Source organism: Oncorhynchus gorbuscha, linkage group LG07, assembly GCF_021184085.1.
Source record: "Oncorhynchus gorbuscha isolate QuinsamMale2020 ecotype Even-year linkage group LG07, OgorEven_v1.0, whole genome shotgun sequence".
In the NCBI taxonomy this organism is placed as follows: Eukaryota; Metazoa; Chordata; class Actinopteri; order Salmoniformes; family Salmonidae; genus Oncorhynchus; species Oncorhynchus gorbuscha.
Window position 1 is genome coordinate 14,730,733 of NC_060179.1, and position 137,887 is coordinate 14,868,619.

At 45.8% G+C, this 137,887-nt stretch overlaps 3 protein-coding genes across 17 annotated transcripts; all 3 read right to left on the reverse strand.

Moving 5' to 3' along the window:
- Window positions 1–3,678: 3,678 nt before the first annotated feature.
- Window positions 3,679–6,711, reverse strand: rpl22l1 (ribosomal protein L22-like 1). Its single transcript, XM_046354995.1, has 4 exons — window positions 6,665–6,711; window positions 4,464–4,577; window positions 4,170–4,291; window positions 3,679–4,012 (listed from the first exon to the last, which is right to left on the reverse strand). Exons 1-4 carry the CDS (start codon window positions 6,671–6,673, stop codon window positions 3,868–3,870), a joined length of 390 nt encoding a protein of 129 aa, XP_046210951.1. The 5' UTR covers window positions 6,674–6,711; the 3' UTR covers window positions 3,679–3,867.
- A 6,521-nt stretch (window positions 6,712–13,232) lies between these two features.
- LOC124039510 (eukaryotic translation initiation factor 5A-1-like) lies at window positions 13,233–21,947 on the reverse strand. 3 transcript variants are annotated; one of them, XM_046355549.1, is made up of 5 exons: window positions 21,927–21,947; window positions 18,303–18,490; window positions 17,373–17,477; window positions 14,450–14,581; window positions 13,233–14,344 (listed from the first exon to the last, which is right to left on the reverse strand). In XM_046355549.1, coding segments are annotated over exons 1-5 (495 nt in total). In that variant the 5' UTR covers window positions 21,928–21,947; the 3' UTR covers window positions 13,233–14,275. The 3 variants fall into 3 exon arrangements, with proteins under 3 accessions (XP_046211505.1, XP_046211504.1, XP_046211507.1); XM_046355548.1 differs by lacking the exon at window positions 21,927–21,947 and adding an exon at window positions 21,441–21,471; XM_046355551.1 differs by lacking the exon at window positions 21,927–21,947 and adding an exon at window positions 21,299–21,420.
- A 1,098-nt stretch (window positions 21,948–23,045) lies between these two features.
- On the reverse strand, window positions 23,046–115,491 carry LOC124039511 (TRAF2 and NCK-interacting protein kinase-like). 13 transcript variants are annotated; one of them, XM_046355554.1, is made up of 34 exons: window positions 115,096–115,489; window positions 104,726–104,791; window positions 100,109–100,165; window positions 99,857–99,982; window positions 99,671–99,781; window positions 94,079–94,169; window positions 93,859–93,989; window positions 93,712–93,766; window positions 93,498–93,576; window positions 93,240–93,415; window positions 92,544–92,610; window positions 92,221–92,419; window positions 91,945–92,061; window positions 90,851–90,937; window positions 87,696–87,884; window positions 85,563–85,727; window positions 84,974–85,219; window positions 84,562–84,671; window positions 84,377–84,480; window positions 82,433–82,515; window positions 82,181–82,204; window positions 81,932–81,940; window positions 81,401–81,585; window positions 81,213–81,315; window positions 80,694–80,834; window positions 70,949–71,057; window positions 69,451–69,621; window positions 69,227–69,370; window positions 67,814–67,948; window positions 67,471–67,571; window positions 67,173–67,322; window positions 66,551–66,710; window positions 26,107–26,246; window positions 23,046–25,981 (listed from the first exon to the last, which is right to left on the reverse strand). In XM_046355554.1, the coding sequence occupies exons 1-34, from the start codon at window positions 115,150–115,152 to the stop codon at window positions 25,898–25,900; spliced, it is 3,972 nt and encodes a 1,323-aa protein (XP_046211510.1). In that variant the 5' UTR covers window positions 115,153–115,489; the 3' UTR covers window positions 23,046–25,897. The 13 variants fall into 13 exon arrangements, with proteins under 13 accessions (XP_046211510.1, XP_046211508.1, XP_046211517.1 ...); XM_046355552.1 differs by having other exon boundaries at window positions 91,933–92,061; window positions 115,096–115,488; XM_046355561.1 differs by lacking the exon at window positions 66,551–66,710 and having other exon boundaries at window positions 91,933–92,061; window positions 115,096–115,491.
- Window positions 115,492–137,887: the final 22,396 nt, after the last annotated feature.

Below are 137,887 nucleotides of genomic sequence, written 5' to 3' on the forward strand. Positions count from 1 at the left end.
CTGTAGATATGTCTGCCTGTAGGTACATATATGCCTGTAGGTACGTCTGCCTGTAGATACGTCTGCCTGTAGGTACGTCTGCCTGTAGATACATCTGCCTGTAGGTACGTCTGCCTGTAGGTACGTCTGCCTGTAGATACATATATGCCTGTAGGTACGTCTGCCTGTAGGTACGTCTGCCTGTAGATACATATATGCCTGTAGGTACGTCTGCCTGTAGGGACGTCTTCCTGTAGGTACGTCTGCCTGTAGGTACGTCTGCCTGTAGGTACGTCTGCCTGTAGATACGTCTGCCTGTAGATACGTCTGCCTGTAGATACGTCTGCCTGTAGATATGTCTGCCTGTAGATACGTCTGCCTGTAGGTACGTCTGCCTGTAGGTACGTCTGCCTGTAGATACATATATGCCTGTAGGTACGTCTGCCTGTAGGTACGTCTGCCTGTAGATACAAATATGCCTGTAGGTACATATGCCTGTAGGTACACCTGTAGGTACGTCTGCCTGTAGGTACACCTGTAGGTACGTCTGCCTGTAGGTACGTATGCCTGTAGGTACATATATGCCTGTAGGTACATATATGCCTGTAGGTACAAATGCCTATAGGTACAAATGCCTATAGGTACGCCTGTAAGTAACACTAGAACATAAAGGCGTCACCTTTTCTCCTCTCTCACTAGAGCGAGACTCCCTCTAAAATATTCATCAGATAGCACCTGATCCCACATCACAGTGGAGAACTACACCAACTTCAGCCGACAGACAACAAACTACACTCTGTGTACATCTATAACCTAGACAACTGACAGTAACATTAAGTTACTGTTTTAAACAAGATACATTTCCCCGAGGAACAAAATAAAATTATTTTGAATAATTATATGAATAAAAAAACTGGTTTCTATATGTAGGCTGCAGCTTCACGATAAAGAACCCACAGGTGACTGATGGACAGGTGACATACTGACATGTTACTGACAGACAGGTGACTGACAGACAAGTGACTGATGGACATGTGACTGACGGACAGGTGACTGACAGACAGGTGACATACAGACAGGTGACATACAGACAGGTGACTGACGGACAGGTGACTGACAGACAGGTGACATACAGACAGGTGACATACAGACAGGTGACATACAGACAGGTGACATACAGACAGGTGACTGACAGACAGGTGACATACAGACAGGTGACTGACGGACAGGTAACTGACAGACAGGTGACATACAGACAGGTGACTGACAGACAGGTGACATACAGACAGGTGACTGACGGACAGGTAACTGACAGACAGGTGACATACAGACAGGTGACTGACAGACAGGTGACTGACAGACAGGTGACTGACAGACAGGTGACTGACAGACAGGTGACATACGGACAGGTGACTGACGGACAGGTGACTGACAGACAGGTGACATACGGACAGGTAACTGACGGACAGGTAACTGACAGACAGGTGACTGACAGACAGGTGACTGACAGACAGGTGACTGACAGACAGGTGACATACGGACAGGTGACTGACAGACAGGTGACATACGGACAGGTGCCTGACGGACAGGCGAGACCACAATAGACAGGCGAATAACACAGCACATCTCTAGTCTTTCAACACATATGTACACGAATGCACATACAGGACACAGAATAAACACTCACCCGTTTGGTGCTTTCCCCAGGAGAATGAGCAGATACAGAAGCTTTACCTCGGTTCCATGTTTACAGCAGAGAAAGAGAGAGCAGCTAAGGCCGGACTGGGAGGAGGTGAAAGAGGAGGTCGAAGGGAGAGAAGGGGCTAAATTATTCAGTAGCCAGTCCATGTGATCAGAGTCAAGTCTATTATTCATCACCAAGGTGGTGTGTGTCCAGCTGTACCGTATGAAACCTGGGAATGAGGCAGGTGTGTGTTATCTATAGGGAGGAGAGACTCAGTCAGTCAATGGTTAACTACACCACTATACCCCAAGAAATGTGATTTCTACTGGCCTCATTTAATCAACAGCCCTCTCATATTAGATCCCACAGGCCTGGAACAAGGGGATCCCAGCAGTGGATGTGGTGTTAGCAGAGACAATAGATCTAAGACCCCTGAGAACAGTGGATGTGGTGTTAGCAGAGACAATAGATCTAAGACCCCTGAGAACAGTGGATGTGGTGTTAGCAGAGACAATAGATCTAAGACCCCTGAGAACAGTGGATGTGGTGTTAGCAGAGACAATAGATCTAAGACTCCTGAGAACAGTGGATGTGGTGTTAGCAGAGACAATAGATCTAAGACCCCTGAGAACAGTGGATGTGGTGTTAGCAGAGACAATAGATCTAAGACCCCTGAGAACAGTGGATGTGGTGTTAGCAGAGACAATAGATCTAAGACCCCTGAGAACAGTGGATGTGGTGTTAGCAGAGACAATAGATCTAAGACCCCTGAGAACAGTGGATGTGGTGTTAGTAGAGACAATAGATCTAAGACCCATGAGAGCAGTGGATGTGGTGTTAGCAGAGATAGGGCTATGTATGGTCTGAGGACAGTTTTATAGCTACTCCAGTATTGTATCGTTGCTGTAATCTGCTTGTCATCTGACAGAACAGGTCAGGTTACCTATCTGCAGCCTGACTAATCAGTCTCAGGGCTAATAACATACACAGTTCCCTGCAATATAAGGCAGACACAGAGTCAGTAGAAGCACACACACAGACATGGACAAAGACAGGAAAACATACACTACTGTGCAGTTGCAGGGTCATTCAGGGTGAAATGGGCACTGGTCATTCCTACGGCGGTGTGTTTTATCCACTGCAGATGAGAGAACAAACCCAGAGACACCCATGCATCCACACACACAAGACACACCTAACAAACCAGGGGTGCTTTCAGTTCGTTTGAACGTTTGCTACGTTGAGGAACGGTTTGTACTGAAGGACACCCACACAGATGAAAGGGAAAACAAAACCTGGAAATATAAAACATTCACTAGCATTCTGACATCAGCCAAGATTATATAACATAAGATGAAGGAAACTCAAAACTAGGCAGACAATAACAGAGTAAAAACACTGACTCAGCCCAGACTACTGCTACCAAAACATTACATTTATAAACAGTTAGTTGGTCAGAAAGACTTGTTTGGATTATAGTGAATTGAACTGCAGGCTGCAGACCATTATTTTTAACTTGGCAAGTCAGTTATGGACAAATTGGTTTAACTGCTTTCAAGGCAGCGATTTTTACCTCGTCAGCTCGGGGATTCGATCCAGCAACCTTTCGGTTACTGGCCCAACGCTCTAACCACTAGGCTACCTGCCACCTGGGGTATCTACACTGGAGGTGGGGTATAGTAAAGATCATATAGGAGTAGGGTTCATGCTCTGGTTACAGGATGATAATCCCGTACTCCATATTCTAAGAGCAGTGCGTCGTCGAGGTTATTTATTTTATATTAAAAATAAAAACCTTCCGGTTTAGCCAGCATTGCTGGTAGCCGTGCTGATTTGCACACGGTTTAACAATTACAACAGGACACAGTACACTCAGCCCCTGGTGACATCATGTGGTCATACTGGGAATTACACCTGTGATGGTCATTGAGAAGTTCTGTGACAATTATTCCGCACTGAAACTCATACTTCATTGAAAGTCATGCACCCACAAAATAAACCGGCAGAACACACCATGACTGTTTTGTTGATCTCATTTATTATCCTATCAAGACTCCAGCTCATGATGAAACACACTGAAGTTTGCAGTCCATCCACTGAAAAAAAGGTCTCTCAAACTACTTTCCCTCACACGCAGGTGACACGTGTGTGGGACCGGCCAGTCTCCAGTCTTACATGCTGGGGCAGGTGTGCGGAGCTTGGTTCTACTCGTCATTGTCTGACTCCTCCTCTTCCTGGCTGATCTGGAAGTATCTCAGCTCGTAGGTCTCCTTGTCTGACGCCACGACTCTCAACCAATCACGGAGGTTGTTCTTCTTCAGGTACTTCTTGGTCAGGTATTTCAGGTACCTGTGGACAAATGGGAGAGGATAATGAGTTTGACGTCAAAGAAGGGGAGAAGAACACTTCAGATCTGTCCTAAAGGGTAGAGTCCAGGGTGTTTCTCAAACCTACTCCTGGTTAACAAGGCATGCTGAGTAGTAGACTACGGACACCAACAGCCCACCTCTTAGAGAACTGCTTCTGTGACGTGACGTTGATCTTGTTCTTCAGGCGGGCGATCTCGATTACATTCGCCAGATTTCCTGTCTTGCCGTTGACCTTTACCCTCTCTTTGAGGAATGTTTCCTGTTGGACAGAGCACAGTGACACTAGGGAAGAGAACCCTAGGGTTTGAGCTAGGGAATGGAACCCTAGTCCACACACAGAGTTAGGCAAACACAACACAATAATAAAGTATAATATCTCTAGCCTGCTTAATGATGAGGTGGTGTCAGACAAAGCAGGGCCGGTAACTTACGAAGTTGGCCGAGTCCAAAATGCCGTCCTCCACAGGGTGGGTCAGGTCCAGGGTGAACTTCCAGGACACCCCCCTCTTGGTCCTCTTGACCACTGTCTGTTTCTTCTGCTTTAGCTAGGGAAAACAACCATGGCATTCAAATCATAGAAATATAAACGACGGGAAAGATTCTGATCGCCATGACAGGCATTCCTCAATCTAATGTTCCTCCTGATTCTAAACCATGGCTCTCAGAGGATAGAATAGGGATTAATCCAACATGATTCAGTTTTCCTTAGACTAGAGTAGTGTAATACAGGGGTGTCAAACTCATTCCAGAGGGCCTAGTGTCTACTGGTTTTGGAATTTTTAATTCAATTAAGACCAAGACAACCAGGTGAGGGGAGCGCTTTACTAAATGGTGACCGTAATCCACCTTAAGTACAAGGGAGGAGCAAAATCCTGCAGACACTCGCCCCTCCATTATACAGCACAGTGGATCTAATTCACACTGACCATCAATCCAAAGGTAGAGCAAATGTATTTATGCAATTGCAAGTGAAAAGAGGACGCCAAATGTATACTTGTAAAGTAAACAAATATTTTAAATTGGGAAAACCTCTTGAATCTATGCCCGGAAATTACTTTAGAGCGTTTCTCAAACTCAGTGCTGGGGTGGACCGAGGCCTGCACATTTTGGTTTTAGCCCTAGCACTACACAGCTGATTCAAATAATCAAAACGTGGCAAAACTTGACATCAATAAAACCTCTCAGGAAAACCGTCTCAGAACCTCCCTGGAACCTAAAAATGTACATTCCCTAAACTGGCTAAATTTTCACTTCCGTTATCCAAACATTAAAAAATATATATTTTAAACGGTCAGGAAATGTATGGCTTTGTTCCCAGAACCAATGGGAAATCAAAAACGTATGTTCCCACAACTTTCAAGGAAACAAATGTGCTAGCTGGGAAGGGGTTGGAACCTCACCCTGGTAATTTGACTGGTGAAGTCATGGGTATGCTCAAAATGGCTGTCAGTCCTGACTTGAATGCCATTTTTGTTCACCGGTTTGTACTTCTCATCATGCTGTCAGTGAATAGATAAAGCCCTTTCAAAATACAATCGCAGGAAATATGTATGGAAAGCAAATTACAACTGGTGAAAAGACTAATTTGCCAGTTGAAGTTATATTTTTTTCCCCTCAACTGACAAACCGCACTGCTTTTTCAAAGTAGTTCAGGCCTACCTTGAGACCATCACTGGTATGGTGAGAAGGTTACGCATATTCATGCTATCTTCATTGGGTGAGTCGGTATCACTGGAAAGTTGATTTAGTAGCCTATACTATTTATTTCCTCCTAATGTTGTACTTTTTAACGATTCTGAGCCAATTGTGTGCCACCCTACGGGACTCCCAATCCTAGCCGGACGTTATGCAGTCTGGATTCGAACCAGGTACTGCAGTGCCTTAGACAGCTGTGACACTCATTTGTGTCTCCCTTTTTATTGGCCCTGGGCCAGATCTTGACCATGGCCCAGATTCCCTAAAGCATTCGAAGGCTAAATTGTAATCTTAAACTTAAAAGATCCTATGGTTCTAACAATTAATTTAGCCTAAAATGATTTTGGTAATCTGGGCCTAGGTAGCTTGAGTGTCAGGTGAGCCACTCTTGTGTAGTATTAAAAAATAGTCTGTCATGTAGGCCTAAATGAATTAGAATTGCTTTAAATGGGTTTTTAAAAAGGACAAATTCGTCGGGACCCTGTTCAGATTAACCCCTATTTGCTTAAATTCTAAAAAATAAAAAAACTCAACTGTATACCACTCGGCAAATCCGGTGATATAATGCATTATTATTATTACTTTTATTTGTTTCCAGCACCACCAACTCAAAACATCTTCACGCAGCTGTGCCTGTGTAGTGTTAAACCATAACGTGCACCCCTTTGGGGTCCCCAAGACAGAGTTTGACAAACGCTGATTTACAGTAATGATAACTTTGAAACTGAACACGTGTACTGCTAGCTAGCTAACCTTATGCAAGCCCAGCTAGCTTTGCCTTGCTGCCTAATGAATGGCGAGTAGTCGCTTGCTTTACTTAATCACATAACCCAAGAAATATACATTGATGTATAATGTAAAGTGGTGCACATTTTGTTAAATAAAGTGAAATTAACAATGATAAGAAGGGTTTTTCTGTCGAGCTCTTTTCACGTACCGGTGCCATCTTGAGTGTGCGGAGTAGAAAGGAAGTTGCGTTGGTCGGGCGCGGTGTTCGTCAACGTCGTTACGTGAGCCCTTTGCCTAATATGGTCATTGTTCAGGAATGGCATTTCAAATTGGAATTTGGGTATATTCTACTGTAGACTACAGTACACTGATAAATTAAATGAAGGAAATACTATTACCATACTTTCAATAAATAAATCACTGGTGGTATATAGTTGTAAAATGAACTATTTTTCTGTAATTTGCCTTTAAATGCTGTATTAAAAAAAACGTTGCTTTGTATATCTTATGATAAATATACTGTACTGTTATATTAGTTTGAAAGAAATGAGGGGTTCATTGGTTATTATTGGTTGTTCTTATGTTATGTTGCTCCACGCCAAAGGCCAAGTCGGGTCCAAAGAGCAGCCAGACAGCACCCATCCACCCACCCACCCACCCAGACAGCACCCATCCACCCACCTAGACAGCACCCACCCAGACTGCACCCAGAGTGGTCAATCATTGACAGTTAGAAAAGCAGGGTCGTTGATTTACTGATGTAATAGGTCTGTATTGTTGCTAATATGCTTACTGAGTAGCCTGACCACAAGCATGCATGAGTGACCAACAAGCTCACACACCTTATTTGATCTTTCTTTTATCCAAATCTTCTATATAGTGCCAATAGAAAGTCTACCACCCGTTTAACTTTTTTACGTTGTTGCCTTACAAAGTGGGATAGAAATGTAAAGGGGTACTCGGCAGTAGAAACAATAACAGAAGCCTCCCCACCCCTGGTTCGGTAAAAAGATGAGGGATGGGGATGGAGAAATGTATTCACTCTCAAATTCCTATACAGAGCTATGGATGCAAGGATTGACCGGCCATGATATCAACATGATAGTTTTAACCATGTTGAGGCTATATAGTTTGTTTACATTTTCTTTGTTTACAAACATTGGAGTAAAACAAGCTTATATTTTGGGTTCTGATGGGGTATGACAGTTGAACTATGCACAAGGCATATATTCTTAAAGAATCAATGGGAACATATAATTAATTTGAGTCAAATTGATGTAGCAACCGCTGATTGCCCCTTTAATTGCATTTTGATGTCATTGATCTACACAAAATACTCCATAATGTCAAAGTGAAAATATATATATATATTTTTTTACAAATGTTTACATATTAACACAAATTGTATAACTAAAATAGCCATTGCTTAAGTATTCACCCCCTTTTAGGCAAGACTAAATTTAGTTCAGAAGTAAAATTTGGCTTAACAAATCACACAATCTCTAAAATAATAGGGAATGACATAATTTCTGAATGACTTCACCTTCCTCTGTCCCCAATACGTACATCTGTAAGGTCCCTCAGTCAAGTACCGAATTAGAACAATAACAAACCAGACACTGAATATCTCTTTAAGCATGGTCAAGTTAATAATTAATTTATTAAACTACCCAGACACATCAAAGATGCAGTCATCCTTCTGAACTGAGCTGCAGGACAGGAAGGAAACTGGTTAGGGATGTTACCATGACAAAAAGTATTTATTCCCAGAGCTGATTTAATGTAAACTCAAGCATTACATGACTCACCCCCTCTCGACTGAAGTTCTGCTTGAAGTGAATGAACTAGCTCGCTAGTAGCTACCACATCCAGTTCATCTCTAGCAATCTGTCCGTAGCAGTATTTAACAGCTGTAGTGTCTGGAAATGGTTTGTAGTCTGTTTTGTCTCGTTTCAACAGAAGTAAATGAACACGGCTAGTTTTTGCCAGTTGATGTACCATTTGGAGTTAGAGAAAAGTTGGATAATGTTAGCTAGCTCACTGACTTTTTAGCTATTATTTTTGCCTCGATCACACTAGACCTGAATCAAATGATGAAACCAGCAGCCAATTGAATACTGATATTGTGACGTTTTTTGAAAGTGTAACTGCAGTTTTTATTAGTCAGTACAGCAATCTAACGTTATTGAGCGGTAGGTTTCCCTAGCTAATTCCCTACTTTTTTCCCCATACTGACACGGTATAACAGCTGTACAGGCTGTCATGGTGCAGTCAGTACACAACACTATGGTCATCATGTCTTAGCAGGATCAGATGGTGACAGTGTCCCAGCAGGGTAAGACAGCCAGGGTAGACCAGTTTAGAGTTCAGGTGAATTTATATATTATATCAACCAGTGAATGGATACAAAGTTCCATCTTAAATTGCTGGTCATTTCCATGATAAAACTATTGATTCTATTATAGGATAATATAATGTAGAAATGTACATCGAGGTAACTCTTTGTCATGCCTCATCTGAGCAGGATCAGATGGTGACGGGTCTCAGCCGGGGATGACCAGTCTGTGATGGTGCGGAGGTGATCTTTTGCAGATGCAACACTATTCTCTATGTAGCAAACACTGGACAAGCCAGAAGCTTCAAAGATGAACTATTTTAAGGCAGTCTGACAAACCTCTACAGTTGATTTCCAAACTGTATTAAGGGTTGATAGAGGCTTTTCCCAATAAAACAAACTGTGAGACGCTACTGATGCTGAATGGGCATTCTAACAGATCTGTATCCAGTCCTGTTCATATAATCAGACATAAATGTGTGGTTTAAGACCATCCATAGAACATCCTATAAGCCAGTGAAACTGAATATCACGCACTCAGAAGTGTAAAACACAAAAGGGGACATATTTGCATGTTATGCCCTTGTTGTAAGTCGCTCTGGATAAGAGCGTCTGCTAAATGACTTAAATGTAAATGTGAAGGCTAATACATTCTGACAAAGAGTGTGTTATTTTTATCTCAGCATGTCTACAGATTTTCCTTGTCTTTGCTTGCTTGAAAATGTTGATACTGGAGACTTATCAGGAGAAACTGTATGACCTACCATTTATAGCAGCTAAGAAATTGGGTGCCATTAATTGAAAGGTTGGCCATCCTCCCACAATGTCAAGTTATGGATCACTAGATTTGATTTATTACCAGATTTTAAGAGTAACTTGCATAAGGTCTGGATGCCTTATATGGAATACTGTATGACAAAAGGAGTCTACATTGAAAGATGCTTATACTGCACAAAAATAGAAATGCAATATGTAAAGTGCTGGTCCCATGTTTCATGAGCTGAAATAAAATATCACATTAAATGTTCCATATGCACAAAAAGCTTATTTCTCTCAAATGATATGCACAAATTTGTTTACATCCATGTTAGTGAGCATTTCTCATTTGCCAAAATAATTAATCCACCTAACAGGTGTGGCATAACAAGAAGCTGATTAAAAAGCATGATCATTCCACAGGTGCACCTTGTGCTGAGAACAATAAAAGTCCACTCTAAAATGTGCAGTTTTGTCACAAGACAATGCCACAGATATCTTACATTTTGAGGGATAGTACAATTGGCAAAACTAATTCTGAGTGGATGGGCCTATCCCATGGCACTTATCGTAAGAGTAGGGGTGTTAACCCCAGTGTCCTGGCTAAAATCCCAATCTGGCCCTCAAACCATCATGGCTACTTAAATCATCCCCCTCCTCTCTCCTGTAACTATTCCCCAGGTTGTTGCTGTAAATGTGTTCTCAATTTACCTGGTAAAATAAGGGTTAATATAAATAGTTAAGCTACATTTGCTGCTAGCCTGAATCTGTGAGTGACAGTAGGCTGTTAGAGATTGCACAGATTTAAAATGTGCCAACCTGAATGCCAAATTGTTAAATTAGGGTTTGTTAGGTCATGAAAATGAAAAGTTTCAATTTTTAATGTAATTCATGAAAGCACACTTAAACAAGACCAATAAAGACGGATCAGCCATTATCAGAATGACCCTTCAGTGCATGTCTGTGTGTGTGCCAGTGGGCAGTTGCCCAAGGTGAGAGGACCTATCAGCAGCAGGTTTAAAATAATCCCAAACTAGATCACCAATTACAAACATTACTTGTAGCAGTTATAGTTAACTAGAGAGATAAGGATTCATTTCACTGTCGCCTTTCCACTGGTACTGTAAAGCCTAAATAAATCTGCACCGTTGGAAAATGGGGATTCCCCTCTTATTAAACAGCAGCCATTTAATTGCGACAACATATTCTAATAGCCTAACTGACAACTTGCTGTGCATAGATCACCCCTGAAACATTAATATTTTAGGCTTATATGATAACGTCTAGTTTTACCTTGCTTTGAAGTGACCTACCTTATCCATTTGATGCCTGATTTATTGAATGAGGGAATAATTTTGTAAAGACAAAAGGTATTTGGTTGAAATATTTTACATCAAGGGTGGCAACCCTCCTCCAGGTTAGCTACTGGATGTGCAGGCTTTTGTTCAAACCCTGGTCTAACCACATTGTAGCCTTAACATCAGTTGCTCAACAGGACCTTGATAAGCAGACGTGGGTCTTTCAGGGCTGGATCAGAAGCCAAACCTGCACACACAGAAGTTATCCAGATGGAGGGTTTACCACATGTGACTAACAGTGCAGTTCTATGTGGGGGGCTAAGTGCCTTGATGAAGGCACAATGGCAGGTGGTCGTAGGACTACATGGGATCAGACAGCAGCTTTCCAGTGTCAAAAATGCGCAACTTTTTCAATGTAGGCTATAAGTCATGAACATTTGGTTAAAACCCATGGAAAATGTGTATAAACCATTAAGTCTCTATATCATAATATAATTTGTGAATTTCGGTGAACATAGTCTAATGGACCGACAGCTCCTGCATTTATCCGTCAATCACTGGGTAAACCGTTTGGACGCTACCGACGTTTGTGAGAAGGCTGATTTTTGGGATGTCTCATGGTCTGACAAACACCGCAGATACAGACGGTCACCATTGGTGAGACGTAGTCCCACGCAACAACAAAAAACACATTTTAGACAGATTGTGATCGGGACTTCTGTATTACGTAACTCGATTTCAAATAACTCTAGGGGGTTAAGTTTAACATTTTCTTCCACTTTAAACACAATTTTTTTTGTAGATTACTGACAATTAAAATACATTTTAATCCCACTTAAAAGTACAGTTTACATACACAAACGACTACATCTTCTATGCCCAGACCAACGCGCTCACACCGCGTCCCTAATATCTGTAACATGACCTGAAACTGCACCATTATGTTTCTCTCTGTAACACATTCACTTTCAATATTTAAATAATAATTTTTCCCCCTTCCATTGTGTTGATAACATAGCCGTGGCAACCACAAAATGAACGCACTGGGTCTTTTCTACTCTGTATTAGAGGACCGATACAGCCCGTTCCATTTCGTCCCAAAGGAGTTCCATTAGGTTGAGGTCTGGGGACTGTGCAGCAAACTCATGTTAACAGAACTCGCTGTCATGTTCCAGGCAAGGTTTTTCCACTCAGTTGTCCGGTATTGGTGATCGCATACCCACTGGAGCCACTTCTTGTTTTTAGCTGATAGCAGTGGAAGCCAGTGTGGTCGTCTAATATCCCACCCATGAAAAGGATCAACAAGTTGTGCGTTTCGAGATGCCGTTCTGCACAACACTGTTGTAGTGCGCAGTTCTGTTTGTCAGCCCCTTGTTTGCCCATTCTAATATTATATAGAACAGTAACTGAATGCCTTGATGCCTGCCTGATTTATATAGCAAGCCATGGCCACATGACTCACTGTAGGAGTGATCCATTTTCATGAACAGGGTGGTGTACTTGAACTGGCCTGAGTGTTTGTACTAGTTTAGTGTTAAGGTTGATCTGACTCATTGTCCTGGTTTGAGAGCCTTGATGACCCCCACTCAAGCATGCAGATGAGTTGTGTATGAGATATGGATTGTTATGTGGAGAGAATGGAGTCTTCACACTGCAGTGTCAGGCATTCCAGCAAGGTGTGGCGAGCTGCCATATATGCCCCTGCAGGGATAGGGCTTCATCTTGGCTCAAACCCAGCCAGTTTCACTTAGTCATTGAACCTCAACTGAGCCCTGAACACTGGTGATATCTGCAGTGCTTTGCTACTGCAGCTTGTCGTGTACTCCGTCTGGGCATGAGACTGGAAGGACAGGAAGCAGTGGAGTGAATGTACTTCTCAGGGTATCAGGGCCCAGATGATCAAGTTATTGGGATAGGATGCATAGAACTAGAATGACTAGAGCAGGCATCCCCATTCAAGTCAATGAGTCATCCATTCTATTCATTCCATCCTATAAGAACTTGTGAAAACCAGGTATCAAACCCAGCCTGTACAAGTGCTTCGAGACTGCTGTAGCGAACGGCCCCTAAGGCTGGGAGTGACGAACTGATGATGTGCAACGCAATATCACAGAAGGCTTCATCTCCTTCTCCAACTTCCACCATTCTGATTCATCAGACTTATTCTCAGACCAGTGCAGAGGGAGCTGAAGTCATGTTACCGATGTGTCAGTTGCCAGGGATCAAACTGTTATACTATGGTCCCAGGCAACTTGGACAGCGCAGAGTCCACAACAAAACCTGAAACCTATCCATTCCTGTGTCATTATTTAACAGAATCAGGCATTGGTTGGAGAGTGAAACATTCTAGTGTGAAGACAAACACAGAACCACCACCAAGAAGGCTGTTTTTCTATTTGTTTTAACTTTATTATTTTTTGCCATCTCCAGTCAGGTGACAAAGGCCTCGAGTGAACAAAATAAGTTTGCAACTCCACCCCCCCCTCCCGATCGAGCCCCTCACACACCTCACTGCAAAATGCCTTCCAGAACATTCTACGCCGCCACACCAACGCCTCACTCTTCCCGACTATTATGGGACGCCCAGGGCGGGGCTAGGTTGCCATGGTGATAGGCAAGCGCACTGGGCCCTCCGGCTTTCTAAACAGACAGAGCGGCATTGACAAGAGAAATCACTGAAGTTTGGTTCCATATTTAGCATCTTTTCTCTCTAATGTTCTTTCTTCATATCGAAGTGTTTTGAAATGCTGGAGTGGTATTGTTAAGACTGCTTGTTAAGTGCTAGCCACCAGCGTTCCCACGGTTTGGGAGAAAAGCATGGGAGTTGTCTGATCAGCCAGAGCAGAGAGGCCATGCTGGGAAGCAGCAGTATGGCAGCCAGAGGGACAACCCTAATGTAGTTCAATGTCAGTAAAAGGGGCCCCAAGCCCCCCCCCTCCCACCATTCAAACAGCTCCCCCCTCCCTCTAAAAAGGCATCAGACGAGCTCAATTATAAGGAATATAAAAAAATTATCATAAAAAAGCTGGATCCCATCATTATTTTAAACATTCAGGAATGTATGTGGCAAGACAAACATCTCGAAGGCAAAAATAAACAGGAATGAGGAAGAAGTCAAAAAAAAAAATCTATATTTCACCAATAAGTACTTTTCTTTATATAGTAGATTATGTAGAACTAAACAAAACCTCAGTGATCCGGCAGAATGCCAGCCAACACAGCGAGCGTGCCGCAGTAATGCTGGGACAGTCCGACAGCGTCGGAGAGAGAGAAACCAAAAAACGAGAGGGGAAAAAACAAAGGAGTAATCACAACAGAATGATTGAGGTTGTCTGTGAAGGCCGTCGCTTTGGTGACAGAAGAACCAATAAGAATACTAGAGACTGGTTGTGGGTGGAGTTTGTTGCCTGGGCAGGTCAGTCCTGTCTTTCTATTTGCCACCGGTCATCTGCTTAATGGCCACAGCACACTCCTCCCCCATAGCAGACAGCACAGAGACCTGCAGACAGATATGATTGGTTACGGCTAAGACCACCACTTTCCAAAACAAACTGGTCAAGCTTCACACACCACCCAAAACATACACACACCCCCCCAGACTCACCAGGATATCCTCTGAAGCGGCAAACTTCTGCTCGATCTCCTTGCCCAGGTCTGAGTCAGGCACGCGCAGGTCCTCCCTCACATCTCCATTGTCACCCATGAGGGACATGAACCCATCAGTGATGTTCAACAGCTGGAAACACAAGCACCATGTTACATCTACAGTCGGACACACGAAGGCACATTCCAGGTAGTCTTCGTTTTAGTCACCGTGCAGATCAGAACGCAATAAGCAAAATAAAGACAAGCGATGGTGTGAGAGGTGAACATGTTGGGAAGTGTGTGTTAATTTGTTTTGTTAGCCATCACATCAGGTGTGTGACCTGGTCACTGTGGTGTAACGGCCATCTCCAAGGAGATCTCTGTAGCAAGAACCATTCACACTCACGCCACGGGTATTGGGTGCAGTGCTGGGTGATCGTCGTGCATTAACAATATATGGGGGAACGCTCCAATGCCAACCAGTGTGAGCAAATATACAATTTACAGTTACATTAAATGGAACTGACAGCTTTAACTACTTTGCAGATATGAAAAAACAAAATCGATCTAAAATATTTAATTCCCAGTTTATGCTACAAAACCAACTTGATAAGAGGTTTAAAAGTAGGTTATATTTGACTCAACATTCCACGATGTACACTAAGGCATTGTTGGCAGAAAATATGGAGGTGGTTCAATGCATGATTAATATAATTCACCAAAAGATTTCTTGGTAGTGCCAAAAAATATTGCTATAAGGTTGTAAATCACAGCTGGCCTGGTACATCGTTTGTTGCCTCTATTCAGGATGCACTGTCAGTTTCCACGACTCAATATTTTGGACAGAAACCGATGAATGTAACTAAGGCTGGGAATTTCACTACAATGAAACTAGCAAGGGCAACGATCACAAGTCATTCATAACGTGGTTAGCGTATCTATTGATGTAGCAAGCTAAAAACACAGAGCCTAACGTTAGCTAGCTGCTAGGAGGATGTCATTAGAGTGGGTGAGTTACTGACTTTCCCCCCTTGTATCATTTCTTGGTGGATATACACAGCTAGAGATGCAGGTGTCATTTGATTAATGAGCAACAACTTAAAACAACTTATCCAGAGTGGATTTGCCAACGACAAAGATATGCTATCATTTACATTTACGTCATTTAGCAGACGCTCTTATCCAGAGCGACTTACAAATCAGCTCCGATACCAGCACAGTCTTTGTTTCAGAGCGCAGAATAACTGATTAATTTACCAACGCACAACACGGGCTGAATATGACCGGTGTTAGTAAAGGTAGGCAACAAGTCAGTCAAGAACACTCTAGATAACATGCAAACAGCCTAGCTAACTAGCTCTGCTACTGCAAGTAAACTGGTCAGAGTGGCGTTCTCTCATTTGTGTCTGGAAGTAGCTAGCAAGCAAGCCAACTTCAGCCAGTTAGCTTGGTTGCAGGCAAGCTGCAGCAGGACAAGTAAGCTACAATTCCCCATAGTTTATCAGTGCACATTTTGACAGTCAACTAGCAGAAACAGTTTGACAGGATTTATCTAATGTTTCTTCGCTAGATTTTAGCTCATCTTGCTCTGGCTAGCATTAGTTGTTGATGTGCATAAGAGGGAGAGAGAGAGCTTACCTCTACGGTTGTTTGATCAATAGGACTGTCAAGTTCCCAAATGTAAGAGGACTAAGGTGGTATTTACATAGTTGCAGAAGTCCATTCAGGTGTATTTTGTGGCTTTTGGTGAATGTGTTCTAATGATCTAAAGTTATGCTGTTGCAACTGCCTGTAAACACACAGTCCAGTTTAAAGTGAATGATGACAGGCCCAACTGCCTGTAAACACAGTCCAGTTCAAAGTGAATGATGACAGGCCCAACTGCCTGTAAACACAGGCCAGTTCAAAGTGAATGATGACAGGCCCAACTGCCTGTAAACACAGGCCAGTTCAAAGTGAATGATGACAGGCCCAACTGGCTGTAAACACAGTCCAGTTCAAGACGATGATGACAGTCTTCTATGGCAAATGGCTTGTTTGCATAAAGGTCTACTGTAGCCCTGGTTGGCTAAGGTGCACCGGTCTGCATAGACTGCAGTACTGGATGAGACGTGTGCTTTTAGGTTTTATTTGCTGCCGTGTTAATTGTTCGAATGTGCAGCTGCTTTCCCACTCTATATTGCTATAGAATTTTCACAAATGCCTTAGTATACATCATTCCCAAACATTCTAATTTATCAAGATGACCATATCGAAGTGCTAGCTTGTCATTCTTCCTGGGGGTTTGTGAACAGATTTTTAAAAATGTATATTTCATTTAGCTAAAATGCAGTCAGTTCCACTTTAATATGTGATCAATGTGTTTAAATGAAGTACCAAGAATGAGTGAAAAGCACTGAGGCACCCAATTGACCATACCTTAAAGGCGCTGCATGGTCAATCCGGCATCTGCATTGGCCGCGTAGCATTTACTGTGATACGGCCTCTGCAGACGTCAGGGCATTCATATACCAACGTATTTGATCCTGCTTTGTGACATAGGTCTTCCCCCAGATAATGTAACCAACCGGTAAACATCTTCCCAATGCCTCAGCAACTACTTCAGAGCAGTACATCTCTGGACAAGGATGACAGCAGTTCTCACAAGTCCCCATACACACTGACCGGCTAAAAAACCATTGTGAACTACACAGGCAGTCTTCTGGGAGTTTCTAGCCTTATTATCCCAGACTGTGGTTGGATTGACACCAGACAGTGACTGCAGTGTTAAGTGGATTTGCTAGTCTCTAGGAGAGTAGTGGCCTGATAGAATTAGTCAAGTCCTTATTGAATTAGTAGGCAAGAGGTTAACTGGTATTCTAATTATGTGAAAACATGTTGGATAAGAGAACCCTTGTGGCATAGGAAAATCTTCACTGGGCAGGAAGGGAGCTCACACTGACCTGGAACTCATTCCTCTTGATGTGGGGTACGTCCATGTTGTGGGTAGAGGGGCACATGTCCTCGTACTTCTTGTTGGTGAAGATGTCAATGCCCACCATGTTAACCTAAAGAGGACTGAGAGTTTTACTACACCACTAACAGCAGTGTCATAACATGTCAAGTTAGGTTTTACTTAACGAGTCAAAAGTTATGATTGGAGAATTCAGACAAAGCCCTTATGGGTAAATTACTAGAGATGTGGACAAAGCATGTACTATTATGGGTGCTGGTTACAGAACGCAACTGTTTTATATTTAAAACAGGGTCGGACTTCGCTGTCCATGAGGCGAGAACATGCTCTCGTGTTTGTCTATAAAGCACTTCTGAATAAACTACCTCATTTATCATCACTCATCAATATTATAATTCCTAAAACCAGGTTTCAAGCATGGATTACACTTGAGGCCCATGCGATTTCAAAGTTTGGTATGGCTGCCTTCTCCTGTTACGCTCCTTGTTTATGGAATAGCCTGCAGACTAAACTTAAACTTGACTGTCCCCCTGTCGCCCACTTTAAACATTTATTGGAGGATATTTATTTTTATTTTGCTTTTAACGGTTTCAGGTAATGCAGGTTATTGTGCGTTTAGGGGAATAACCTGTGTGTACATGTAATAATCTGCTGCTGTATTTGTGTCATCTGTGATGGTTTTGTTTGTCTTGTGTAGTTTCTTAATCATTGTACCTAAACTGTATGTGTAAACATGTATACGCAGGGCCCAGCTGTAAGAGAGACCTTGGTCTCAGTCTGTGTTCCTTGTTGAAATAAAGGTATAATAATAATGTACACCCGATATCAGATCACCCAAATTCCCCCAATACTGCTGGACATTTCCACCATGGGCAACCCCAGAGTTTGGTATTTGTACACATGTCCAGTCAATCCCTACCTTGGCGTGTCCGTGCTTTCCTGTCTTGGAGGTGGACATTTCCACGATCTTGCAAGGGCGTCCCTTCAACACCACATAGCCGTTCTTTCGCAGGGCAGAGCACTGCATAGGAATGGTGGCGGAGGCGCCAGACTCTCCGGTGGTGAAGTCAAGATCAGTGTCTGCCATGGTGCGATGGATTAGGGGCACTGCAGGGGGAGAGGAATAGGTTAGAACAGGCAATTAAAGCTACAGCAGTGCCATTTAAATTCAATGATGTATGAATACTGATCAGAAAAGTCCAGAAACCCTGATTAAATAAGGAAAAACATCCCTGATTGAGCTACCGCACTGGCAATACATCCACTGGTCTATAATGGAAAACCATAACTCCACGACGTGGCCTGCAGTTGTGAGGCCAGATGGATATACTGCCAAATTCTCTAAAACAATGTTGGAGGCAGCTTATGGTAGAGAAATTAACATTCAATTATCTGGCAACAGCTCTGGTGGACATTCCTGCAGTCAGCATGCCAATTGCACACTCCCTCAATTTGAGACATCTGTGGCATTGTTGTGACAGCCTGCACATTTTAGAGTGACCTTTTGTCTCCAGCACAAGGTCCACCTTTAATGATCATGCTGTTGAATCAGCTTCTTGATATGTCACATGTCAGGTGGATGGATTATCTTGACAAAAGGAAAAAGCTCACTAATGGGGATGTAAACAAATGCGCCAACCATTTGAGAGCTTTTTGTATGTCTGGGAAATTTCTGGGATATTTCACTTGAACTCATGAAAATAATTTACATTTACTTTATCTTGGCCAGGGCGCAGTTGCAAATGAGAACTTGTTCTCAACTACCCTACCTGGTTAAATAAAAAATACATGTTACGTTCATATTTTTGTTTAGTGTACATTTATTTCCAACGGAGTGCTGCGTTTGCCTTCGGAACATTGTGTTGCAGAGGCAGTGTGTTCTGGGTGGTGCGCACATTGGATTCACCCAAAATGTATGCAAACAAATAGTATGCGTAGGCTAAACCAAAACAGTAGCAAAAGGTGAATGCTTAACTTTTGTTGCACACATTCACTATAAATGTTGGGTTACATAATGAAAAGTTCTGACAATTTATTACACAGCATTGATGCAATGACACTGTCGGTCTGCTTAAGGTGTTATGCACAAGTGAGTTGTGAAAAATTAGAATGGAGTAAAAAGAAGAAATAGTTTACATACTAACTGTATATGTCCGAACTCAGAATCAAAAAGGTTTCCCATAAACATGGCTGCAGTGGTAGAACGTTTATTTTGATTGACGATTTTCTGCATTTATCAAAGTTGATTGATTTCAGGCATGTTCATTTAAACAGCCAGGATTAGTTGTTTTTGCAAAGCATGTTAATCAACATTATATTAGAGTGAATGTAACCATAGTCAATGTGGAAATTACTGAGCATTTGGCTCCTGACCATTTCAAATCGCATCCTCACTCCTTGATTATTAAACCCATCCATCCATGACTAATGGAGACTACGTCATAGCCAACATCGTGTGGAGCTGGGGTGTCAAACTCATCCCATGGAGGGCCTAGTGTCTGCAGGCTTTTCCCTTTCAATTAAGACCCAGTTGAGGAGAGGAGTTCCTTAATAATCAGTGACCTTATTTCATCAATCAAGTACGGGGAGCGAAAACCTGCAACCAATCGATCCTCCGTGGATCGAGTTTGATACACGTGATGTGGAGGATGAAAACGTGGGAATGAAAGTCCCAGCACCAGTGGAAAGCTTGCAGACAATATAGAAGGTGACCCTTTAACATAATTTCACAAATCAGACGAAAAGAGTCGACCAAGGCCCGACCTCTTCTGGTTAAACATCCCCACGCCCTGTCCACGTGTCCCAGTTTGGCCTGCGCCCTGACTCGGGAGGCAGAACCGGAGTTCGCCGCGCAATAAACCTGACGCATCATAATGCCATGGTAAATAACGGAGGCCTGGCCCGGAACGCTCGTAACCGACCGGACAACATTTATTGCCTCGACAACTTCCTCTGCGCTAACGTCAGCTAGCTAATGATAAACAAGTACCAGCGATACCGTTCAGCCAACTTCTGACAAGTTTGACTAGGTTAGTAGAGGCTAACAAGATATCCGGCCAGGCCCGGCAACACGCTAGGTAACGTTGATGAACAAGTTGGGCGAATACATAAACACCGATTAAGGATTTTAAAGACATACATACCAAATTAGAGTATTAAACTAATAAGCGACTCGTTGGTTTATAAATAGAAGCGATAACGTGTTCCCCAACTGGCCAGATGGCTAGCTAAAAGGAAAGTGTATAGCGTGTTGCTGTTAGCTAGAATGATAATTCCATGCCGTTGTCGGAAAGCTCATTTTGTCAACGTGTGGGTAACTATTAGTTGGCATTTAATCCATGCCAATATAGATAAACGTTCCCATATTTTTACAACGAACTTTCATTAAATGTAACCAGCCAGCTACGACATGGTTAGCAAGCGTTAGTGATTACGAACACATTGTAACCTAGCCGGTTAGCTAATGTTAGCTAGCGATTACCAAAACAAACGTTTTGTCTAAACAAAATGGTCATTTTTATTAAGTTACAATTTCAGTCATTACACAACTATATGCATGTTCAGTCTCGTGTCAAAGTACATTACAGCATGGTTAGCTTTCCTAGCGGAGTTGTCAACATTTGACTAGCTGGCTAGGCTAGTATGTCCAGTAAGACATGATGACTAACAACTTCCAACAAGCGCGCGGAAGGCCTCATGCCTCTTCATTAGAGCCGTGGATACAGAAACATGGGACCCACACCCTATCGCTGAGAGCACCTACACTCAGCAAACAAACTTAATTTCGACCTTTTCACTTCTCTTTCGACTACCAAAACCTAAAACGATTATGACCAGGCAATAAATGAACTGACAAAGTACTAAAAGTTGTATGTTTTGCCCCGTGAACAGAAGCACGCGCCATGCAACGCTTACCTTCCAGGAAAAAGAGGAACGTGACTGCGCAAGCGCGACCAATTTTACTGCGGCATCCGTAGGTTCGTCACAAGTTGCCACAAATCAAACCCCGCCTATTTATACAATTTATCGTAATGTTTTTTTAAACCCTAACACTAACCTTCCAATTGGCTCATTCATCCCTCTTACTCCCCCCTAGGTCGTTGCTGTAATTGCGAATGTTCAGTTAATTTCTGGTAAAAATAAGGGTTAAATAAGTCAAATAACCACACTGCTAACGTTATTCCTAGCCTCAAGACCGAAAAGCAAATGTTAGGTTTGTTCATGAATTTTTACGAGTCAGCTTTGACTGACTGTGCTATCAAGTGGAAACGCATGCCTATGGAGGGGAGGGGGATTTATGGCTTCCATTAAAGTGGTAGTCCAAAAATGTCTCTAGCCCAATAATGGACTAAAGAAGCTTAACATTGCTCCTCATAGTCCAAGGACCTTACATGTTATGTTTAGAGACGAATTGGCTCTTACGACCAAATACTCCCATCTCAACGCGAATCGATTCTCCATTGCGGTACACTAAAAAATACACAAAGCCCTCTACTTTCATATCACATCAAAATAATTACACAAATTAAAAATATACACTTACTGTACACTGTTTTAACGCAGTTGCAGCCAACAATATTTGTTTTCAGTGACGACCCGCGATCGGCGTCCTTCCATTCACACACAGGTGTTTGGAGACCAAGATAGATAATTAGCACGCCTTTAGTCCCTGAGCCAGGGTGGGTCGGTCGTGCTCACTTTGGCCGACGATGTCTCTTAATGATTTTTTAAAACATATCTGTCCCTAGAGTTGGAAAATGTTTGACAGCAGTGCAGCAATTGTAACTTTCTGTATGTTATTACTATTAATTTAATTTCTCCTTTGGTATTTTAGCCTATGACAAACAATGTCAGTACATAACGTTATTGCTCACTTAAATCCTTTAGTCATATATAATTGGAAAGCTTAGATTCACAGCTATCCATCAGACACGTTTTTGGAATTTTCAGGTGAAAAGGAAGCTTAGCCATAGAATTCCATGTAGTGGGGCAGCTATGTTTTAGGATTGTAAATGTAGTGATAGAGGCAGCAACTTGCACAACACAGCTGGAACTGGGGGTTTAAAAATATGAGTAGATACTGGGCCATCACAGAATTCACACATTAACCCCACTGAAGCCTTTTACCAATTTGGCTGTAATTCTGTATTTCTTTGTGATTGGTTGAGTTCGTCTTGCATAGCTCGGTGCTCCTGGTGGGCTGAGTTTGTTCATTTAAGGCTATTCCTGAAATGAACAAGTGAGCTCTGCAATGGAGTCAATCGTGGTTTCTATGTTTGATACCGTTCCATTTATTCCATTCCAGCCATTACAATGAGCCCATCCTCCTATAGCTCCTCCCACCAGCCTCCACTGGTGTACAGTAAATGTATATTTTAGAATTTGTGAAATTTTCATGTGATATGAAAGTGGAGTATTTTATGTTTCTAGGACTGTACCGCAATTGAGAATCCGTTCATATTTAGATGGAGTATTTGAGCTGTTTTGGCTGCCAGAGCCAATTCACCTCTAAACAGAACATGTACGGTCCTTGGACTACTACAAGTAACGTTAGGTCGTTTGCCCAATATTGAACTAAAGGAGCCCATGTTTGCCGAAGATAGCACACTGGATGAGAGGGAATATAAGCTCACAACCCAATAATTTAATTAGGAGAAATGAGTCATTCACACAGCACATCTTTAATGTGTGTTGTCACTTGGAAACATGAAGTGTGTGTGTCAGTAGGTTACATTGAAAAGTCCAAACAAAAAGCATCCACAATCACATTAATCACCATCAGTAATCACATGTATCCAAGCTCATCAGCCATACACACTACCTCCCTCTGTGCCTCGGTGTCAAAACATTAAGTCAGTAGTTCTCTTCATTACTAAACTGTAAGGACACTAGGATCCAGTGTACACATACCAGTGTAACATTGTGTTCCCTTATCAATGTTTTCACTAATTGAAAAACAAATATTTTTGATGTGAGCTTTGAGGCCCAAAAAAGTCTAAAGAAGCTATGAGAAGGCCTACTGCAGTCAGTCCTGATCTGCTCTCCCCACACTTTTATATGCAGACAACCAGGACAGAACTGCTCTCAGACCAGTGGTTGAAGTGGGCTGGTGCTGACCGGTACTGGTACAGAGATCAGGCTCTTCTTATTTGCTACAGCTTGAGTACCGGCACCTCTGATAGAATAATGTGTGTGTTAGGGAGCTCAAGATGGGAGACAAAGTTGGTAGGGAGGGAATTACTTGGCCAACAGTGTGTGATGGCGCTGCTGTGCATTTTCGATTTCAGAAGACATCCAGACAGTAAAGTAAAGCAGTAGAGGACGTCTCTGTAATCATGTCTGTACAAGGAAGGACAGTTACGTTTCAACATCACATAGTGGAGTGGAGTACCAGTCTGGGGGCGGGGTTATTGTCCCAGTGATTGAGATGAGATGAAAGCACACACTCAGTCACTCAACACACAGACGGTCTTAACAGTGGCAGAGTTTAATCCTGTACTGTTAGCAGGGAAGACAAGTCTCATATGCACACACATACTCTGATACTTACAAAATATTTAAATACAAATTATACCACGATAAAAACATTTTAGAAATCCCTTAAAACATTTTCTCTATTCTGTAGAAAGCCTTATAGTATGAACATGATGGCTGTCTTTTTCGAAATGATCAGTCAGATATAATGAACTGCTTAATCATATTTCTCCTACGGTTTCCTGGAATCAACCCCTTCTCTCTAACCTATACTCCTGCAGTATTCACAGATCTGACAGAACTAGATAGGAAAAAGCAAGAGGTCTGCCGACCCAGGTTCATACACCGGTCGGTCACACATATTTATCCAGTCCTTTCAGATCTATGACGACTGAAGAGGTAAGCGATTAGTGGATGGAGTAGGCTCATGCCTATTACCCTGTGTTACATACAACGCCACATCAGTAGTCAATCATCATCATTGGTTCAGTACACACAGACACCCTCGTCCACTTTCACCAACTACCTTGGCAGATCTTATGTTGCAGAGTCAGACACTGTATCCTAGAAGACTACACGTGATTCAACTTAATGGTGGAGATTCATAGTGTGGTCATTCTACCTGGCCGTCTAAAGCTAGTTTTGAGTACATTTAAACGACCCCAGTGTAAGGTCCTGACTGACGCTAACATGGTGGGTCTCATTTTGGAAAGTTAATCGTCCCAACCTTGCATCTCTCCAGTTAGACCTGTGTATTGCCTTCGTTTAGAAGTCAGGATTGATGATGACTAGCAGTATAGGTGTCACTATGCACATGTACAGAAGCAGGTGAACCAACAGAGACAGATGTGTCACTACGCACCATGTACAGAACCAGGTGAACCAAAGGAGACAGGGGAAGAGGTGGAGAAAAGAGGTGGTGTGTAGGAAGAAGTCTGACCATTAACCAAGCCATACTTCTGTTCCATGCAGACATTTTTATCTCCATATCAAACCATTTCTGGGTAACAATTAAGTACCTGTGATTGTTTTCTATTAAAATGGTAAAAATAAAAACATTTCTTAAGTAAGAATTTTGCTAGTACTGTCTGGGAGTGGTAAGGGGGAAACAAAATTAGCTGCTATTGGCAGAAAGGATTGGAACTCTTTCTTATTGGTCTAACTAATTTACAAAAATAGTGATGTCACCATGGAAGGCCAAAACTCCCACCAAAACAGGCTGAAATTCAGGAGGAAGATAAACTAAAACTCAGATTGCTCTCGGTCTCTCATCATCTTCTGTCTTCCTTTTCTGTCCTCTGTTGTTCTGTCTCAGTGGAAGAGTGTCCGATAGGAAAGCAGGTCTGTTTCATATCATAGAATGTGGCATTTACAAATGTGTAAAGATAGAAATACGGCAAATAGATTGACTGTCAAATAGAACATTCGCAGAGAAAGTGGAGAGCACAGGTGAACTAGAACAAGAATGGCATCTATGCCAAGAGTATCATTTTTTTGGTTACCATTGGTGACAATATTGATATTTTTTTAACTGCTCCAGCAGTCAGGAATCTACACTCACCCCCACCATATATACACAAAGGTCAGGGGTCATGACAATACCCCTGGTCGCTGACCCCTGACCCCATTAGGGAGACTACACTAGCACATCCTGTCACTACCTCCCAAAGACAAAAACACATGGGATAAACATTGAGGCTACGCCCAAAATGCCTACTCTGACCAAAAGTATTGCACTATGTAGGAAATAGGGGGGCATCTCAGACAGAGCCTGAGAGAAACTAAGACAACAGAGAGAACGAGTGTTGTCTGAGCGTGATCTGGAGTTGCTGTTCCTCTCTGGTTCCTCTTGTGGTTGTAGGTTGCTACTGCAGATGTCTGCCTGGATGGGAGACTGTTTCTCTCCTCCAGTCTCTGCTGAGCCGCCAGCCGCTGTGTTCACTCGTCTGTCTCAGTTCTCTCTCTTCATCCCCCCACCCTGACCTCTGGTTAGGTATGTACAGTATGGAGGGAAGAAGTAAGGAGGAGGGTTTGCCAGGGTTACCAGTTCATCATAGAGCTCCGGTTCAGGGTCATGAAGAAGACTTGGCTGCTGCCGCCGGAACGCACAGAGGCGAAAAACACCTGCAGACAAGCACACAGCATAATGAAGAGGGTTAGCATGTGTGCTCGCTTATATTTTTAGGATTCCTTGCAGCTTGTGTGTGTGTGCTCTTAGCTTGTATACATGTGTTTGTGCTTACACACACCTTGTCGTTCCTCTCCGACAGGAACTTCAGTCGCTGAGCTCGCTTGTGCATGAAAACTCCGTCGAGGTGTCCCGTCTCCACGGAGCGGATCTCAATGGCCTTCTCTCCCCAGCCCATGATCTGGTTGGAGTGGATGTAGGCTGGGGGAGGGACAGGGACATACAGACAGGGGATTGGACAGGAGAGCACTCACTCAAACCAGTCACCCAATCACAGATCACACCCCTAGGCCACGCCTCTGGGAGGATATCATTGCAGCAGTTTCTGTTTCTAAATCTGAATGGCGGATAAAAACTCAAACACCTGAGCTATCCAGCCTGAGGGGGGATGGGGAGGGGCAGTTTCGTATGGACCCAGGGGGCAACGCTAGTAGGAGAGATCCCCAGAGTTATGGGGAGGGGCAGTTTCGTATGGACCCAGGGGGCAACGCTAGTAGGAGAGATCCCCCAGAGTTATGGGGGGGATGGGGAGGGGCAGTTTCATATGGACCCAGGGGGCAACGCTAGTAGGAGAGATCCCCAGAGTTATGGGGAGGGGCAGTTTCGTATGGACCCAGGGGGCAACGCTAGTAGGAGAGATCCCCCAGAGTTATGGGGGGGATGGGGAGGGGCAGTTTCGTATGGACCCAGGGGGCAACGCTAGTAGGAGAGATCCCCCAGAGTTATGGGGGGGATGGGGAGGGGCAGTTTCGTATGGACCCAGGGGGCAACGCTAGTAGGAGAGATCCCCCAGAGTTATGGGGGGGGGTCAAAGTTAACCGCAGAGAGCTACTAGGAAAAACAGCCATCTGAGCGTCTACTGAATGTGATGACTCTTGTATGGTGGTTCTACAGGATGGTAACCCAGCCCCTGGGTGGTAATACTGTAGCAGGGATTGTGCAGGTGATTGATGACTATGAGGATGGTTACAGCAGTAGCAGCATAAGGATAGTTGGGTGATTTTACCTCCCAGTTCTGTCATCCAGCTCCTGTGTACTCAGGAAGTGGGCTGGCCAACGGACTGGAGTGAGTGTGTGTGTCGGTGTGGGCCTGTCTCTGTATGTGTTTGTATGTACTGGTTTGTATTGGTCATGGTGGCTTGGGGCTGTATATGTTGATATAGTATGTGTGTGTTGGGGCCGGGGTGGAGAGGCCTTTTAAAGGAAGGAGATATAAACTCAGGGGTAGAAGCAGGGTAGCCTAGTGGTTAGAGCGTTGGACAAGTAACCGGAAGGTTACTAGTACAAAGGTACAAATCAAGGTACAAATCTGTCATTCTGTCCCTGAACAGGCAGTTAACCCACTGTTCCTAGGCCGTCATTGAAAATAAGAATTTGTTCTTAACTGACTTGCCTAGTTAAATAAAGGTAAAAATAAATAAATAAATAAAACCTCCTAGGACTGAGTACAGTCTCAAAACACAACACAAACCCACAGTGTTTCAGACAGAGACAGAATGAGCCAAATGAAAACAGTCAATCAGACTGACAAGACAAACTGAAGCTTGGTGTTAGAGTGGAGAGACAAAAGAGAAGCAGAGGAAGGCAGAGCTGATCTAAAGACACAGGGATCTATCAAGATCCATTTGAGATCTACTGGGATTAAAGCAATAGGATACTGGTTTCCCCATCACTAACTAAACCTAGCCCTGAGCTTTGTAATTAGATGTGATGGGTGTCGTTAATAGACCTGGGCCAAATATTTGAGGGCGCTTGATTTAGCTAGGACCGTACACTTGTGGTACTATTCCATGGCATTAATCAAGCACAGCTCAAGTGCTTGAAAGTATTTGATGTATGTACATAAAGACAAACAGAAAGTGTCACCATCCTAAAGAGAGACAGGTATATACAGTGGCAAGGAAAAGTATGTGAACCCTTTGAAAATATCTGGATTTCTGCATAAATTGGTACTGACATTTGATCTGATCTTCATCTAGGTCACAACAACAGACAAACACAGTCTGCTTAAACTAACAACATACAGACAATTCTACGTTTTCATGCCTTTATTGAACACACCATGTAAAAATTCGCAGTGCAGGGTGGAAAAAGTATGTGAACCCTTGGATTTAATAACTGGTTGACCCTCCTTTGGCAGCAATAACCTCAACCAAACATTATCTGTAGTTGTGGATCAGACCTGCACAACGGTCAGGAGCAATTTGGACTGATGAACATCAAGGCTTTTAGAGATACTTTTGTGAACCTTTCCAGCTTTATGCAAGTCAACAATTCTTCATCTTAGGTCTTCTGAGATCTCTTTTGTTCGAGGCATGGTTCACATCAGGCAATGCTTCTTGTGAATAGCAAACTCAAATTGTGTGTTTTTTATAGAGCAAGGCAGCTCTAACCAACATCTCCAATCTCATCTCATTGATTGAACTCCAGGTTAACTGACTCCAGACTCCAATTAGCTTTTGGAGAAGTCATACTTTTTCCAACCTACACTGTGAATGTTTAAATGTTGTAATCAATATAGACACGAAAAATACAATAATTTGTGTGTTATTAGTTTAAGCACACGGTTTGTCTATTGTTGTGACTTAGATCAGATCAAATTTTATGACCAATTTATGCAGAAATCCAGGTAATTCCAAGGGTTCATATACTTTTTCTTGCCACTGTATATCGTAGACCTATAGAGATATCTAGACATACTGTTGGTCATTTACTGTATGTGGACACCTTCTCATTGAACATCTCATTCCAAAATCATGGGCATTAATATGGAGTTGGTCTCTACTTTGCTGCTATAACAGCCTCCACTCTCCTGGGAAGGCTTTCCACTAGATGTTGGAACATTGCAGCTATAACAGCCTCCACTCTCCTGGGAAGGCTTTCCTCTAGATGTTGGAACATTGCTGCTATAACAGCCTCCACTATCCTGGGAAGGCTTTCCTCTAGATGTTGGAACATTGCTGCTATAACAGCCACCACTCTCCTGGGAAGGCTTTCCACTAGATGTTGGAACATTGCTGCTATAACAGCCTCCACTCTCCTGGGAAGGCTTTCCACTAGATGTTGGAACATTGCTTCCATTCAGCCACAAGAGCATTAGTGAGGTCGGGCACTGATGTTGGGTGATTAAGCCTGGCTAGCAGTCGGCATTCCAATTCATCCCAAAGGTGGTCAATGGGGTTGAGGTTAGGGCTCTGTGCAGGCCAGTCAAGTTCTTCTACATCAATCTTAAAGCATTTCTATATGGACCTGGCTTTGTGCACGGGGGCATTGTCATGCAGAAAAAGGAAAGGGCCTTCCCCAAACTGTTGCCACAAAGTGGGAAGCACAGAATTGTCTAGAATGTCATTGTATGCTGTAGTGTTAACATTTCCCTTCACTGCCTAGCCAGAACCATGAAAAACAGCCCCATACCATTATTCCTCCTCCACCAAACTTTACAGTTGGCACTATGCATTGGGGCAGGTAGCGTCTCCTGGCATCCACCAAACCCAGATTCGTCTGTCGGACTGCAAGGTAGTGAAGTGTGATTTTTCACTCCTGAAAACACGTTTCCACTGCTCCAGAGTCAAATCATGGTGAGCTTTACACCACTCCAGCCGACGCTTGGCATTGCGCATGGTGATCTTAGGCTTGTGTGTGGATGCTCGGCCATGGAAGCCCATTTCATGAAGCTCTCGAAGAACAGTTCTTGTGCCGATGTTGCTTCCAGGGGCAGTTTGGAACTCGGTAGTGAGTGCTGCAACCGAGGACAGACAATTTTTTATTTCAGCACTCGCCAGTCACGTTCGGGGCTGAGCCATTGTTGCGCATAGATGTTTCCACTTCACAATAACAGCAGTTACAGATGACCGGGGCAGCTCTAGCAGGGCAGACATTTGACGAATTGACTTGGAAAGGTGGCATCCTATGACGGTGCCACGTTGAAAGTCACTGAGCTCTTCAGTAAGGCCATTCTACTGCCAAGGTTAGTCTATGTAGATTGCATGGCTGTGTGCTCGATTTTATACACCTGTCAGCAACGGGTGAGGCTGAAATAGCAGAATCCATTAATTTGAAGGTGTGTCCACACACTTTTGTATATATAGTGTCTCTTAGACCTACAGAGACGGGTAGCTATATCCTAGACCTACAGAGACGGGTAGCTATATCCTAGACCTATAGAGACGGGTAGCTATATCCTAGACCTACAGAGACGGGTAGCTATATCCTAGACCTACAGAGGCGGGTAGCTATATCCTAGACCTACAGAGAGGTAGATAGATACAGTACCAGCCAAAAGTTTGGACACACCTACTCATTCAAGGGTTTTTCTTTATTTTTTACTATTTTCTACATTGTAGAATAATAGTGAAGGCATCAACACTATAAAATAACCCATATGGAATCATGTAGTAACCAAAAAACCCAGAACCACATGGGTGGTCATTTTGACCCCACGGGGTGAGATCTTGCATGGAGCCCCAGATCGAGGGAGATGATCAGTGGTCTTGTATGTCCTTCATTTCCTAATAATTGCTCCCACAGTTGATTTCTTCAAACCAAACTGCTTACCTATTGTAGATTCAGTCTTCCCAGCCTGGTGCAGGTCTACAATTTAGTTTCTGGTGTCCTTTGACAGCTCTTTGGTCTTGGCCATAGTGGAGTTTGGAGTGTGACTGTTTGAAGTTGTGGACAGGTGTCTTTTATACTGATAACAAGTTCAAACAGGTGCCATGAATACAGGTAACGAGTGGAGGACAGAGGAGCCTCAAAGAAAAAGTTACAGGTCTGTGAGAGCCAGAAATCTTGCTTGTTTGTAGGTGACCAAATACTTATTTTCCACCATAATTTGCAAATAAATTCATTAAAAAATTATACAATGTGATTTTCTGGATTTTTTCTCCCTCATTTTGTCTGTCATAGTTGAAGTGTACCTATGATGAAAATTACAGGCCTCTCATCTTTTTAAGTGGGAGAACTTGCACAATTGGTGGCTGACTCAATACTTTTTTGCCCACTATTTATTTTAAATAAAATTGCAACAAAAAAATTACCAATTTTCGCTTTGTGATTATGAGGTAGTGTGTATAGATTGATGGCAAATAAAATTAATTTAATCCATTTTAGAATAAGGCTGCAAATTAACAAAATGTGGGGGGAAAAGGAAGGGGTCTGACTACTTTCCGAATGCACTGTATATCCTAGACCTAGAGAGACAGGTAGATAGAGAGATCCTAGACCTAGAGAGACAGGTAGATAGAGAGATCCTAGACCTAGAGAGACAGGTAGATAGAGAGATCCTAGACCTAGAGAGACAGGTAGATAGAGAGATCCTAGACCTAGAGAGACAGGTAGATAGAGATATCCTAGACCTAGAGAGATGGGTAGATAGAGATATCCTAGACCTAGAGAGACAGGTAGATAGAGATATCCTAGACCTAGAGAGACAGGTAGATAGAGAGATCCTAGACCTAGAGAGACAGGTAGATAGAGAGATCCTAGACCTAGAGAGACTAGACCTAGAGAGACAGGTAGATGAGAGATCCTAGACCTAGAGAGACAGGTAGAGAGATCCTAGACCTAGAGAGACAGGTAGATAGAGAGATCCTAGACCTAGAGAGACAGGTAGATAGAGATATCCTAGACCTAGAGAGACAGGTAGATAGAGATATCCTAGACCTAGAGAGACAGGTAGATATCCTAGACCTAGAGAGACAGGAGACAGGAGATAGATAGAGACAGGTAGATCCTAGACCTAGAGAGACAGGTAGATAGAGAGATCCTAGACCTAGAGAGACAGGTAGATAGAGATATCCTAGACCTAGAGAGACAGGTAGATAGAGAGATCCTAGACACCTAGATAGAGATATCCTAGACCTAGAGAGACAGGTAGATAGAGATATCCTAGACCTAGAGAGACAGGTAGATAGAGAGATCCTAGACCTAGAGAGACAGGTAGATAGAGAGATCCTAGACCTAGAGAGATGGGTAGATAGAGAGATCCTAGACCTAGAGAGACAGGTAGATAGATAGAGATATCCTAGACCTAGAGAGACAGGTAGATAGAGATATACACCTAGAGAGACCTAGAGACAGACAGGTAGATAGAGATATCCTAGACCTAGAGAGACAGGTAGATAGAGAGATCCTAGACCTAGAGAGACAGGTAGATAGAGAGATCCTAGACCTAGAGAGACATGGGTAGATAGAGAGACAGGTAGATAGAGATATCCTAGACCTAGAGAGACAGGTAGAGAGAGATCCTAGACCTAGAGAGACAGGTAGATGGAGAGATCCTAGACCTAGAGAGACAGGTAGATAGAGAGATCCTAGACCTAGAGAGACAGGTAGATAGAGATCCTAGACCTAGAGAGACAGGTAGATAGAGATATCCTAGACCTAGAGAGACAGGTAGATAGAGAGATCCTAGACCTAGAGAGACAGGTAGATAGAGATATCCTAGACCTAGAGAGACAGGTAGATAGACCTAGAGAGACAGGTAGATAGAGAGATCCTAGACCTAGAGAGACAGGTAGATAGAGATATCCTAGACCTAGAGAGACAGGTAGATAGAGAGATCCTAGACCTAGAGAGACAGGTAGATAGAGATATCCTAGACCTAGAGAGACAGGTAGATAGAGAGACAGGTAGATAGAGAGATCCTAGAGAGACAGGTAGATAGAGATACCTAGAGAGACAGGTAGATAGAGATATCCTAGACCTAGAGAGACAGGTAGATAGAGAGATCCTAGACCTAGAGAGAGGTAGATAGAGAGATCCTAGATGAGATGGGTAGATGGAGAGATCCTAGACCTAGAGAGACAGGTAGATAGAGAGATCCTAGACCTAGAGAGATGGGTAGATAGAGATATCCTAGACCTAGAGAGACAGGTAGATAGAGAGATCCTAGACCTAGAGAGATGGGTAGATGGAGAGATCCTAGACCTAGAGAGACAGGTAGATGGAGAGATCCTAGACCTAGAGAGACAGGTAGATAGAGAGATCCTACACCTAGAGAGATGGGTAGATGGAGAGATCCTAGACCTAGAGAGATGGGTAGATAGATCATGTACAGGTAGATATCCACAATATTTCAGTATCATCTGGTTGCCAACCAAACAGCAACACAAAAATAACATTATAACAAAGTAGCAGACAAACAGACACACAAACATGTATCCTTGTGCTGGGGACAGGGGCACAACTCTAGGGGTAGGAAGTGTGTAGGAGCATGCAGAGTGGTGTAAGTGTCTGTTATTATATACAGTTGAAGTCGAAAGTTTACATACACCTTAGCCAAATACATTTAAACTCAGTTTTTCACAATTCCTGATATTTAATCCTTGTAAAAATTCCCTGTCTTAGGTCAGTTAGGATCACCACTTTATTTTAATAATGTGAAATGTCAGAATAATAGTAGAGAGAAATATGTATTTCAGCTTTTATTTATTTCATCACATTCCTCATGGGTCAGAAGTACATACACTCAGTTAGTATTTGGTAGCATTGCCTTTAAATTGTTTAACTTGGGTCAAACATTTTGGGTAGCCTTCCACAAGATTCCCACAACAAGTTGGATGAATTTTGGCCCATTCCTCCTGACAGAACTGGTGTAACTGAGTCAGGTTTGTAGGTCTCCTCGCTCGCTTTTCAGTTCTGTCCACAAAATGTTCTATAGGATTGAGGTCAGGGCTTTGTGATGGCCACTCCAATACCTTGACTTTGTTGTCCTTAAGCCATTTTGTCACAACTTTGGAAGCATGCTTGGGGCCATTGTCCATTTGGAAGACCCATTTGCAACCAATCTTTAACTTCCTGACTGATGTCTTGAGATGTTTCTTCAATATATCCACATAATTTTCATACCTCATGATTCCATCTATTTTGTGAAGTGCACCAGTCCCTCCTGCAGCAAAGCACCCCCACAACATGATGCTGCCACCCCCATGCTTCACGGTTGGGATGGTGTTCTTCGGCTTGCAAGCTTCCCCTTTTTTCTCCAAACATAACGATGCTCATTATTGGCCAAACAGTTCTATTTTTGTTTCATCAGACCAGAGGACATTTCTCCAAAAAGTACGATCCCCATGTTCAGTTGCAAACCGTAGTCTGGCTTTTTAATGGTGGTTTTGGAGCAATGGCTTCTTCCTTGCTGAGCTGCCTTTCAGGTTATGTCGAAATATGACTCATTTTACTGTGGATATAGATACTTTTGTACCTCTTTCCTCCACAAGGTCCTTTGCTGTTGTTCTGGGATTGATTTGCCCTTTTCAGAGAAAAGTACATTCATCTCTAGGAGACAGAACGAGTCTCCTTCCTGAGTGGTATGACGGCTGCGTGGTCCCATGGTGTTTATACTTGCATACTATTGTTTGTACAGATGAACGTGGTACCTTCAGGCATTTTGAAATTGCTCCCAAGGATGAACCAGACTTGTGGAAGTCTACAGTTCTTTTTCTGAGTTCATGGCTGATTTCTTTTGATTTTCCCATGATGTCAAGCAAAGAGGCACTGAGTTTGAAGGTAGGCCTTGAAATACATCCACAGGTACACCTCCAATTGACTCAAATGATGTCAACTAGCCTATCAGAAACTTCTAAAGCTATGACATCATTTCTGGAATTTTCCAAGCTGTTTAAAGGCACAATCAACTTAGTGTATGTAAATGTCTGACCCACTGGAATTGTGAAACAGTGAAATATACGTGAAATAATCTGTCTATAAACAACTGCTGGAAAAATGTACTTGTGACATGCACAAAGTAGATGTCCTAACCGACTTGCCAAAGCTATAGTTTGTAAACAAGACATTTCTGGAGTGGTCGAAAAACAAGTTTTAATGACTCCAACCTAAGTGTATGTTAACTTCCAACTTCAACTGTATAGCATGTGGAAGGGTAGGTCGGAGTCGGGTGGGAGGAGCAGGGGTCGGATTCGGGTGGGAGGAGCAGGGGTTGGAGTCGGGTGGGAGGAGCAGGGGTCGGAGGAGCAGGGGTGGGAGGAGCAGGGGTCGGATACGGGTGGGAGGAGCAGGGGTGGGAGGAGCAGGGGTCGGAGTCGGGTGGGAGGAGCAGGGGTGGGAGGAGCAGGGGTCGGAGTCGGGTGGGAGGAGCAGGGGTCGGGTGGGAGGAGCAGGGGTCGGGTGGGAGGAGCAGGGGTCGGGTGGGAGGAGCAGGGGTCGGGGACGCAAGAATCAAGTTTTTATTGTTCTTAATTTTTATGACCGTTCTATGTATTTTTGGTATCGTCTCCTTCGCTCCTTCTGTGCACTGTGCTCCTTCCCACTCACACACCAAGCCCCTCCTCCTGCCACTCACACACCAAGCCCCTCCTCCTGCCACTCACACACCAAGCCCCTCCTCCTGCCACTCACACACCAAGCCCCTCCCCCTGCCACTCACACACCAAGCCCCTCCCCCTGCCACTCACACACCAAGCCCCTCCCCCTGCCACTCACACACCAAGCCCCTCCTCCTGCCACTCACACACCAAGCCCCTCCCCCTGCCACTCACAAAAATAACAATGAAAGATAACTTCTTCCTCTCTGAGAACAAGCAGTTTAAACTCACTATTTGCATTTGAGGTTTGGTCCAACGGAAATTGGTCATATCGACACAAACGCTTAGAGACATTATTTTACTGTAATAGACAAGAACTTAACTCTTACAATACCCTTTTAAAGTCTCAACTCCCAAAATGTTGAACAGAGCAGACCCTGCTAAATTGAGTGTCAATAAACATGATTGTGGAAAGTTAATGCTCTGTTTGTCACGGGCGGCATTGCGGTACAGATAGCTGCATTATAGCCACAGACTGTCATGGGCTAGCTGTGTAGTCTGTGTTTAATAAATGTGAAATGAACACAAAAAGACACATTTATAACAGGAATTGGCAACTTGTTCTGAGAAATAAGCATCATCTTATCCAGGTAGGCTACTTGATTTCCGTATGTTAAAGTGAACATGCGGCTGTTCAGACAGGAGATGAACAGGAGGGTGTATATATAATAGTTCAACTGTTCTACCTTAGCATATAAACGATTAGCTGGCTACTCACTACCACGTGGGTTTGCGCTTGAGAGATTGTTCATGAGACCTGTGTTAAATTTTCTAAAAGGCCTGCTACAAAATGTTCATTATTAGTGGTTGTGCATGAATTTGCATTTTCATAGACAGAAAAAAGCAGGGTGAACTATTTTGATAAAATCATTTGTGGATCTTATGGTTTAGTCCAGGTCTCATGGTTTAGTCCAGGTCTCATGGTTTAGTCCAGGTCTCATGGTTTAGTCCAGGTCTCATGGTTTAGTCCAGGTCTCATGGTTTAGTCCAGGTCTCATGGTTTAGTCCAGGTCTCATGGTTTAGTCCAGGTCTAATTTTACATGCAGTGTTTTGACCTTTTTAATTGTGCATAAAAGCTTAGAGAATTGTATTTATTTATTTTCTTATCGAGAAGTTTTGGGGGGTGGGTGAGTGGGAGTGAGGAATAGTGAGGGGTAGTGAGGAATAGTGAGGCGTAGTGAGGAATAGTGAGGGGTAGTGAGGAATAGTGAGGGTAGTGAGGAATAGTGAGGGTAGTGAGGAATAGTGAGGGGTAGTGAGGAATAGTGAGGGGTAGTGAGGAATAGTGAGGGGTAGTGAGGAATAGTGAGGGGTAGTGTGGAATAGTGAGGGGTAGTGTGGAATAGTGAGGGGTAGTGAGGAATAGTGAGGAATAGTGAGGAATAGTGAGGGGTAGTGAGGAATAGTGAGGGGTAGTGAGGAATAGTGAGGGGTAGTGAGGAATAGTGAGGGGTAGTGAGGAATAGTGAGGGGTAGTGTGGAATAGTGAGGGATAGTGTGGAATAGTGAGGGATAGTGAGGGATAGTGAGGAATAGTGAGGAATAGTGAGGGGTAGTGTGGAATAGTGAGGAATAGTGAGGGGTAGTGAGGGATAGTGAGGAATAGTGAGGGGTAGTGAGGAATAGTGAAGGGTAGTGAGGAATAGTGAGGGGTAGTGAGGAATAGTGAGGGGTAGTGAGGAATAGTGAGGGGTAGTGAGGAATAGTGAGGGGTAGTGAGGAATAGTGAGGGGTAGTGAGGAATAGTGAGGGGTAGTGAGGAATAGTGAGGGGTAGTGAGGAATAGTGAGGGTAGTGAGGAATAGTGAGGGGTAGTGAGGAATAGTGAGGGGTAGTGTGGAATAGTGAGGGATAGTGAGTAATAGTGAGGAATAGTGAGGGCTAGTGAGGAATAGTGAGGAATAGTGAGGGGTAGTGTGGAATAGTGAGGGGTAGTGAGGGGTAGTGAGGGATAGTGAGGGATAATGAGGAATAATGAGGGGTAGTGAGGAATAGTGAGGGGTAGTGAGGGGTAGTGTGGAATAGTGAGGGGTAGTGAGGAATAGTGAGGAATAGTGAGGGGTAGTGAGGGGTAGTGAGGAATAGTGAGGGGTAGTGAGGTATAGTGAGGGGTAGTGAGGGGTAGTGTGGAATAGTGAGGGATAATGAGGAATAATGAGGGGTAGTGAGGAATAGTGAGGGGTAGTGAGGAATAGTGAGGGGTAGTGTGGGGTGGTAGTGAGGAATAGTGAGGGGTAGTAAGGAATAGTGAGGAATTAGTGAGGGGTAGTGTGGGGTAGTGAGGAATAGTGAGGGGGTAGTGTGGGGTAGTAAGGAATAGTGAGGAATAGTGAGGGGTAGTGAGGGGTAGTGAGGAATAGTGAGGGGTAGTGTGGGGTAGTAAGGAATAGTGAGGAATAGTGAGGGGTAGTGAGGGGTAGTGAGGAATAGTGAGTGTATAAGTGAATAGTGAGGAATAGTGAGTATATAGTGAGGTATGAGGAATAGTGAGGGGTAGTGAGAGTAGTGTGGGGTAGTAAGTGAATAGTGAGGAATAGTGGGGGTAGTGTGGAGTTGTGTATATAGGAATAGTGAGGAATAGTGAGTTGTGTATGAGTGTGTGTGAGGAATAGTGGGGTAGTGAGAGTAGTAAGGATATAGTGAGGAATAGTGAGGGTAGTGGGGTAGTTGTGAATAGTGAGGGGTAGTGGGGCAGTGAGTAATGAAGTAGTGAGGAATAGTGAGTTGTGTATATAGTGTGTGTGAGGGAGGAATGAGTGAGGGGTAGTGTGTAGTGGGGTAGTGAGTTGGATATAGTGTGTGTGAGGGGGGCAATAGTGAGTTGTGTAGGGTGTGTGAGGAATAGTGAGAGTTGGTAGTGTGTGTGTGAGGGGGGGGCAGTGAGTGAGTATATAGTGTGTGTGAGGGGGGCAGTGAGTTGTGTATATAGTGAGGGGGTAGTGAGTGAATAGTGAGGGGGCAGTGAGTTGTGTATAGTGTAGTGAGGGGGCAGTGAGTTGTGTATATAGTGTGTGTGAGGGGGCAGTGAGTTGTGTATATATAGTGAGGGGGCAGTGAGTGTGTGTATATAGGCAATAGAGTTGTATATAGTGTGTGTGGGGGTAGTGAGGGGGCAGTGAGTTTGTGTATATAGTGTGTGTGAGGGGGCAGTGAGTTGTGTATATAGTGTGTGTGAGGGGGCAGTGAGTTGTGTATATAGTGTGTGTGAGGGGGCAGTGAGTTGTGTATATAGTAGTGTGTGAGGGGGGCAGTGAGTTGTGTATATAGTGTGTGTGAGGGGGCAAGTAGAGTTGTGTATATAGTGTGTGTGAGGGGGCAGTGAGTTGTGTATATAGTGTGTGTGAGGGGGCAGTAGAGTTGTGTATATAGTGTGTGTGAGGGGGGCAGTAGAGTTGTGTATATAGTGTGTGTGTGAGGGGGGCAGTGAGTTTGTGTATATAGTGTGTGTGAGGGGGCAATAGAGTTGTGTATATAGTGTGTGTGAGGGGGCAAGTGAGTTGTGTATATAGTGTGTGTGAGGGAGGCAATAGAGTTGTGTATATAGTGTGTGTGAGGGGGGGCAGTGAGTAGAGTGTGTATATAGTGTGTGTGAGGGGGGCATAGAGTTGTGTATATAGTGTGTGTGAGGGGGCAGTGAGTTGTGTATATAGTGTGTGTGAGGGGGCAATAGAGTTGTGTATATAGTGTGTGAGGGGCAATAGAGTTGTGTATATAGTGTGTGTGAGGGGGCAGTGAGTTGTGTATATAGTGTGTGTGAGGGGGCAGTGTGTGTGTATATAGTGTGTGTGAGGGGGCAGTAGAGTTGTGTATATAGTGTGTGTGAGGGGGGCAGTGAGTTGTGTATATAGTGTGTGTGAGGGGGCAGTGAGTTGTGTATATAGTGTGTGTGAGGGGGCAGTGAGTTGTGTGTATATAGTTGTGTGAGGGGGCAGTGAGAGTTGTGTATATAGTGTGTGTGAGGGGGCAGTGAGTTGTGTATATAGTGTGTGTGAGGGGGGCAGTGAGTTGTGTATATAGTGTGTGTGAGGGGGCAGTAGAGTTGTGTATATAGTGTGTGAGGGGGCAGAGTTGTGTATATAGTGTGTGTGAGGGGGCAATAGAGTTGTGTATATAGTGTGTGTGAGGGGGGCAGTGAGTTGTGCAATAGAGTTGTGTATATAGTAGTGTGTGTGTGGGGGGCAGTGAGTTGTGTATATATAGTGTGTGTGAGGGGGCAGTGAGTTGTGTGTATATAGTGTGTGTGAGGGGGGCAGTGAGAGTTGTGTATATAGTGTGTGTGAGGGGGCAGTGAGTTGTGTATATAGTGTGTGTGAGGGGGCAGTGAGTTTGTGTATATAGTGTGTGTGAGGGGGCAGTGAGTTTGTGTATATAGTGTGTGTGAGGGGGCAGTGAGTTGTGTGTATATAGTGTGTGTGAGGGGGCAGTGAGTTGTGTATATAGTGTGTGTGAGTGTGTGTGGGGGGCAGTGAGTTGTGTATATAGTGTGTGTGAGGGGGCAGTGAGTTGTGTATATATGAGGGGGCAGTGAGTTGTGTGTATAGTGTGTGTGAGGGGGCAGTGAGAGTTGTGTGTATATAGTGTGTGTGAGGGGGCAGTGAGAGTTGTGTATATAGTGTGTGTGAGGGGGCAGTGAGTTGTGTATATAGTGTGTGTTAGAGTTGTGTATATAGTGTGTGTGAGGGGGCAGTAGAGTTTGTGTATATAGTGTGTGTGAGGGGGGCAGTGAGTGTGTGTATATAGTGTGTGTGAGGGGGCAGTGAGTTGTGTATATAGTGTGTGTGAGGGGGCAGTGAGTTGTGTATATAGTGTGTGTGAGGGGGCAGTGAGTTGTGTATATAGTGTGTAGTGAGTTGTGTATATAGTGTGTGTGAGGGGGCAGTGAGTTTGTGTATATAGTGTGTGTGAGGGGGCAAGTGAGTTGTGTGTATATAGTGTGTGTGAGGGGGCAGTGAGTTGTGTGTATATAGTGTGTGTGAGGGGGCAGTGAGTTGTGTGTATATAGTGTGTGTGAGGGGGCAGTGAGTTTGTGTATATAGTGTGTGTGTGAGGGGGCAGTAGAGTTGTGTATATAGTGTGTGTGAGGGGGGCAGTAGAGTTGTGTATATAGTGTGTGTGAGGGGGCAGTGAGTTGTGTATATAGTGTGTGTGAGGGGGGCAGTGAGTTGTGTGTATATAGTGTGTGTGAGGGGGCAGTGAGTTGTGTATATAGTGTGTGTGAGGGGGCAATAGAGTTGTGTATATAGTGTGTGTGAGGAGCAGTAGAGTTGTGTATATATAGTGTGTGTGTGAGGGGGGCAGTGAGTTGTGTATATATGTGTGAGGGGGCAGTGAGTTGTGTATATAGTGTGTGTGAGGGGGCAGTGTGAGGTGTGAGGGGGCAGTGAGTTGTGTATATAGTGTGTGTGAGGGGGCAGTGAGTTGTGTATATAGTGTGTGTGAGGGGGCAGTGAGTTTGTGTATATAGTGTGTGTGAGGGGGCAGTGAGTTGTGTATATAGTGTGTGTGAGGGGGCAGTGAGTTGTGTATATAGTGTGTGTGAGGGGGGCAGTGAGAGTGTGTGTATATAGTGTGTGTGAGGGGGCAGTGAGTTGTGTATATATAGTGTGTGTGAGGGGGCAGTGAGTTTGTGTATATAGTGTGTGTGAGGGGGGCAGTGAGTTGTGTATATAGTGTGTGTGAGGGGGCAGTGAGTTGTGTATATAGTGTGTGTGGAGGGGGGCAGTAGAGTTGTGTATATAGTGTGTGTGAGGGGGCAGTGAGTTGTGTGTATATAGTGTGTGTGAGGGGGCAGTGAGTTTGTGTATATAGTGTGTGTGAGGGGGCAGTGAGTTGTGTATATAGTGTGTGTGAGGGGGGCAATAGAGTTGTGTATATAGTGTGTGTGAGGGGGCAGTGAGTTGTGTGTATATAGTGTGTGTGTGAGTTGTGGTGGTGTGAGGGGGGCAGTGAGTTGTGTGTATATAGTGTGTGTGAGGGGGCAGTGAGTTGTGTATATAGTGTGTGTGAGGGGGCAGTGAGTTGTGTGTATATAGTGTGTGTGAGGGGGCAGTGAGTTGTGTATATAGTGTGTGTGAGTGGGGCAGTGAGTTGTGTATATAGTGTGTGTGGGAGGGGGGGCAGTGAGTTGTGTATATAGTGTGTGTGAGGGGGCAGTGAGTTGTGTATATAGTGTGTGTGAGGGGGCAGTGAGTTGTGTATATAGTGTGTGTGAGGGGGGCAGTGAGTTGTGTATATAGTGTGTGTGAGGGGGCAGTGAGTTGTGTATATAGTGTGTGTGAGGGGGCAGTGAGTTGTGTATATAGTGTGTGTGAGGGGGCAGTGAGTTGTGTATATAGTGTGTGTGTGAGGGGGCAGTGAGTTGTGTATATAGTGTGTGTGAGGGGGCAGTGAGTTGTGTGTATATAGTGTGTGTGAGGGGGGCAGTGAGTGTGTGTATATAGTGTGTGTGAGGGGGCAGTGAGTTGTGTATATAGTGTGTGTGAGGGGGGCAGTGAGTTGTGTGTATATAGTGTGTGTGAGGGGGCAGTTGTGTGTATATAGTGTGTGTGAGGGGGCAGTGAGTTGTGTGTATATAGTGTGTGTGAGGGGGCAGTAGAGTTGTGTGTATATAGTGTGTGTGAGGGGGCAGTGAGTTGTGTGTATATAGTGTGTGTGAGGGGGCAATAGAGTTGTTGTGTATATAGTGTGTGTGTGAGGGGGCAGTGAGTTGTGTGTATATAGTGTGTGTGAGGGGGCAGTGAGTTGTGTGTATATAGTGTGTGTGAGGGGGCAGTGAGTTGTGTGTATATAGTGTGTGTGAGGGGGCAGTAGAGTTTGTGTATATAGTGTGTGTGAGGGGGCAGTGAGTTGTGTGTATATAGTGTGTGTGAGGGGGCAGTGAGTTGTGTGTATATAGTGTGTGTGAGGGGGCAGTGAGTTGTGTATATAGTGTGTGTGAGGGGGCAGTGAGTTGTGTATATAGTGTGTGTGAGGGGGGGCAGTGAGTTGTGTATATAGTGTGTGAGGGGGCAGTGAGTTGTGTGTATATAGTGTGTGTGAGGGGGCAGTGAGTTGTGTATATAGTGTGTGTGAGGGGGCAGTGAGTTGTGTATATAGTGTGTGTGTGTGAGGGGGCAGTGAGTTTGTGTATATAGTGTGTGTGAGGGGGCAGTGAGAGTTGTGTATATAGTGTGTGTGAGGGGGCAGTGAGTTGTGTATATAGTGTGTGTGAGGGGGCAGTAGAGTTGTGTATATAGTGTGTGTGTGAGTTGTGTATATAGGGGGCAGTGAGTTGTGTATATAGTGTGTGTGAGGGGGCAGTGAGTTTGTGTATATAGTGTGTGTGAGGGGGCAGTGAGTTGTGTATATAGTGTGTGTGAGGGGGCAGTGAGTTGTGTATATAGTGTGTGTGAGGGGGCAGTGAGTTTGTGTATATAGTGTGTGTGAGGGGGGCAGTGAGTTTGTGTATATAGTGTGTGTGAGGGGGCAGTGAGTTTGTGTATATAGTGTGTGTGAGGGGGGCAGTGAGTTGTTGTGTATATAGTGTGTGTGTGAGTTGTGTGTATATAGTGTGTGTGAGGGGGCAGTGAGTTGTGTGTATATAGTGTGTGTGAGGGGGCAGTGAGTTGTGTATATAGTGTGTGTGAGGGGGCAGTGAGTTGTGTATATAGTGTGTGTGAGGGGGCAGTGAGAGTTGTGTATATAGTGTGTGTGAGGGGGCAGTGAGTTGTGTATATATAGTGTGTGTGAGGGGGCAGTGAGTTGTGTGTATATAGTGTGTGTGAGGGCAGTGAGAGTTGTGTATATAGTGTGTGTGAGGGGGCAGTGAGTTGTGTATATAGTGTGTGTGAGGGGGCAGTGAGTTGTGTATATAGTGTGTGTGAGGGGGCAGTAGAGTTGTGTGTATATAGTGTGTGTGAGGGGGCAGTGAGTTGTGTATATAGTGTGTGTGAGGGGGGGGCAGTGAGTTGTGTGTATATAGTGTGTGTGAGGGGGCAGTGAGTTGTGTGTATATAGTGTGTGTGAGGGGGCAGTGAGTTGTGTGTATATAGTGTGTGTGAGGGGGCAGTGAGTTGTGTATATAGTGTGTGTGTGGGGGGGCAGTGAGTTGTGTATATAGTGTGTGTGAGGGGGGGCAGTGAGTTGTGTATATAGTGTGTGTGAGGGGGGCAGTGAGTTGTGTGTATAGTGTGTGTGAGGGGGGCAGAGAGTTGTGTATATAGTGTGTGTGAGGGGGCAGTGAGTTGTGTATATAGTGTGTGTGAGGGGGCAGTGAGTTGTGTATATATAGTGTGTGTGAGGGGGGGCAGTGAGTTGGTATATAGTGTGGGGAGTTGTGTATATAGTGTGTGTGAGGGGGCAGTGAGTTGTGTGTATATAGTGTGTGTGAGGGGGCAGTGAGTTGTGTATATAGTGTGTGTGAGTGAGTTTGTGTATATAGTGTGTGTGAGGGGGCAGTGAGTTGTGTATATAGTGTGTGTGATATAGTTGTGTATATAGTGTGTGTGAGGGGGCAGTGAGTTGTGTATATAGTGTGTGTGAGGGGGCAGTGAGTTGTGTGTATATAGTGTGTGTGAGGGGGGCAGTGAGTTGTTGTGTATATAGTGTGTGTGAGGGGGGGCAGTGAGTTGTGTATAGTGTGTGTGGGGGCAGTGAGTTGTGTATATAGTGTGTGTGAGGGGGGCAGTGATATAGTGGGGGGGGCAGTGAGTTGTGAGTGTGTGTGAGGGGGCAGTGAGTTGTGTATATAGTGTGTGTGAGGGGGCAGTGAGTTGTGTATATAGTGTGTGTGAGGGGGCAGTGAGTTGTGTGTATATAGTGTGTGTGAGGGGGGCAGTGAGTTGTGTATATAGTGTGTGAGGGGGCAGTAGAGTTGTGTATATAGTGTGTGTGAGGGGGCAGTGAGTTGTGTATATAGTGTGTGTGAGGGGGGCAGTGAGAGTGTGTGTATATAGTGTGTGTGAGGGGGCAGTGAGTTGTGTATATAGTGTGTGTGAGGGAGGGCAGGAGTTGTGTATATATAGTGAGTTGTGTATATAGTGTGTGTGAGGGGGGCAGTGAGTTGTGTATATATGTGTGTGAGGGGGCAATGAGTTGTGTATATAGTGTGTGTGTGTGTGAGGGGGCAGTGAGTTGTGTATATAGTGTGTGTAGTTGTTGAGTTGTGTATATAGTGTGTGTGAGGGGGCAGTGAGTTGTGTATATAGTGTGTGTGTGAGGGGGCAGTGAGTTGTGTATATAGTGTGTGTGAGGGGGCAGTGAGTTGTGTATATAGTGTGTGTGAGGGGGCAGTGAGTTGTGTGTATATAGTGTGTGTGAGGGGGCAGTGAGTTGTGTGTATATAGTGTGTGTGAGGGGGCAGTGAGTTGTGTGTATATAGTGTGTGAGAGGGGGCAGTGAGTTGTGTGTATATAGTGTGTGTGAGGGGGCAGTGAGTTGTGTGTATATAGTGTGTGTGAGGGGGCAGTGAGTTGTGTGTATATAGTGTGTGTGAGGGGGGCAGTGAATATAGTGTGTGTGAGGGGGCAGTGAGTTGTGTGTATATAGTGTGTGTGAGGGGGCAGTGAGTTGTGTATATAGTGTGTGTGAGGGGCAGTGAGTTGTGTATATAGTGTGTGTGAGGGGGCAGTGAGAGTTGTGTATATAAGGGGGCAGTGAGAGTTGTGTATATAGTGTGTGTGAGGGGGCAGTGAGTTGTGTGTATATAGTGTGTGTGAGGGGGGGCAGTGAGAGTTGTGTATATAGTGTGTGTGTGAGGGGGCAGGAGTTGGTATATAGTGTGTGTGAGGGGGCAGTGAGTTGTGTATATAGTGTGTGTGAGGGGGGCAGTGAGTTGTGTGTATATAGTGTGTGTGAGGGGGCAGTGAGAGTTGTGTATATAGTGTGTGTGTGAGTTGTGTATATAGTGTGTGTGAGGGAGGCAATAGAGTTGTGTATATAGTGTGTGTGAGGGGGGCAGTGAGTTGTGTGTATATAGTGTGTGTGAGGGGGCAGTGAGTTGTGTATATAGTGTGTGAGGGGGGGCAGTGAGTTGTGTATATAGTGTGTGTGAGGGGGCAGTGAGTTAGAGTTGTGTATATAGTGTGTGTGAGGGGGGCAGTGAGTTGTGAGTTTGTGTATATAGTGTGTGAGGGGGGCAGTGAGTTGTGTATATAGTGTGTGTGTGAGGGGGCAATGAGTTGTGTATATAGTGTGTGTGAGGGGGGCAGTGAGTTGTGTATATAGTGTGTGTGAGGGGGCAGTGAGTTGTGTGTATATAGTGTGTGTGAGGGGGCAGTGAGTTGTGTATATAGTGTGTGTGAGGGGGGCAGTGAGTTGTGTGTATATAGTGTGTGTGAGGGGGCAGTGAGTTGTGTATATAGTGTGTGTGAGGGGGCAGTGAGTTGTGTGTATATAGTGTGTGTGAGGGGGCAGTGAGTTGTGTGTATATAGTGTGTGTGAGGGGGCAGTGAGTTGTGTGTATATAGTGTGTGTGAGGGGGGCAATAGAGTTGTGTATATAGTGTGTGTGAGGGGGGCAGTGAGTTGTGTGTATATAGTGTGTGTGAGGGGGGCAGTGAGAGTTGTGTATATAGTGTGTGTGAGGGGGGCAGTGAGTTGTGTGTATATAGTGTGTGTGAGGGGGCAGTGAGTTGTGTGTATATAGTGTGTGTGAGGGGGCAGTGAGAGTTGTGTATATAGTGTGTGTGAGGGGGCAGTGAGTTGTGTATATAGTGTGTGAGGGAGGCAGTGAGTTGTGTATATAGTGTGTGTGAGGGGGCAGTGAGTTGTGTGTATATAGTGTGTGTGAGGGGGCAGTGAGTGTGTATATAGTGTGTGTGAGGGGGGCAATAGAGTTGTGTATATAGTGTGTGTGAGGGGGCAATAGAGTTGTGTATATAGTGTGTGTGTGAGGGGGCAGAGAGTTGTGTATATAGTGTGTGTGAGGGGCAGTGAGAGTTGTGTATATAGTGTGAGAGTGTGAGTGGGAGGGGGCAGTGAGAGTTGTGTATATAGTGTGTGTGAGGGGGCAGTGAGTTGTGTATATAGTGTGTGAGAGGGGCAGTGAGAGTTGTGTATATAGTGTGTGTGAGGGGGCAGTGAGTTGTGTATATAGTGTGTGTGAGGGGGCAGTAGAGTTGTGTATATAGTGTGTGTGAGGGGGCAGTGAGTTGTGTGTATATAGTGTGTGTGAGGGGGCAGTGAGTTGTGTATATAGTGTGTGTGAGGGGGCAGTGAGTTGTGTATATAGTGTGTGTGAGGGGGCAGTGAGTTGTGTATATAGTGTGTGTGAGGGGGCAATAGAGTTGTGTATATAGTGTGTGAGGGGGCAGTGAGTTGTGTATATAGTGTGTGTGAGGGGGCAGTGAGTATATAGTTGTGTGAGGGGGCATGAGTGTGTATATAGTGTATGTGAGGGGGGGCAGTGAGTTGTGTATATATAGTGTGTGAGGGGGCAGTGAGGGCAGTGAGTGTATATAGTGTGTGTGAGGGGGCAGTGAGTTGTGTGTATATAGTGTGTGTGAGGGGGCAGTGAGTTGTGTGTATATAGTGTGTGAGGGGGCAGTGAGGGGCAGTGAGTTGTGTGTATATAGTGTGTGTGAGGGGGCAGTGAGTTGTGTATATAGTGTGTGTGAGGGGGCAGTGAGTTGTGTGTATATAGTGTGTGTGAGGGGGCAGTGAGTTGTGTATATAGTGTGTGTGAGGGGGCAGTGAGAGTTGTGTATATAGTGTGTGTGAGGGGGCAGTGAGTTGTGTATATAGTGTGTGTGAGGGGGCAGTGAGTTGTGTATATAGTGTGTGTGAGGGGGGCAGTGAGTTGTGTGTATATAGTGTGTGTGAGGGGGCAGTGAGTTGTGTATATAGTGTGTGTGAGGGGGCAGTGAGTTGTGTATATAGTGTGTGTGAGGGAGGCAATGAGTTGTGTATATAGTGTGTGTGAGGGGGTATATAGTGAGTTGTGTATATAGTGTGTGTGAGGGGGGCAGTGAGTTGTGTATATAGTGTGTGTGAGGGGGGCAGTGAGTTGTGTGTATATAGTGTGTGTGAGGGGGCAGTGAGTTGTGTGTATATAGTGTGTGTGAGGGGGCAGTGAGTTGTGTGTATATAGTGTGTGTGAGGGGGCAGTGAGTTGTGTATATAGTGTGTGTGAGGGGGGCAGTGAGTTGTGTGTATATAGTGTGTGTGAGGGGGCAGTGAGTTGTGTGTATATAGTGTGTGTGAGGGGGCAGTGAGTTGTGTGTATATAGTGTGTGTGAGGGGGCAATAGAGTTGTGTATATAGTGTGTGTGAGGGGGCAGCGAGAGTTGTGTATATAGTGTGTGTGAGGGGGCAGTGAGAGTTGTGTATATAGTGTGTGTGAGGGGGGGCAGTGAGTTGTGTATATAGTGTGTGTGAGGGGGGCAGTGAGTTGTGTATATAGTGTGTGTGAGGGGGCAGTGAGTTGTGTATATAGTGTGTGTGAGGGGGCAGTGAGTTGTGTATATAGTGTGTGTGAGGGAGGCAATGAGTTGTGTATATAGTGTGTGTGAGGGGGCAGTGAGTTGTGTATATAGTGTGTGTGTGAGGGCAGTGAGTTGTGTATATAGTGTGTGTGAGGGCAGTGAGTTGTGTATATAGTGTGTGTGAGGGGGCAGTGAGTTGTGTGTATATAGTGTGTGTGAGGGGGCAGTGAGTTGTGTATATAGTAGTGTGTGAGGGGGCAGTGAGTTGTGTATATAGTGTGTGTGAGGGGGCAGTGAGTTGTGTATATAGTGTGTGTGAGGGGGCAGTGAGTTGTGTGTATATAGTGTGTGTGAGGGGGCAGTGAGTTGTGTATATAGTGTGTGTGAGGGGGCAGTGAGAGTTGTGTATATATGTGTGTGTGAGGGGGCAGTGAGTTGTGTATATAGTGTGTGTGAGGGGGCAGTGAGTTGTGTATATAGTGTGTGTGAGGGGGCAGTGAGTTGTGTATATAGTGTGTGTGAGGGGGCAGTGAGTTGTGTATATATAGTAGTGTGTGTGAGGGGGCAGTGAGTTGTGTGTATATAGTGTGTGTGAGGGGGCAGTGAGTTGTGTATATTGTGTATATAGTGTGTGAGGGGGCAGTGTGTGAGTGTGGTGAGGGGGCAGTGAGTTGTGTATATAGTGTGTGTGAGGGGGCAGTGAGAGTTGTGTGTATATAGTGTGTGTGAGGGGGCAGTGAGTTGTGTGTATATAGTGTGTGTGAGGGGGCAGTGAGTTGTGTATATAGTGTGTGTGAGGGGGCAGTGAGTTGTGTATATAGTGTGTGTGAGGGAGGCAATAGAGTTGTGTATATAGTGTGTGTGAGGGGGCAGTGAGTTGTGTGTATATAGTGTGTGTGAGGGGGGCAGTGAGAGTTGTGTATATAGTGTGTGTGAGGGGGCAGTGAGTTGTGTATATAGTGTGTGTGAGGGGGCAGTGAGTTGTGTATATAGTGTGTGTGTGAGGGGGCAGTGAGAGTGTGTATATAGTGTGTGTGAGGGGGCAGTGAGTTGTGTATATAGTGTGTGTGGGGGGGCAGTGAGTTGTGTGTATATAGTGTGTGAGGGGGCAGTGAGAGTTGTGTATATAGTGTGTGTGAGGGGGCAGTGAGTTGTGTATATAGTGTGTGTGAGGGGGCAGTGAGAGTTGTGTATATAGTGTGTGTGAGGGGGCAGTGAGTTGTGTGTATATAGTGTGTGTGAGGGGGCAGTGAGTTGTGTGAGAGTGTATATAGTGTGTGTAGTGAGTTGTGTATATGTGTGTGAGGGGGCAGTGAGAGTGTGTGTATATAGTGTGTGTGAGGGGGGCAGTGAGAGTTGTGTATATAGTGTGTGTGAGGGGGGCAGTGAGTTGTGTATATAGTGTGTGTGAGGGGGCAGTAGAGTTGTGTATATAGTGTGTGTGAGGGGGCAGTGAGTTGTGTGTATATAGTGTGTGTGAGGGGGCAGTGAGTTGTGTATATAGTGTGTGTGAGGGGTGAGTTGTGTATATAGTGTGTGTGAGGGGGCAGTGAGAGTTGTGTATATAGTGTGTGTGAGGGGGCAGTGAGTTGTGTATATAGTGTGTGTGAGGGGGCAGTGAGTTGTGTATATAGTGTGTGTGAGGGGGCAGTGAGTTGTGTATATAGTGTGTGTGAGGGGGCAGTGAGTTGTGTATATAGTGTGTGTGAGGGGGCAGTGAGTTGTGTATATAGTGTGTGTGAGGGGGCAGTGAGTTGTGTATATAGTGTGTGTGAGGGGGGCAGTGAGTTGTGTATATAGTGTGTGTGAGGGGGCAGTGAGTTGTGTATATAGTGTGTGTGAGGGGGCAGTGAGTTGTGTGTATATAGTGTGTGTGAGGGGGCAGTGAGTTGTGTGTATATAGTGTGTGCAGGGCAGTGAGTTGTGTATATAGTGTGTGTGAGGGGGCAGTGAGTTGTGTATATAGTGTGTGTGAGGGGGCAGTGAGTTGTGTGTATATAGTGTGTGTGAGGGGGCAGTGAGTTGTGTGTATATAGTGTGTGTGAGGGGGCAGTGAGTTGTGTATATAGTGTGTGTGAGGGGCAGTGAGTTGTGTGTATATAGTGTGTGTGAGGGGGCAGTGAGTTGTGTATATAGTGTGTGTGAGGGGGCAGTGAGAGTTGTGTATATAGTGTGTGTGAGGGGGCAGTGAGAGTTGTGTATATAGTGTGTGTGAGGGGGCAGTGAGAGTTGTGTATATAGTGTGTGTGAGGGGGGCAGTGAGAGTTGTGTATATAGTGTGTGTGAGGGGGCAGTGAGAGTTGTGTATATAGTGTGTGTGAGGGGGCAGTGAGTTGTGTATATAGTGTGTGTGAGGGGGCAGTGAGTTGTGTGTATATAGTGTGTGTGAGGGGGCAGTGAGAGTTGTGTATATAGTGTGTGTGAGGGGGCAGTGAGTTGTGTATATAGTGTGTGTGAGGGAGGCAATAGAGTTGTGTATATAGTGTGTGTGAGGGGGCAGTGAGTTGTGTGTATATAGTGTGTGTGAGGGGGCAGTGAGTTGTGTATATAGTGTGTGTGTGGGGGCAGTGAGTTGTGTATATAGTGTGTGTGTGAGGGGGCAATAGAGTTGTGTATATAGTGTGTGTGTAGAGTGTGAGTGTGTGTGGGGGGGGCAGTGAGTTGTGTATATAGTGTGTGTGAGGAGGCAATAGAGTTGTGTATATAGTGTGTGTGAGGGGGCAGTGAGTTGTGTATATAGTGTGTGTGTGAGGGGGCAGTGAGTTGTGTATATAGTGTGTGTGAGGGGGCAGTGAGTTGTGTATATAGTGTGTGTGAGGGGGCAGTGAGTTGTGTGTATATAGTGTGTGTGAGGGGGCAGTGAGTTGTGTGTATATAGTGTGTGTGAGGGGGCAGTGAGTTGTGTGTATATATGAGGGGGCAGTGAGTTGTGTGTGTGTGTGAGGGGGCAGTGAGTTGTGTGTATATAGTGTGTGTGAGGGGGCAGTGAGTTGTGTGTATATAGTGTGTGTGAGGGGGCAGTGAGTGTGTGTATATAGTGTGTGTGAGGGGGCAATAGAGTTGTGTATATAGTGTGTGTGAGGGGGCAGTGAGAGTTGTGTATATAGTGTGTGTGAGGGGGCAGTGAGTTGTGTATATAGTGTGTGTGTGAGGGGGGCAGTGAGTTGTGTATATAGTGTGTGTGAGGGGGCAGTGAGTTGTGTGTATATAGTGTGTGTGAGGGGGCAGTGAGAGTTGTGTATATAGTGTGTGTGAGGGGGCAGTGAGTTGTGTATATAGTGTGTGTGAGGGAGGCAATAGAGTTGTGTATATAGTGTGTGTGAGGGGGCAGTGAGTTGTGTGTATATAGTGTGTGTGAGGGGGCAGTGAGTTGTGTATATAGTGTGTGTGGGGGGCAGTGAGTTGTGTATATAGTGTGTGTGAGGGGGGGCAATAGAGTTGTGTATATAGTGTGTGTGAGGGGGCAATAGAGTTGTGTATATAGTGTGTGTGAGGGGGGCAGTGAGTTGTGTATATAGTGTGTGTGAGGGGGGGCAGAGTTGTGTATATAGTGTGTGTGAGGGGGCAGTGAGTTGTGTATATAGTGTGTGTGAGGGGGCAGTGAGTTGTGTATATAGTGTGTGTGAGGGGGCAGTGAGTTGTGTATATAGTGTGTGTGAGGGGGCAGTGAGTTGTGTGTATATAGTGTGTGTGAGGGGGCAGTGAGAGTTGTGTATATAGTGTGTGTGAGGGGGCAGTGAGTTGTGTATATAGTGTGTGTGAGGGGGGCAATAGAGTTGTGTATATAGTGTGTGTGAGGGGGGCAGTGAGTTGTGTGTATATAGTGTGTGTGAGGGGGCAGTGAGTTGTGTATATAGTGTGTGTGGGGGGGCAGTGAGTTGTGTATATAGTGTGTGTGAGGGGGCAGTGAGTTGTGTATATAGTGTGTGTGAGGGGGCAGTGAGTTGTGTATATAGTGTGTGTGAGGGGGCAGTGAGTTGTGTGTATATAGTGTGTGTGAGGGGGCAGTGAGTTGTGTATATAGTGTGTGTGAGGGGGCAGTGAGTTGTGTATATAGTGTGTGTGAGGGGGCAGTGAGTTTGTGTATATAGTGTGTGTGAGGGGGCAGTGAGTTGTGTGTATATAGTGTGTGTGAGGGGGGCAGCAAGTTGTGTGTATATAGTGTGTGTATATAGTGTGTGTGAGGGGGGCAGTGAGTTGTGTATATAGTGTGTGAGGGGGCAGTGAGTTGTGTATATAGTGTGTGTGAGGGGGCAGTGAGTTGTGTATATAGTGTGTGTGAGGGGGGCAGTGAGTTGTGTGTATATAGTGTGTGTGAGGGGGCAATAGAGTTGTGTATATAGTGTGTGTGAGGGGGCAGTGAGTTGTGTATATAGTGTGTGTGAGGGGGGCAGTAGAGTTGTGTATATAGTGTGTGTGAGGGGGCAGTGAGTTGTGTGTATATAGTGTGTGTGAGGGGGCAGTGAGTTGTGTATATAGTGTGTGTGAGGGGGGCAGTGAGTTGTGTATATAGTGTGTGTGAGGGGGCAGTGAGTTGTGTGTATATAGTGTGTGTGAGGGGGGCAGTGAGTTTGTGTATATAGTGTGTGTGAGGGGGCAGTGAGTTGTGTGTATATAGTGTGTGTGAGGGGGCAGTGAGTTGTGTATATAGTGAGGGGGCAGTGAGTTGTGTATATAGTGTGTGTGAGGGGGGCAGTGAGTTGTGTGTATATAGTGTGTGTGAGGGGGCAGTGAGTTGTGTGTATATAGTGTGTGTGAGGGGGCAGTGAGTTGTGTATATAGTGTGTGTGAGGGGGCAGTGAGAGTGTGTATATAGTGTGTGTGGGGGGGGGTTGTGTATATAGTGTGAGTGAGGGGGGCAGTGTTGTGTATATAGTGTGTGTGAGGGGGCAGTGAGTTGTGTGTATATAGTGTGTGTGAGGGGGCAGTGAGAGTTGTGTATATAGTGTGTGTGAGGGGGCAGTGAGTAGTGTGTGTATATATATGTGTGTGTGAGGGGGCAGTGAGTTGTGTGTATATAGTGTGTGTGAGGGGGCAGTGAGTTGTGTATATAGTGTGTGTGAGGGGGCAGTGAGTTGTGTGTATATAGTTGTGTGTGAGTTGTGTATATAGTGTGTGTGTGGAGGGGGCAGTGAGAGTTGTGTATATAGTGTGTGTGAGGGGGCAGTGAGAGTTGTGTATATAGTGTGTGTGAGGGGGCAGTGAGTTGTGTATATAGTGTGTGTGAGGGGGCAGTGAGTTGTGTATATAGTGTGTGTGAGGGGGCAGTGAGTTGTGTATATAGTGTGTGTGAGGGGGCAGTGAGTTGTGTGTATATAGTGTGTGTGAGGGGGCAGTGAGTTGTGTATATGTGTATATAGTTGTGTATATAGTGTGTGTGAGGGAGGCAATAGAGTTGTGTATATAGTGTGTGTGAGGGGGGCAGTGAGTTGTGTGTATATAGTGTGTGTGAGGGGGCAGTGAGTTGTGTGTATATAGTGTGTGTGGGGGCAGTGAGTTGTATATAGGTGTGAGGGGGGCAGTGAGTTGTGTATATAGTGTGTGTGAGGGGGCAGTGAGTTGTGTGTATATAGTGTGTGTGAGGGGGCAGTGAGTTGTGTATATAGTGTGTGTGAGGGGGCAGTGAGTTGTGTATATAGTGTGTGTGAGGGGGCAGTGAGTTGTGTATATAGTGTGTGTGAGGGGGGCAGTGAGTTGTGTATATAGTGTGTGTGAGGGGGCAGTGAGTTGTGTGTATATAGTGTGTGTGAGGGGGGCAGTGAGTTGTGTATATAGTGTGTGTGAGGGGGCAGTGAGTTTGTGTATATAGTGTGTGTGAGGGGGGGCAGTGAGTTGTGTGTATATAGTGTGTGTGAGGGGGCAGTGAGTTGTGTGTATATAGTGTGTGTGAGGGGGCAGTGAGTTGTGTATATAGTGTGTGTGAGGGGGCAGTGAGTTGTGTATATAGTGTGTGTGAGGGGGGGCAGTGAGTTGTGTATATAGTGTGTGTGAGGGGGCAGTGAGTTGTGTATATAGTGTGTGTGAGGGGGCAGTGAGTTGTGTATATAGTGTGTGTGAGGGGGGCAGTAGAGTTGTGTATATAGTGTGTGTGAGGGGGGCAGTGAGTTGTGTATATAGTGTGTGTGAGGGGGCAGTGAGTTGTGTGTATATAGTGTGTGTGAGGGGGCAGTGAGTTGTGTGTATATAGTGTGTGTGAGGGGGCAGTGAGTTGTGTGTATATAGTTGTGTGTAGTTGTGTATATAGTGTGTGTGTGAGGGGGCAGTGAGTTGTGTATATAGTGTGTGTGAGGGGGCAATAGAGTTGTGTATATAGTGTGTGTGAGGGGGCAGTGAGTTGTGTATATAGTGTGTGTGAGGGGGCAATGAGTTGTGTATATAGTGTGTGTGAGGGGGCAGTGAGTTGTGTATATAGTGTGTGTGAGGGGGGCAGTGAGTTGTGTATATAGTGTGTGTGAGGGGGCAGTGAGTTGTGTGTATATAGTGTGTGTGAGGGGGCAGTGAGTTGTGTGTATATAGTGTGTGTGAGGGGGCAGTGAGTTGTGTATATAGTGTGTGTGAGGGGGCAGTGAGTTGTGTGTATATAGTGTGTGTGAGGGGGCAGTGAGTTGTGTGTATATAGTGTGTGTGAGGGGGCAGTGAGTTTGTGTATATAGTGTGTGTGAGGGGGCAGTGAGTTGTGTATATAGTGTGTGTGAGGGGGCAGGGTTGTGTATATAGTGTGTGTGAGGGGGGCAGTGAGTTGTGTATATAGTGTGTGTGAGGGGGCAGTGTGTATATAGTGTGTGGAGGGGGCAGTGAGTTGTGTATATAGTGTGTGTGAGGGGGCAGTGAGTTGTGTGTATATAGTGTGTGTGAGGGGGCAGTGAGTTGTGTGTATATAGTGTGTGTGAGGGGGGCAGTGAGTTTGTGTATATAGTGTGTGTGAGGGGGCAGTGAGTTGTGTGTATATAGTGTGTGTGAGGGGGCAGTGGGCAGTGAGTTTGTGTATATAGTGTGTGTGAGGGGGGCAGTGAGTGTGTATATAGTGTGTGTGAGGGGGGCAGTGAGTTGTGTATATAGTGTGTGTGGGGGGCAGTAGAGTTGTGTATATATAGTGTGTGAGGGGGCAGTGAGTTGTGTGTATATAGTGTGTGTGAGGGGGCAGTGAGTTTGTGTATATAGTGTGTGTGAGGGGGCAGTGAGTTGTGTATATAGTGTGTGTGAGGGGGCAGTGAGTTGTGTGTATATAGTGTGTGTGAGGGGGCAGTGAGTTGTGTATATAGTGTGTGTGAGGGGGCAGTGAGTTGTGTATATAGTGTGTGTGAGGGGGCAGTGAGTTGTGTGTATATAGTGTGTGTGAGGGGGCAGTGAGTTGTGTATATAGTGTGTGTGAGGGGGCAGTGAGTTGTGTATATAGTGTGTGTGAGGGGGCAGTGAGTTGTGTATATAGTGTGTGTGAGGGGGCAGTGAGTTGTGTGTATATAGTGTGTGTGAGGGGGCAGTGAGTTTGTGTATATAGTGTGTGTGAGGGGGCAGTGAGTTGTGTGTATATAGTGTGTGTGGGGGGCAGTGAGTTGTGTGTATATAGTGTGTGTGAGGGGGCAGTGAGTTGTGTGTATATAGTGTGTGTGAGGGGGCAGTGAGTTGTGTGTATATAGTGTGTGTGAGGGGGCAGTGAGTTGTGTGTATATAGTGTGTAGTGTGTGTGGGGGGCAGTGAGTTGTGTATATAGTGTGTGTGAGGGGGGCAGTGAGTTGTGTGTATATAGTGTGTGTGAGGGGGGCAGTGAGTTGTGTGTATATAGTGTGTGTGAGGGGGCAGTAGAGTTGTGTATATAGTGTGTGTGGGGGGCAGTGAGTTGTGTGTATATAGTGTGTGTGAGGGGGCAGTGAGTTGTGTATATAGTGTGTGAGGGGGCAGTGAGAGTTGTGTATATAGTGTGTGTGAGGGGGCAGTGAGTTGAGTTGTGTGTATATAGTGTGTGTGAGGGGGGCAGTGAGTGTGTGTATATAGTGTGTGGAGGGGGGCAGTGAGTTGTGTGTATATAGTGTGTGTGAGGGGGCAGTGAGAGTTGTGTATATAGTGTGTGTGAGGGGGCAGTGAGTTGTGAGTGAGGGGGCAGTGAGTTTGTGTATATAGTGTGTGTGTGAGGGGGCAGTGAGTTGTGTGTATATAGTGTGTGTGAGGGGGCAGTGAGTTGTGTATATAGTGTGTGTGAGGGGGCAGTGAGTTGTGTATATAGTGTGTGTGAGGGGGCAGTGAGTTGTGTATATAGTGTGTGAGGGGGCAGTAGAGTTGTGTGTATATAGTGTGTGTGAGGGGGCAGTGAGTTGTGTGTATATAGTGTGTGTGAGGGGGCAGTGAGTTGTGTGTATATAGTGTGTGTGAGGGGGGCAGTGAGTTGTGTGTATATAGTGTGTGTGAGGGGGGCAGTAGAGTTGTGTATATAGTGTGTGTGAGGGGGGCAGTGAGTTGTGTGTATATAGTGTGTGTGAGGGGGGGCAATAGAGTTGTGTATATAGTGTGTGTGAGGGGGGCAGTGAGTTGTGTATATAGTGTGTGTGAGGGGGGCAGTGAGTTGTGTATATAGTGTGTGTGAGGGGGCAGTGAGTTGTGTGTATATAGTGTGTGTGAGGGGGCAGTGAGTTGTGAATATAGTGTGTGTGAGGGGGCAGTGAGTTGTGTGTATATAGTGTGTGTGAGGGGGCAGTGAGTTGTGTGTATATAGTGTGTGTGAGGGGGCAGTAGAGTTGTGTATATAGTGTGTGTGAGGGGGCAGTGAGTTGTGTATATAGTGTGTGTGAGGGGGCAATAGAGTTGTGTATATATGAGGGGGCAGTGAGTTGTGTATATAGTGTGTGTGAGGGGGCAGTGAGTTGTGTATATAGTGTGTGTGTGAGGGGGCAGTGAGTTGTGTATATAGTGTGTGTGAGGGGGCAGTGAGTTGTGTGTATATAGTGTGTGTGAGGGGGCAGTGAGTTGTGTATATATAGTGTGTGTGAGGGGGCAGTGAGTTGTGTATATAGTGTGTGTGAGGGGGGCAGTGAGTTTGTGTATATAGTGTGTGTGAGGGGGCAGTGAGTTGTGTATATAGTGTGTGTGAGGGGGCAGTGAGTTGTGTGTATATAGTGTGTGTGAGGGGGCAATAGAGTTGTGTATATAGTGTGTGTGAGGGGGCAGTGAGTTGTGTGTATATAGTGTGTGTGAGGGGGCAGTGAGTTTGTGTATATAGTGTGTGTGAGGGGGCAGTGAGTTGTGTATATAGTGTGTGTGAGGGGGCAGTGAGTTTGTGTATATAGTGTGTGTGAGGGGGCAGTGAGTTGTGTGTATATAGTGTGTGTGAGGGGGCAGTGAGTTGTGTGTATATAGTGTGTGTGAGGGGGCAGTAGAGTTGTGTATATAGTGTGTGTGAGGGGGGCAGTGAGTTGTGTATATAGTGTGTGTGTGGGGGGCAGTGAGTTGTGTATATAGTGTGTGTGAGGGGGCAGTGAGTTGTGTGTATATAGTGTGTGTGAGGGGGGGCAGTGAGTTGTGTATATAGTGTGTGTGAGGGGGCAGTGAGTTGTGTGTATATAGTGTGTGTGAGGGGGGCAGTGAGTTGTGTATATAGTGTGTGTGAGGGGGCAGTGAGTTGTGTATATAGTGTGTGTGAGGGGGGCAGTGAGTTGTGTATATAGTGTGTGTGAGGGGGCAATAGAGTTGTGTATATAGTGTGTGTGAGGGGGCAGTGAGTTGTGTATATAGTGTGTGTGAGGGGGGCAGTGAGTTGTGTATATAGTGTGTGTGAGGGGGCAGTGAGTTGTGTATATAGTGTGTGTGAGGGGGGCAGTGAGTTGTGTATATAGTGTGTGTGAGGGGGCAGTGAGTTGTGTATATAGTGTGTGTGGGGGGCAGTGAGTTGTGTGTATATAGTGTGTGTGAGGGGGCAGTGAGTTGTGTGTATATAGTGTGTGTGAGGGGGCAGTGAGTTGTGTATATAGTGTGTGTGAGGGGGCAGTGAGTTGTGTGTATATAGTGTGTGTGAGGGGGGCAGTGAGTTGTGTGTATATAGTGTGTGTGAGGGGGGCAGTGAGTTGTGTATATAGTGTGTGTGAGGGGGCAATAGAGTTGTGTATATAGTGTGTGTGAGGGGGCAGTGAGTTGTGTGTATATAGTGTGTGTGAGGGGGCAGTGAGTTGTGTGTATATAGTGTGTGTGAGGGGGGCAGTGAGTTGTGTGTATATAGTGTGTGTGAGGGGGCAGTGAGTTGTGTGTATATAGTGTGTGTGAGGGGGGCAATAGAGTTGTGTATATAGTGTGTGTGAGGGGGCAGTGAGTTGTGTGTATATAGTGTGTGTGAGGGGGCAATAGAGTTGTGTATATAGTGTGTGTGAGGGGGCAGTGAGTTGTGTGTATATAGTGTGTGTGAGGGGGCAGTGAGTTGTGTATATAGTGTGTGTGAGGGGGGCAGTGAGTTGTGTGTATATAGTGTGTGTGAGGGGGGCAGTGAGTTGTGTATATAGTGTGTGTGGGGGCAGTGAGTTGTGTGTATATAGTGTGTGTGAGGGGGCAGTGAGTTGTGTGTATATAGTGTGTGTGAGGGTGGCAGTGAGAGTTGTGTATATAGTGTGTGTGAGGGGGCAGTGAGTTGTGTATATAGTGTGTGTGAGGGGGCAGTGAGTTTGTGTATATAGTGTGTGTGAGGGGGGCAGTGAGTTGTGTGTATATAGTGTGTGTGAGGGGGCAGTGAGTTGTGTATATAGTGTGTGTGAGGGGGGCAGTGAGTTGTGTGTATATAGTGTGTGTGAGGGGGCAGTGAGTTGTGTATATAGTGTGTGTGAGGGGGCAGTGAGTTGTGTATATAGTGTGTGTGAGGGGGCAGTGAGTTGTGTATATAGTGTGTGTGAGGGGGGCAGTAGAGTTGTGTATATAGTGTGTGTGAGGGGGCAGTGAGTTGTGTATATAGTGTGTGTGAGGGGGCAGTGAGTTGTGTATATAGTGTGTGTGAGGGGGCAGTGAGTTGTGTGTATATAGTGTGTGTGAGGGGGGCAGTGAGTTTGTGTATATAGTGTGTGTGAGGGGGCAGTGAGTTGTGTGTATATAGTGTGTGTGAGGGGGCAGTGAGTTGTGTATATAGTGTGTGTGAGGGGGCAGTGAGTTGTGTATATAGTGTGTGTGAGGGGGGCAGTGAGTTGTGTGTATATAGTGTGTGTGAGGGGGCAGTGAGTTGTGTATATAGTGTGTGTGAGGGGGCAGTGAGTTGTGTATATAGTGTGTGTGAGGGGGCAGTGAGTGTGTGTATATAGTGTGTGTGAGGGGGCAGTGAGTTGTGTGTATATAGTGTGTGTGAGGGGGGCAGTGAGTTGTGTATATAGTGTGTGTGTGTGAGTTGTGTATATAGTGTGGTGAGGGTGGCAGTGAGTTGTGTATATAGTGTCTGTGAGGGGGCAGTGAGTTGTGTATATAGTGTGTGTGAGGGGGCAGTGAGTTGTGTATATAGTGTGTGTGAGGGGGCAGTGAGTTGTGTATATAGTGTGTGTGAGGGGGCAGTGAGTTGTGTGTATATAGTGTGTGTGAGGGGGCAGTGAGTTTGTGTATATAGTGTGTGTGAGGGGGCAGTGAGTTGTGTGTATATAGTGTGTGTGAGGGGGGCAGTGAGTTGTGTGTATATAGTGTGTGTGAGGGGGCAGTGAGTTGTGTGTATATAGTGTGTGTGAGGGGGCAATAGAGTTGTGTATATAGTGTGTGTGAGGGGGCAGTGAGTTTGTGTATATAGTGTGTGTGAGGGGGCAGTGAGTTGTGTGTATATAGTGTGTGTGAGGGGGCAGTGAGTTGTGTGTATATAGTGTGTGTGAGGGGGCAGTGAGTTGTGTGTATATAGTGTGTGTGAGGGGGCAATAGAGTTGTGTATATAGTGTGTGTGAGGGGGCAGTGAGTTGTGTGTATATAGTGCAATAGAGTTGTGTATATAGGGGGCAGTGAGTTGTGTGTATATAGTGTGTGTGAGGGGGGCAGTGAGTTGTGTATATAGTGTGTGTGAGGGGGCAGTGAGTTGTGTGTATATAGTGTGTGTGAGGGGGCAGTGAGTTGTGTGTATATAGTGTGTGTGAGGGGGCAGTGAGTTGTGTATATAGTGTGTGTGAGGGGGCAGTGAGTTGTGTGTATATAGTGTGTGTGAGGGGGCAGTGAGTTTGTGTATATAGTGTGTGTGAGGGGGCAGTGAGTTGTGTGTATATAGTGTGTGTGAGGGGGCAGTGAGTTGTGTATATAGTGTGTGTGAGGGGGCAGTGAGTTGTGTGTATATAGTGTGTGTGAGGGGGCAGTGAGTTGTGTGTATATAGTGTGTGTGAGGGGGCAGTGAGTTTGTGTATATAGTGTGTGTGAGGGGGCAGTGAGTTGTGTGTATATAGTGTGTGTGAGGGGGGCAATAGAGTTGTGTATATAGTGTGTGTGAGGGGGCAGTGAGTTTGTGTATATAGTGTGTGTGAGGGGGCAATAGAGTTGTGTATATAGTGTGTGTGAGGGGGGCAGTGAGTTTGTGTATATAGTGTGTGTGAGGGGGCAGTGAGTTGTGTATATAGTGTGTGTGAGGGGGCAGTGAGTTGTGTGTATATAGTGTGTGTGAGGGGGAGTGGTTGGGCAGTGAGTTGTGTATATAGTGTGTGTGAGGGGGCAGTGAGTTGTGTGTATATAGTGTGTGTGAGGGGGCAGTGAGTTGTGTGTATATAGTGTGTGTGAGGGGGCAGTGAGTTGTGTGTATATAGTGTGTGTAGGGGGGCAATAGAGTTGTGTATATAGTGTGTGTGAGGGGGCAGTGAGTTGTGTATATAGTGTGTGTGAGGGGGGCAGTGAGTTGTGTGTATATAGTGTGTGTGAGGGGGCAGTGAGTTGTGTGTATATAGTGTGTGTGAGGGGGCAGTGAGTTGTGTGTATATAGTGTGTGTGAGGGGGCAGTGAGTTGTGTGTATATAGTGTGTGTGAGGGGGGCAATAGAGTTGTGTATATAGTGTGTGTGAGGGGGCAGTGAGTTGTGTGTATATAGTGTGTGTGAGGGGGCAATAGAGTTGTGTATATAGTGTGTGTGAGGGGGCAGTGAGTTGTGTGTATATAGTGTGTGTGAGGGGGGCAGTGAGTTGTGTATATAGTGTGTGTGAGGGGGCAGTGAGTTGTGTGTATATAGTGTGTGTGAGGGGGCAGTGAGTTGTGTGTATATAGTGTGTGTGAGGGGGCAGTGAGTTGTGTGTATATAGTGTGTGTGAGGGGGCAGTGAGTTGTGTGTATATAGTGTGTGTGAGGGGGGCAATAGAGTTGTGTATATAGTGTGTGTGAGGGGGCAGTAGAGTTGTGTATATAGTGTGTGTGAGGGGGCAGTGAGTTGTGTATATAGTGTGTGTGAGGGGGGCAGTGAGTTGTGTATATAGTGTGTGTGAGGGGGCAGTGAGTTGTGTATATAGTGTGTGTGAGGGGGCAGTGAGTTGTGTATATAGTGTGTGTGAGGGGGCAGTGAGTTGTGTGTATATAGTGTGTGTGAGGGGGCAGTGAGTTGTGTATATAGTGTGTGTGAGGGGGGCAGTGAGTTGTGTATATAGTGTGTGTGAGGGGGGGGCAGTGAGTTGTGTATATAGTGTGTGTGAGGGGGCAGTGAGTTGTGTATATAGTGTGTGTGAGGGTGGCAGTGAGTTGTGTATATAGTGTGTGTGAGGGGGGCAGTGAGTTTGTGTATATAGTGTGTGTGAGGGGGCAGTGAGTTGTGTATATAGTGTGTGTGAGGGGGCAGTGAGTTGTGTATATAGTGTGTGTGAGGGGGGCAGTGAGTTGTGTATATAGTGTGTGTGAGGGGGCAGTGAGTTGTGTGTATATAGTGTGTGTGTGGGGGGCAGTGAGTTGTGTGTATATAGTGTGTGTGAGGGGGCAGTGAGTTTGTGTATATAGTGTGTGTGAGGGGGCAGTGAGTTGTGTGTATATAGTGTGTGTGAGGGGGCAGTGAGTTGTGTGTATATAGTGTGTGTGAGGGGGGCAGTGAGTTGTGTGTATATAGTGTGTGTGAGGGGGGCAATAGAGTTGTGTATATAGTGTGTGTGAGGGGGCAGTGAGTTGTGTGTATATAGTGTGTGTGAGGGGGCAGTGAGTTGTGTGTATATAGTGTGTGTGAGGGGGCAGTGAGTTGTGTGTATATAGTGTGTGTGGGGGGCAGTGAGTTTGTGTATATAGTGTGTGTGAGGGGGCAATAGAGTTGTGTATATAGTGTGTGTGAGGGGGCAGTGAGTTGTGTGTATATAGTGTGTGTGAGGGGGCAGTGAGTTGTGTATATAGTGTGTGTGAGGGGGCAGTGAGTTGTGTGTATATAGTGTGTGTGAGGGGGCAGTGAGTTGTGTGTATATAGTGTGTGTGAGGGGGCAGTGAGTTTGTGTATATAGTGTGTGTGAGGGGGGCAGTGAGTTGTGTATATAGTGTGTGTGAGGGGGGCAGTGAGTTGTGTGTATATAGTGTGTGTGAGGGGGCAGTGAGTTGTGTGTATATAGTGTGTGTGAGGGGGCAGTGAGTTGTGTATATAGTGTGTGTGAGGGGGCAGTGAGTTGTGTGTATATAGTGTGTGTGAGGGGGCAGTGAGTTGTGTATATAGTGTGTGTGAGGGGGCAGTGAGTTGTGTGTATATAGTGTGTGTGAGGGGGCAGTGAGTTGTGTATATAGTGTGTGTGGGGGGGGCAGTGAGTTGTGTATATAGTGTGTGTGAGGGGGCAGTGAGTTGTGTATATAGTGTGTGTGAGGGGGCAGTGAGTTGTGTATATAGTGTGTGTGAGGGGGCAGTGAGTTGTGTATATAGTGTGTGTGAGGGGGCAGTAGAGTTGTGTATATAGTGTGTGTGAGGGGGCAGTGAGTTGTGTGTATATAGTGTGTGTGAGGGGGCAGTGAGTTGTGTGTATATAGTGTGTGTGAGGGGGCAGTGAGTTGTGTGTATATAGTGTGTGTGAGGGGGCAGTGAGTTGTGTATATAGTGTGTGTGAGGGGGCAGTGAGTTGTGTATATAGTGTGTGTGAGGGGGCAGTGAGTGTGTGTATATAGTGTGTGTGAGGGGGCAGTGAGTTTGTATATAGTGTGTGTAGGGGGCAGTGAGTTGTGTATATAGTGTGTGTGAGGGGGCAGTGAGTTGTGTGTATATAGTGTGTGTGAGGGGGCAGTGAGTTGTGTGTATATAGTGTGTGTGAGGGGGCAGTGAGTTGTGTATATAGTGTGTGTGAGGGGGGCAATGAGTTGTGTATATAGTGTGTGTGAGGGTGGCAGTGAGTTGTGTATATAGTGTCTGTGAGGGGGCAGTGAGTTGTGTATATAGTGTGTGTGAGGGTGGCAGTGAGAGTTGTGTATATAGTGTGTGTGAGGGGGCAGTGAGTTGTGTATATAGTGTGTGTGAGGGGGCAGTGAGTTGTGTGTATATAGTGTGTGTGAGGGGGCAGTGAGTTGTGTGTATATAGTGTGTGTGAGGGGGCAGTGAGTTGTGTGTATATAGTGTGTGTGAGGGGGCAGTGAGTTGTGTATATAGTGTGTGTGAGGGGGCAGTGAGTTGTGTGTATATAGTGCGTGTGAGGGGGCAGTGAGTTATGTATATAGTGTGTGTGAGGGGGCAGTGAGTTGTGTATATAGCGTGTGTGAGGGGGCAGTGAGTTGTGTATATAGTGTGTGTGAGGGGGGCAGTGAGTTGTGTATATAGTGTGTGTGAGGGGGCAGTGAGTTGTGTATATAGTGTGTGTGAGGGGGGCAGTGAGTTGTGTATATAGTGCGTGTGAGGGGGGCAGTGAGTTGTGTATATAGTGTGTGTGAGGGGGGCAGTGAGTTGTGTGTATATAGTGTGTGTGAGGGGGCAGTGAGTTGTGTATATAGTGTGTGTGAGGGGGCAGTGAGTTGTGTATATAGTGTGTGTGAGGGTGGCAGTGAGTTGTGTATATAGTGTCTGTGAGGGGGCAGTGAGTTGTGTATATAGTGTGTGTGAGGGTGGCAGTGAGTTGTGTATATAGTGTGTGTGAGGGGGCAGTGAGTTGTGTATATAGTGTGTGTGAGGGGGGCAGTGAGTTGTGTGTATATAGTGTGTGTGAGGGGGCAGTGAGTTGTGTGTATATAGTGTGTGTGAGGGGGCAGTGAGAGTTGTGTATATAGTGTGTGTGTGAGGGGGGCAGTGAGTTTGTGTATATAGTGTGTGTGAGGGGGCAGTAGAGTTGTGTGTATATAGTGTGTGTGAGGGGGGCAGTGAGTTGTGTGTATATAGTGTGTGTGAGGGGGCAGTGAGTTGTGTATATAGTGTGTGTGAGGGGGCAGTGAGTTGTGTATATAGTGTGTGTGAGGGGGCAATAGAGTTGTGTATATAGTGTGTGTGAGGGGGCAATAGAGTTGTGTATATAGTGTGTGTGAGGGGGGCAGTGAGTTGTGTATATAGTGTGTGTGAGGGAGGCAGTAGAGTTGTGTATATAGTGTGTGTGAGGGGGCAGTGAGTTGTGTATATAGTGTGTGTGAGGGGGCAGTGAGTTGTGTATATAGTGTGTGTGAGGGGGGCAGTGAGTTGTGTGTATATAGTGTGTGTGAGGGGGCAGTGAGTTGTGTGTATATAGTGTGTGTGAGGGGGGCAGTGAGTTTGTGTATATAGTGTGTGTGAGGGGGCAGTGAGTTGTGTATATAGTGCGTGTGAGGGGGCAGTGAGTTGTGTATATAGTGTGTGTGAGGGGGCAGTGAGTTGTGTGTATATAGTGCGTGTGAGGGGGCAGTGAGTTGTGTATATAGTGTGTGTGAGGGGGCAGTGAGTTGTGTATATAGTGTGTGTGAGGGGGCAGTGAGTTGTGTATATAGTGTGTGTGAGGGGGCAGTGAGTTTGTGTATATAGTGTGTGTGAGGGGGGCAGTGAGTTGTGTATATAGTGTGTGTGTGAGGGTGGCAGTGAGTTGTGTATATAGTGTGTGTGAGGGGGCAGTGAGTTGTGTGTATATAGTGTGTGTGAGGGGGCAGTGAGTTGTGTATATATAGTGTGTGTGAGGGGGCAGTGAGTTTGTGTATATAGTGTGTGTGAGGGGGCAGTGAGTTGTGTATATAGTGCGTGTGAGGGGGCAGTGAGTTGTGTATATAGTGCGTGTGAGGGGGCAGTGAGTTGTGTGTATATAGTGCGTGTGAGGGGGGCAGTGAGTTGTGTATATAGTGTGTGTGAGGGGGCAGTGAGTTGTGTATATAGTGTGTGTGAGGGGGCAGTGAGTTGTGTATATAGTGTGTGTGAGGGGGGCAGTGAGTTGTGTATATAGTGTGTGTGAGGGGGCAGTGAGTTGTGTATATAGTGTGTGTGAGGGGGGCAGTGAGTTGTGTATATAGTGTGTGTGAGGGGGGCAGTGAGTTGTGTATATAGTGTGTGTGAGGGGGGCAGTGAGTTGTGTATATAGTGTGTGTGAGGGGGCAGTGAGTTGTGTATATAGTGTGTGTGAGGGGGCAGTGAGTTGTGTATATAGTGTGTGTGAGGGGGGCAGTGAGTTGTGTATATAGTGTGTGTGAGGGGGCAGTGAGTTGTGTGTATATAGTGTGTGTGAGGGGGCAGTGAGTTGTGTATATAGTGTGTGTGAGGGGGCAGTGAGTTGTGTATATAGTGTGTGTGAGGGGGCAGTGAGTTGTGTATATAGTGTGTGTGAGGGGGCAGTGAGTTGTGTATATAGTGTGTGTGAGGGGGCAGTGAGTTGTGTGTATATAGTGCGTGTGAGGGGGCAGTGAGTTGTGTATATAGTGCATGTGAGGGTGGCAGTGAGAGTTGTGTATATAGTGCGTGTGAGGGTGGCAGTGAGAGTTGTGTATATAGTGCGTGTGAGGGTGGCAGTGAGAGTTGTGTATATAGTGCGTGTGAGGGGGCAGTGAGTTGTGTATATAGTGTGTGTGAGGGGGGCAGTGAGTTGTGTGTATATAGTGTGTGTGAGGGGGCAGTGAGTTGTGTATATAGTGTGTGTGAGGGGGCAGTGAGAGTTGTGTATATAGTGTGTGTGAGGGGGCAGTGAGTTGTGTATATTGTGTGTGTGAGGGGGCAGTGAGTTGTGTATATAGTGTGTGTGAGGGGGGCAGTGAGTTGTGTGTATATAGTGTGTGTGAGGGGGCAGTGAGAGTTGTGTATATAGTGTGTGTGAGGGGGCAGTGAGAGTTGTGTATATAGTGTGTGTGAGGGGGCAGTGAGTTGTGTATATAGTGTGTGTGAGGGGGCAGTGAGTTGTGTATATAGTGTGTGTGAGGGGGCAGTGAGTTGTGTATATAGTGTGTGTGAGGGGGCAGTGAGTTGTGTGTATATAGTGTGTGTGTGAGGGGGCAGTGAGTTGTGTATATAGTGTGTGTGAGGGGGCAGTGAGTTGTGTATATAGTGTGTGTGAGGGTGGCAGTGAGAGTTGTGTATATAGTGTGTGTGAGGGGGGCAGTGAGTTGTGTGTATATAGTGTGTGTGAGGGTGGCAGTGAGTTGTGTATATAGTGTGTGTGAGGGTGGCAGTGAGAGTTGTGTATATAGTGTGTGTGAGGGGGCAGTGAGTTGTGTATATAGTGTGTGTGAGGGGGCAGTGAGTTGTGTATATAGTGTGTGTGAGGGGGGCAGTGAGTTGTGTATATAGTGTGTGTGAGGGAGGCAGTGAGTTGTGTATATAGTGTGTGTGAGGGGGGCAGTGAGTTGTGTATATAGTGTGTGTGAGGGGGGCAGTGAGTTGTGTATATAGTGTGTGTGAGGGGGCAGTGAGTTGTGTATATAGTGTGTGTGAGGGGGGCAGTGAGTTGTGTATATAGTGTGTGTGAGGGGGGCAGTGAGTTGTGTATATAGTGTGTGTGTGACCTACCAACAGATGTAGGCATCTCTCCCCACTGCAGCACCACGTCTTTAGTGATGCGTCCGTAGGTGTTGACATAGACGCCCTCGTCCTCGTAACACAGCAGCATCTCCATCCCGTCGGTCCGCGGCAGCACCACGATGGCATGGGGCGTCACCTGACTCTGAATCTGCCGGGGGCGATAGATACCACACAGTGGAGGGGTGGGGTGGCATCAGCCTGGCGGGCACAGAGCACGACCCCCACAACTCCTCTACCTCTTTCTTTCCCGTATTTCTCTAAATGTCTCTCTCTTCTTCCCCCCCCTCCCTGTCTTGTGGCCAGCTTCCCACCCCCCTGTGTGAGGAGAAACTGCTGCAACAATGGAATCTCCCACTCCAACATTCACACAATCACCATGGTAACACAGAATGTAAACAAAATAGCATCGTCATGGTTTGAACAACAAATGGTAAACGTCATGGTATTTGAGCCCTGAAACCAGAACTACCACACAGTAGGTACGGTTACCATTTAAGAGGTCATAGTTCAAAGGGGAACCAATGGCTCACCACCAGTGTGGAGAAATCAGATGTTACCTGGTTCAGGTTTCCTTCTCTGAGCGCACACACACTCACACACACACTCTTACGTGGGAGGGAATGTAGATGTCATAAGGGTTGCCAGAGTCGACATCAATGACATGGAACCCGACGCTGGAGCCATAGATAACCTTTAACCTCTGACCCTCCTCCACCGTCAGGTCAACCAGCTGGGGGTGGTGCTGCAGGTCAGTGAACGACTGACAGACAGACAGAACGAGAGACAGCAGGGAATAGAGAAAGAGATACTGTGATCACTGATGTGTGGGGAGCGTTTTGCTTGAAAATGGCTGCTGGGCATCACCCAGGTGATCGTGGAGGAAATTAGATCATACTGGTGTGTGTTACCTTGAAAGCCATGAACTTGTGGTAGGGTTTCGGTGCCCAGGCAAAGATCTCCACTGAGTTCTTCAGAGCGATGACCAGAAACTTGATCCTCTCATACTTCACTGGAAACAGCGCACACACAGGAGAGTCAATCACTCACTGATACTTGTGTTAGTAACCTGTGATAATGCCTAGGCTTTAGCTCAATGGGCTAATGCAACACACAGGTTTAAACTTCACCCAGCCACCACCGCGCACACGCACACGCACACACACACACACACACACACACACACACACACACACACACACACACACACACACACACACACACACACACACACACACACACACACACACGTACCAACTTTGTAGTGCACACAGCCCTCCAGCTCTCCTACAGTGACCCAGCCCTGCTTCTTCTCCACCTCGGGGTCGTTGTGTAATATCCTGTTCCTCAGCCAGGACAGGTAGTACACACGCAACTTATTCTTCTTCCCTGGAGGAGAGAGAGAGGGGAAGAGGAGAGAGAGGCCAGGGGAGAGAGAGGGGAGAGGGAGGGGAGGGGAGAGAGGCCAGGGGGAGAGAGAGGGAGAGGGAGGGGGAGGGGAGAGAGGCCAGGGGAGAGAGAGGGAGAGGAGGGGAGAGAGGCCAGGGAGAGAGAGACAGAGGGAGAGGAGAGAGAGGAGAGAGAGGAGAGAGAGAGAGAGGGGAGAGGGAGAGAGGGAGAGAGGGAGGAGAGAGGGAGGAGAGAGAGAGAGAGAGAGAGAGAGAGGGAGAGGGAGGAGGAGAGGAGAGAGGAGAGGAGAGAGAGGCCAGGGAGAGAGGGGAGAGGGAGGAGAGAGAGGCCAGGGGAGAGATGCGGGGAGGAGAGAGGGGGAGGGAGAGAGGAGAGAGGGGAGGGAGAGAGGCCATGGGAGAGAGAGGGAGGAGAGAGGGGAGAGGGAGGAGAGAGAGGGGAGAGAGGGAGGAGAGAGGAGAGGCCAGGGAGAGAGGGGAGAGGGAGGAGAGAGGCCAGGGAAGAGATGGGAGAGGGAGGAGAGAGGGGAGAGGGAGGAGAGAGAGGAGAGGGAGGAGAGGGAGGAGAGAGAGGAGAGGGAGGAGAGAGAGGGGAGGGAGTAGAGAGAGGAGGGAGTAGAGAGGGGAGAAGAGAGAGGGGAGGGAGTAGAAGAGAGGGGAAAGGAGAAGAGGGAGGAGAGAGAGAGGGGAGAGAGTAGAAGAGAGAGGGAAGAGTGGCCAGGGGAGAGGGAGGAGGGAGGAGAGAGGGGAGAGGAGGGGAGGGAGTAGAAGAGAGAGGGGAAAGGAGAAGAGGGAGGAGAGAGGGAAAAGTCTTCAGCCTGTTAGCTCTTTGAGAGTGATCTTCCAATCGGAACAAAGCATTGCTACAGGCCTCGAGTTGTTCAGAAAACACAAGTCTGCCTTTTGAGCCCGGACAGTCAAAACCACAACACTGGTTGTGTTTAAGTAGCAGTCAGTCCTACCTGATATGGTGACCAGGACGTTGAGGCCCTCCAGAACCGTTTGGTCCGATTGTGTTTAAGTAGCAGTCAGTCCTACCTGATATGGTGACCAGGATGTTGAGGCCCTCCAGAACCGTTTGGTCCGGTTGTGTCTAAGTAGCAGTCAGTCCTACCTGATATGGTGACCCAGGCCCTCCAGAACCGTTTGGTCCGATTGTGTTTAAGTAGCAGTCAGTCCTACCTGATATGGTGACCAGGACGTTGAGGCCCTCCAGAACCGTTTGGTCCGATTGTGTCTAAGTAGCAGTCAGTCCTACCTGATATGGTGACCAGGACGTTGAGGCCCTCCAGAACGTCCATCTGTTGGAAGCGTCGGCGGTTGATCAGGTTATAGACCTTCCCCTGACCACTACGGTCCAGCAACATCAGACCGTTCTCTGTCCCCACCAGCAGGTTCACACCTAGACACACACAAATAATAAAACACACACACAATAGCACAATGTGTGTGTATATGTACTGTATAGTTTAAGTCTCTTACCCCAGAGAGCAGCACACAGTATCTCAGAGTTGAAGCGTTTCTTGTATTTGCGTATCTCAGGCGTGTCGCTGTGAGGTCGTATGTTGGTCGGGTTCACGTTGACCACGCTGATCTTTCTGGCCTCGTTCAGTCTAGCCTGCTCCTGAAGCAGCAGCTCGTTCGCAAAGTGGGCTGCAACCACAGGGTAACATTACACTAACGTTCACATAACCTTTCAAACTTACAACCACAGGACAACCTTAAAACATAAAGAAACATTTGCACAACCTACTGATTCCTAAGCAATTCACTGGCAAGAGGAGCTTGAGCAAGAAGCCATTGGTGATAGCTACTTCTTTAAAGGAACATGTGACTTACTATGACTGTGATATGTGGATGTCTCACCTAGCGATCTTAAAGCTAGAGTCCTTAATTTAAACAATAACACAGTGACCTCTGTTTCAGTAAAACGCTGAGTGATGGGCCTGGAGAAATGTAACTAATCTCAAATTCATAGACAGAGCTATGGATGCAAAGACTGACCATCTGTGATATCAATATTACAGTTCTAACCATGTTTTGAGGCTATACAGTGTTTGATTACATTTACATTGTTTAGTAACATTGGAGTAAAACAAGCTTACAGTGCAAGTATCCAGACCCCTTCACTTCTTCCACATTGTTATGTCACAGCCTTATTCTAAAACGAATAAAATAAAACAAAACATTCTCCTCAATCTACACACAATATACCCTATAAGGACAAAGCGAAAACAGATTTAAAAAAAAAAGTTTGCACATTTATTAAAAATTAAATCGGACCCTTTGCTGTGAGACTCGAAATTGACCTCTGGTGCATCCTGTTTCCATTTTTCACCATACCCTCAATGTTTCTACAACTTGATTGGAGTCCACCTGTGGTAAATTCAGTAGATTGGACATGATGTGGAAAGGCACACACCTGTCTCTATAAGATCCCACAGTTGATAGTGCATGTCAGAGCAAAAACCAAGCCATGAGGTCGAAGGAATTGTCCGTAGAACTCCGAGACAGGATTGTGTCAAGGCACAGATCTGTAGAAGGGTATCAAAATATGTTTGCAGCATTGAAGGTCCCCAAGAACACAGTGGCCTCAATCATTCTTAAATGGAGGAAGTTTGGAATCACCTCTTCCTAGAGCTGTCCGCCCGGCCATACTGAGCAATCGGGGGAGAAGGGCCTTGGTCGGGAGGTGAAAAAAGAACCCCATGGTCACTCTGACAGAGTTCCAGAGGTCCTCTGTGGAGATGAGATAACCTTCCAGAAGGAGAACCATCCATGCAGCTGGTAGAGTGGCCAGACAGAAGCCACTCCTCAGTAAAAGGCACATGACAGCCCACTTGGAGTTTGCCTAAAGGCAACTAAAGGACTTAGTAACAACCAAGGATTCTAGCTTTAGGATGAAGGAACTAACTAACTGTAAGTCACTCTGGATAAGAGCGTCTGCTAAATGACTCAAATGTAAACATAACGGACTCACCGGACGCAGAGTTTTCATCATCATCATCCTCAGTGGGGGAGGTTCCGTAGACTCGTGGATCAACGAATGGCGTGAAGGAGGAGGACTTGGAGCCACTGCCCATGCCGTACTGCCAATCAGAGAAAGGGTTGGGATCAGTGCCTCAGAGCATCAGGTCTCAGAGGTATCCCAGACCACGTGATCTGACCAGGAAAAACTACAGGCCCCAATTTCTGTCCTTTGAGGTAACAGGTAGCCAGGTGGGAGGGTTTTCGGCATAATCTAACAGGTAGAGAGGTGGGAGGGTTTTCATCATAATCTAACAGGTAGCCAGGTGGGAGGGTTTTCATCATAATCTAACAGGTAGCCAGGTGGGAGGGTTTTCATCATAATCTAACAGGTAGACAGGTGGGAGGGTTTTCATCATAATCTAACAGGTAGAGAGGTGGGAGGGTTTTCATCATAATCTAACAGGTAGACAGGTGGGAGGGTTTTCATCATAATCTAACAGGTAGAGAGGTGGGAGGGTTTTCATCATAATCTAACAGGTAGAGGTGGGAGGTGGGAGGGTGGGAGGGTTTTCATCATAATCTAACAGGTAGAGGTGGGAGGTTTTCATCATAATCTAACAGGTAGAGAGGTGGGAGGGTTTTCATCATAATCTAACAGGTGGGAGGGTTTTCATCATAATCTAACAGGTAGACAGGTGGGAGGGTTTTCATCATAATCTAACAGGTAGCCAGGTGGGAGGGTTTTCATCATTCTAACAGGTCAGGTGGGAATCATAATCTAACAGGTAGAGAGGTGGGAGGGTTTTCATCATAATCTAACAGGTAGCCAGGTGGGAGGGTTTTCATCATAATCTAACAGGTAGCCAGGTGGGAGGGTTTTCATCATAATCTAACAGGTAGACAGGTGGGAGGGTTTTCATCATAATCTAACAGGTTTTAGCCAGGTGGGAGGGTTTTCATCATAATCTAACAGGTAGAGAGGTGGGAGGGTTTTCATCATAATAAATCTAACAGGTAGAGAGGTGGGAGGGTTTTTCATAATCTAACATAATCTAACAGGTAGCCAGGTGGGAGGGTTTTCAGGTAGACAGGTGGGAGGGTTTTCATAATCTAACAGGTAGCCAGGTGGGAGGGTTTTCATCATAATCTAACAGGTAGACAGGTGGGAGGGTTTTCAGCATAATCTAACAGGTAGCCAGGTGGGAGGGTTTTCATCATAATCTAACAGGTAGAGAGGTGGGAGGGTTTTCATCATAATCTAACAGGTAGCCAGGTGGGAGGGTTTTCATCATAATCTAACAGGTAGAGAGGTGGGAGGGTTTTCATCATAATCTAACAGGTAGACAGGTGGGAGGGTTTTCATCATAATCTAACAGGTAGACAGGTGGGAGGGTTTTCATCATAATCTAACAGGTAGCCAGGTGGGAGGGTTTTCATCATAATCTAACAGGTAGACAGGTGGGAGGGTTTTCATCATAATCTAACAGGTAGAGAGGTGGGAGGGTTTTCATCATAATCTAACAGGTAGAGAGGTGGGAGGGTTTTCATCATAATCTAACAGGTAGACAGGTGGGAGGGTTTTCATCATAATCTAACAACAGGTGGGAGGGTTTTCATCATAATCTAACAGGTAGAGAGGTGGGAGGGTTTTCATCATAATCTAACAGGTAGCCAGGTGGGAGGGTTTTCATCATAATCTAACAGGTAGCCAGGTGGGAGGGTTTTCATCATAATCTAACAGGTAGCCAGGTGGGAGGGTTTTCATCATAATTTGACAGGTAGACAGGTGGGAGGGTTTTCATCATAATCTAACAGGTAGACAGGTGGGAGGGTTTTCATCATAATCTAACAGGTAGACAGGTGGGAGGGTTTTCATCATAATCTAACAGGTAGCCAGGTGGGAGGGTTTTCATCATAATCTAACAGGTAGCCAGGTGGGAGGGTTTTCATCATAATCTAACAGGTAGACAGGTGGGAGGGTTTTCATCATAATCTAACAGGTAGAGAGGTGGGAGGGTTTTCATCATAATCTAACAGGTAGCCAGGTGGGAGGGTTTTCATCATAATCTAACAGGTAGACAGGTGGGAGGGTTTTCATCATAATCTAACAGGTAGAGAGGTGGGAGGGTTTTCATCATAATCTAACAGGTAGCCAGGTGGGAGGGTTTTCATCATAATCTAACAGGTAGCCAGGTGGGAGGGTTTTCATCATAATCTAACAGGTAGACAGGTGGGAGGGTTTTCATCATAATCTAACAGGTAGCCAGGTGGGAGGGTTTTCATCATAATCTAACAGGTAGCCAGGTGGGAGGGTTTTCATCATAATCTAACAGGTAGCCAGGTGGGAGGGTTTTCATCATAATCTAACAGGTAGACAGGTGGGAGGGTTTTCATCATAATCTAACAGGTAGACAGGTGGGAGGGTTTTCATCATAATCTAACAGGTAGAGAGGTGGGAGGGTTTTCATCATAATCTAACAGGTAGGGTTTTCATCATAATCTAACAGGTGGGAGGTTTTTTCATCATAATCTAACAGGTAGCCAGGTGGGAGGGTTTTCATCATAATCTAACAGGTAGACAGGTGGAGGGTTTTCATCATAATCTAACAGGGGGAGGGTTTTCATCATAATCTAACAGGTAGCCAGGTGGGAGGGTTTTCATCATAATCTAACAGGTAGCCAGGTGGGAGGTTTTCATCATAATCTAACAGGTAGACAGGTGGGAGGGTTTTCATCATAATCTAACAGGTAGTGGGAGGTGGGAGGGTTTTCATCATAATCTAACAGGTAGCCAGGTGGGAGGGTTTTCATCATAATCTAACAGGTAGCCAGGTGGGAGGGTTTTCATCATAATCTAACAGGTAGACAGGTGGGAGGGTTTTCATCATAATCTAACAGGTAGACAGGTGGGAGGGTTTTCATCATAATCTAACAGGTAGCCAGGTGGGAGGGTTTTCATCATAATCTAACAGGTGGGAGGGTTTTCATCATAATCTAACAGGTAGCCAGGTGGGAGGGTTTTCATCATAATCTAACAGGTAGACAGGTGGGAGGGTTTTCATCATAATCTAACAGGTAGAGGTGGGAGGGTTTTCATCATAATCTAACAGGTAGCCAGGTGGGAGGGTTTTCATCATAATCTAACAGGTAGACAGGTGGGAGGGTTTTCATCATAATCTAACAGGTAGACAGGTGGGAGGGTTTTCATCATAATCTAACAGGTAGACAGGTGGGAGGGTTTTCATCATAATCTAACAGGTAGAGAGGTGGGAGGGTTTTCATCATAATCTAACAGGTAGCCAGGTGGGAGGGTTTTCATCATAATTTGACAGGTAGACAGGTGGGAGGGTTTTCATCATAATCTAACAGGTAGACAGGTGGGAGGGTTTTCATCATAATCTAACAGGTAGGTAGTTTTCATCATAATCTAACAGGAGGTGGGAGGGTTTTCATCATAATCTAACAGGTAGCCAGGTGGGAGGGTTTTCATCATAATCTAACAGGTAGACAGGTGGGAGGGTTTTCATCATAATCTAACAGGTAGCCAGGTGGGAGGGTTTTCATCATAATCTAACAGGTAGACAGGTGGGAGGGTTTTCAGCATAATCTAACAGGTAGACAGGTGGGAGGGTTTTCATCATAATCTAACAGGTAGACAGGTGGGAGGGTTTTCATCATAATCTAACAGGTAGAGAGGTGGGAGGGTTTTCATCATAATCTAACAGGTAGACAGGTGGGAGGGTTTTCATCATAATCTAACAGGTAGACAGGTGGGAGGGTTTTCATCATAATCTAACAGGTAGCCAGGTGGGAGGGTTTTCATCATAATCTAACAGGTAGCCAGGTGGGAGGGTTTTCATCATAATCTAACAGGTAGCCAGGTGGGAGGGTTTTCATCATAATCTAACAGGTAGCCAGGTGGGAGGGTTTTCATCATAATCTAACAGGTAGCCAGGTGGGAGGGTTTTCATCATAATCTAACAGGTAGCCAGGTGGGAGGGTTTTCATCATAATTAACAGGTAGCCAGGTGGGAGGGTTTTCATCATAATCTAACAGGTAGACAGGTGGGAGGGTTTTCATCATAATCTAACAGGTAGAGAGGTGGGAGGGTTTTCATCATAATCTAACAGGTAGACAGGTGGGAGGGTTTTCATCATAATCTAACAGGTAGACAGGTGGGAGGGTTTTCATCATAATCTAACAGGTAGCCAGGTGGGAGGGTTTTCATCATAATCTAACAGGTAGCCAGGTGGGAGGGTTTTCATCATAATCTAACAGGTAGCCAGGTGGGAGGGTTTTCATCATAATCTAACAGGTAGAGAGGTGGGAGGGTTTTCATCATAATCTAACAGGTAGCCAGGTGGGAGGGTTTTCATCATAATCTAACAGGTAGCCAGGTGGGAGGGTTTTCATCATAATCTAACAGGTAGCCAGGTGGGAGGGTTTTCATCATAATCTAACAGGTAGCCAGGTGGGAGGGTTTTCATCATAATCTAACAGGTAGCCAGGTGGGAGGGTTTTCAGCATAATCTAACAGGTAGCCAGGTGGGAGGGTTTTCATCATAATCTAACAGGTAGCCAGGTGGGAGGGTTTTCAGCATAATCTAACAGGTAGCCAGGTGGGAGGGTTTTCATCATAATCTAACAGGTAGACAGGTGGGAGGGTTTTCATCATAATCTAACAGGTAGAGAGGTGGGAGGGTTTTCATCATAATCTAACAGGTAGACAGGTGGGAGGGTTTTCAGCATAATCTAACAGGTAGCCAGGTGGGAGGGTTTTCATCATAATCTAACAGGTAGACAGGTGGGAGGGTTTTCATCATAATCTAACAGGTAGAGAGGTGGGAGGGTTTTCATCATAATCTAACAGGTAGAGAGGTGGGAGGGTTTTCATCATAATCTAACAGGTAGAGAGGTGGGAGGGTTTTCAGCATAATCTAACAGGTAGAGAGGTGGGAGGGTTTTCATCATAATCTAACAGGTAGCGAGGTGGGAGGGTTTTCATCATAATCTAACAGGTAGCCAGGTGGGAGGGTTTTCATCATAATCTAACAGGTAGAGAGGTGGGAGGGTTTTCATCATAATCTAACAGGTAGCCAGGTGGGAGGGTTTTCAGCATAATTTAACAGGTAGCCAGGTGGGAGGGTTTTCATCATAATCTAACAGGTAGACAGGTGGGAGGGTTTTCATCATAATCTAACAGGTAGACAGGTGGGAGGGTTTTCATCATAATCTAACAGGTAGAGAGGTGGGAGGGTTTTCATCATAATCTAACAGGTAGCCAGGTGGGAGGGTTTTCATCATAATTTGACAGGTAGACAGGTGGGAGGGTTTTCATCATAATCTAACAGGTAGCCAGGTGGGAGGGTTTTCATCATAATCTAACAGGTAGCCAGGTGGGAGGGTTTTCAGCATAATCTAACAGGTAGACAGGTGGGAGGGTTTTCAGCATAATCTAACAGGTAAGAATATGTATAAAAAACAAGCGATGACCAAGCGGCATAGGCAAGGTGCCACAGACGGTATAAGGTACAGTATATACATGTGAGATGAGTAATGTAAGATATGTAAACACTATTAAAGTGGCATCATTTAAAGTGACGAGTGATCTATTTATTAAAGTGGCCAGTGATTTGAATCTCTATTAAGGCAGCAGCCTCTCTCTGAATTAGTGATTGCTGTTAAGCAGTCTGATGGCCTTGAGATAGAAGGTGTTTTTCAGTCTCTGTCCCAGCTTTGATGCACCTGTACTGACCTCGCCTTCTGGACGGTAGCGGGGTGAACAGGCAGTGACTCGGGTGGTTGTTGTCCTTGATGATCATTTTGGCCAAACTGAAGTGGGTCTAGGGTGGCCGGTAAGGTGGAGGCGATATGATCCTTGACTAGTCTCTCAAAGCACTACGTAGTGACAGAAGTGAGTGCTACGGGGCGGGGCGATAGTCATTTAGTTCACTTTGCCTTCTTGGGTACAGGAATAATTGTGGCCGTCTTGAAGCATGTGGGGACAGCAGACTGGGATAGGGAGCGATTGAATATGTCCGTAAACACACCAGCCAGCTGGTCTGCACATGCTCTGAGGGTGCGGCTAGGGATTGCGTCTGGGCCAGCACAGCAGCTTTGCAAGAGTTAACATGTTTAAATGTCTTACTCACGTCAGCCATGGAGAAGGAGAGGGGCACAGTTCTTGTTAGCAGGCCGCGATGGTGGCACTGTATTATCCTCAAAGCTGGCAAAGAAGGTGTTTAGTTTTCCTAGAAGCGAGACTTCGGTGTCCGTGACGTGGCTGGTTTTCTTTTTGTAGTCTGTGATTTCCTGTAGACCCTGCCACATAGGTCTCGTGTCTGAGCAGTTGAATTGGGACTGTACTTTGTCCCTGTACCGGCATTTCGCTTACTTGATTGCCTTGCGGAGGGAATAACTACCCGTTTATATTCTGACATATTCCCAGTCATCTTTCCATGGTTAAATGTGGTGGATAGCGCTTTCAGTTTTGCATCCATCCACAGTTTCTGGTTAGGGTAGGTTAATAGTCACAGTGCACTTCCTTATAAACTCACTCACCGAGTCAGCGTATAGATCAATGTTATTCTCTGAGGATCTCTCAGACCGACATGGAATGATCCTAGTCACGGGTACATCCTGTTTGAGTTTCTGCCTAGAAGACGGTAGGAGCCAAGATGGAGTCGTGGTCGGATTTGCCAAAGGGAGGGCCTTGTGTTCATCGCGGAAGTTAGGGGGGAAAAATGCACCTTTATAATAAAGCATTACGCGCAGAATCACATTTGCGATCACTTTTGAGAATGGTGTTTTCCCGCTAAGTGATTGCATTTTGGAACCTTTGCGCATCTAGCCTTCTACCGTGTGCACATTGCTGTGCTTAGACCGTAAAGAAATCGAAAATACGTTCTGATCTGTTGCATCAGCCTCATTGCTATTAAACATTTTTTAGATTCTAGTGGTTATATTAATTTGGGATCTATCGCATCGCACAACTGTCCCAGACTATGTTTGGAATATTTATTTCTCGCACAGAAGGACAAGTTGATCAATAGAAGAGGTAAACTTTTGTACTATGGGGGATAGTAGTAGTCAATAGTAGATTGACATAGACTAGTGCTTTTGCTGTTCGTTAGGCCGACTCACCTTGTTGGGTGACGAAAAGTAAACGTGGACAGTTCTTCCAACATCTTCATTGAGCGCCTTGGAAATCGATAAGGACATACGCACTTGTGTCCCCGACGTGTCTGCCTTCACTTGTAGCCTGTGAGAAGGCCCGATTACATGACGGGCATTGGCTAAACTTAATTGAGATATCTGAGTGAGCCATGTGAGTGAAAGGTGCTACGGAGCACGTACCCGGGAGAAGAGAATTTGTATGATTATTTTCAGCCCAAGGGCACAATGGCCACTGGCCGCTAAAGGCATTTATTTTTATAGGGAGCATTACGGGCTCAATACTGGGAAATTCAAGTTATTATCAAGTGCTTCTCAAATTGTGAATGAGAGACTGATGAAGTGTGTGCAGCCTGCACCAAAAACAAAGCAGAGCTCATGCCTTTCATGTAACTTTTTTCAAATCATCATTAGAGTCGCATCATGCAGCCTTAGAATGTATTAAAAAACATATAGCCCAACATTTGCATATCACAACTAAAGTTGCATAAATAACTGGCATAGCCAGATCAGGGCCTAACATAAGGACGACTCAGAGTTCTTCTGAAATAGACTACATTTTCTTCATATGATGTTTCTTTAGACCTGCCTAAAATAAATAATGGATATATTGTGATAGTGACAATACTAAAATGATTTAACTTTTTTTCTCAAAAGTTATTCGTGGAAGCCAGTAGATGCTAAACATGTTTATGTTAATTAACGGTCATCTAGTGGGACCGGCAGTTATTTGCTTGACAATCACCGGCTGACAAAATGTCATGACCGCCATTGCACTAATCTTGACTCAGAAAAGGTTGGTGATCACTGCTCTAACGGGTTGCCAGAGTGGAACGTGTGGAGCAACATTAGACTTGGTTTGCCATGCGCACACAACATGCAGGAGAGAGAGGAGAGCATGTGACCATCAGCAGCAAAGGAAGAGAATGGATGGGAGAAATGGATATGGATTAAGGTGGGTTTAGTCTCAGGAGCCAAACAGACTAGGTTTTCCAAGTCAAACTAGAGGGGAGGGTGAGTGTTTCTTCTTCTTCAGTTTTAGGACGCAGAGAGAACACAAGGGAACAGAGGCAACGGGCTCAGGTGTAGGGTTCTGTGTGCAGTGAGGTTGTGTGTAGATGACTAGCATGTAGGGGGGTTGTGTGTAGATGACTAGCATGTAGATGACTAGCATGTAGGGGGGTTGTGTGTAGATGACTAGCATGTAGGGGGGTTGTGTGTAGATGACTAGCATGTAGGGGGGTTGTGTGTAGATGACTAGCATGTAGGGGGGTTGTGTGTAGATGACTAGCATGTAGGGGGGTTGTGTGTAGATGACTAGCATGTAGGGGGGTTGTGTGTAGATGACTAGCATGTAGGGGGGTTGTGTGTAGATGACTAGCATGTAGGGGGTTGTGTGTAGATGACTAGCATGTAGGGGGGTTGTGTGTAGATGACTAGCATGTAGGGGGGGTTGTGTGTAGATGACTAGCATGTAGGGGGTTGTGTGTAGATGACTAGCATGTAGGGGGTTGTGTGTAGATGACTAGCATGTAGGGGGGGTTGTGTGTAGATGACTAGCATGTAGGCATTCTCTAATTCTCTCTTTCTTTCTCTCTCTCTGAGGACCTGAGCCCTAGGACCATGCCACAGGACTACCTGACATGATGACTCCTTGCTGTCCCCAGTCCACCTGGCCGTGCTGCTGCTCCAGTTTCAACTGTTCTGCCTTATTATTATTCGAACCATGCTGGTCATTTATGAACATTTGAACATCTTGGCCATGTTCTGTTATAATCTCCACCCGGCACAGCCAGAAGAGGACTGGCCACCCCACATAGCCTGGTTCCTCTCTAGGTTTCTTCCTAAGTTTTGGCCTTTCTAGGGAGTTTTTCCTAGCCACCGTGCTTCTACACCTGCATTGCTTGCTGTTTGGGGTTTTAGGCTGGGTTTCTGTACAGCACTTTGAGATATCAGCTGATGTACGAAGGGCTATATAAATTAATTTGATTTGATTTAGATTTGATTTAGGGGGGGTTGTGTGTAGATGACTAGCATGTAGGGGGTTGTGTGTAGATGACTAGCATGTAGGGGGGGGTTGTGTGTAGATGACTAGCATGTAGGGGGGTTGTGTGTAGATGACTAGCATGTAGGGGGGTTGTGTGTAGATGACAAGCATGTAGGGGGGTTGTGTGTAGATGACTAGCATGTAGGGGGGGGTTGTGTGTAGATGACTAGCATGTAGGGGGGTTGTGTGTAGATGACTAGCATGTAGGGGGGTTGTGTGTAGATGACTAGCATGTAGGGGGGGGTTGTGTGTAGATGACTAGCATGTAAGGGGGTTGTGTGTAGATGACTAGCATGTAGGGGGGTTGTGTGTAGATGACTAGCATGTAGGGGGGTTGTGTGTAGATGACTAGCATGTAGGGGGGTTGTGTGTAGATGACTAGCATGTAGGGGGGTTGTGTGTAGATGACTAGCATGTAGGGGTGTTGTGTGTAGATGACTAGCATGTAAGGGTGTTGTGTGTAGATGACTAGCATGTAAGGGTGTAGGGAGCAAGGTCACAAGCAGTGGGGGTGTAGGGGTCTAGTGAACCTACTTCGGAGTGGCTGCGCCCAGAGCCATTGCCAGGGGAGACCAGTGGGGAAGGGTTTTGCTGCACCAGATCGGGCAGATTGGCGTTGCCGAAGGAACCGTTGCTGTCAGCGAGAGTGGAGCTCCGCCTCCTGTCCCCATAGGTCTGGAACAGAGAGAGAGTGAGGGGCACTCTAGGCACTGATCTAAGGTCAGATTAATATATTTCCTTGTGATGGGTAGGATTTGGGAAGGGTAAGCGGATTCTAGATTTGAAGTTGAGTTAAGGTTGGAATCTAATGGTTATGGTTAGGCTTAGGGGGTTCATCTGGATCTGTGGTTAAGGGGTACATTCTGCCCCTGATATGGAAGGTGGGTGAACCCAGAGGAGTGAAGAAGCAGAGTAACAACTGGTGACAATGCAGAGACGAACACGCACACACAGCACACCCACGAGCTGAGTGCATGCCTGGATGCTGGGTGTTGAGTTGTGTATAAAGTGGGCAGTGTGGAGCCCTGGCGTCAGGGATTGAAGGTGACTGACCTCTCTCATCATCAGGGAGCTGTCTTGGGAACTGTTGCCGTGGGAATCATCATGTCCTCCCATCACACCGTACGACTCACCTCCACTCTGCCCTGCAGCCGGCCTGACACACACAAGTTTAAAATATATAGCTAAAATGCTGACACACACTCACTTTGTAATACACACACTTTCTAACACACACTCACATGATGCGTGGGATGTCGCTGACAGACACAGAGCCGTCGTTACTTCTTCCCCCTCCCTCCTCTCCGTCGTCGTCGCTCTGTGACTCATCACTGGACGAGGAGTAGTCCGTCACCTTGACGGGCGGGCGGTTAGGTTCCTCCCCCTGGCGCAGCTCCCTCAGCTCCTTGGCCAGAGCCGTCAGGTCCTGGAGGTCAAAGGTCAGGAGAGGGTATTATAAAAAGGTCAGTACTCACGCGGTGGATGCGGTAACAGTTGCATTGATTCATGGGCAATAATCTATTGGCACAATGTTTTACACATACATGTTTCAGCCGTTAACTAATTCCCCAGAGCGTGAGTGAGGAACAATGAGGCTTCAGTCAGGAAAGGTCAGGAAAGGTCACTAATAGAGGGGTTAGAGGTCAGGTCTGCCTCTTTCAAACGTCACAGGTAGAGCAGGACAGGTGAGCTAAAGGAGAAAGGGGCGTGCACGTGAAAAGAGGGGACTGTGTGTACATGAGCGTGTACGTGGAGGTCAATAGATATCTTACCAACTCCTCCTGGATGATCCAGAGAGGTGGAGAAAAAGTGGGTCAATAAGAGAGACAGAGGGAGAGAGGTGAAACTATCACTATTGCAGGGAGAGACAAACCTTTTGTACTCATCAGAGAGATTGAGAGTGGGAGGGTGAGTGAGTGTGAACAAGTGAGTTAATACCCGGATGGGTGAATGAGTGAAAGAGCTAGGCAGTGAATGATTGAGAGAGATATGGAGAAAGGGTGAGGAGAAATGCCACTAACCTCATCTACAGCTCTCTTATAGCTCTAAACAGGATGGAGAGAAATGCAGAGAAGAAAGAGCAGGTAGAGAATAAAACAGGAATGTGGGAGGGAAAAAGAGAAGATGAAAGAGAAGTCATGGATTGATGTGTTCAGAGAAGAAAATTAGTTGTGTGTTTCTCTGTGTGTGTGTGTGTGTGTGTGTGTGTGTGTGTGTGTGTGTGTGTGTGTGTGTGTGTGTGTGTGTGTGTGTGTGTGTGTGTGTATACTCACTGCGGGCCTGCTAGGTCGTGTCAGTGTCACATCTCTGTTCTCTTCTTTGGTCTCCTGGGGCGGCGCCATAGACCCCTCCGCCCCTGTCAACCAATCACATCACTGCTCAGTAAATAGTCAACCAATCACATATCTGTCTGTATAGTCTTAAAAGCTGAAACCTTTATAGTAGCACACATGGGAATCTATGGGTTTCTCAAAATGCATACTACCGTGCTCCGAGCACGCAAATTGGAGAACAGGAGGTTTGGAGTATGAGTCCAAATCAAAGTATGGGAAACAGAACCATGTAGGGCACTTCGAATGTGTACTCCGTTTGTACATATTTTTAAGCATGCATCGATGCAAGCTTCAATGGAAAGTATACACAGGAATATGACGCAACCACGTAAAAAAAACGACGCAACATTTCTTGAAATAAATGGCAGCCATTATTTGAGCTGAAGTGAGAGGAAATCCACTCAGACTTCAGAATGAAATGTTGCCTATTGACATCTCATATGTTGCATGACTACAATATTTAATCTTAATAAATACATGCTGTGTTCATTTTGGCATGTTTACCTGCCTACAATACCCACTGTAGAGTGTGTAAATTCCAAACCTATAGTAAGTCAATACGGCTGAATGGCTAACTACTATTGTTAGCTAGCCAGATAACCATGAAGAATTGTTAGCTAACTAGCTACCCATCCACGAATAATTGACATCTTCCCATTAGTTTTCTGTAATTTTTTCTTGTTAAACTATCTGGTTTACTACATTTTTACAATTGACATATAGCTGATAGTTATGAAGTAAAATGTTTTCTTTGTGTATATATTGTTTCGTCTCTATTGCCATTGTCCTGGCTGGAAGAAGGTTCAGTGAATGGGGAGGTGCAGCGTGAGGTAATACAGTGGAGGGGAGGACAGTAGGTAATACAGGGAGGTGCAGCGTGAGGTAATACAGTGGAGGGGAGGAGCAGCGTGAGGTAATACAGTAGGGGGAGGTGCAGCGTGAGGTAATACAGTAGGGGAGGTGCAGCAGTGAGGTAATACAGTGGAGGGGAGGAGCAGCGTGAGGTAATACAGTAGGGGAGGTGCAGCGTGAGGTAATACAGTAGGGGGAGGTGCAGCGTGAGGTAATACAGTGGAGGGGAGGTGCAGCGTGAGGTAATACAGTAGGGGAGGAGCAGCGTGAGGTAATACAGTAGGGGAGGTGCAGAGTGAGGTAATACAGTAGGGGGAGGTGCAGCGTGAGGTAATACAGTAGGGGGAGGAGCAGCGTGAGGTAATACAGTAGAGGGGAGGTGCAACGTGAGGTAATACAGTAGGGGAGGTGCAGCGTGAGGTAATACAGTAGGGGGAGGTGCAGCGTGAGGTAATACAGTGGAGGGAGGTGCAGCGTGAGGTAATACAGTAGGGGAGGAGCAGCGTGAGGTAATACAGTAGGGGAGGTGCAGAGTGAGGTAATACAGTAGGGGGGAGGTGCAGCGTGAGGTAATACAATAGGGGGGAGGTGCAGCGTGAGGTAATACAGTAGGGGGAGGAGCAGCGTGAGGTAATACAGTAGAGGGGAGGTGCAACGTGAGGTAATACAGTAGGAGGGAGGTGCAGCGTGAGGTAATACAGTAGAGGGGAGGTGCAACGTGAGGTAATACAGTAGGGGGGAGGTGCAGCGTGAGGTAATACAGTAGAGGGGAGTGTGAGTGCTTCTCAAATGGAATGTTTCATGCGTTCTCCAGAGTACTCAGGGGAACGTCCTTGGAGAATGCACTCGGAGCATGAGCGTGTGGAGCACGGTGGTATCAAATCAAATTCATTTATTTAGCCCTTCGTACATCAGCTGATATCTCAAAGTGCTGTACAGAAACCCAGCCTAAAACCCCAAACAGCAAGCAATGCAGGTGTAGAAGCATGGTATGCATTTTGAGAAACCCCCTTCGTGTGGTGGTATGTGTACCTCTCTCGTTGCTTCCACCCTGGGAGGAGCTGGATGAGCTGCTGCTGCTTGTCCTCTTCAGGGGTGTTTCCATGGAGACATCAGTCCTCCGCAGGTCTGGGTTACTTTGGCAACACACACAAACAACATCAAGTGCCTGATTCACAACAGAGGTCTGGAGTGTATGTGTGTGTGCGTGCGTGTACCTGGCCCGTATCAGGTGTGATCCAGCTCTAGGAGCAAGGCCCCCAGGTCCACTCCCAGGAGAGTGCTTCCTGACCAGGGCTGGAGAGATAGACGTGGTCCTCTGGGGCACCTACACACACACACACACACACACACACACACACACACACACACACACACACACACACACACACACACACACACACACACACACACACACACACACACACACACACACACACACACACACACACACACACACATTAAAAACCTGTTAGAACAGGTGTAAATGTGGGATCATATACTGTATTCTTAATCTCAAACTAAATTTGCCAAAATATGTACGTAGAGATTTGAGATTAAGAATCGTAAAGGGCACCAAAAGTTCAGACACATTGCATTCCAGACAGAAATAAACATTGTCATAAAGACCTTAGGAGGTAGGTCTAGGTCCGTTCGTAGCCAGGAGTTGCGGTCCAGTTTGTCGAGTGGGGGAGCGAGGCGGGGGAGAGGAATAGGAGAAGGGGTGTCTGAGGTGGGGTCAGAGTTCTGGCGGGGCATGGGGGGGCGGCCGGGGGAGGGGGACGGCGAGGGCGACAAGCCAGTGACCCCTGCAGGGTCATGGAGAGACTGGGACCCAGACAGACCATGGGTCTTCACCTGTACCAGGTGGGCCATCTGACAATACCAGAACAGATCAGGACCAGATCAGATCAGGACCAGAGGATGAGGTTTACATCAGGACCAGGCAGGCAGAGGAGCAGGTGTAGAGGTGAAAGAGAGGAAGGTGAGGAAAGGAGAGGAGGGGGGAAAGGAGGAATGGAAGGTGGGGGAACAGGATGGGGAGGAGGGTGGAAGGGAGAGTTACTCAGAGTGGAAAAACAAACATCAAAAAGGGTAAACGTGCACATCCACGTTTCCAGTCTCTCTCACACACACACACACACACACACACACACACACACACACACACACACACACACACACACACACACACACACACACACACACACACACACACCTGTGGTTCTGTAGAGCGGTGCATGGGTGGTGTTCGGGCCTGCTGAATGCCCCCGCTGCTGAAGGACTCGGATCGGGGAGGCAGGGATGGGTCAGAAATACGGTTGGACACTTTATGATGCAGACCTGGAGAACTCTGTCTGTTCAGCTTGGAACGCTCCTCCACCTGACACACAGACACAGTTAGAGCACACTCATTTATACTGGCAGTCAGTGACAGATCATCAATACATGTATGTGCGACGTGTGTCAAACCGCCAGTTTCCCTTATTACCATGGAGGAGAAGCCATGTTCAGCAGAGACCACAGAGACAGACCTGGCTACAGTGTGCCTTTTGTGTGTGTGTGTGTGTGTGTGGGGGGGGGGGGGGGGGGGGTCCAGAGGGAAGCAGATACACCCATGTGGGTGAATACAGATATAGCTGTAGTTGGCCTACATCAGCTCACAGTTGCCACTGTGGGGCAAGCAGGATGTGTGTGTGTGGCTTGGATATAGGCTAAATCAGGAGCTGGAGTGTGTCCCTGAGGAACATGGAGCCTATGTATAAAGCAGACTAAAACAGTTTGACTGACAGTCTGACTTCTAGAGGAAGAGAGAGATGTATAACCATTCTAAAAAACGCAAGGCACCATCTAGAATGTAGAGAGAAAAGAAAGCTGTTCTCGAACTTTCCAGCCACCATTCTAGAACTATCCAGCCACCATTCTAGAACTATCCAGTCACCATTCTAGAACTATCCAGCCACCATTCTAGAACTATCCAGTCACCATTCTAGAACCATCCAACCACCATTCTAGAACCATCCAGCCACCATTCTAGAACTATCCAGCCACCATTCTAGAACCATCCAGCCACTATTCTAGAACCATCCAGCCACTATTCTAGAACCATCCAGCCACTATTCTAGAACCATCCAGCCACCATTCTAGAACCATCCAGCCACCATTCTAGAACCATCCAGCCACCATTCTAGAACCATCCAGCCACTATTCTAGATCTATCCAGCCACCATTCTAGAAACACCCAGCCACCATTCTAGAACTCTCTAGCAACTACTCTAGAACATAGAACATTCCAGCAAGGGTTCTTTCAGGAGTCTGTCCCCTGGTGTAAGGGAAGAGAAAATTGTTAATAAGGAAAGGAGAGTCCCGTTCAGAAGAAAGGAGGGATGGGAGAGAGAAAGAGAGCTCCACCGACACACCAGCCAAGGGTTAAAGGTTAGGGTTAGTCCACCTCTGAAGAGAGAGTGGGAGGAAGTGTCTCAGAAACACCGGAAGTTGGTGTCTCCCTCACTGACCAATCGACCTGGACACCTCCCCCTCAACTCCTGAACTTCTCCCTCAGGGCTCTTCCTTCTGGCCTCAGGGCGACGCATGATTGGATGAAAGGAGTCAGGGGCGGGATCAGGGGCGAAGGACACACGTATACACGGAAAGGTCACACAATTGTCTTCAGATTGGAGAAGCCTCTCCCTGGAGGGATTTGATTGGGCAGGGTAGGAGGGGGGACGGGAGCAGGGGGTGTAAACCAGGGAACAGGAGGAGTGCTAGCCTGGCATCTCGAGGCTGGCTACTCGAGGCTGGTTAAAGGACTGGTGCTTAATGGGAGGAATATGAGGTGAGCTACTCTGGGTTTGACGCAGTACCTAGAGACAGAACATCACACTGTCACTGAACACATCAAACACATATAGCTATGTGGGGACACACACACACACACACACACACACACACACACACACACACACACACACACACACACACACACACACACACACACACACACACACACACACACACACACACACACACACACACACACACACACACACACACACACTACTGTGGAAGAACCTGAAAGAAATAAACACAGCAACAGAAGGTCTGTCCATATAATAATATAATAAATGTCCATGATGGAGACACTGTGTTTTGGAAAAAGAGAGAGACATTTTGATATATATTATAGTCCAGACATGGCAATGATACAGGGCTCCCACTCTTCAGAAAACTTCACGCCTGAGAGGAAAGAGATCATTGTAGGAAACATAATATACTGTTGGTGTGTAACCAAATATAATGAACACATCTATAAGCGTTGTGTGTGTGGTGTGTGTGTGCGTGCGAACAGTACCTCCTTGGCCCAGGCAGGTTTGTCGTTATTAGGGGCTGTGTCTTTGTAGTGATACAGCTGTTTCTTGTCTTGTGGCCGTGGCTCCTGCTGCTGCTGCTGTAAGGACACCAGATAGGCTCTCTCCTGCTGCAGCTGTCTCTGGAGACGCTCTGCCTGATGCTGCTCCTCCATCTGCTTACGCTTGTACTCCTGTAGATACACGCAGACGGTTTACACAGGAAACAAATGCACAAACACAAAGTACACTCCATGGCCAAAAGTATGGACACCTGCGTGTCGAACATCTCATTCCAAAATCATGGGCATTAATATGGAGTTGGTCCCCCCTTTGCTGCTATAACAGCCTCCACTCTCCTGGGAAGGTTTTCCTCTAGATGTTGGAACATTGCTGCTATAACAGCCTCCACTCTCCTGGGAAGGCTTTCCACTAGATGTTGGAACATTGCTGCTATAACAGCCACCACTCTCCTGGGAAGGCTTTCCACTAGATGTTGGAACATTGCTGCTATAACAGCCACCACTCTCCTGGGAAGGTTTTCCTCTAGATGTTGGAACATTGCTGCTATAACAGCTTCCACTCTCCTGGGAAGGCTTTCCACTAGATGTTGGAACATTGCTGCTATAACAGCCACCACTCTCCTGGGAAGGCTTTCCACTAGATGTTGGAACATTGCTGCTATAACAGCCTCCACTCTTCTGGGAAGGCTTTCCACTAGATGTTGGAACATTGCTGCTATAACAGCCACCACTCTCCTGGGAAGGCTTTCCACTAGATGTTGGAACATTGCTGCTATAACATCCTCCACTCTCCTGGGAAGGCTTTCCACTAGATGTTGGAACATTGCTGCTATAACAGCCACCACTCTCCTGGGAAGGCTTTCCACTAGATGTTGGAACATTGCTTCCATTCAGCTACAAGAGCATCAGTGAGGTCGGGCACTGATGTTGGGTGATTAGGTCTAGCTTGCAGTCAGCGTTCCAATTCATCCCAAAGGTGTTCGATGGGGTTGAAGTCAGGGCACAGGGGAATTGTCATGCTGAAACAGGAAAGGGCCTTCCCCAAACTGTTACCACAAAGTTGGAAGCACAGAATCATCCAGAATGTCTTTGTATGCTGTAGCGTTAAAATCACTGGAACTAAGGGGCCCCAGACCATTATTCCTCCTCCACCAAACTTTGCAGTTGGTACTATGTATGGTGATCTTCACAATAACAGCACTTACAGTTGACCGGGGCAGCTCTAGCAGGTCAGAAATGTAACAAACTGACCTGTTGGAAAGGTGGCATCCTATGACGGTGCTACGATGAAAGTCACTGAGCTCTTCAGTAAGGCCGTTCTACTGCCAATGTTTGTTTATGGAGATTGCATGGCGGTGTGCTCAATTACAGTTGAAGTCTGAAGTTTACATACACTTAGGTTGGAGTCATTAAAACTCATTTTTCAACCACTCCACAAATGTCTTGTTAACAAACTTTTTCCAAGAATTGTTTACAGACAGATTATTTCACTTATAATTCACTGTATCACAATTCCAGTGGGCCAGGAGTTTCCATACACTAAGTTGACTGTGTCTTTAAACATCTTGGAAAATTCCAGAAAGTTATGACATGGCTTAAGAAGATAGGCTAATTCACATAATTTGAGTCAATTGGAGGTGTACCTGTGGATGTATTTCAAGGCATACCTTCAAACTCTGTGCCTCTTTGCTTGACATCATGGGAAAATCAAAAGAAATCAGCCAAGACCTCGGAAAAAAACTGGAGACCTCCACAAGTCTGGTTCATCCTTGGGAGCAATTTCCAAACACCTGAAGGTACCACGTTCATCTGAACAAACAATAGTACGCAAGTATAAACACCATGGGACCACGCAGCCGTCATACCGCTCAGGAAGGAGACACGCTCTGTCTCCTAGAGATGAACATACTTTGGTGCGAAAAGTGCAAATCAATCCCAGAACAACAGCAAAGGATCTTGTGAAGATGCTGGAGGTACAAAAGTATCTATACAGGTACAAAAGTATCTATATCCATAGTAAAACGAGTCCTATATCGACATAACCTGAAAGGCCATTCAGCAAGGAAGAAGCCACTGCTCCAAAACCGCCATAAAAAAGCCTGACTACGGTTTGCAACTGCATATGGGGACAAAGATTGTACTTTTTGGACAAATGTCCTCCGGTCTGATGAAACAAAAATAGAACTGGTTGGTCATAATGACCATCGTTATGTTTGGAGGAAAAAGGAGGATGGTTGCAAGCTGAAGAACACCATCCCAACTGTGAAGCACAGGGGTGGCAACATCATGTTGTGGGGGTGCTTTGCTGCAGGAGGGACTGGTACACTTCACAAAATAGATGGCATCATTAGGTATGAAAATTATGTGGATATATTGAAGCAACATCTCAAGACATCAGTCAGGAAGTTAAAGCTTGGTCGCAAATGGGTCTTCCAAATGGACAATGACCCAAAGCACACTTCCAAAGTTGTGGCAAAATGGCTTAAGGACAACAAAGTCAAGGTATTGGAGTGGCCATCACAAAGCCCTGACCTCAATCCTATAGAAAATGTGTGGGCAGAACAGAAAAGCGTGTGCGAGCAAGGAGGCCTACAAACCTGACTCAGTTACACCAGCTCTGTCAGGAGTAATGGGCCAAAATTCACCCAACTTATTGTCGGAAGCTTGTGGAAGGCTACCCTAAATGTTTGACCTAAGTTAAACAATTTAAAGTCAATGCTACCAAATACTAATTGAGTATGTAAACTTCTGACCCACTGGGAATGTGATGAAATAAATAAAAGCTTAAATAAATCATTCTCTCTACTATTATTCCGACATTTTACATTCTTAAAATAAAGTGGTGATCTTAACTGACCAAAGACAGGGAATTTTGACTAGGATTAAATTTCAGGAATTGTGAAAAACTGAGTTTAAATGTATTTGGCTAAGGTGTATGTAAACTTCCGACTTCAACTGTATTTACGCCTGTCAGCAATGGATGTGGCTGAAATAGACGAATCCACTCATTTGAAGGCGTGTCCACATACTTTTGTATATATAGTGTATATGCTTGTGCAACAAGAGAGATAAGGGGTTGTTGTGGATAGGTGATAGGCTGAGGACTCGGGGGTGAGAGGTCAAGGGTGAGAGGTTACCATCAATAGAGCCTGCTCCTGGAGTAGTTGTTGCTGTAGAATCTCCAGCTGTCTTTGCTCCTCCTCCAGCTGCCTACGGATATACTCCTACCCAATCACAGGCCAGAGAGCCAGGAGATCAGCCAATCAGAGCCCAGAGCAGCCAGGTGAGTGATCAGAGCAGTCAATGGAGACAGAAAGGAGGTGACGAGGAGGAGAAAGGGGGTGAAAGGAGTTGAGGAGGTGAAAGGGGGTGATGAGAAGGTGATGAGGAAGAGGAGAAAGGGGGTGATGAGGAGATGAAAGGGGGTGATGAGGAGAAGAAAGGGGGTGAGGAGGAGGAGGAGAAAGGGGGTAAGGAGGAGGAGGAGAAAGGGGGTAAGGAGGAGAAGAAAGGGGGTAAGGAGGAGGAGAAAGGGGGTGAGGAGGAGGAGAAAGGGGGTGAGGAGGAGAAGAAAGGGGTTGAGGAGGAGAAATGGGGTGAGGATGAGAAGAAAGGGGTTGAGGAGGAGAAAGGGGTTGAGGAGGAGAAAGGGGTTGAGGAGGAGAAAGGGGTTGAGGAGGAGAAAGGGGTTGAGGAGGAGAAAGGGGGTGAGGAGGAGAAAGGGGATGATAAGGGGGCGAGAGAGAGAGTACAAGGACAGATTAAGGGAAATATTTTTTGAGAAAGAAACCAAAGTACGGATTAAAACCAAAATAGAAGCGAGATGGAGTGACATGATAGGAGGTGGAGAGAGGAAGGGATAAGGGAGGAAAGAGAGAGCGCAGTGATAAACAGATTCAGTTGAAGAAAAAGGCATAACCAAGAAAAGAGACTTGATGTATAGAACCACCCCAAGGTACTTAATATTGAATCAAGTGGGTAAGAGAGAAATACACGTTTTATTAGAGAGTGAGTGTTACACATCAGAGTGAAAGGGAAGCAATCATGAAGCAGAGTCATCCAGGCCCCAGACCCTAACTATTCCTGCCCTGGGACATAAACCTAAATGTCAGTCTATGTTTGGTCTGTGGCAGACTGGGGTGATTCCTGGACAATGAGTTAGTGTGTGTAAAAGAGTGAGAGAGATAAGTGTGTGGGTGTGTGCGCACCTGAGAGTTACCTGTGTGTGTACCTGTTCTCTCTCTGCGTGCCTCCTCTCCTCATCTCTCCGTAGTTGTTCCATCTCTTCATAGCGTCTCCTCTGTTCTCTCTCCTGTTGCTTCCTCATCTCACGCTCCCTACGCTGTTGCTGTTAGAAAAAGAGTGTGAGGGAGAGAGAGCATCATAGCCGTCACCAGATATGTCATTGAGCCGAGCCGTGCTGGAAAATGCAATGTGAACAGAAACCATCTGAAGCAGAAAGATTGTGTTCAGGTGGGCATGATGGAGTGAAAAGCATGCCGTCTACCTCCTCCAGTCTCCTCCTCTGCTCTTTCTGCTCCTCTATGCGTTTCTGTCGCTCTGCCAACAGGAGACGTTTGTGTTCCTCGTTCTGCTGTTGCTCCAACTGCTGCCTCCGCAGAGCCTCAGAACGCTCCTTATTGGCCAGCTGCAGCCGCAGGAAGTCCCGCCTTAACGTCGACTCTCCAGGGACGTTGATGATGGAGCTGGACAAGGACCAATCCGAGGAGAGATAGGAGAGGGAGGGTTTATGAGTGGAAATCTCTCTCCTACACATTTGGAGGCAAATACACACGCAAACACTAGTGTACACAAGCACACACACCCTACCTTGGCTCCCCCATGTCCCGTTCCTCCTCCTCTTCCTCACTGCCACTGTACTCATACTCTGTTTCATCTGCAGCACACACACATCAACCAGTTACACACACACATCAACCAGTTACACACACACACATCAACCAGTTACACACACACATCAACCAGTTATACACACACATCAACCAGTTACACACACACATCAACCAGTTACACACACACATCAACCAGTTACACACACACATCAACCAGTTACACACACACATCAACCAGTTACACACACATCAACCAGTTACACACACATCAACCAGTTATACACACACATCAACCAGTTATACACACACATCAACCAGTTATACACACACATCAACCAGTTACACACACACATCAACCAGTTACACACACACATCAACCAGTTACACACACATCAACCAGTTACACACACATCAACCAGTTACACACACATCAACCAGTTACACACACAATCCAGTTGGATCTGAACCTTCTTGTTTTCTTTTGGCCTACTTTTCTTCAGCTGGATGCAGGGGTGTGTGTGTGTGTGTGTGTGTGTGTGTGTGTGTGTGTGTGTGTGTGTGTGTGTGTGTGTGTGTGTGTGTGTGTGTGTGTGTGTGTGTGTGTGTGTGTGTGTGTGTGTGTGTGTGTGTGTGTGTGTGTGTGCTTGTGTGTGTCTGTTGCGGTCAGTCTCACCCCTCTCTCCACGTTTCTTCTTGGTTCTGTCGATATGGTCCTTCAGTTGGATGCGGACCTGTCGTTCGTTAGGCAGCTCTCTGATGAAGGGGTGCTTCAACAGCTGCTCTGTGCTGGGTCTCTGACCATGACTCTTCACCAAGCAGCTCTCAATGAACGACTGGAACTTCTTAGACCTGAACACACACAGAGACAACACAGTGAGTGTGTGTGTGTGTGTGTGTGTGTGTGTGTGCGTGCGTGCGTATGATAACTCACCACTTCTTAGACTTGAGTCTGGGGGCGGGGTTTCTGGGGATGAGGAAGAGAGCTCTCATTGGGTGCATGTCACACAGTGCTGCAGAGAGGGAGAGAAATGGTTAACAAACCATGATACCTCCAACCAATGCACACAACGTCTGATAGTGTCTAATGCCACAGTATTCACTGTTGTGCCAGCCTACGTTGTGTTGTGGTTGGCGCTGGTACTTACGCGGTGCTCCTTCTGCCATCTCTATAGCCGTAATACCCAGAGACCACAGGTCACTCTGAAAGACACAGAGGAGTTAGGAGGGATTGAGATGACCAGGGAAAATACACTAAACCCACAAACAGACATACACACAGACTACTGTGGTACCTTGAAGTCGTAGGTGGCCTCAGGGTTCTCGTCGCAGGCGATGACTTCAGGAGCCATCCAATATGGCGTCCCTATAAACGTGTTCCTCCTCCCCACCGTACGGTCCAACTGGGCACTCACTCCAAAGTCCACTGGAACACACACACACACACACACGTGAAACATTTTGCTCTGTCCGTCCGCCAGTCTGTCTGTTTTCCTGTTTGTCTGGGTGTCTCACCCAGTTTGACCTCTGCGTTCTCTGTCAGCAGGACGTTCTGACCCTTGATGTCTCTGTGGATGACCTTGTGTTGGTGGAGATGGGTCAGACCCTAGAGAGAGAGAGAGTGAGAGATAACTGTTGGTTATTATAAGGCACACTCCACACACAGAAACGCGTACAAGGCTCTCCCTCCATTTGGCAAATCTGATCATAATTCTATCATCCCGATTCCTACTCACAAGCAAAAACTAAAGCAGGAAGCACCAGTGACTCAGTCAATAAAAAAGTGGTCAGATGAAGCAGATGCTAAGCTACATGACAGTTTTGCTGGCACAGACTGGAATATGTTCTGGAATTCTTCCGATGGTACACCACATCAGTCACTGGCTTCATCAAAAAGTGCATTGATGACGTTGTCCCCACAGTGACTGTACGTGCATACCCCAATCAAAAGCCATGGATTACAGGCAACATCCGCACTGAGCTGCCGCTTTCAAGGAGCGGGACTCTAACCCTGAAGCTTATAAGAAATCCAGCTATGCCCTCCAACAAACCATCAAACAGGCAAAGCATCAATACAGGACTAAGATTGAATCATACTACACCGGATCTGACGCTTGTCGGATGTGGCAGGGCTTGCAAACTATTACAGGAAAGCACAGCCGCGAGCTTCCCAGTAACACGAGCCTACCAGACGAGCTAAACCACTTCTATGCTCGTTTCGAGGCAAGTAACACTGAGGCATGCATGAGAGCATCAGCTGTTCTGGACGACTGTGTGATCACGCTCTCCGTAGCCGACGTGAGCAAGACCTTTTAAACAGGTCAACATTCGCAGGGCCAGACGGACGACCAGGACGTGTACTCCGAGCATGCGCTGACCAACAAGTGTCTTCACTGCCATTTTCAACCTGTTCCTAGCGGAGTCTGTAATACCAACACGTTTCAAGCAGATCACCACGGTCCCTGTGCCCAAGAACACTAAGGTAACCTGCCTAAATGACTACTGACCCGTAGCACTCATGGCTCACATCAACACCACTATCCCAGAAACCCTAGACCCACTCCAATTTGCATACCGCCCCAACAGATGATGCAATTTCTACTCCACACTGCCCTTTCCCACCTGGACGAAAGGAACACATATGCAAGAAGGCTATTCCTTGACTACAGCTCAGCGTTCAACACCATAGTGCCCTCAAAGGTCATCACTATTTAATGTCAGCAGGTTTCATTCCAAATATGTTGATTGCATTAGTTTTAGATGTGGGGGAGTTAGAGAATGAGAGGTGAGAGGGTGACAAGGCAGGAAGGAACTTTTAATCTATGCCATCAGAGGGAACATGACATTTGACAACCCAATTAGGATCTGGCTAAAAATACTTGAATCAGTTATAGAACCCATTGGCCTTTATGGTTGTGAGGTCTGGGGTACGCTCACCAACCAAGAATTCCCAAAATGGGACAAACACCAAATTGAGACTCTGCATGCAGATTTCTGCTAAAAATATCCTCTGTGTACAACGTAAAACACCAAATAATGCATATAGAGCAGAATTAGGCCGATACTGTGGGAGCAATATAGGGACAAATATAATACTGTACCACAAGAGGAAGATACACACTTAGAGTGCATTTGCCATTCTGGTAAAATGCATTGTCTATTGTATAGGACAGGAAACCAAAGTAAGGCCATGAGAGCATAGGACAGCTGGACATACCAAGGTCAGAGGGACATACAAAGGAGGGGGTCAGCCAAATGACCAACTGATGGACTATAGACATAGGGCATATATTTTTAGGACTTGAAGAGAAGAGACACAGTCTACTAGTCCTAATAAGGACAGACATACCAAAGAACACACCAAGCTAAAACATAAGGGGCCATAGGATAAGATGGGCATGTATTATTTTTGGGACATGAAGAGGTCCTGTCACCATTATAACTTAACTGAAAGCAGATATGGGTGTTATTGGGCGTGTACAAGCAGGAAGCACAGATTGAAAGATAATGGTGACAGATGGACTGAGGGAAGTAACTTCATTTGCATGTGGGATGGACTCATATGTTGTATGTGTATAAATACAGAGCCAGTGCTCTGGAAAAGGGTGTGTTCCGCGGACCATCTAGGCTTCTGATATGTTTGTATTAAAAGCCTATATTGAATTCACAAGTTCTAGTAAGTGTTATATTTTGTAACAATCCTCCACGACAATACCCGCTAATGATCAAAATCAGGAAAAGAGCTGTTAAATTTGACAAACACCTAAAAGGAAGTGATTCCCAAACCTACCATAACCTCCCAAACCTTCCACAAGCTGGCTGGAGTGTTTACGGACATATTCAATCTCTCCCTATCCCAGTCTGCTGTCCCCACTTCAAGATGTCTAACATTGTTCCTGTACCCAAGAAAGCAAAGGTAACTGAACTAAATGACTATCGACATGCCCCGTAGCACTCACTTCTGTCATCATGAAGTGCTAGTTAAACATCGTATCCCCTTACAATGACGGCCTACCACAGCCAAATCCGGACGACGCTGAGCCAATTGTACAACGCCCGATGGGACTCACAATCATGGCCGGATGTGATTTAGCCTGGATTTGAACCAGGGACTGTAATGTCGCCTCTTGCACTGAGATGCAGTGCCTTAGACCGCTGCCCCACTCGGGAGCCCCAATCAGGACACGAGGAATACCTATGTAAGAATGCTGTTCATCGACTACAGCTCAGCATTCAACACCATAGTACCCTCCAAGCTCATCATTAAGCTCGGGGCCCTGGGTCTGAACCCCGCCCTGTGCAACTGGGTCCTGGACTTCCTGATGGGCCGCCCCCAGGTGGTGAAGGTAAGAAACATCACCTTCACTCCGCTGATCCTCAACACTGGAGCACCACAAGGGATGCGTGCTCAGCCCCCTCCTGTACTCCCTGTTCACCCATGACTGCGTGGCCACGCACGCCTCCAACTCAATCATCAATTTTGCAGACGACACAACAGTAGTAGGTCTGATTACCAAAAATGAGGAGACGGCCTACAGGGAGGAGGTGAGGGCCCTGGGAGAGCGGTGCCAGGAACATGAAGGAGCTGATAGTGGACTTCAGGAAACAGCAGAGGTAGCACACCACTATCCACGTCGACAGGACCGCAGTGGAGAAGGTGGAAAGCTTTGAGTTCCTTGGCGTAGACGGACAAACTGAATTGGTCCATCCACACAGACAGTGTAGTGAAGAAGGCGCAAAAGCTTCTCTTCAACCTCAGAAGCCTGACGAAATTTGGCCTGTCACCACAACACTCAAACTTTTACAGATGCACAATTGAGAGCATCCTGTCAGGCTGTATCACAGCTGTACGGCAACTGCACCACCCGCAACCTCAGGGCTCTCCAGAGGGTGGTGCGGTCTTCCCAATGCACCATCGGGAGCACACTGCCTGCCCTCCAAGACACCTACAGCACCAGATGTCACAGGAAGGTCAAAAAGATTATCAAGGACATTAACCACCCTAGCCACTGCCTGTTCACCCCGCTATCATCCAGAAGGCGAGGTCAGTACAGGTGCATCAAAGCTGGGACCGAGAGACTGGAAAACAGCTTCTATTTCAAGGCCATCGGACTGTTAAATAGCCATCACTCGCCGGCTTCCACCCAGTTATGTAACCCTGCACCTTAGAGGCTGCTATAGACTTGGAATCACTGACCACTTTAATAATGGAACACTAGTCACTTTACTAATGGAACACTAGTCACTTTACTAATGGAACACTAGTCACTTTACTAATGGAACACTAGTCACTTTACTAATGGAACACTAGTCACTTTACTAATGGAACACTAGTCACTTTACTAATGGAACACTAGTCACTTTACTAATGGAACACTAGTCACTTTACTAATGGAACACTAGTCACTTTACTAATGGAACACTAGTCACTTTACTAATGGAACACTAGTCACTTTACTAATGGAACACTAGTCACTTTACTAATGGAACACTAGTCACTTTACTAATGGAACCCTAGTCACTTTAATAATGGAACACTAGTCACTTTAATAATGGAACACTAGTCACTTTACTAATGGAACACTAGTCACTTTACTAATGGAACACTAGTCACTTTAATAATGGAACACTGGCCACTTTAATAATGGAACACTGGCCACTTTAATAATGGAACACAATGTTTACATGCTGCTTTACTCATCACATAAGTATATACTGTATTATATTCTACTGTATTTCAGTCAATGCCACTCTGACATTGCTCAATCTAATATTTATATATTTCTTAATCCCATTATTTTAGATTAGTGTGTAATGTCGTGAATTGTTAGATACTGCTGCACTGGTTGAGCTAGGACACAAGCATTTCGCTATACCTGCAATAACACCTGCTAAATATGTGTATGTGACCAAAAAAAATTGATTTGATAAAGCCATCACCTATAGAGGGATGAACATGGAGAAGAGTCCCTTAAGCAAGTTGGCCCCGGGGCTCTGTTCACAAACACAAACGGACCCCACAGAGCCCCAGGACAGCAACACAATTACACCCAACCAAATCATGAGAAAACCAAAAAGAGAATTAGTTGACACAAGAATTAACAAAAAAACTAAGCAAACTAGAATGCTATTTGGCCCTGAACAGAGAGTACACAGTGGCAGAATACCTGACCACTGTGACTGACCCAAAATTAAGGAAAGCTTTGACTATGTACATGTAACAGTATAACTTTAGACCGTCCCCTTGCCCATACCCGGGCGCAAACCAGGGACCCTCTGCACACATCAACAACAGTCACCCACAAAGCATCGTTACACATCGCTCCACAAAAGCCGCGGCCCTTGCCGAGCAAGGGGAACCACTACTTCAAGGTCTCAGAGCAAGTGACGTCACCGATTGAAACGCTATTTAGTGCGCAGCACCGCTAACTAGCTAGCCGTTTCACATCCGTTACATACAGACTCAGTGAGCATAGCCTTGCTATTGAAAAAGGCACCAGGGTATGGGCGAGGGGACGGTCTAAAGTTATACTGTTACATACAGACTTAGTGAGCATAGCCTTGCTGTTGAGAAAGGCCACCGTAGGCAGACATGGCTCTCAAGAGAAGACAGGCTATGTGCTCACTGCCCACAAAATGAGGTGGAAACTGAGCAGCACTTCCTAACCTCCTGCCAAATGTATGACGAATATTAGAGACACATATTTCCCTCAGATTACACAGACCTACAAATAATTAGAATACAAATCCAATGTTGATAAACTCATATCTACTGGGTGAAATACCAGTGTGCATCACAGCAGCAAGATTTGTGACCCGTTGCCACAAGAAAAGGGCAACCAGTGAAGAACAAACACCACTGTAAATACAACCCAGATTTATGTTGATTTATTTTCCCTTTTGTACTTTAACTATTTGCACATCGTTACAACACTGTATATATTCAGAATATGACATTTGAAATGTTTCCTTTGAAACATGAGTGTAATATTTACCGTTCATTTTTTATTGATTTCAAGTTTGTTTCTCATCTTTTACACTTGCTTTTGGCAACGTAAAACATGTTTCCCATGCCAATAAAGCCCTTTGAATTGAACTGAATTCTACCCTGAGGATCTCTCGGCAGATGTAGGCAGTCCACTCCTCCTTCAGAGAGTTCCCCTTGGTGTTCTTAATCAGATCTGTCACCGAGCCTGCCCCACAGAACTCCATCACCAACTACAGAGACAGAGAGAGAGAGTGGGATTAACACACACCAAACTGAACAGCACTCACTCACACAGGCATACGTACCCATAGCTGGTCGTCGACGCCAGGAGGATTCTTCTTGACGAAGGCACCATAATAGGTAGCAATGTTCCGATGATGGCTGTACTTCTTCAACATGTTGATCTCTGCTTTAATCTCCTCTTCCTCATCCTGGAACACACACACACACACACCTTAGAGTGGTACACAAACACAGTTGACAGGATTTGGGATTTCTCAAATGAGTCTGAATGGCAGTTTTGTGTTTTTCCGGTTTTGTGTGTGTCTGTGACTTACGCCAGTGACGTCCATAACTTTGATAGCGGCAAGCTGGCCAGTTTTGACATGGCGACCCTGAGAGACAGAGAGACAGAGACACAGAGACACAGAGAGACAGAGAGAGAGAGAGAGAGAAAGAGACACAGAGAGACAGAGAGAGAGAGAGAGAGAGACACACAGAGAGACAGAGAGAGAGAGAGACACAGAGAGACAGAGAGAGAAAGAGACACAGAGAGACAGAGAGAGAGAGAGAGAGAGAGAGAGAGAGAGAGAGAGAGAGAGAGAGAGACACAGAGAGACAGAGAGAGAGAGACAGAGAGAGAGACAGAGAGAGATAGAGAGAGGGAGAGGGGGAGAGAGAAAGATGAGTATCTAAAATAAAGCAGTTTTACCAACAGTTCCATCATGTAACCGGTTTGTGTTTTAGTCCCAAAGCCAGACTGTCACCCAGCTCTCAGCCTGAACAAGATGTCTGATTGACAGCAGGCCAGCACACACAGGACTGCTGCTAATGCCCACTGACAAGGCTCCATCTGTACACAGAGTGGACAAAACTTTAGGAACACCTATTTCCATGACATAGCTTCCCCTGGATTCACCTGGTCAGTCTATGATCCCTTATTGATGTCACTTGTTAAATCAACAACACATCAGTGTAGATGAAGGGGTTAAACAATGATTTTTAAGCCTTGAGACAATTGAGACATTGAATGGCACACATACACAATCTGAGGTTGAACGGGCAAGACAAAACATTTAAGTGCCTTTGAACGGGGTATGGTAGTAGGTGCCAGGTGCACCGGTTTGAGTGTGTAAAGAACTGAAATGCTGCTGGGTTTCTCACACTCAACAGTTTCCTGTGTGTATCAAGAATGGTCCACCACACAAAGGACATCCAGCCGAATTGACCACATCTGTGGGAAGCATTAGAGTCAACATGGGCCAGAGTCCCTGTGGAATGCTTTCAACACCTTGTAGAGTCCATACCCCCACGAATTGAGGCTGTTCTGAGGGCAAAAGGAGGTGCAACTCAATATTAGGAAGGTGTTCTTAATGTTTTGTACACATAGTGTAGCAGAGGTAGCTACAGTAGGGAAGTTAAATAATACCCAAAACAGCAAGATGTAACATGTGTCTGTGTAGAGTGGAAGAACTCACACACCACTGCTATAACACACACAGATAATACAGTATGTTTCTCAGTATTGCATCAGACACACTGACTGTATTTGACCAGCAGAGAAGCTGAACCAGATTGTTCTATCCTTTCCCCGCTCTGCCCCCCTCCTCTCTCGCTCTCTCACCTCCCCCTCTCACCACCACCTCCTCTCTCTCACCTCCCCCTCACTCTCTCATCTCCCCTCTCACCACCACCTCCTCTCTCTCACCTCCCCCTCTCACCACCACCACCTCCTCTCTCTCACCTCCCCCTCTCACCACCACCTCCTCTCTCTCACCTCCCCTCTCACCACCACCTCCTCTCTCTCACCTCCCCTCTCACCACCACCACCTCCTCTCTCTCACCTCCCCCTCTCACCACCACCTCCTCTCTCTCACCTCCCCCTCTCACCACCACACCACCTCCTCTCTCTCACCACCTCCCCTCTCACCACCACCTCCTCTCTCTCACCTCCCCCTCTCACCACCACCTCCTCTCTCTCACCTCCCCCTCTCACCACCACCTCCTCTCTCTCACCTCCCCCTCTCACCACCACCTCTCTCTCCTCCCCCTCGCTCTCTCACCTCCCCTCTCACCACCACCTCCTCTCTCTCTCCTCCCCCTCACTCTCTCACCTCCCCTCTCACCACCACCTCCTCTCTCTCTCCTCCCCCCCTCACTCTCTCATCTCGTTCAGACATGCTGTGAGACAGCTGACGACCCACAACTCCATTCTCCCCTACCAGGCCCGACAGACAGACAGACAGACACAGACACAGACAGACAGACAGGACTCTGCTTGGTCCAGGTCTGTAGCTGACTGTCCTAAATGCTCTGGACATACAGACTCACTCTCCCTTACACAACACCAGTGAAGCGAGGTCGAGAGCAAGCACACGCACGCCAGAAAACAACACACTCTTCAACGGAAATGGAATGGCAGATATGCGGAAAGCATATTACACACAGGAAGACAACACAAGATCAGGTGTAATATCCTGAGAAGCCCTTCACACTCGTAACTGTATACGGGGTGAAAAATGGCACATTTGGACACTGATAAGCTCCTAAATTGGAACGTAGTGGCTGTACAGTAACAAGCTGTACGTGACATCAGAGCTCTGTGTCTCCCCTTCACAGCTCTGTATGGTTTTCGACTGACAGCCGCTCTGAACTTGAGCACCGCACGTGACAAGACGTTGCCCCCATTCCTCCTGCCAATACGGCAATGTTTTTGCAAAAAATAATAACGTCCGAGTGAGGGAGAGCTTTAAATGAAGAGGACTCCATGTAGTTTGAAAGATGATGAATGTTTTGATGTCATACGAGCCAAAGGTCCATATCATAAAACTGGTGTAAAATGCAGTGTCCACGCTATTGAGACAGTGTCCACGCTATTGAGACAGTGTCCACGCTATTGAGACAGTGTCCACGCTATTGAGACAGTGTCCACGCTATTGAGACAGTGTCCACGCTATTGAGACAGTGTCCACGCTATTGATACAGTGTCCACGCTATTGATACAGTGCCCACGCTATTGATACAGTGTCCACGCTATTGATACAGTGTCCACGCTATTGAGACAGTGTCCAGGCTATTGATAGTGTCCACGCTATTGTTACAGTGTCCACGCTATTGATACAGTGTCCACGCTATTGAGACAGTGTCAACGCTATTGATACAGTGTCCACGCTATTGATACAGTGTCCACGCTATTGATACAGTGTCCACGCTATTGATACAGTGTCCACGCTATTGATACAGTGTCCACGCTATTGAGACAGTGTCCAATGAAGTGGTAAACAGAGACAAACATCCTTCCTACTTTGTGTGTGTGTGTGTGTGTGTGTGTGTGTGTGTGTGTGTGTGTGTGTGTGTGTGTGTGTGTGTGTGTGTGTGTGTGTGTGTGTGTGTGTGTGTGTGTGTGTGTGTGTGTGTGTGTGTGTGTGTGTATATATTCCTGACCCCCCCTGTGTACGGTTACCTGCTTCCCTACTGACAAGACCCCACACGCCACTCAGAGAGAGAGAGAGAGATAGAAAGGGCTATGAGGCCTACAAAACAGCACTCTTCTAGTGAAAAGCTAGAAAACATGGAAACAAACAAGCCAACATCTTCACACTAACCACCTATCGCTGTCTGACTCCCTGTACAGTCCCCTGTCAAGTCACTGGCAGAGAGAGTTCACTGCAACCACATGAACCTGAGCCTTATCCAAAAACAACCCCTAACTCCAACCCCTGGTGTTTTCAATAGGCTTGTTAGTTGGTTAGCCTAACTTACATACCTAGCTACACTATATATACAAAAGTATGTGGACACGCCTTCAAATGAGGGGATATGGCTATTTCAGTCACACTGGTTGCTGACAATCGAGCACACAGCCATGCAATTTCCATAGACAAACATTGGCAGTAGAATGGGCTTACTGAAGAGCTCAGTGACTTTCAACGTGGCACAAGTTTGGAAAGCACACTCCCCAGTACAGAAGAGTACAGTAGATTTACAGTACAGAAAGTTGGAGAACCGTATAGGTCAGTAGAGTATAGTTCAGTACACTATAGTACAATGTAATGTATTATAATGAACTCTACTGTACTTTACTAAATTATACTGTGATGCCCACACTTGTGAAACATAGAAGTAAGTCTATGTTTTGCAGTGAAGCTCATTAGAACAATTCCTTGTGTGTGAATAATACCCAAACATGCAAAAAGGGATATTACATTTGTCTACCTTTGCTAGTCAGGATACATAATGATGCATTTCTGTACAGTTCAGGGACCCGTGATGTTATTCGCTGCGTTATTATTTTACAGAGTGTTAATCCACTTCCCTTACTGATGTTCTGTAACCAAAATATATGTTTTTCTAACTCAAGGTGTCATGTCGTAGCCAACACCCCATTCTTTCTGCGAAAATCTTGTGATCTTAATTCTGAGTAGATATTTAACCGTTTTTGGAAAACTTGGTCACATTAAAAGCTCAGGGTGATTTTACAATCGTTCTGTTACCAAACTTTACATCTGCACTGTTCTTCGAGTACATTTGTTTTTTTTTTGTAAAACTTTGTGGAAATCGTTCAAAGTAGTCTTTCTGCATATGGCTTGTTTAACTGTGCAATCAATGTGTTTGGTTTGGCATACATTTTAAAGTGAGGAATAGAAGTCTCAGCGTCATTCTGTTACTGTGGAATTGGCTTACCCTTAATGTATATTGAATAGGTATGAAATACTAGCTGACAAGTGCCTGGTTTAGGGGCAAGGGGTTGTTTCTGGACTGTGCCCTAAAGTTGAAAAAATACATGTCAAAATAAAAGTCATCAACTCTCTCCTCTCATTGGCAACTTGTTACAGTTCAAGGGAAGGTGACAGAGCTGACTTGCCTGTTTTTGGTTGATCAGAGCTCATGTGGGAGGAGTCATCAGGCACACTCCTGTCTGATAGGTTGAGTGTGTGGTGAGGGGTGTGTCTTACCTTGTAGACCTGACCATAGGTTCCATTTCCCACCAACTCCACTAGTTCAAATATACCAGCTGGGTCCTGGAGAGAGAAATAGAAATAGAGAGAGAGAAATAGAAATAGAGAGAGAGAAATAGAAATAGAGAGAGAGAGAAATAGAAATAGAGAGAGAGAGAGAGAGAGAAATAGAAATAGAGAGAGATAGAAATAGAGAGAGAGAAATAGAAATAGAGAAATAGAAATAGAAATAGAGAAATAGAAATAGAGAGAGAGAGATAGAGAGAAGGAGAGAGAGAGAAGGAGAGAGAGAGAAGGAGAGAGAGAGAAGGAGAGAGAGAGAAGGAGAGAGAGAGAGAAATAAATGGAGAGAGGGAGAGAAATAGAGAGAGGGGAGAAAGAGAGAGCAGTTAGTCAAGCATTGAAAGTATTTTCTCAAGAATTCAGACCCTCTGGAATCTGATCCCCCTCTACACACACAAGTGTATACAAGCAAACACACAGTAGGACAGAGATCTATAGCGGTACACTGTGACTCCATAGAACGTGTGAGTGTGTGAGTGAGTGAGTGAGTGAGTGAGTGAGTGAGTGAGTGAGTGAGTGAGTGAGTGAGTGAGTGAGTAGGGAATACTGGAGTTGAAATAAGCCACATGCTTCCATAGGGTAATTGCAAAAAAATCAAAGTTATTTTTTATTCAAGGTCGACCAGAAGCACTTTTAAACCTAGAACACTGCTCTAGAGACAGGCGGAGACCAGAAGCACTTTTAAACCTAGAACACTGCTCTAGAGACAGGCGGAGACCAGAAGCACTTTTAAACCTAGAACACTGCTCTAGAGACAGGCGGAGACCCACCACACACTCTCCCCTTCAACTAGCACCACCACGCACATCCATATCTTTTAACGTGTGTGTGTGTGTGTGTGTGTGTGTGTGTGTGTGTGTGTGTGTGTGTGTGTGTGTGTGTGTGTGTGTGTGTGTGTGTGTGTGTGTGTGTGTGTGTGTGTGTGTGAGAGAGAGAGAGAGAGGGAAGCATTGGGTCATGGGTGTGTGTGCGTATGTCTGTGTAAATATCAATATGAATATTGTGCTAATTTTCTTGTCCTATACCACTCAAGTTATGGTGTCTCGAAGTTGATGAATGTATTGACCCCCTCAGCGCTCTCTCTGTGTGTGTGTGTGTGTGTGTGTGTGTGTGTGTGTGTGTGTGTGTGTGTGTGTGTGTGTGTGTGTGTGTGTGTGTGTGTGTGTGTGTGTGTGTGTGTGTGTGTGTGTGTGTGGTGCAGGGCGATATGGCCAAAATATCATATCAGGTTGTTTTTAATTTTTATTGGACAGTATGATGTTATTTGACTGTATTTAATGTATTTGAATAATAAAAGTTCTACATTTGCTTTATGGGTAGTGAGTGATCCTAAGGTACTTTATGGGTAGTGAGTGATCCTAAGGTACTTTATGGGTCGTGAGTGATCTTAAGGTACTTTATGGGTAGTGAGTGATCCTAAGGTACTTTATGGGTAGTGAGTGATCCTAAGGTACTTTATGGGTAGTGAGTGATCTTAAGGTACTTTATGGGTAGTGAGTGATCCTAAGGTACTTTATGGGTAGTGAGTGATCCTAAGGTACTTTATGGGTAGTGAGTGATCCTAAGGTACTTTATGAGTAGCGAGTGATCCTAAGGTACTTTATGAGTAGCGAGTGATCCTAAGGTACTTTATGAGTAGCGAGTGATGCTAAGGTACTTTATGAGTAGCGAGTGATCCTAAGGTACTTTATGAGTAGCGAGTGATCCTAAGGTACTTTGTGAGTCGTGAGTGATCCTAAGGTACTTTGTGAGTCGTGAGTGATCCTAAGGTACTTTGTGAGTCGTGAGTGATCCTAAGGTACTTTATGAGTCGTGAGTGATCCTAAGGTACTTTATGAGTAGTGAGTGATCCTAAGGTACTTTATGAGTAGTGAGTGATCCTAAGGTACTTTGTGAGTCGTGAGTGATCCTAAGGTACTTTATGAGTAGTGAGTGATCCTAAGGTACTTTGTGAGTCGTGAGTGATCCCAGGGTGGCAACACAACCATTCTATGTGATTTCAATGAGTCTTTCTCCATTCTGATTGTTTCATGCTGTTCAATTAGACTTCAACCAAAACCATTTTTAGCATTTTCATCTATTTCTGCATTTCCTGCACTCATTGAGATGATTTCCACCCTGCCACCTAGGGCTGCACCATATGGATAAACAATCTAGGCCTTATTTTTAACCAAATGTTGCAATTCCGATTTTGACAGCAAAACTGTTGGAATCATGGAAATAGAATGATTATTCAAGTTCTATAGTTAGGGGCAGCAGGTAGCCTAGTGGCTAGTGTTGGGCCAGTAACCGAAAGGTTGCTAGTTCGAATCCCGAAGCTGACAAGGTAAAAACCTGTTGTTCTGCCCCTGAACAAGGCAGTTAACCCACTGCTCCTAGGCCGTCATTGTAAATAAGAATTTGTTCTTAACTGACTTGCCTATTTAAATATAGGTTAAAAATGTATATAAGTGGGCACTTTGAATACAGTGTTGCATTAATTAAAATGCCAGAGAGAAGTTATTGTGACAGGGTAGGAACCAAAGTGTTGATAAATGTTTCCTAGGGGATCCTATAAACTTTACCTACATTGAATGTTTTCTCTTAGCTACACTCCATGACCAAACATATGTGGACACCTGCTCATCGAACATGTCATTTAAAAAACATAGGCATTAATATGGAGTTGGTCCCCTTTTTGCTGCTATAAAAGCCTCCACTCTCCTGGGAAGGCTTTCCACTAGATGTTGGAACATTGCTGCTATAACAGCCTCCACTCTTCTGGGAAGGCTTTCCACTAGATGTTGGAACATTGCTTCCATTCAGCCACAAGAGCATTAGTGAGGTCAGGCACTGATGTTGGGCGAAAAGTCCTTTAGGCTAGCAGTCTGCATTCCAATTCATCCCAAAGGTGTTCAATGGGGTTGAGGTCAGGGCTCTGTGTAGGCCAGTTACGTTCTTCCACAACAAATAATTTCTGCATGGACCTGGCTTTGTGCATGGGGGCATTGTCATGCTGAAACAGGAAAGGGCCTTCCCCAAACTGTTGCAACAAATTTGGAAGCACAGAATTGTCTAAAAAGTAATTGGATGCTGTAGTAATTGTAAACCATGAAAAACAGACCCAGACCATTTCATGAAGCTCCAGACGAACAGTTCTTGTGTTGACGTTGCTTCCAGGGGCAGTTTGGTACTCAGTAGTGAGGTATGCGCTTCAGCACTCGGTGGTTCTGTTCTGTGAGCTTGTGTGGACTACCACTTCGCGGCTGAGCCGTTGTTGCTGCTAGAGGTTTCCACTTCACAATTACAGCACTTACAGTAGACCAGGCAGCTCCAGCAGAGAAGAAATTTGACGAACTGAACTTGTCTTTGGAGATTGCATGGCTGTGTGCTCAATTGTATACACCTGTCAGCAACGTTTGTGGCCGAAATAGCAGAATCCACTAATTTGAAGGGTCCTCATACTTTTTAGTGTACTTCATGTAGGTAACATATTCATGCTTTACATAATCCTCTTTGATTTAGAAGGTACTGTTGCACAAACAACATGCTGATTTAGTTCTACACCATCACTGATATGATCAGGCTGTATAGCGAATTACATTTCATCTGACTCATACCGCTGCTGCCCAACTTGCTTAGAAAAGACAACCTAGCTGTTTGCAGATGTAAGAAACAAACTAATTGTGTAACTATAGAACACTAAATGGATTTATATTAAGAAGCAAAGTGAAAACAGCATCGTTGTCATTAGGGATGCACAATATCTCGGTAAGCCGTATTGCATGCTCAAGAATGACGTGATACCCTCTGTCATGGCATTGAAACTCCTGCTCAACAAAACTGATGATAGGTACAAGGACCGCTACTTCTTTAACAGGCATTCTCTCTGAGCCTCTTTACTGTGTCGCCACCATGCTCTATGCTAGGTACAAGGACCTCTACTTCTTTAACAGGCATTCTCTGAGCCTCTTTACTGTGTCGCCACCATGCTCGATGCTAGGTACAAGGACCGCTACTTCTTTAACAGGCATTCTCTCTGAGCCTCTTTACTGTGTCACCACCATACTCGATGCTAGGTACAAGGACCTCTACTTCTTTAACAGGCATTCTCGCTGAGCCTCTTTACTGTGTCGTCACCATGCTCGATGCTAGGTACAAGGACCGCTACTTCTTTAACAGGCATTCTCTCTGAGCCTCTTTACTGTGTGGCCAACATGCTCGATGCTAGGTACAAGGACCGCTACTTCTTTAACAGGCATTCTCTCTGAGCCTCTTTACTGTGTGGCCAACATGCTCGATGCTAGGTACAAGGACCGCTACTTCTTTAACAGGCATTTTCTCTGAGCCTCTTTACTATGTGGCCAACATGCTCGATGCTAGGTACAAGGACCACTACTTCTTTAACAGGCATTTTCTCTGAGCCTCTTTACTATGTGGCCAACATGCTCGATGCTAGGTACAAGGACCGCTACTTCTTTAACAGGCATTTTCTCTGAGCCTCTTTACTATGTGGCCAACATGCTCGATGCTAGGTACAAGGACCACTACTTCTTTAACAGGCATTCTCTGAGCCTCTTTACTGTGTCGCCACCATGCTCGATGCTAGGTACAAGGACCGCTACTTCTTTAACAGGCATTCTCTCTGAGCCTCTTTACTGTGTCGCCACCATGCTCGATGCTAGGTACAAGGACCGCTACTTCTTTAACAGGCATTCTCTCTGAGCCCCTTTACTGTGTCGCCACCATGCTCTATGCTAGGTACAAGGACCTCTACTTCTTTAACAGGCATTCTCTGAGCCTCTTTACTGTGTCGCCACCATGCTCGATGCTAGGTACAAGGACCGCTACTTCTTTAACAGGCATTCTCTCTGAGCCTCTTTACTGTGTCACCACCATACTCGATGCTAGGTACAAGGACCTCTACTTCTTTAACAGGCATTCTCGCTGAGCCTCTTTACTGTGTCGTCACCATGCTCGATGCTAGGTACAAGGACCGCTACTTCTTTAACAGGCATTCTCTCTGAGCCTCTTTACTGTGTGGCCAACATGCTCGATGCTAGGTACAAGGACCGCTACTTCTTTAACAGGCATTCTCTCTGAGCCTCTTTACTGTGTGGCCAACATGCTCGATGCTAGGTACAAGGACCGCTACTTCTTTAACAGGCATTTTCTCTGAGCCTCTTTACTATGTGGCCAACATGCTCGATGCTAGGTACAAGGACCACTACTTCTTTAACAGGCATTTTCTCTGAGCCTCTTTACTATGTGGCCAACATGCTCGATGCTAGGTACAAGGACCGCTACTTCTTTAACAGGCATTTTCTCTGAGCCTCTTTACTATGTGGCCAACATGCTCGATGCTAGGTACAAGGACCACTACTTCGATGCAGACAAGAAACAGAGTTTACGTGAAATGTTAGTGTAACAGTATAGCTTCCGTCCCTCTCCATGCTCGAACCAGGGACCCTCTGCACACATCAACGACTGCCTCCCACGAAGCATTGTTACTAGAGGTCGACCGAGTAATCGGAATGGCCGATTAACTAGGGCCGATTTCAAGTTTTCATAACAAATCGGAAATCGGTATTTTTGGGCGCCGATTTCCGATTCTTTTTAAAAATAATAATAATGTATACCTTTTATTTAACTAGGCAAGTCAGTTAAGAACACATTCTTATTTTCAATGACTGCCTAGGAACGGTGGGTTAACTGCCTTGTTCAGGGGCAGAACAACAGATTTTCACCTTGTCAGCTCAGGGGTTCCAATCTTGCAACAACACAGTTAACTAGTCCAACGCTCTAACCATTGCACTCCACGAGGAGACTGCCTGTTACGCGAATGTAGTAGAAGCCAAGGTAAGTTGCTAGCTAGCATTAAACTTATCTTATAAAAAAACAATCAATCATAATCACTAGTTATAACTACTAATCCAGTTTAGCAGGCAATATTAACCAGGTGAAATTGTGTCATTTCTCTTGCGTTCATTGCACGCAGAGTCAGGGTATATGCAAGTTTGGGTTGCCTGGCTCATTGTGAACTAATTTGCCAGAACTTTACGTAATTATGACATACATTATAGGTTGTGCAATGTAACAAGAATATTTAGACTTAGGGATGCCACCCGTTAGATAAAATACTGAACAGTTCCGTATTTCACTGAAGAAATAAACGTTTTGTTTTCGAAATGAGTTTCCGGATTCGATCATATTAATGACCAAAGGCTCGTATTTCTGTGTGTTATGTTAAAATTAAGTCTGATTTCATAGAGCAGTCTGACTGAGCAATGGTTGGCAGCAGCAGGCCCGTAATCATTCATCCAAACAGCACTTTCGTGCATTTTGCCAGCAGCTCTTCGCAAGCACAGCGCTGTTTATGGCTTCAAGCCTATCAGCCTAATGGCTGGTGTAACCAACGTGAAATGGCTAGCTAGTTAGCTGGGTGTGCGCTAATACTGTTTCAAACGTCACTCGCTTTTAGATTTGGAGTAGTTATTCCCCTTGCGCTGCAAGGGCGTGGCTTTTGTGGAGCGATGGGTAACGATGCTTCGAGTGTGGCTGTTGTCGATGTGTTCCTGGTTCGAGCCCAGGTATGGGCGAGGAGAGGGACGGAAGCTATACTGTTACACTGGCAATACTACAGTGCCTATAAGAACATCCAATAGTCAAAGGTATATGAAATACAAATGGTATAGAGAAAAATAGTCCTATAATTCCTATAATAACTACAACCTAAAACCTCTTGCCTTGGAATATTGAAGACTCATGTTAAAAGGAACCACCAACTTTCATATGTTCTCATGTTCTGAGCAAGGAACTTAAACGTTAGCTTTTTACATGGCACATATTACTTTCTACTCCAACACTTTGTTTTTGCATTATTTAAACCAAATTGAACATGTTTCATTATTTATTTGAGGCTAAATTGATTTTATTGATGTTTTATATTAAGTTAAAATAAGTGTTAATTCAGTATTGTTGTAATTGTCATTATTACAAATAAAAAAGTAAGGGATGTAAGTGGAAGAAATAGGATTTGATTATGTTTTACTCATAATGGGACATATGTAAATGCCAACAAAATAACTTTTTGGTCAGTGTGTGTTTCAACTACTTAACTGTACAAGAATGGTTAAAAGGGCACTACCTTTTTAAATATTGGTTATCTGTATCTGTTTTTTTGGCAAGTAAAATATCGGAAATCGGCCAGAAATGTCATATCAGTGCATCCCGCAAGTGTCTCTTGGTCGAGGAAAAACAAATGAGCTCCTTGAGCGACAGCGGCGGGGCTAGTTATGTGTGGAAAGCAGCATGGAGTGACAGCGGCGGGGCTAGTTATGTGTGGAAAGCAGCATGGAGTGACAGCGGCGGGGCTAGTTATGTGTGGAAAGCAGCATGGAGCGATAGCGGCGGGGCTAGTTATGTGTGGAAAGCAGCATGGAGCGATAGCGGCGGGGCTAGTTATGTGTGGAAAGCAGCATGGAGCGATAGCGGCGGGGCTAGTTATGTGTGGAAAGCAGCATGGAGCGACAGCGGCGGGGCTAGTTATGTGTGGAAAGCAGCATGGAGCTAGTTATGTGTGGAAAGCAGCATGGAGCGGGGCTAGTTATGTGTGGAAAGCAGCATGGAGTGACAGCGGCGGGGCTAGTTATGTGTGGAAAGCAGCATGGAGTGACAGCGGCGGGGCTAGTTATGTGTGGAAAGCAGCATGGAGTGACAGCGGCGGGGCTAGTTATGTGTGGAAAGCAGCATGGAGCGACAGCGGCGGGGCTAGTTATGTGTGGAAAGCAGCATGGAGCGAGAGATGACTCAAGTAGCGAAAGTAAACTCTAAAAATGGACATTATACACAACTTATCACATTTATTAACAAACCAAACATTCAAATAACTTTATAGAAGGTAAAGTAAAACTCAAACTGGTCCGTGCATTAATACCGGTATAGCCCTAGCTGGGTTCCAGACCTGGTGGCCCACGGGGTGAATTTGGGCCCTGGGTGGTTATGTTTTTATTTGGCCACCAAGTTTTTGTTGACATTCAATGTTTGGACATAAAAAAACAGGAAATCAACTCCAAGTGATTTTTATTTGTCATATTTTCACAAGTATTCCCACGCATAATAGAGAGACCTAATCGTATACAAATGTAAGTAAAGTTTGAAATTATGTTTTAGTCAAATATCTGTTTGGGCTTCTTGCGGCCAATTTATAGTCTACAAAATTGTTTGTAATTATGTCCCGCCAGCCCGAACATCCGCTCAAGAAAAATGTTTTTTTTTTTTTAAATGGTCCCGCAGCTGGATCTAGTTGAGGATCCCTGGTCACAACCGCAAGGCTCTCCAGAGGGTAGTGAGGTCTGCACAACGCATCACTGGGGGCAAACTACCTGCCCTCCAGGACACCTACACCACCCGATGTCACAGGAAGGCCAAAAAGATCATCAAGGACAACAACCACCTGAACCACTGCCTGTTCACCCTGCTATCATCCAGAAGGCGAGGTCAGTACAGGTACATCAAAGCCGGGACCGAGAGACTGAAAAACAGCTTCTATCTCAAGGCCATCAGACTGTTAAACAGCCACCACTAACATTGAGTGGCTGCTGCCAACATACTGACTCAACTCCAGCCACTTTAATAATGAAAAAATTGATGTTATAAATGTATCACTAGCCACTTTAAACAATGCCACTTTATATAATGTTTACATACCCTGCATTACTCATCTCATACGTATATACTGTACTCTATACCATCTACTGCATCTTGCCTATGCCGTTCGGCCATTGCTCATTCATATATTTCTATGTACATATTCTTATTCATTCCTTTACACTTGTGTGTATAAGGTAGTTATTGTGAAATTGTTAGGTTAGATTACTTGTTAGATATTACCGCATGGTCGGAACTAGAAGCACAAGCATTTCGATACACTCGCATTAACATCTGCTAACCATGTGTATGTGACCAATAACATGTGATTTGATTAGGGGAAGTGAGGGAAACAGGAAAAGGAAATCCTCTCCCATGAGCAGTGTGCTGCTCCCCAGCTCTCTGCATCTAGGTGACCTCATTTCCAGTCGCACCGCAGATCTGGACGAAAGCTCAAGAGGCCAGCAGTGGAGGTAATAACTGTCATACATCTATTAGAGAGAGAAGAGCTGAGAAGCTGCAAATTGTTTAACTCCATTTCGAGAGAGAGAGAGAGAGGATGAATGAGTCAACGTGATGTTGGACGTGCCAGATTTCTACAATCCAGATACCGCAAATGTGTATGTATGTGTGTTTGCAAAGCATGTGCATCATTCACAGCCATGTGACAAGAATGTAATCTAACACACACATACATACATACATACATACATACATACATACATACATACATACATACATACATACATACATACATACATACATACATACATACATACATACATACATACATACACACAGCCGCTCCTGCCTGTCATGTTGGGGCTTGAGCCTGCTGCTGCTGCTGCTGGTAAGATCCTGTTGCATAACGACCTGCCTGTAATGACTATGTAAGACTACAGAGGCTGTCAAAACACACAGCACAAAGAACTGTGGTCTTACATTTCCTTTGCTTGTGGGGGGGTGACTGTCTTAGAGCCCTCAAACTGAACTTGATCTCGAAGCCAATCCCACTGCTTTTCGTTGCTCCCGTCTAAACAGGGACCGATTTAGACCTGGGACACCAGATGGGTGCAATTAATGATCAGGTGGAACAGAAAAGCACCAGGCTCCGGACCTCGTTGGGTATTCCTGTCCTAGAGGACGCACACACATCAGAGTGCTGTGAGGTCACTGACCTCACAAAAATCACACAACCAGTTTCTGCTGTTCTCTAATATAATTCAACTGTGTGTGATGCCGCGCTACAGACAGCTTAACATCTGCCACAAACACAGACAGAGGGGCCTATTAGATACAAACACAGACAGAGGGGCCTATTAGACACAAACACAGACAGAGGGGCCTATTAGACAAACACAGACAGAGAGGGGCCTATTAGACACAAACACAGACCCAGGGTTCCATTACATCACGTTCCAATTGTTGCGAGAAAAAGGCTTTCTGAGGTTGTAACGCGCGTGGGAGGGAGCTGAAACCCCAGCATACATCGGTTGGTCTAAATCAATGATCTGATCAGCGGATGCATGGCAGGTAACGACGGATCGAAGACGCCAACCACAACCACAGAGTGGGTGCAAAGAGGCAAGTCGTTAACGGGGGATGGGGCAAGTGCTCGAGAAAACGTCTCATTCATACAATGCCCATTTTATCACACACACACACGCGCGCTTTACCCGTAGTGCTGACAGGTCTATCTCATCCAGACTCCGGGCCGGGGAGTCGCTCGCCATGATTCTCTCAAAATGGAAGCTTCCTCTCCGCTCATTTACCGAGGACAAACCCCCTCTCCCCTCCCTTATCCAGCTGTTAAAATCCCACGTTATATCCCTGTTGGCGTCCGTTAATAACAGTCCATATACAATTGGTAATATAATCCGTTTTTCCGTTTGATCCCGGCGGAACGCGTCTCGAGACACCGAGGTGATCCAGGTCCTACATGCTGTATTCGGTTGCACGGACCCCCTCCACCGGAGGATGGTGAAAAAAACACACTCCCCAAGAGAGCACAGCTGCGTACACACTGTATACCCACACACAGCGAGAGAATGCAAAGCGCCCCGGAAAAGGGTTAGTCTCGCGCTCACGGGAGTGGCCTGGCTGCACGAGCAGAGGGCGGGTCTCCTGAAAACAGGGACGCCCACAATGTCACATGCACGCGCGTGTGGGACAGTTATGAAAAAGCACCCTCCTCCACATGAAAGGTTCATTTTATCTTCAGTCTAAAGTTCCATAAAACGGATCATTTCCTTAGTCTTCTTATCTCTTTGTGTCTCCTGCTGCATCTCCACACATGTAGCTTATATATTTCATCATCAAGATCCTCCTCATCATCATTAATATCATCCTCAGCAGTAACAACAACATCACCACCAAGATCCTCCTCATCATCATTAATATCATCCTCAGCAATAACAAGAACATCACCACCAAGATCCTCCTCGTCATCATTAATATCATCCTCAGCAGTAACAACAACATCACCACCAAGATCCTCCTCGTCATCATTAATATCATCCTCAGCAATAACAAGAACATCACCACCAAGATCCTCCTCGTCATCATTAATATCATCCTCAGCAATAACAAGAACATCACCACCAAGATCCTCCTCATCATCATTAATATCATCCTCAGCAGTAACAGGAATCAGGGCAGGAAACTGCCCCCCTCCTCCCCAACGGATAACAAGATCCTCCTCCTCCTCATCATCATTAATATCATCCTCAGCAATAACAAGAACATCACCACCAAGATCCTCCTCATCATCATTAATATCATCCTCAGCAATAACAAGAACATCACCACCAAGATCCTCCTCGTCATCATTAATATCATCCTCAGCAATAACAAGAACATCACCACCAAGATCCTCCTCGTCATCATTAATATCATCCTCAGCAATAACAAGAACATCACCACCAAGATCCTCCTCGTCATCATTAATATCATCCTCAGCAATAACAAGAACATCACCACCAAGATCCTCCTCGTCATCATTAATATCATCCTCAGCAATAACAAGAACATCACCACCAAGATCCTCGTCATCATTAATATCATCCTCAGCAATAACAAGAACATCACCACCAAGATCCTCCTCGTCATCATTAATATCATCCTCAGCAATAACAAGAACATCACCACCAAGATCCTCCTCGTCATCATTAATATCATCCTCAGCAGTAACATCATCATCGCTCAACTTTTTAAAACTGTGTGTCTTACTAATTCTAGTGAAGATTTGAGTGTGTGATATGCACATGACAAACTGGTGTTCACTGTTGTGCATCATTGAAGCAGCATTTACCTGCTGACATATAGAATTGTTTTAAAAAGGTCATACCAAGGATCATTTACCTATTTTATTTAGATCTTTTTTTTTATAAGATAACAAATATTATTTGATGAAACAATGAATCTGGCCTGACAGCTAATAGCACAGACAAACTCACTAACAAATAAACACCATGGAACAACAAATAGTCCCCCCCCCACACAATTTAATAAATAAATAAATAAAAATAATGTTTGTTCTGAAGTGTCAGCCCTATATTTGAGAGACACAGGAAAGATCAGGAAACTGCCCCCCTCCTCCCCAACGGCTTAGAATGTTATGGGTTAAAGAGGGAGGAACACTTAAAGTCTGTTTTTAGTCATACACACACGAGGAGAGGGACATTTCCAGCATTCTAGAAGAGTGACTGTAACAGGAGTGTGTGTGTGAATAAGTCAACTACTACATTTTTACATTTGACATTTTAGTCATAACCCCATATCACAGTAAGTAAATTTTTCTTCAGTAAAGTAGCTATCAGCAAAGTCAGAGCTAGTAGGGGGGAGAGAGTCTAGTACGCTGCTAGGTCACCTGTGGTACAAGTCAGTATTCCACATCCATCCATGTCAGCTAGGTCACCTATGATACAAGTCAGTATCACAGGTGATATGTACATGTTGCCAGGGATACTGGAGTATAGAGGTAGATATGTACATGTTGCCAGGGATACTGGAGTATAGAGGTCGATATGTACATGTAGCCAGGGATACTGGAGTATAGAGGTAGATATGTACATGTAGCCAGGGATACTGGAGTATAGAGGTAGATATGTACATGTAGTCAGGGATACTGGAGTATAGAGGTAGATATGTACATGTAGCCAGGGATACTGGAGTATGTCGATATGTACATGTAGGTAGATGTACATGTAGCCAGGGATACTGGAGTATAGAGTAGATATGTACATGTACATGTGTAGGTAGCCAGGGATACAGAGGTGATATGTACATGTAGCCAGGGATACTGGAGTATAGAGGTAGATATGTACATGTAGTCAGGGATACTGGAGTATAGAGGTAGATATGTACATGTAGCCAGGGATACTGGAGTATAGAGGTAGATATGTACATGTAGCCAGGGATACTGGAGTATAGAGGTAGATATGTACATGTAGCCAGGGATACTGGAGTATAGAGGTAGATATGTACATGTAGCCAGGGATACTGGAGTATAGAGGTAGATATGTACATGTAGCCAGGGATACTGGAGTATAGAGGTAGATATGTACATGTAGTCAGGGATTAGGAGAAAGTGACTGGTAGCAAGAATAATAACAATAATAATAAACAGTATGTCAGCAGCATAAGTGGTGGGTGGATGTGTGTGTGTTAGTGAGTGTGTGTGTGTGTTAATGAGTGTGTGTGTGTGTGTTAGTGAGTGTGTGTGTTAGTGAGTGTGTGTGTGTGTGTTAGTTAGTGTGTGTGTGTTAGTGTGAGTGTGTGTGTGTGTTAGTGAGTGTGTGTGTGTGTGTGTGTTAGTGAGTGTGTGTGTGTGTGTGTGTGTGTGTTAGTGAGTGTGTGTGTGTTAGTTAGTGTGAGAGTGTGTTAGTTAGTGTGTGTGTGTGTGTGTGTTAGTGAGTGTGTGTGTTAGTTAGTGTGTGTGTTAATGTGAGTGTGTATGTGTGTGTTAGTTAGTGTGTGTGTTAGTGTGAGTGTGTATGTGTGTGCAGGAGTGTCACTGTATGTGTCATAGGTGAATATAGGCCTACATATAAACAGGGCTAAAAACAAGTGACTGGTAGCAAGAACGTGTAAATACACATGGTAATATACTAATGGTAATATATACCTTGCCTTCAGAAAGTGTTACAGACTGAATTTAAAATGGATTAAATACATACTTTTTGTCACTGGCCTACACACAATACCCAATAATGTCAAAGTGGAATTATGTTCTTCAAAATTATTACACATTTATTAAAAATGAAAAGCTGAAATGTATTGAGTCAATAAGTATTCAACTCTTTTGTTATGGCCTAAATGAGTTCAGTTGTACACATGTGCTTAACAAGTCACATAATAAGTTGCAAGGACTCACTCTGTGTGCAATAATAGTGTTTAACATGAGTTTTGAATGACTACCCCATCTCTGTACCCCACACATACAATTATCTGTCATGTCCCTCAGTTAAGCAGTGAATTTCAAACACAGATTCAACCACAAAGACCAGGGAGGTTTTCCAACGCCTCGTAAAGAAGGGCCCCTATTGGTAGATGGGTAAACATATGATTATCCCCTTGAACAGGGTGAAGTTATTCTGAAAATAATAATGGACAAATGCTGTACAATCCAGTTGTGTAAAGCTCTTAGAGACTTACCCAGAAAGACGCACAGCTGTAGTCGCTACCAGTGGTGTAAAGCTCTTAGAGACTTACCCAGAAAGACTTACAGCTGTAATTGCTACCAGTGGTGTAAAGCTCTTAGAGACTTACCCAGAAAGACTTACAGCTGTAATTGCTACCAGTGGTGTAAAGTACCTAAGTATAAATACTTTGAAGTACTACTTAAGTAGTTTTTTGGGGTATCTGTACTTTACTATTTATATTTTTGGCAACTTTTACTCCACTACATTCTTAAAGAAAATAATGTACTTTTTTACCCCATACATTTTCCCTGACACCCAAAAGTACTCGTTACATTTAGACAGGAAAATGGTCAAATTCACACCCTTATCAAGAGAACATCCATAGTCATCTCTACTGCCTCTGATCTGGTAGACCCACTAAACAGTGAATATCCCTGGTCATCTCTACTGCCTCTGATCTGGTAGACCCACTAAACAGAGAACATCCCTAGTCATCTCTACTGCCTCTGATCTGGTAGACCCACTAAACAGAGAACATCCATAGTCATCTCTACTGCCTCTGATCTGGTAGACCCACTAAACAGAGAACATCCATAGTCATCTCTACTGCCTCTGATCTGGTAGACCCACTAAACAGAGAACATCCCTAGTCATCTCTACTGCCTCTGATCTGGTAGACCCACTAAACAGTGAATATCCCTGGTCATCTCTACTGCCTCTGATCTGGTAGACCCACTAAACAGAGAACATCCCTAGTCATCTCTACTGCCTCTGATCTGGTAGACCCATTAAACAGAGAACATTCCTGGTCATCTCTACTGCCTCTGATCTGGTAGACCCATTAAACAGAGAACATCCCTAGTCATCTCTACTGCCTCTGATCTGGTAGACCCACTAAACAGAGAACATCCATAGTCATCTCTACTGCCTCTGATCTGGTAGACCCACTAAGCCTAGAACATCCATAGCCATCTCTACTGCCTCTGATCTGGTAGACCCACTAAACAGAGAACATCCATAGTCATCTCTACTGCCTCTGATCTGGTAGACCCACTAAACAGAGAACATTCCTGGTCATCTCTACTGCCTCTGATCTGGTAGACCCATTAAACAGAGAACATTCCTAGTCATCTCTACTGCCTCTGATCTGGTAGACCCACTAAACAGAGTAGTCATCTCTACTGCCTCTGATCTGGTAGACCCATTAAACAGAGAACATCCCTAGTCATCTCTACTGCCTCTGATCTGGTAGACCCACTAAACAGAGAGTCATCTCTACTGCCTCTGATCTGGTAGACCCACTAAGCAGAGAACATCCATATCTACTCTCTACTGCCTCTGATCTGAGTAGACCCATCTGGTAGACCCATGCTCCTACCAACTAAACAGAGAACATCCCTAGTCATCTCTACTGCCTCTGATCTGGTAGACCCAGAGAACATAATATAATAATAATAATAATGCCATTTAGAACATCCAGTCAGCCATCTCTACTGCCTCTGATCTGAGCTAGACCCACTAAACAGAGAACATCCCTAGTCATCTCTACTGCCTCTGATCTGGTAGACCCACTAAACAGAGAACATCCCTAGTCATCTCTACTGCCTCTGATCTGGTAGACCCACTAAACAGAGAACATCCCTAGTCATCTCTACTGCCTCTGATCTGGTAGACCAACTAAACAGAGAACATCCCTAGTCATCTCTACTGCCTCTGATCTGGTAGACCCACTTAACGCAAGTGCTTGGCTATCCGTATATAAAATAAACACATTGTGCCGTCTGGTTTGCTTAATATAAGACATTTTAAATGATTTGTACTTTTACTTTTGATACTTAAGTATATTTAAATCCAAATAATTTAAGACTTTTACTCAAGTAATATTTTACTGGGTGACTTTCACCTCAACTTGAGTCATTTTCTGTCACGATCGTGTGGAGAGATGGACCAAGGCGCAGCGTGATTGGAGTTCCACATCTTTATTTTAGTGAAACTTAAAACAAACCAAGACACAAAGAACGACTGTCATGTTTTGTCTTATATTGTCTTGTCATTTTGCTTTTCCCTCTGTTCGTTTTCCCCCTGCTGGTCTTTTTAGGTTCGTTCCCCTTTTTCTCTCTCCCTTCCTCTCTCTCTTCTCTCTATCGTTCCGTTCCTGCTCCCAGCTGTTCCTATTCCCCTAATCAATCATTTAGTCTTCCCACACCTGTTCCCTATCTTTTTCCCTGATTAGAGTCCCTATTTCTCCCCTTGTTTTCCGTTTCTGCCCTGTCGGATCCTTGTCTATTGTTCACCGTGCTGTGTCTGTGTATCGCCCTGTCGTGTTGTGTTTCCCTCAGATGCTGCGTGGTGAGCAGGTGTCTGAGTCTGCTACGTTCAAGTGCCTTCCCGAGGCAACCTGCAGTTCATGATCGAGTCTCCAGTCTGTTCTCGTCATTACGAGTGGAATTGTGCTTTATGATTGTATATTTACTTTACTGGATTAAAGACTCTGTTTTCGCCAAGTCGCTTTTGGGTCCTCATTCACCTGCATAACAGAAGGATCCGACCAAAGAATGGACCCAGCGACTACAGACGCTCGTAACACTGCCGTCGAGATCCAAGGAGCCATGCTCGGCAGACACGAGCAGGAATTGTCTGCTGCTCGCCATGCCGTGGAGAACCTGGCCGCTCAGGTTTCCGACCTCTCTGGACAGTTCCAGAGTCTTCGTCTCGTGCCACCTGTTACTTCCTGGCCTGCCGAGCCTCCGGAACCTAGGGTTAATAACCCACCTTGCTACTCCGGGCAGCCCACGGAGTGCCGCTCCTTTCTCACCCAGTGTGATATTGTGTTCTCTCTCCAACCCAACACATACTCTAGAGAGAGAGCTCGGGTTGCTTACGTCATTTCACTCCTTACTGGCCGGGCTCGAGAGTGGGGCACAGCTATCTGGGAGGCAAGGGCTGATTGCTCTAACAATTACCAGAACTTTAAAGAGGAGATGATTCGGGTTTTTGACCGTTCAGTTTTTGGTAGGGAGGCTTCTAGGGCCCTGGCTTCCCTATGCCAAGGTGATCGATCCATAACGGATTACTCTATTGAGTTTCGCACTCTTGCTGCCTCTAGTGAGTGGAACGAGCCGGCGCTGCTCGCTCGTTTTCTGGAGGGACTCCACACAGTGGTTAAAGATGAGATTCTCTCCCGGGAGGTTCCTTCAAGTGTGGACTCTTTGATTGCTCTCGCCATCCGCATAGAACGACGGGTAGATCTTCGTCACCAGGCTCGTGGTAGAGAGCTCGCGTCAACGGTGTTTCCCTGCTCCGCATCGCAACCATCTCCCTCCTCTGGCTCAGAGACTGAGCCCATGCAGCTGGGAGGTATTCGCATCTCAACTAAGGAGAGGGAACGGAGGATCACCAACCGCCTGTGCCTCTATTGCGGATTTGATGGACATTTTGTCAATTCATGTCCAGTAAAAGGCCAGAGCTCATCAGTAAGCGGAGGGCTACTGGTGAGCGCTACTACTCAGGTCTCTCCATCTAGATCCTGTACTACTATGTCGGTCCATCTACGCTGGACCGGTTCGGGTGCTACATGCAGTGCCTTGATAGACTCTGGGGCTGAGGGTTGTTTCATGGACGAAGCATGGGCTCGGAAACATGACATTCCTTTCAGACAGTTAGACAAGCCTACGCCCATGTTCGCCTTAGATGGTAGTCATCTTCCCAGTATCAGATTTGAGACACTACCTTTAACCCTCACAGTATCTGGTAACCACAGTGAGACTATTTCTTTTTTGATTTTTCGTTCACCTTTTACACCTGTTGTTTTGGGTCATCCCTGGCTAGTATGTCATAATCCTTCTATTAATTGGTCTAGTAATTCTATCCTATCCTGGAACGTTTCTTGTCATGTGAAGTGTTTAATGTCTGCCATCCCTCCCATTTCTTCTGTCCCCACTTCTCAGGAGGAACCTGGCGATTTGACAGGAGTGCCGGAGGAATATCATGATCTGCGCACGGTCTTCAGTCGGTCCCGAGCCAACTCCCTTCCTCCTCACCGGTCGTATGATTGTAGTATTGATCTCCTTCCGGGGACCACTCCTCCTCGGGGTAGACTATACTCTCTGTCGGCTCCCGAACGTAAGGCTCTCGAGGATTATTTGTCTGTGTCTCTTGACGCCGGTACCATAGTGCCTTCTTCCTCTCCGGCCGGGGCGGGGTTTTTTTTTGTTAAGAAAAAGGACGGTACTCTGCGCCCCTGCGTGGATTATCGAGGGCTGAATGACATAACGGTTAAGAATCGTTATCCGCTTCCCCTTATGTCATCAGCCTTCGAGATTCTGCAGGGAGCCTGGTGCTTTACTAAGTTGGACCTTCGTAACGCTTACCATCTCGTGCGCATCAGAGAGGGGGACGAGTGGAAAACGGCGTTTAACACTCCGTTAGGGCATTTTGAGTACCGGGTTCTGCCGTTTGGTCTCGCCAATGCGCCAGCTGTTTTTCAGGCATTAGTTAATGATGTTCTGAGAGACATGCTGAACATCTTTGTTTTTGTCTACCTTGACGATATCCTGATTTTTTCACCGTCACTCGAGATTCATGTTCAGCACGTTCGACGTGTTCTCCAGCGCCTTTTAGAGAATTGTCTCTACGTGAAGGCTGAGAAGTGCTCTTTTCATGTCTCCTCCGTTACTTTTCTCGGTTCCGTTATTTCCACTGAAGGCATTCAGATGGATTCCGCTAAGGTCCAAGCTGTCAGTGATTGGCCCGTTCCAAGGTCACGTGTCGAGTTGCAGCGCTTTCTAGGTTTCGCTAATTTCTATCGGCGTTTCATTCGTAATTTCGGTCAAGTTGCTGCCCCTCTCACAGCTCTTACTTCTGTCAAGACGTGTTTTAAGTGGTCCGGTTCCGCCCAGGGAGCTTTTGATCTTCTAAAAGAACGTTTTACGTCCGCTCCTATCCTCGTTACTCCTGACGTCACTAGACAATTCATTGTCGAGGTTGACGCTTCAGAGGTAGGCGTGGGAGCCATTCTATCCCAGCGCTTCCAGTCTGACGATAAGGTTCATCCTTGCGCTTATTTTTCTCATCGCCTGTCGCCATCTGAACGCAACTATGATGTGGGTAACCGCGAACTGCTCGCCATCCGCTTAGCCCTAGGCGAATGGCGACAGTGGTTGGAGGGGGCGACCGTTCCTTTTGTCGTTTGGACAGACCATAAGAACCTTGAGTACATCCGTTCTGCCAAACGACTTAATGCTCGTCAAGCTCGTTGGGCGTTGTTTTTCGCTCGTTTCGAGTTTGTGATTTCTTACCGTCCGGGTAGCAAGAACACCAAGCCTGATGCCTTATCCCGTCTTTTTAGTTCTTCTGTGGCTTCTACTGATCCCGAGGGATTCTTCCTTATGGGCGTGTTGTCGGGTTGACAGTCTGGGGAATTGAAAGACAGGTTAAGCAAGCACTCACGCACACTGCGTCGCGCGCGCTTGTCCTAGTAACCTTCTTTTCGTTCCTGTTTCCACTCGTCTGGCTGTTCTTCAGTGGGCTCACTCTGCCAAGTTAGCTGGTCATCCCGGTGTTCGAGGCACTCTTGCTTCTATTCGCCAGCGCTTTTGGTGGCCGACTCAGGAGCGTGACACGCGCCGTTTCGTGGCTGCTTGTTCGGACTGCGCGCAGACTAAGTCAGGTAACTCTCCTCCTGCCGGTCGTCTCAGACCGCTCCCCATTCCTTCTCGACCATGGTCTCACATCGCCCTAGACTTCATTACCGGTCTGCCTTTGTCTGCGGGGAAGACTGTGATTCTTACGGTTGTCGATAGGTTCTCTAAGGCGGCACATTTCATTCCCCTCGCTAAACTTCCTTCCGCTAAGGAGACGGCACAAATCATCATCGAGAATGTGTTCAGAATTCATGGCCTCCCGTTAGACGCCGTTTCAGACAGAGGCCCGCAATTCACGCCACAGTTTTGGAGGGAGTTCTGTCGTTTGATTGGTGCGTCCGTCAGTCTCTCTTCCGGGTTTCATCCCCAGTCTAACGGTCAAGCAGAGAGGGCCAATCAGACGATTGGTCGCATACTACGCAGCCTTTCTTTCAGAAACCCTGCGTCTTGGGCAGAACAGCTCCCCTGGGCAGAATACGCTCACAACTCGCTTCCTTCGTCTGCTACCGGGTTATCTCCGTTTCAGAGTAGTCTGGGTTACCAGCCTCCTCTGTTCTCATCCCAGCTTGCCGAGTCCAGCGTTCCCTCCGCTCAAGCGTTTGTCCAACGTTGTGAGCGCACCTGGAGGAGGGTGAGGTCTGCACTTTGCCGTTACAGGGCACAGACTGTGAGAGCCGCCAATAAACGTAGGATTAAGAGTCCAAGGTATTGTTGCGGCCAGAGAGTGTGGCTTTCCACTCGCAACCTTCCCCTTACGACAGCTTCTCGTAAGTTGACTCCGCGGTTCATTGGTCCGTTCCGTGTCTCCCAGGTCGTCAATCCTGTCGCTGTGCGACTGCTTCTTCCGCGACATCTTCGTCGCGTCCATCCTGTCTTCCATGTCTCCTGTGTCAAGCCCTTTCTTCGCACCCCGTTCGTCTTCCCTCCCCCTCCCGTCCTTGTCGAGAGCGCACCTATTTACAAGGTACGTAGGATCATGGACATGCGTTCTCGGGGACGGGGTCACCAATACTTAGTGGATTGGGAGGGTTACGGTCCTGAGGAGAGGAGTTGGGTTCCGTCTCGGGACGTGCTGGACCGTTCACTTATTGATGATTTCCTCCGTTGCCGCCAGGATTCCTCCTCGAGTGCGCCAGGAGGCGCTCGGTGAGTGGGGGGTACTGTCATGTTTTGTCTTATATTGTCTTGTCATTTTGCTTTTCCCTCTGTTCGTTTTCCCCCTGCTGGTCTTTTTAGGTTCGTTCCCCTTTTTCTCTCTCCCTTCCTCTCTCTCTTCTCTCTATCGTTCCGTTCCTGCTCCCAGCTGTTCCTATTCCCCTAATCAATCATTTAGTCTTCCCACACCTGTTCCCTATCTTTTTCCCTGATTAGAGTCCCTATTTCTCCCCTTGTTTTCCGTTTCTGCCCTGTCGGATCCTTGTCTATTGTTCACCGTGCTGTGTCTGTGTATCGCCCTGTCGTGTCGTGTTTCCCTCAGATGCTGCGTGGTGAGCAGGTGTCTGAGTCTGCTACGTTCAAGTGCCTTCCCGAGGCAACCTGCAGTTCATGATCGAGTCTCCAGTCTGTTCTCGTCATTACGAGTGGAATTGTGCTTTATGATTGTATATTTACTTTACTGGATTAAAGACTCTGTTTTCGCCAAGTCGCTTTTGGGTCCTCATTCACCTGCATAACAACGACAGTGCAGTACTGAGGTGCTGCACGCACTCTCTCAAAAACAATCTCCCACAAAGCAGGTTGGAAAAGGGAACCCTTAAGTATGATCCCCAATTTGAGACAACGAACATCAGTTGCAACAAGAGCAACAACATAGAACTATATCACCTAGAACACCCCCTAGTCACACCCTGACCTACTACACCATAGAGAACCAAGGGCTCTCTATGGACAGGGTGTGACATTTTCTATTAAGGTATCTTACTTTTACTCAAGTATGATCATTGGGTACTTTTTCCACAACTGCTAACATGAAAAATTACCAGCCACACACGGCAGACTGACTTGCTAGTGGATACATGCAGTGACTAGCTAGCATGCTAGCAGCTTCATTTGAAAATGTACCTAGGCAAGCCAGTTAAAAACAAATTAATATTTTTAGTGACAGCCTAGGAACAGTGGGTTAACTGCCTTGTTTAGAGGCTGAATGACATATTAATACCTTGTCAGCTCGGGGATTCGTTCTAGCAACCTTTCGGTTACTGGCCCAATGCTCTTACCACGAGGCTACATGCCGCCCCATCATACAGAACACACCAACATGGAAGACAAAAGCCCTTTGTGTTTGGCTGTTGTCCAGGGTGTCCAGGGTGTCCAGGCCTCTAGAGACCACTAATAGAAACAGCTTATTAAGGTCATAGTCTGGAATCCACAGAATGAGGATGAGGAATGTGAAGATAAGGAATACTGCATTAACATTACTGTGTCAATAATGCTGTTGAGTTCATGTGGTTTCATATCGACGTTAAGGTAAGGGGTTAGATGTTAGATAAATGGCAGAGTGTTAAAATCAACTTTACCAAAGTGACTACAAGGGCACAGAATTCCCTCTCACCCCCCTCTGTTCCAACAATATCTCTTTCTCTTTTTCTCCCTCGCTTTTTCTGTTTGACATTGTTCTCAGGCCTTAGTCGGTCTTCATTGAAACCTCCCACAAAGGAGTCTGAGTCTGAGTTCTCCAGCCCTTGCAGTGTTGCATAGTGGTAGAATACAGTATAGAACCATTACAGAACAGAGGACAGAGCATGTTACAGAATTATAGTACCAGTCAAAAGTTTGGGCACGCCTACTCATTCAAGGGTTTTTCTTTATTTTTACTATTTTCTACATTGTAGAATAATAGTTTAGACATCGAAACTAGGAAATAACACATATGGAATCATGTAGTAACCAAAAAAGTGTTAAACAAATCAAAATATGTTCTATTTGAAATTCTTGAAAGTAGCCATCCTTGATAACAGCATTACACACGCTAAACGCTTCACCTAGGGTGCTTTTCCAACAGTCTTGAAGGAGTTCCCACATATGCTGAGCACTTCTTGGCTGCTTTTCCTTCACTCTGCGGTCCAGCTCATCCCAAATCTCAATTGGGTTGAGGTCGAGTGATTGTGGAGGCCAGGTCATCTGATGCAGCACTCCATCACTCTCCTTCTTGGTCAAATAGCCCTTACATAGCCTTGAGGTGTGTTGGGTCATTGTGCTGTTGAAAAACAAATCATAGTCCCACTAAGCGCGAACCAGATTGGATGGTGTATCGCTGCAGAATGCTGTGGTAGTCATGCTGGTTAAGTGTGTCTTGAATTCTAAATAAATCACTGACAGTGTCACCAGCAAAGCACCCCCACACCATCACACCTCCTCCTCCATGCTTCACAGTGAGAACCACACATGCAGAAATCATCCGTTCACCTACAGTAGTCTGGTTCTCACAAAGACACGGCGGTTGGAACCAAAAATCTCAAATTAGGACTCATCAGACCAAAGGACAGATTTCCACTGGTCTAATGTCCATTGCTCGTGTTTCTTGGCCCAAGCAAGTCTATCTCTATCCCCTTCTTCTTATTGGTGTCCTGTAGTAGTGGTTTCTTTGCAGCAATTCGACCATGAAGGCCTGATTCACAAAGTCTCCTCTGCACAGTTGATGTTGAGATGTGTCTGTTACTTGAACTCTGTGAAACAATTATTTGGGCTGCAATCTGAGGTGCAGTAAACTCTAATGAACTTCTCCTCTGCAGCAGAGGTAACTCTGGGTCTTCCTTTCCTGTGGTGGTCCTCATGAGAGCCAGTTTCATCATATCGCTTGATGGTTTTTGCGACTGCACATGAAGAAACCTTCAAAGGTCTTGAAATTTTCCGGATTGACTGACCTTCATGTTTTAAAGTAATGATGGAATGTTATTTCTCTCTGCTTATATGATGTTTTCTTGCCATAATATGGACCCTATTTGGTCTTTTACCAAATAGGGCTCTTCTGTATACCACCCCTACCTTGTCACAACACAACTGACTGATTCAAATGCATTAAGAAGGAAATAAATTCCACAAATTAACTTTTAACAAGGCACACCTGTTAACTGAAATTCAAAGCTGTCATCAAGGCTACTTTGAAGAATCTCAAATATAGAAGATATTTTGATTTGTTTAACACTTATTTTTTTATTACTACATAATTCCATATGTGCTTTATATAGAGAGAAAGATGGGATTAGAGAGAGAGAGCATGTGCGTTTCCTGGTTTACTCCCAGTTTTGGGAAAGGGGTTTCACCGTGGTAACAGGTGTGCGCATGTGCTCTGCAATGTCATCAGCAGAGCTGGTCTCTCTTTTTCTGAAAAGTTTTCTTCCAACAAACAGACCACTCTCCTCACCCCCTGGCTAACACAGCACACTTTCTGACTTCCTCTCATTCTCTCCTCTCTCTTTCTTACCTCTCCGTCCCTCTCCTCTCTCTTTCTTACCTCTCACCCCCTCTCTGTCCCTCTCCTCTCTCTTTCTTACCTCTCACCCCCTCCCTGTCCCTCTCCTCTCTCTTTCTTACCTCTCACCCTCTCTCTGTCCCTATCCTCTCTCTTTCTTACCTCTCACCCTCTCTCTGTCCCTCTCCTCTCTCTTTCTTACCTCTCACCCTCTCTCTGTCCCTATCCTCTCTCTGTCCTCTCATCCTCTCTCTTTCTTACCTCTCACCCCCTCCCTGTCCCTCTCCCTCTCTCTGTCCCTCTGTCCCTATCCTCTCTCTTTCTTACCTCTCACCCTCTCTCTGTCCCTATCCTCTCTCTTTCTTACTCTCTCTTTCTTACCTCTCACCCCCTCTCTGTCCCTATCCTCTCTCTTTCTTACCTCTCACCCTCTCTCTGTCCCTATCCTCTCTCTTTCTTACCTCTCACCCCCTCTCTGTCCCTCTCCTCTCTCTTTCTTACCTCTCACCCTCTCTCTGTCCCTATCCCCTCTCTCTCTTTCTTACCACAACACTACCACATCAACACTACCACATCAACACTACCACATCAACACTACCACATCAACACTACCACAACAACACTACCACATCAACACTACCACATCAACACTACCACAACAACACTACCACATCAACACTACCACATCAACACTACCACATCAACACTACCACAACAACACTACCACAACAACAGTACCACAACAACACTACCACATCAACACTACCACATCAACACTACCACATCAACACTACCACAACAACACTACCACAACAACACTTCCACAACAACACTACCACAACAACACTACCACATCAACACTACCACATCAACACTACCACAACAACAGTACCACAACAACACTACCATAACAACACTACCACATCAACACTACCACATCAACACTACCATAACAACACTACCACATCAACACTACCACAACAACACTACCACATCAACACTACCACATCAACACTACCACATCAACACTACCACATCAACACTACCACAACAACACTACCACAACAACACTACCACATCAACACTACCACATCAACACTACCACAACAACACTACCACATCAACACTACCACAACAACGCTACCACATCAACACTACCACAACAACATCAACACATCAACACTACCACATCAACACTACCACAACAACATCAACACATCAACACTACCACATCAACACTACCACATCAACACTACCACAACAACACTACCACATCAACACTACCACATCAACACTACCATAACAACACTACCACATCAACACTACCACAACAACACTACCACATCAACACTACCACATCAACACTACCACATCAACACTACCACATCAACACTACCACATCAACACTAACACATCAACACTACCACAACAACACTACCACAACAACACTACCACAACAACACTACCACATCAACACTATCACAACAGATCCGTTCCAGCCATTATTATGAGCCCTCCTCCCCTCAGCAGCCTCCACTGCAACACACCATTGGTAGAGCTTTCTTTGCTGGGGGAAAAGAGGGAGGAACATGTAGGAGAGGAAACAGGGGGAAGTTAAAGTGGAAAGAATAGGAGACTCTGACCTTTAACCCTTGAATCTGGTGGTGTTTAGTAACACCAAAGATGGTGGACAAAAGAGGACGTCATACTCAGGCTGTTTAGTATTGAAAACAATGTGTCTTGGGGGGTGGGTTTGCTTGGGGGGTGGGTCTCCCATAGACACCAATTTGATAGCAGCTGGGTCTGGTCTGCTTAGTTCATCAACTGTATATGAACCAGAAAAAATGAGGGAGTGGGATGTCTCGCTTCCTCTTCCATCTCTGGTAATACTGTGGTCTGGAGTCACTGAGCTAGCGAGGGGAGTGTAAAGATTGACACAAAATACCTAAGGGTTAAGGGCTTGAGGCCAGGCTGGGGCTAGGGAGGGGGTTAAGGGCTTGAGGCCAGGCCGGGGCTAGGGAGGGGGTACGGGCTCAGGGTCTACTGTATGTGGTCTGAGGGAATTTGGAATTAAGAAGCAGCACCCCCTCTTATGGGGAACCAAGGCACCACCACAGAGACACTATTCAATTATTAAATATGTAATTCTGTGGACACCACCATTTCCACACTGCTGTGAGATCACTTCCTGCTCCAGTGTTTCTGCAGGTTTATACAGGAAGCAAAACCTCAGCTTGATCCTGGAGTTTGATCTCAATTCCTCTCTCCAAGAACACTCACCTTCCACCAGTGTGTGTGTGTATGTGTGTGTGTGTGTGTTCTGTTCTGTTTTTGCAGGTACGTTTGCATGTAGATATGGCATATGTGGTATGCATGTCTATCAGTGGAGGCTCCTCAGGGGAGGAAGGGGAGCACCATCCTCGTCAGTGAAATGCCCCCAAAAATAAGTGAAACGTTAAAAAAAGTTATCCTTTTTAGATAAAACTATACTAAATATATTTATATGTCACCAAATAATTTATTAAAATACACTGTTTTGCAATGAAGGTCTACAGTAACTTCAACAGCACTGCCTGGGCTAGCACCATGGTGTAGCCGGAGGAAAGCTAGCTTCCGTCCTCCTCTGGCTACATTGACTTCAATACAAAACCTACGAAGCTCGTAGGACTCAACCCCTTCCACAGACATGCATGGTAATTATAAATACTTACGGAGGACGTCCTCCAACCAATCAAAGCTTCTGCAGAATGAATTGACATGTTATCCATCCAATCATAGAATTAAGATCAGAGAATGAACCTAGTGAGTTGTATTGGGATTGTGCCACAGAGCATTATGGGGGTTCTATGTGTTGAGAAACTTGGTGAAATTGTTGGATGGAGATTAAGAGTGAAGCATTTTTTATATATTATTCAATTCAAGTTAGTTTTTTTAAATTACAGGAGACAGAGGAGGTATATTATTTTACATTTATATTTAAGTCATTTAGCAGACGCTCTTGTTTTCTTGGTTTTAGAACTTTATTTTTGTGTCCAGTTAGTGTAATTTATTTAAATTTGCCTTGCTAACTTCAGTAGCTAGTTAGCTAGCTACCAGCACAATTGTGCAGTTTTCTCTGCCAAAATGGCCAACGCTGCCAAAAATGTTGTGACATTTTTGTTGAAGAACCCCTTTCATTCTCTGGGGTACACGGAAAATGTATGAATTAAAAGTGAGTGTTGACTCTCTGCCTGAGATCAGATTCAATGAAAAATAATGAAAAGGTGAGGGCGTTCAATACCACCTGGTATCAAATAATATATGCCATTTAGCAGACGCTTTTATCCAAAGCGACTTACAGTCATGTGTGCATACATTCTACGTATGGGTGGTCCCGGGGATCGAACCCACTACCCTGGCGTTACAAGTGCCATGCTCTACCAACTGAGCTACAGAAGTATATCTGTTTAACAGGGAGCCTTTCATCAAGCCGCCTGTATTGCTGGCCTTGCCTGCTTTTTGGAAAGTCTGAGCCTTGGTCAAAAGGTGGGTACTGTGACCTGAAGAACATCGATCGTTCAGCTAAACAGAATAACAAAAGCAGGGAGCGTATAAATGCCCACATCAGATTCAAGCTTCTGGGAAAAAGCATATCAACACCAAAGCTTATCAATGCCACCACATTTTTAGGCATGCAAGAATGAGTTTTTTAGAGGACACGACGAGAGGGAACGTTCCGCCAACAAGGGCAACTACAAGGAGCTTGCAGAGGTCACCACACGCTACGATGCTTTACTTGCTGAACATATCGAACTTTCGACTGTCTTTTCTGGGATGTCGAAAACAATTCTGAGCGATTTGATAGCTTCCATATTTCATCCATTAAAAGATAGATTAAAGAGAGAGGTTGACGAGGCGCATTTTAAAAAACGTGCACTCAACTAGGCTTTCCAATTCCCCCCGGTAGTTATTTAATAAAGATGATAACACAATCACTCCGGACAGACACAAGCAAAAACTCATGACATAAATGTTGCAGGCTACACCTAAACATTAGAAATCTGACATGCTGTATGGGATGAAAACAATACTATTTTTTCTGTCCGATCAACTGTAGGCTACTAATAAGAGCAGCTGTATAACGTTACATCCTATGGGCTAGTTACATCCTATGGGCTAGTTACATGTTATGGGCTAGTTACATGTTATGGGCTAGTTACATCCTATGGGCTAGTTACATCCTATGGGATAGTTACATCCTATGGGCTAGTTACATCCTATGGGCTAGTTACATCCTATGGGCTAGTTACATGTTATGGGCTAGTTACATGTTATGGGCTAGTTACATCCTATGGGCTAGTTACATCCTATGGGCTAGTTACATCCTATGGGCTAGTTACATGTTATGGGCTAGTTACATGTTATGGGCTAGTTACATCCTATGGGCTAGTTACATCCTATGGGCTAGTTACATGTTATGGGCTAGTTACATGTTATGGGCTAGTTACATCCTATGGGCTAGTTACATCCTATGGGATAGTTACATCCTATGGGCTAGTTACATGGTATGGGCTAGTTACATGCTATGGGCTAGTTACATCCTATGGGCTAGTTACATCCTATGGGCTAGTTACATCCTATGGGCTAGTTACATCCTATGGGCTAGTCCATCTGGTCAGGGTAAACTAATAATGTTACATCCTATGGGCTAGTTACATCCTATGGGCTAGTTACATCCTATGGGCTAGTTACATCATATGGGCTAGTTACATCCTATGGGCTAGTCCATCTGGTCAGGGTAACTCATTGGTAACGTTATGTATTTATGGTCCATTTATTTGTCAGGATAAAATGTGACTGATCAAATGTAGTTTATATTCAGCATTGGGCTGGCTAGGCTGCCTATATGTTTTTAATCCAAAATGATTCACTGGAATTATTCAGTCAACATAATAGTGAATACAGATGTGAGTAAATGTTTCATAAGGCCTGCATGATGTAAACAGGCATAAAGGCAGCTCAGCCCCTTGAGTTCTGTTGTCTATGTGTCTGGGTAGAGGAAATCCCCCTCCTAATCTAGTCTAAATATATATGAATAAATACATGGTAGCTGCAGTTTGACAGGATTTTCATCCCCCTGGGGCCAAGAGTTTTTTTCAGGAGTTTTTTTTAAACCATGTGACCTGATTAGGAAAAACTGGTCCCATCAGAGCCCATATAAAACCTTTTTCCAACTGATTAATCACTGTCATACCTTATTGGGTCCAGAGTTCTCCTAGTTAGGTTAACATATAAGGCCCCAAGGGGTAAAAATTGCCCCACCGCTCTGGGACCTATGGGACGTGCCACCAGTCTGACCACTCTGGGACCTGCCACCAGTCTGACCGCTCTGGGACCTATGGTGCCACCAGTCTGACCGCTCTGGGACCTATGGTGCCACCAGTCTGACCACTCTGGGACCTGCCACCAGTCTGACCGCTCTGGGACCTATGGTGCCACCAGTCTGACCACTCTGGGACCTGCCACCAGTCTGACCGCTCTGGGACCTATGGTGCCACCAGTCTGACCGCTCTGGGACCTGCCACCAGTCTCACCACTCTGGGACCTATAGTGCCACCAGTCTGACCACTCTGGGACCTGTGGTGCCACCAGTCTGACCGCTCTGGGACCTATGGTGCCACCAGTCTGACCGCTCTGGGACCTGTGGTGCCACCAGTCTGACCTCTCTGGGACCTATGGTGCCACCAGTCTGACCGCTCTGGGACCTATGGTGCCACCAGTCTGACCGCTCTGGGACCTATGGTGCCACCAGTCTGACCACTCTGGGACCTATGGTGCCACCAGTCTGACCACTCTGGGACCTATGGTGCCACCAGTCTGACCACTGGGACCTGCCACCAGTCTGACCGCTCTGGGACCTGCCACCAGTCTGACTGCTCTGGGACCTGCCACCAGTCTGACTGCTCTGGGACCTGCCACCAGTCTGACCGCTCTGGGACCTATGGTGCCACCAGTCTGACCACTCTGGGACCTATGGTGCCACCAGTCTGACCACTCTGGGACCTGCCACCAGTCTGACCGCTCTGGGACCTGCCACCAGTCTGACTGCTCTGGGACCTGCCACCAGTCTGACTGCTCTGGGACCTGCCACCAGTCTGACTGCTCTGGGACCTGCCACCAGTCTGACCGCTCTGGGACCTATGGTGCCACCAGTCTGACCACTCTGGGACCTATGGTGCCACCAGTCTGACCGCTCTGGGACCTGCCACCAGTCTGACTGCTCTGGGACCTGCCACCAGTCTGACTGCTCTGGGACCTGCCACCAGTCTGACTGCTCTGGGACCTGCCACCAGTCTGACCGCTCTGGGACCTGCCACCAGTCTGACCGCTCTGGGACCTGTGGTGCCACCATTCTGACCACTCTGGGACCTGCCACCAGTCTGACCACTCTGGGACCTATAGTGCCACCAGTCTGACCACTCTGGGACCTATGGTGCCACCAGTCTGACCATTCTGGGACCTATGGTGCCACCAGTCTGACCACTCTGGGACCTATGGTGCCACCAGTTTGACCACTCTGGGACCTATGGTACCACCAGTCTAACCGCTCTGGGACCTGCCACCAGTCTCACCACTCTGGGACCTATAGTGCCACCAGTCTGACCGCTCTGGGACCTATGGTGCCACCAGTCTGACCACTCTGGGACCTGCCACCAGTCTGACCACTCTGGGACCTGCCACCAGTCTGACCACTCTGGGACCTATGGTGCCACCAGTCTGACCGCTCTGGGACCTATGGTGCCACCAGTCTGACCACTCTGGGACCTATGGTGCCACCAGTCTGACCGCTCTGGGACCTGCCACCAGTCTGACCGCTCTGGGACCTGCCACCAGTCTGACCATTCTGGGACCTATAGTGCCACCAGTCTGACCACTCTGGGACCTATGGTTTGACCCAACCAAATCATGAGAAAACCAAAAGAGAATTACTTGACACATTGGAAAGAATTGACCAAAAAACTAAGCAAACTAGAATGTTATTTGACCCTAAACAGAGAGTACATAGTGGCAGAATACCTGACCACTGTGACTGACCCAAAATTAAGGAAAGCTTTGACTATGTACAGACTCAGTGAGCATAGCCTTGCTATTGAGAAAGGCCGCCGTAAGGCAGACATGGCTCTCAAGAGAAGACAGGCAATGTGCTCACTGCCCACAAAATGAGGTGGAAACTGAGCTGCACTTCCTAACCTCCTGCCCAATGTATGACCATATTAGAGACACATATTTCCCTCAGATTACACAGACCCACAAATAATTAGAAAACAAATATAATTTTGATAAACTCCCATATCTACTGGGTGAAATACCACAGTGTGCCACCACAGCAGCAAGATTTGTGACCTGTTGCCACAAGAAAAGGGCAACCAGTGAAGAACAAACAAATAAAAAAAATACAACCCAGATTTATGTTTATTTATTTTCCCTTTTGTGCTTCAGCTATTTGCACATCGTTACAACACTGACCATAGACATAAAATGACGTTTGTAATGTCTCTATTCCCTTGTAACATTTTGACTGTAATGTTTACTGTCCGTTTTGTATTGTTTATTTCACTTTTGTTTATGATTTATTTCACATGCTTTGGCAACGTTAACACATGTTTCCCAGGCCAATAAAGCCCTTTGAATTCAGAGAGAGGACCACTGCTGCAGGGAGTAGCCCCTGATGAGGAGAGAAGGAGGCTGGCAAATAAAAAATAGGAGTAGACTGATACAGTTCCTTATGAAATAGTGATGCCTGCTTTAGTCTAAGTGACAACACATCCTGCTCTGGAGGTCAGGTCCGCAGGGGGGCTCTGTGCCAGCCCAGCCCAGCCAGCACTCACCTTAATTGGGGAGGCCAGGGACAATGACCACCCACCAACCACCACTCTGGATCTCTTACCAGCCAGGTGGCAGCGTGTGGAGTTGTGTCTCACACACACACAAATACACACACACACAGACAAACTCATGTAAGAAGACACACACACAGACACGCACCATCTGCAATTATAAAATAATGGCAACAGCAACAAGACACACCCTTTCCTGAGCTAAAAGACAGACAAACAGTGACAGGGAGAGAAAGAGTGAGAGACACGGTGACAGTGTTTCACTGACCTGTACCCACTTAGGGTGTGAGAACCCCATCATGTTGGAGCGTCACTCTCTCTCTCTCTCTCTCTCTCTCTCTCTCTCTCTCTCTCTCTCTCTCTCTCTCTCTCTCTCTCTCTCTCTCTCTCTCTCTCTCTCTCTCTCTCTCTCTCTCTCTCTCTCTCTCTCTCTCTGTCAGAAGACGGCAGATCTAACTGTACTCTAGTTGCGAGTTGGAGTGAGTGTGAGAGAATGACAAAGGGAGGGAGAGATGAAGAGTGGGAAGGAGAGACTAGGGTAGGACCATTGGATAAAGACATGTCAATCACTGGCAGACAGCCAATGGGGAGCTGGGGGTGAGATTCATGGCCAGAATCTCCCGTCACTGGCACCTGTCTGTCTCAATCAAACTCATACACTCCACCCATGCTGTGTAAGTGTGTGTGCATGTGTCCTTGCCTTTGTGGTTGTGACAATAGAATCCATCTTAGCCTTAGTTTACAAGGTCATGTGACACATTGATTACATTCCAGTGACGTCTGGACCTGACATTCTGCCTCACGCACCCATGGGTCGTTCCACCTCAAAAAGCACCACCATTTATGTTGTTAGAAACAGATAAGATGAGCATTTCTGCAACAATATTTTGTTGAAA

Bases quoted from the DNA above. Each gene is read 5' to 3' on its own strand.
- LOC124039511 (XM_046355552.1), bottom strand. From the start codon at position 115,152: ATGGCGAGCGACTCCCCGGCCCGGAGTCTGGATGAGATAGACCTGTCA. The intron at 87,885-90,850 runs GTAACCTCTCAC...GTGTATCTACAG, and splicing joins AGGAGCAGGCTCTATTGATG to GAGTACAAGCGTAAGCAGAT. The intron at 85,728-87,695 runs GTACTGTTCGCA...TCTGTGTGTCAG, and splicing joins AACCTGCCTGGGCCAAGGAG to GTGGAGGAGCGTTCCAAGCT.
- rpl22l1 (XM_046354995.1), bottom strand. The intron at 4,292-4,463 runs GTAAGTTACCGG...TCTGTCCAACAG, and splicing joins TTTTGGACTCGGCCAACTTC to GAAACATTCCTCAAAGAGAG. The intron at 4,013-4,169 runs GTGGGCTGTTGG...ATTTGTCCACAG, and splicing joins CAGAAGCAGTTCTCTAAGAG to GTACCTGAAATACCTGACCA.
- LOC124039510 (XM_046355548.1), bottom strand. The intron at 17,478-18,302 runs GTAGGGATTGAC...AGTCCTCTTTAG, and splicing joins GAAAGCACGGACACGCCAAG to GTTAACATGGTGGGCATTGA. The intron at 14,345-14,449 runs GTGAGTCTGGGG...ATCTGTCTGCAG, and splicing joins CCGCTTCAGAGGATATCCTG to GTCTCTGTGCTGTCTGCTAT.